This window comes from Brachyistius frenatus, unplaced genomic scaffold (genome assembly GCF_029030835.1).
Source record: "Brachyistius frenatus isolate BFR_SWC_R1_liver_20210118 unplaced genomic scaffold, ASM2903083v1 Contig_176, whole genome shotgun sequence".
In the NCBI taxonomy this organism is placed as follows: domain Eukaryota; kingdom Metazoa; phylum Chordata; class Actinopteri; family Embiotocidae; genus Brachyistius; species Brachyistius frenatus.
In genome coordinates, this window is record NW_027210775.1 from 104,648 (window position 1) to 214,768 (window position 110,121).

Genomic DNA, 110,121 nt, shown 5'->3' on the forward strand with positions numbered 1-110,121 from the left:
TAAAAAACGCTAACAGAGCTGAAAAAACAGATACTTTGCTTAAAAATATTTTTATAGTTTGTCTCTAGTCATTCATTCATCTTACTTTGTCCAAAAAAATTATATTTATTCATCTTATTTTATTGTGTATGTAATTTTTTCTTATTGTGTTTCCCACTGTAGGATTAATAAAGTTTAAAGTCTAACAATCAGCTAACAAAGAGCAAATTTTGCTAAAAAAAAAAAACAACAACAGCTAAACAAGTTAAAAAAAAAACAGTTAACAACGCTAACAATCAGTTTAAAAAGCAAAAGAACAAAAATAGCTAATTTAGCTGAAAACCAGCTAAACAAAACGCTAACAACAGCAACAATCACCAAAAAACAACAACTAATAAACAGCTAATTTTGTTAAAAAAAACAAACAAACCGATAACAACGCTGAATCACGCAGTCTCTGAACTTTCTGCACGAATACTTTTTTTCCCAGAATGATTCAGTGCGATATAAAATCAGCCCGATCAAAGAGGGAATTTTGAAAAGCATTTTAAACCCAGTTCACAATTCATTGTAATATATTACAGCTGTTAACATCTCCTCCCGTGTAATAAACCGACTGCCTGACTGACAAACTGCTGAGCGTGCACGTGTAGCACGAAGCTGCGATAAATCACAGCGGCCTTCTGGACGCACAATAAATCTACATGCAGGAGTTCAGCCGAGCGGTTCTGAGTGACAGCGAGCGGGACGGGTTGTCAGAGAAGTCCGGTTCCAGTAAAAAGGTTTTCCTCAGTGAAGCGATGAGCCGGCGGCCGTCGTCAGAGCTGCAAGAGACGCCCGTCGGTCGGCACGACGACCAGCTCGACTCCCTGAAAAGTTAAAACTCCCATGAAAAAAAAAAAAAAAAAAACTTTCATGGAGAAATTCGCCGAGGACAGAAAAAAACCCAAAAAACAAGCTGCACACCTCTCTCCAACACTTTTTTTTATTTATTTATTGGACTTTCTTTTCACCCTCTGAACTCTGACGCTTCCCGGAGGTGCAGGAACGTAACTGAGTGGATTAGGATTACGACCAAAATGTGTTTTTTTGGGAAGCTGATACTGCCTCAAAGTACAAGCATGCAGGATTAGTGTTTCTCTGACGGGGGGGCGGGGGGCTCTGAAGCAGCGTTTCCTCCATCACGTCACACCTAAAAGTCTCGTTTTAGGTGGACGGACGTCACCTGAAGGGCTAAAACAAAAACAACATTAGTCGTAATGAGTGCGGTTTGATGTTGGTGTGGAGTGATGAACGACCGCCGGGCTGCCGGGGTCAGAGGTCGGCCGGGAACGCCGCCTGAATGTAAACAAGCGTTAACGGTTATAAATCATTCACCGACACGACGCGGACAGAATATTCACCCGCTAGCTTCTTCCTTTTTCTGTCGACACGTCAAGAGACGGAGACAAACTGAGGCCGAGACGCGCTGCGAGAGAATAATGAGATATTTCTAAAATACAGAACAGAGAAAAATACTCCGTTTTTTAAAAAGGATTTCTGACAGTTAGCTCGACCCAACACAGCTGCGCTGATTCGATGACTCCGTGTGTGTGAAACATCCACCTTTCACAATCTGTAGAAATCTTCGCAGCAACAGATGTAATTTGAAGCATCGTCTGTCGTCTTGGCAACGACTTTTATCAGAACGAATTCCTTCGAAGTTTGGATGGAAACCGACACCGGACCAGTTGGAGGAAGGAAACAACCGGGGGGAGGAGGAGGAGGAGTGGTCGTGTGTGTGTGTGTGTGTGTGTGTGTGTGTGTGTGTGTGTGTGTGTGTGTGTGTGTGTGTGTGTGTGTGTGTTTTATTCAGAAGCTCAGACGTTATTAAAATGCTCCAAAAGTTGAGAGTTCATCTCGCCTCACACAGACGAGACGGCTAACTGATGATCAGGCTGCCGGAGCGGCTCGGTCGGGGGTTTGGCCACCGGCCCTAAAATACTGTGACCCTAATCTCTCCCCAAGACTTCTACTAAGCCCTGTTTGTGCTAATGAACCTCACAGCGGTGAGGAGAGGCCTAAAGGAGGGAGGGAGAGGGAGATGGAGGGGGAGAGAGGAAAAAAGAAAAGAGGTCATTAAAAAAAGCATCTGTCCGGAATTAAAAGAAAGGCCATCTGTCATCCCGAGATGAGACCCCACCTGGCTGGTAACGACTTCCAAATGTGCTGAAAAGCTGCAGCAGGTAAATATGAAATGTGAACGATGTCGGAGGTGAACAAAGGGAGGTGATGGATCGGGGAGGATTTTTAATCCAGCAGCCGGTAAAACAACAAACCTCTTTAGCTTCCGTGCTCCTCGTGTCGTATCTCGTAGCGACTCTGTTTACCGCCACCGTCTGCGATGACTCCCATCTGTCCACGCGGTAGTCAATAGTGATGATTTGTTAGCAGGTTAACAGACCATCAACACCCGAGTTCTGCTGGAACCATCTGTGCTTCCTGTTTGATTTTTAAGTCCTTTGTATGATTGTTTGGCCCCGCCCCCCTGATTAGTTTCACCTGCCCCTCGTTGTCCTTCCCTCTCTGCTGTACTTAGTCTGTGTGTTCTTTTTCCCTTCGTCAGTTTGTTTCAGTTACCGGTCTGTTGATGCGTCAGACAGTAATATCGTCAGTAACGTCTTTAAAAACGTATAGTAGAGGATAAAATGCAGCTTTTGCAACATATTCATTAAAAATGTTAAAGGTGTTTGCAAAGCTGTGCAAAGTGAGCTCCTCTTACATATTTACGGATATATATTAACAATTAATTACGGTATCATTATGTTAAATTTAAGGAGAACAGGAAAATATGTAAATTAACAAACAGCCTTAAAAACCAGCTCATTAATGAAAGTTTAATTCTGCAGATAATCAGATTGTGTTGCTGCTTCAGTGAAGAAAAGATTCGATCTCAGGTTGTTGATTAGTTCTGATGAAGCCGGCAGTTAAACATTTGTGTATTTTTTTTTTGTTAATCCTAAATTTCCCTCCAGGTGATGAAATGTTTGTGAAGTCGAGGCAGCAGCTACCTGCTCTGCTCCAGCATGAGTAACCTCACTGTACACAGCAATTAAACACCCTGCGAATTAATTAAGCAGCGCTACGTTTGCATTTCCAATTACAGCTCTGCCCCCCCCCCACCCCCTCCCCCGAACACGCCGACGCTCCCCACATACAGAAAAGGGGGCAAATTGAATTACGGCGGAGCAGCTCTGCTGAGATTGAAATTCAGAGAGGGAGGTTTGGTTCGATAATAAAAACAGCGATCTGGTGTATCAATAAAAAAATAAAAAAAATTTTAAAAACAACCGCGTTGCTTCGGGGAAGATTGAGGTGAACAGAGGAGGGAGAAAAAAGAAAAAGATGCCAATTACCTGCAGAGCAAATAAAGCCAACCGAGAGTGAAATGGTGCTGAGGATGTGACGGGAGTAAAGAAACAGAGAACACACCGACTCACGCTTTCCATCCTCAGGAGAGTTTTACTGTTGGAAACCGCTCGTTTGAGATCTTTACACTGAACCTGATGAACAGTTTAAACTTAAGCCAAAAAAATGACTCTTAACCTGATGAATTTATTTGCATGAAGAAAATATGCTGCAGAAGAGCTTGTTGAACAAACTGGATGTTCAGACGAGAGCCGGTGCGTCTTTAAAGACACCAAACACGGATTCATGTTTTTCTGTTTTGTGCACTTTGTGTGAAAATCAGTTGATAAATGAAAAAAACAAAACTTCACTAGATTACTTCTTTAAAGCATCCTCACTTCAGTCTGAGTGGTTAAAACTTTTGCGACAAGACTTTAATGACAGAATAAACTCTGGAAACTGTCGGTAAATAAAATGTAGCACTTAAAACTTAACTTTTTTTTTTTAGAAAAGAAGCCACAAATTCAAACATTTCTGATCCCCAAAAAATCTGCGAAATCCTGGAGGGACTGACTGCAGCCGTCAGAGAAATGTAGAGGAAGATTCCAGAAGTTCAGATCATCAAAAACCTTTTTATTTTCTGAGTGAATCAGAAAAAAAATCAAACCCAACATCCATTAAAGCAACAAAACGTTCACATAAACAAGCAGAATGAATCAAAGAAAAGTAAAAATCAGAAAATAAAAAAAAAAACACAGTGAAGGAAATTTAAAATAAGAACATAAAGGAGAAGAAAACAGTTTTTGGCGCCAAGAATATTGTCAGAAATAATTAAATGGACTTACATGCAGATGAAGAAAAACAGAAGAGTTTATGAGTCGAGGGCGAGAAAGAAAGACCTAATACCAAAAAATAAAGGCACGAGTCGGCAGAACGAGACACACACACACACACACACACACACACACACACACACACACACACACACACACACACACACACACACACACACACACACACACACACACACACAGAGAATCTGCTGCGTCAGCGTTCTGGTTGGTCCGGAGACTCCGTAACCTTCCAGCAGGAGCAGAAAAGGCCTCAAAAACTCTGGAGTCACAGCACATTACCTTCCAATTTAAACTGCATTACAGCAGAGGAGAGAAAAAAGAAAAGCTGCACTGAAGTACAACATACTCAGTTTGCATTTTAAAATCGACAACATTTATTTAAATACGCCGCTCTGCTCGTGTTTTTCCTGTTTGAGTGCCGTCCGACGCTCTTCGCTGCTTGCGGCTGTTTCACTTCTTTTCAGCAGCTGCTGCAGGATTTCAGAAGAATCTTCATCGTTAATAAACCATGAAAACCAGACTCAGAACCTGGAAACGGGTCAGAGACGGACGTCGGAGCCGCCACGTGTCAGTAAACTGAAAGAGTAGGCGGTGAAGCCCCCCCCCCCCCCCCCCCCCCACCACGTAGATCACCATTATCCTGTCAGGCGGGCGGAGCTGTGATGGATCCGGTACGAGGTGGTGAGCGGGTGCTGAGTGTCGACACACGTGAACTCCAGCTGTGATAAACAGACATCAGCTCGTCCTGGCGGCCGATCCGTCAGAGGATCTGTCAGCGCACCGAGCTTCACCGTTCATGGGGGGGGGGGGGTCGCCGGTGGACACCGCTGAGGGATGGAGACGTGTCAGCTGGCGAAGACGAATCACCTCCGATCTCTTCGGTGCAGTAACGGAACACGAGCTTTCATTTTCTTCTCGTTACTCCGCCGCTCTAAGATATTTCTATCGGATCTCCGAAGGATCCGGCAGCGTCGGGTTCTTCTCTCGTCGCTCTCCTAAAAGTCTTTATTCAAAATCCCAAACCAGAGAAGCAAGTGTCCGTCGGACCGAAGCTTTCCGGCATAAAAAAAACAAAAAACACACCCGACATCATCTTACAATAACTTTCCGCAGCAATCAGACCTGTGAGGTGGGCGGCGTTCACCAGTCCAGATTATTTATTTGTATTAATAGTTGCTAATGAGAGAGACGCGTTATTTTACCCAGCCGTCCAATCACAGTGAAGGAGGGGCGGGACCGAAGCCACTTCGGCCTGACATCAGACAGACGTTCCTTCCAGTAATTTGAGTCTTTCCTTGACATGAACCAAACTACTCCTCCAACCGGGCTGCAGCCGGCTGAAGCTTTCGTACTCGCCGATCACGTTTTCTCGAAGAAAGAATCTGATGAACCCACATGGGCCGGCGGGTCCGTCTTCGATCCCTCCTTCATCCGGAGCGAGCGGTACTTTTTCCTGCCGGTTTTCACACCCGGGAATTTGTTGATTAAAATCTGAAAATGAACCGTTATTTCAGCGGAGATTCTGTATCATAGCAACCAAAAACCTCGCTGCCGGCTGGATGTTTCCAGAAGAAAAAAACGACGCACAGTTTTAAGTCCTCCGTTGTCCTCCGTTGTCCTCCGGATGGTTTCGGACGACGCTGCCGATGAACTTGTTCGTTTTAAAACTCGCCGAACACTTTTTTTTTTTAAAGTGCAACACCTCGTGAAACCTTCAGACTTGTCAGGCGTTTGTTGACAAAAGATCCTTTTAATAAATTCCCTTTTATTATCGTCATGCACCGTTCCAGCTCGGAGCAAAAACATTTGACATTTGGTCCCTTTTTATTTTTTAATTTTTTTTTTTTAAACAAATCTGATAAATTACATTTAATCGACGCGACGACAGTTCCGATGAAAAGGCACACTGTCCGACCAGCAGTAGAGTAAGGCCTCTCGTTCGGGAAGGAAGGAAAGTGGCCGTTCATTTCTTGGTGTCGGTCAGGATGATGTTAGCCGTGACGAACATGAGGCAGAAGGCGGCCCACAGCAGGACGAACCACACCCAGAAGGCGTGGCGGAACGGGGACCGGTGCTTGTTGACGGCGTCCCGGCCCATCACGGGCTCCAGGTGGCGCCGGGCGTAGTACACCAGGCAGGCCGGGACGATGTACTGGATCCCCGTGCCGGCGTAGGACCCCGTGATGCCCACCAGGGACTCCAGGTTGTGGGTGCAGAAGGCCACCACGACGGGCGGCACCAGAGTGATGAGGGGGAAGACGACGCGGTCGACCACCCACGGGTACGTGCCTCCGTCGCGGTGGAACAGCGTCTTCCAGTTGTTGCGCAGCGTGACGGCGATGATGGGGAAGTTGGTGCTGATGGTGAAGACGGGGAACAGGCCCAGGAAGTAGCGCAGCACCGGGATGTCCAGCACGTGGCAGTTGTCGGTGAAGTTGAGCGTGTACATGTCGTGCAGCAGCGAGCTGTCGAAGCAGAAGATGGCGGTGAAGGAGAGCAGCACGTAGAAGCCCAGGATCAGCGTGTAGTCGGCGAACACCAGCGCGCCGACGCGCTTCTTGTCGGAGATGGGCGTCACCAGGGAGGGGAGGGAGTGCTGGCACATGAAGGAGTAGACGCACACCCCGAACAGGTTGGGCACGCCGGAGAGGGAGGCGACCGGCGGCCGGCCCTCGCCGGTGCCTTTACCGATACGGATCAGAGCCAAGATGATCATCATGGTGAACGCTGCAAGAAACAAAAACAGGAAATTAAACTCTCAGAAGGTGACAAAAAAAAAAAAAAAAAAAAGTTTATCCAGCTGATCACAATCGAGCTGCGACCAGCAGTTTGTGAACAAATGTTACGAAGCCTCCACTTCAGATTCTGTCCGACGCCATCTTTGCTAGTTCGGAGCGGTTTGGAGCAGAAAGTGACCATATTTGGACGAGCTGTATATAAAATATATTTTTATTAAACATTAAAATAGCCACATCGAAGTTCGGTACCGAGCCCTGCAGCTCTTAGTTCATCCTCCCGGTGCTGAACTGACTCCCCTCCCACAAAACATCAGGCGTATAAAAATACAACCTGGGGAACATTTCACGGGGCCGGTATAAAAACCAGGAGGAGTGTCTCCGCCTCCTCCCGTCCAACTCCTGCGTCCCCAATCGATTCCTGGACGGGCCTCGCTGGAGACGAGCAGGAGGCGTGTCTAAAGGAGGCTCCGAATGCCGCATGCGGTCCCGTTACGGGCTGATGGTCATGGAGGCCGGGAGGCAGGCGCACGCACACACACACACACACACACACACACACACACACACACACACACACACACACACACACACACACACACGATCAGCCCGTGACACCAGGAGTTAGTCATAGCCCCTCCCCCTCAGCTTTCATCGGCCTTCCTTTAAACACAGGGTGACATTTAGGAAATGGCACTCGGACGGCGATCCTGCCCACAACACGAGGAGAATTATTCCATCCCATAATGCTCCACACGTTCAGGACCGGCTGAGATCGCTGCAGCGTGTGATGGAAAATACTGAAGAGACACGGAGGGAACGTTACGTCTCCGACGAGCTCCATCCGTCAGGTACACCGCGGCTCTTTAACGAACGTTGGGAGGATCGAATTATTATTCCAATTATCAGAGACAGAAATGAACAAAACGATCGGGAATTAAACAAAAGACTGAAAAATATTATAGAAGTAAGAACATTTGCAGTGAGGTTGCGAAAATCCAATTTTCTCCTCGAACACACATTAAAGCTAAAATGTTTCCTGAATTCATGTTTGGATAATAAAACCATGAGTGTTTCAGCGTGGACTTAAATGATCAGTGGGCGGGGCATAGCGTCCTTGGGTACCCAATCAGATCAAGGCCGAGCCACGGCTCTCTCCTCCCCCAGCTCGTCCAAATATGGTCACTTCTGGCTCCAAAAAAAAAAAGAAACAGAGCTGGAGACGACTAGTGGCCCTCGGCGGTACTACACTCGACCTCGACCCCGCTTTAAGAGGAAAGGCCAAACGTGTGGGCACGAGACCAGCTTTCAAGGACGAGCACGCAACACGCCGTATCCCAAGAGACGCCCGTTATTACATCCTAACACCTGAAGCCGTAAAACAGCCTCCTCTCGTCTGCTCCGTCTTCCAAAAACATGCGTTAACGTGTGAAAGAGTCCCGACTACAACCCATCTGTCAGCTTTCTCCTTCAGGCCTCTCTCCCAACCTTTCTGTCTTTTCGGGAGCTTTTGTTGTGTGAAACAGAAACCGTCTGTACACGAGGGAGGAAGAGGTTGCTGGGACGGCACTCGACACTCGTGGGCGGCCGCAGGAATCAAACTAGCGTGGGACTTTTAATTAAGAGTGCCTCAGGGTGGCCGGACGCCGTCACATCACACGCAGCAGCTTTTTTTTTTTTTTTTTTTTTTGCGAGTCGGGCCAAGATTAAGCTGCAGCAGGAAGGACGCGGCTGCTGGGTGCACCGGGAGGCTCCCGGTTAAATGTTAACGAGGGTTAACGACTAAATAACATCCAGATTCTTTTCATTCAAAAGTTTTTTTTTAATGCCAATGAGATCATTTATCCAAACTAAGCCGATATTTATCAGAGTAACTCAGTCAATCACGGCTGAATCGCCGAGAACGAAGCTTTTTCCGGCCCCTCGGCTGCATGATGCCACACGAGGTCGGCCAATCGCATCCGCCGCTGACAATTTCATCGCTCTCTGGCCTGCAGCTACAGCTCCGGATCTCCGTGGCGAGGCCGTGAAATAAAAGCACGTTAGCTGTCATCACCTTGAAGGAGCCGAGCGTGCGAGTTTATTTACATATCTAAATTCGACGTGGCCTCGCGGGGGTCCGCGGCTCGGAGACGAGCGTGAATAACGCTCACATGCATTATTCAGTGACACGGGGGGGACGGAGATCCATCAACCTGACGCTCGCTTTAAAAACCATCTCTTCTCTCGGAGACGTCACAGCTCCGGACCTTCCTTTCATTAGACGGCGCCGCTGACCGTCCGACCTGGCGAGGAATGCTTCAACTTAACAACCCTCCAGAGGAGCACTCTTATGGTCTCCGATAGCAAACATGAAGCGAAGGCTGGCGGATGCTGTCGAAGCTCCGAGGAGTCATCGAGCGCCTCGGGAGAGAGGAAAACACTCTCCGCTGACTACCGCCGTCCAGATTGGGAATCCTGGACTCGATTAATGGCTTGAAGATGGTGGAAGGTGAGAGGCGATTAATCTCGGGTGCAACCGAGCAGGAGGGAGGGTTGGGAGGAGGGGGGCGGAGGGAGGGAGATGGGGAGGGGGGCACGTGGACACTTAAACGTGAGCGATTCATTGATAATGGCGGGAAGGTCGAAGGCTCCTCAGCTGTGGTTTTAACATTTAAAAAAAAATTAATAAGAAAAGCGCCGCTGCTCTGACAGCATCTTTAAACCCTGTCATGTGACGTGAGGTGCCGCTCCGCTGTTTAAACACCCCCCCCCCCTCCCTCTCTAGTGGTTTCAGAGCACAGCAATCATCCCATCATTAATTAAGAGACACACTCCTTCAGCACTCTTGGATAATCTCTGTGGTAATTAGCAGCGCCGCCTCTTCACCACGGCTTTCTCACTCTGCTCCGGAGCACACTTCAACCCCACCCGGGCCGGAGCTAGCGGCCCGCCGCCGCTGTTTGTGTTGGGCGACCAGGTGATAAGTGGCTGCTTCGCCTCGTGTGATGTCAGATAAGACTATCAGTAAACACAGCAGAGCAGCGCAGCAGGAGGCCGCTCCGGTTCACGGCCGAAGAGCCGGCCGACCGCGGCGACGCTAACAGCTTCACCAAAAACATCAATTAGTCAGATCACTCGGACGGAAAGCGGAAAAACGTAAACACAGAAAGGAGGTCAATGCCTCCGTTTCTACAACCCGCAGAGGAAAGGAAGAATACAACGACCTCTTTTTGTTTGTTTGTTTGTTTGGCAATTTGTTTTTTTTAAATGTCAAAATAATCTCCGACATTTCTCTGGTTTCAGTGTCTTTATTAAAAGGATTTTCTGCTTTTCTGTTTTATATTATTGTAAAGTAAATCTTTGACTTTTGGCTGGAAAAATAAACATAAATACGTCACCTGGATTAATTGTAATGAATTAAAACATTTTAAATGACAACAATCCTGCCAGCTACATCAAAACAAGCGCTCCTACTGTTTTGCTGCAGAGTTCTGCCCGCCCGCTCAGAATGAAATGCATCTCAGGACCGCGCAAGGCTGCCGTGAAAACTACACCGTAATGATTTGTCTGCTGTTTAAATGTATTTGTATGAAGTGATGATAAATCATCTGAAGTCTGTAGTTTTTGAACATTTTGAGTCATCGGTGTTTTATCAGACTCAGTAGCAGCATTTCATTGATACGATTTATCTGAAATTTACATTTCCTTGATTAATCGCAATATTTATAATATTGTTAATATTTTACTAGAATATCGTACTTCCTATATCAGGCACCATCATATTTTATATTTGTCTTGTGTATCCGGTAAATAAAGCAATAAAAATGTATATTGAAAAAAATGAATTTTTTTTTATTTTTTTTTATCGATTTTGCTGATAATGCAGACGATCATCTTTGGTCAAAATGGCAGATAAAATAAAATAAAAACTGGGAGCGTGACAGCGGTGTGCAGGAATTAAATCATCTTTAAAAATAACAAAACTGATTAATAAGGACAAACACCGAAATCAATAATTAACAAACCTTTTACTCTTAATTGAATGAAGCATTAATGATTTGTTGTGAAACAAAAGGCTGAAGCTGCAACTTTACGTCTTAATTCCTCTAATTAAATCTGTTTTTTTTTTGCAGAGCAGTGAAGGCGCCTCGGAGGTAAACAGAGAGCTCGAGGGTCGTCCACCATCATTAAAAGCTTAGTTAGTGGGTGGAGGACCAATTGATCACGTTTCCCAAACATCCCTCTAATCGGCCTGAAACTCGACAGGAAGTCAAACCGCTCTGAAACATCGATACGAAAGGCAAAACAACTGTTAGTAGAAAGAAAGACGCCACAATCATCCCTGACAGAGAAAGTCGGATGTTTTAGTCCTCGAGTGTCATCAGAGGCCAGAACAGAAAGGAGGTTTCATCTGTTCATCAAGACCGGCTCATATTCCCCCAAAACACACGGAAAAATAAATATGATTGCGGCGTGTTTTTCCTGTTAACGTGGCCGCAGAAGTGAAAATGAAGACGACCGCCAGCCATTTCAAACAGAGATCACACAATACTGCTGGAAATGGGAGCCGTCGTTACACCTGCTTTGCTTTTCTTTTCTTTTTTTAACCCTGAACCAAACACAGCGTCAGCGTCTCGCCAGCTCCACCTTTCATTGGGATCTGTAACGACCTCTGGTGGCGGGTTGACAGCAGCACAACGACGCCCGCAAGCGAAGGCGGACGAACGCCTCCAACACGTGCTGTTTAAAAATCCCTTTCAGGCTCTTTTGAGCTTTGTGCTTCACGGAGAAAAAAAAACAAAGCTTTCAATCCAGGAAATGTAAAAACCAATAACGAGCCGCCGTCGTTTCAACGAGGCGCTCCAGACCCCCCCAAAAAAAATCTTTCATGGTCTTTCCTGAGACATGAATAAGACGGTTGTTCTGGAGAGGACGGATCCATACAGCGCCGCCTCAACAGTTAATCCAGACAGAAGCTCCTCCTGAGGATGCACACAGCTCTGCATGCATCCCGGGAGAGACGACGGGAAGTGATTAATACTCGCTTACTGAGCGAGGAGGCCGTTGACTTATTCCCTTCCTGTCACGCCACTCGGTATCAATTAGAGGAGCTGTGTGCTGCTGTCGGTGTTCGGGAGTCCTTCTGCAGAGATAACGATCCTCTCTGCTGACGGTGGACACGTCGACTGCAACGGACCGCGGCGCAGCCGGTGGAGAAGCTCTCAGCGCTTCACGAAACTAACGACTGAAGGCTTTTCTTCTCCACTCGCAGCCTCTGTGTTGCTTTAAAACATAGAATATATACCAGTAAATACAACTATTAGCAGTTTAAAAAAAAAAAAAACTGCCCCTTAATAAAGTAAGAAATTATGACACGCTGCTGTAAAGTCGTACTAAATGAAGGCAGTATGGAGCTCAGGGTCGTACTGAAGGTGTCCCACTGACCCGGGCTAATGGCTACTCCACTAAAAAAAGAAACTCCCAGCATGCTACAGGAGCAGCAGGCGGCCGCACCATCACTCATGTTGGGTGTAAAACGCAGGGTTCGCCCGGACAACAAGGTGACTGCAGTTGAGTGGCAACAAGCGTGACCGGGCCGGGGCTGAGGGCAGGAGGCGGAGCCCCGGGCTCACCGGGCCAGCTGGTACCCCCTGACATCCAGCGCACCATGACCTCACTCAGGGCTGCACGGGTTTCAGGTCTGCAGCCTGTTCAGTAAAATGGACCCAGAAATAAAACTGAGGGAAGCGTTAGCATCTAAAAGAGTAAAACAGGAAGCTGAATTCACTCCGCAGCCAAAGTTATTGAGCATTTAGAACTATAGCCGACCTTGATGTCATTTATATGATGTAACCACAGACTGGATATAAAAGTGTTCATAGCCTCCGGGTCTGGAAAGCTGAAATTTTATCTAAAAAAAACAAAACCAAAAAAACTTTGGCAGTAAAAAGTTTTTACAGCTTCTTCAAACATGTCAACGTTACATCAACTTTCTAAATAGCCAGCTTGAAGTGAAACTGCCTCAATGTCAGCTTTAAGGCATCAAAAAGTCACAAACACCTGTTTTTTTTTACGAACTATGTTGACAGCGATGGTGGAGTGTGACGTCATAATTAGGACCAGGCGATTATGTCCGTAAATATCTGAGCCATTAAAAAGACAGCGGTCTGTTTTCTGCAGCGCGTTACAGCTCCTCTGAAGAGACACTGGAACTTAATGGGATGATGCATCGTCTCGTCCTCCAGAAGCAGCTCTTCCAGAAACATAAACAATATATAACTCAAAGCTTTTGTCCACAACCGGGACGAGTGTGTTCGGTTCTCTGCACCGCAAACAAAGATGCACAACTACAGAGAGAACATGAAATAAAAATTTAAAAAAGGGAGCAGAGCCGACGCTCGAGATTAACGACCTGACGGACGAAGTAGGCCGAGACAGAAAGTCTGGTTTTTAAAAGGATCATTTTCCTAAACTCTGTTGATTGTTATTAATGTTTGTGATCAGCACTTGTGTAGTTGTTGAATCCTATTTTTGCTTTTAATGCCGATTCCTCAGTATACATAATGTAGTAGTTGTGTTTTGGCCGTGATGTGAAATGAACCAGAGTGTCTTCTTCCTTTAAAAGTCAGGTGAGTTTGCACCTCGGTGGATTGCTGTTTTGCAGGTGCAACGACAACTACAGCAAAGAATCTGATCTGAACATTATACAGGAAACGGAGTGAAAGTCATTCTGTTTCATTATGACGGTGGTCTCAGTTGTTGAGGTAAATCTTCTGGTTATTTTCTGGGGCTGAACACATTTCCTCAGAGAAAAGAGCTTAACAATAATTTCCCCTCGTTGATGAGAGAGCCAATAAAAACAAATCTGTTTTCAGATAATAAAAGGAAAGTGTGTTTAAATTCTGATTAACTCTCTTGGTTGTTTTCAGTGTAATTTTGTCAACTTTCCCATCTTCAGCAGGTCACATTTAGCCAGATGTTTACTGCAGAGATGACTCAACAAAAGCAAACAAATTAATAATATTACAGCAGAGTGTGTTTTTCTTTATCTTCTGTCAGAACTGAATCTCAGAATGATTTTCAGGAGTTTAAATCCATTTTTTTCTGACCGCTGGACGTCGGAGCATCCTCTCCCTCTCGCCCTGTTATTTGTCCCGACACATGAAGGAAACATGAAGCTTCCACCGGAGCCATTTTGAATCATTAGCCTGTGCTGTAAAGAGCCCTGCAAAAGTGACACGGCCAATCAATTACTGAGCCGGGGGGGCGGGGGGCTGAAACCCGGCCGTGCGGGCGGTGGACAGCGCTCGCATGTCGCCATGTTTGTGTGTTGTTTGTGCGAGGCGGCGCGTGGCCGTGCGGGGGCGGTGGCCATGATTCAGCGGTGTTGTGATTTTAACAGCGGGTCCAGGACGGACGGTTTATTTTCATCCGTCGCCCTGTGAGTGACGGTCCAATCAAGCTTGGGACGGGCTGTCAGGCCTGTCAGGCTGAGGAATGAGAGGAGATGGGAATCAAAGACACAGAGCAGGACCGAACCATGATGGACGGACCCGGAGCACAGCGGCCAGAGACGAGGGCAGGAGGGGGGATGAAAGGGAGGAAAAGAGGGGACGGGGGAGGGGGGGCGATAAAATGGAAATATGTGTGGGTAGAAAGAGAGGAGGATCAGACGAAGCAGAGGGAGCTTTAAAAGAGGGAGGAAATGATGACAAATACCATGTTTGAAGTAAAAATCTTCAACATGTCAGTAAATGGAAGAAATCAGAGTTAGCGAGGAAACACTGGAAGTTTCTTCTTACCGATCCAGCGCATGAGAGACGTGAGAATCTGAAGGTATTTGGTCTTCTGGGCGCTGAAGAAGGTGAAAGGTCCCAACAGGAGGGTGAACACACTCTGCAAGGAAGGAAAGGAAACAGAAAACAACTGTTCAAGTTGAGGAACGCTGAATAAAACGGGCTAAAAACACTCGAATTATCACAGTCAGGGGCAACAAATCAAAGTCACGCTCGTGTAAAAGCTTTAAGTGAAGACGGCGTTTTACTATTTTATAGATTGAAGCAGGAAAACAGGAATCAAGACAGAATGCATCAATTGAAATAAATAGAATAAATTAAACCAGACAATAAAAACATTTTATTAAAAAAAAATTAAATAGAACTTAATAGAAGAAACCAAAACAAAAAGTAACATTTAAAAAAAATAACAAATTTAAAAAAAAAAAATATATATATATATATATATAACAAATTAATTAAAATTAATAAAACAATGAAATACAACAAAATATACAATATATTGAAATAAACTTACAAAATAAAACAAAACAAAAAATTAAATAAACATAACCTGAATATCTTTGAATTGTTTACCACTCAATACAAGTCATATGAAGACTTTCTTTCGAGCTCTGAAAAATTGTAATCTGCAAACGATTTGTTTACCTTTTAAAACAAATAATGTTAACTGGGAAGACCCTCTTTGCCTTCATCAGTGACATTAACCCTCTGTTAGGTGTTTACTTGAACACTGCACATTTTACCTCGCAGCGTCGTTTATGACTTGTTCCTGACATGCAATTTAAAAAAAATGCATCACCCCCGCCCCCCTCCTCCTCCCAACAGCTGTCACAATCCCATCAGCGCTCTCTCATAGGTGACGAGATGAAGAGGTGCATCAATCCACAGCACACCTAAAATTTCAAATCCTCCCAGGCCACAGCTCTGATTGCCTATCAGATACTTTCTTTATCAGGTGCTGCAATCAGAAGCGGCGGCTCGGCGACTGGAGCTCCAATTCCACCGGCGGCCTCCACTTCGCCACCTCCCAACTTATTCCCTTCATCCATTTCTTCCCGCCGCCCTCCGACACTCTCAGATCTGACCGCCACCGTTTGAGTGGCGTGTGATCTCAGAGTGCAGACACTTGTGTGCCATTATATCTGAAGAGCAGCCTGCAGGGGTTTCACAGGGGGGAACTCAGCCTCCCATTAAAACACACACACACACACACACACACACACACACACACACACACACACACACACACACACACACACACACACACACACACACACACACACACACACACCTGGGACGACACGGAATACGATCTCACTTCGGTGTCTGACATGTTTGAAGAAAGACAGCGACTTGGGGCTCTGCAGTCACTTTCTCTGAGTTCGGATCAGTTTTTTTTAAATCAGCAAAAAAAAAATATTTCTGCAATTAAGAACAAGCGTGTAATATATAATGAAACTCAAGTAAGTTGCTAATCATAAGCCCCCTGCTCTGAGAAAACACCTGCTGCCGCCGACTGAGGATTTTTGGCATTTTGGTCGCCATCTTGTTTTCTTTTAGCCAGCCCCTAGTGGTTCTGAGTGGTATTGCGCTATATGGCTTCTCTTTTCATACTGGATGGCTGCATCTACTTATATATACAGCCTATGATTACCATAAATAATTCCCATTACACCTGCTAGAGTATAATTATATCAGACACATACACTTTAACTTAAAAGTTTCAGCAAGTTCTTTGTACATTAGCAGATATATAATTTAAACTAAGGCTTGAGAAGCGGAGCTCATCAAAGCAGTTTGGGCACTTGACACCAATCTATGTTGTAAATGATTAATTTGTACAATAAAAGACAAAAATGGTTTACGATTTAAAAGTGCCCATCAGGACCTTAAAGAAGGTTTGAACTTGTGAATGAGGGAACAAAGGAGCCATTTCAGACGCAGCAGAAAAAAGTGTCCAAAAGGTGTCCACATGGACAGCTGTGGGGGAAAAAAACAAAAAAAACATAACAGCCTTTAATTCTGCTGAAAAATGATGATGCCTGCGTGTCTATATATTAAAGTATTACCAGCTGTCCTCTCGGGGAAGTGCAGTCGAAGCTCGGGCCGAGCCAAAGCATAAATCTGGAACGGCCATTGGAGGTAATGAATGAACCATTATGAAGAGAGATGTGTCTGAATAAGAAGCTGAAATTAATGGCAGCTGGCTGACACACAGCACTATTTCAGCCCTCGAGTGTTTTCGGCCGTTTTCCAGCAACCTTTGCTTCCTGTCTAAAGATCACTTTGTATACAACGGCATCACAATCAGCCTGCGTCTGATTCTCAATATATTTACCTTTCAAACACATTTGTCATTCTCAATAAAAAAAAAACAATCCCTCACGGAGTAACTGAGGTGACGCTGATGTGACAGCATTTCCTTTTCTGTTGTCCACAGTTGATGTGCAGGTATTATGTAGAGCAGGGGTGTCAAACATACGGCCCGCGGGCTGGATCTGGCCCGCCGGATGACTTAGCTAAGTGTGAAAATTACAGAAAGACATAAATTGCATTTCTATGAGAATATGGAGGTTTATGAGTACAAACGTTTTGTAATTTTTTTTTAATCGATCCAGTAATTGCTTCAAAAACAGCGTAATGCGACGTCTGCTCCGGAGGCAGCAGCGCTCGCTGCTCGCTTTGTGACGCGTTTGACGTCAAACGCGTCACAAAGCGAGGGAATCTGCAGAGGAGAGCCGGGGCAGATAAACAGTGGGCTGATGTCTGAGTTTTTGGTCTTTATGTTTCTAGTTTATTGTAGAAAGACCTTAAAATAGGGTTTATCATCCAAAAACCTTCACCAATGATTTAAACATGGAGAAATATTGTCATTATGTATGCTATGATTTTACTAGTCTGGCCCACTTGAGAGCAAAGTGGGCAGTATGTGGCCCCTTAACTAAAATGAGTTTGACACCCCTGATGTAGAGTATCCTGTCGAGTTCTGCCCGCCCGCTGAGAATTACATGCACCTCGCAGCACCGCGAGCAGCTGCAGGAAAGCTACCAGATATTGTAATCATTCGCTGATTTTTGATTTTAAATACAACGTAATCATCTCTGTCAGGTTTATCAGTGGTGACAAATCATCTAATAGTCTAATGAAACACTAATGACTCAAAATGTTCAAAAACTAAGTAGCAGCATGCCATTGATGCGCTCGATCTAAAATTGACAACATTTCCGCGATTAAGCTCAATGTCAGAATATCTCGCATCCTGTGTTAGTAATTCGTAAGGAGACATGAACATGTATTGGTATGAGGTTGAAACTCCGGCCCAGTGTGGCAGAGATTCTAGTAATATCCCCGAGGGACCGGTGGGACCACTGCTAGATGAATCTCCCAGCAGTTTCTGGACCGCTCATGAATCAAGGCTGCAGCTCCAACAGCTTACAAACGCCTATAAAACCCAGACCGATGGCTCGATGGCCCGATGGCTCGATGGCCCGAGGACAGGGGACTGCTCTCAGCTGCATCTCAGCAACGAGAGCCAAATAAGAAAACACAAAGTAACGTCTTATTTGGAGAAATTGTCGCAAATAGAAGTAGATTCAACATGTTTCATAGCAAAAAAAAATACTACTTCAACTAAAGTGATTTATCTGTTACCTCAATTGCGGTTTCATGATTTTTCACCTTGCAAATATGTTTCCACACCTCCAATTAAATTTTCAAAACCTAAAAATACATGTTACAACCACCAAGACAGTCCGTTAATAGACAACAAGGACATGAAGCAGATACTATAAGATGTGCAACACGAACTCCAACAGGAGAAGCGAGAAAGTAAGTTTGGTAGAAATCAGATCACGAAAGCACGACGGGTGAAGCCGATAGAAGCGGAGCGTGGGAACGGAAGACAGGAAGACAGGAAGAGGAAATACGAGCGCGGCGGGATCAGAGGTCCACGTGTTGAAGGGTGACTCAGACACGCGGAGAGCGGCGGGGTCGGCGTGGCGGCACGAGGTCACACTTCACCGGTCCTGCTCGGAGCCGCTGACGTCAACAGCCTTCAGTTTAAAAAAATAAAAAATACAAAGTGTGGCTGCAGGCAACGAAGCCAAAAGCAGACAAGACTCATCACAGACTAACATTAGAGGAATCAACCTTTTTAGAAGTATGTATCATCTGATTATTGTGGACATTTATTATTATTTTCTGAACCTCCTGTGAGTCGTTGATGTCGTTTGCTTTAATTTAGTCACTTTTAATAGCAGAATTATGTCCAATTTCAGATATTCAGTAATAATCCCCCCCTTGCTTCCACTTTTTTTGGCAACACTTTCAGGTTAAAAGCCTACGAGCATCTTTCCATTTCCTTGAAGGCTTCAAATGTGAAACAGCTGTTCATGAATCTGAGTTTCTCGCCCACAACCACAAACATCGTCGCTCCTCACTCCCTGACTCGGCGGATTTGGTTCCCTCCTATTTCTTTCTGTTCCCCAAAAATGTTTCACAAACTTTGATTTCATAAAGAAATAGCTGACTCACCGTAACCAATATTCACAGTAATAATTCCACCTGCTTCTACTTTTAGTAGTTTTCCCCAACAATTTCATAACCAGCGCCTCAAATTAAAAGCCTACCAACAATTCCAACTCCATTTCCTTGTAGGCTTTTATTGTGAAAGCCCTGCTTTTTTATAAAAGCTGATATATATATATATATATATATCAGCTTTTATCTGAATATTTACATAATGTTTCATCACAACATGGTGGACTTTGGAGCAGTTTGCAGTAGAAGGCAGATATTATATATTTGATTGTATTTTTTTAAAGGTAGTGTGTCCTCCTGAAAAATCCCTCTATGCTAAATGTCACTAACGATGTCCCTTTAAACTGGCAGTAATCATATTAAAATCAAAAGACAGACTCTCATGCTCTGCCGCGGCGGTGTCAACTAGAAAACTTAAAAACTGCCAGACAGCGAGAGATGAATCCACCTCGGATCTCCAAATGTAGACAGATTGAATGACACTTGGCTCCAATGCATTTATTCATTTAATACTTTGTTCGAGCCGTTTCCGGCGGTTTCATCTCACTCGGTGTTTGTGAAGCCGACGTACAGAAACTGCTTACGTTTCATGCTCACTTTAATAAATGTCCCTATAAACAAAAACAAATTGTGTCGAGAGAAAAGTGGCGTGAATCAATTTTGTCTCGAAGCCCCCCAATTCCGCTTTCTTCCTCTTCCTCCTCTTCCTCCTCCTCCTCAGACAACACTTTGAGCAGCAGCCGCCTGCAATCACACACTTCAGTGAAATGCAATAAACGGTGAGAGCGAGATGAGAAACTGCAAAGGTGACCACAGCGATGACGGATACAAACACCGGATCACCTCTCTCTTCCAGAGTGCAGACCGATGGTGCATCAGCAAATAATGAAGAAAAAAAAAACAAGGTCTCCTAGTTACAATAAATTATAATTGTACTTTAATGATAATTATAAAGCACAATTTTTGATCCACCATGGATTTTTTTATTTTAATTTAAAATCCAGGACCTCCGGGCAACATTTGCTGAATACGGAATAAATAAAGGTCCCATACTTTACACTTTTACAGTCTTTTATTTGCAATCTTCATCTCCATAAAAAACATGTTTTTATGGTTTTAAGTACCAAAATCCATTTTAGTTTTGTTCTAAATCTATTTTCTGTGTCTCTCTGCAGGTCTACCAACAAAAGGCTGTTTTTGTGTCTGTGTCTTTAAGGTGCATTGATATCAGCAACCATAGACCACCGCCCGAATTAATGGCATGCTCAGTGGACACCATCTTTTTAATCAAAGCCACAGGGTCCAACAACCTGTTTTCTAAACCAATTCCTCTAATTTCCATGGTTCCTTTACAAGGCGTCGCTAGAACTAAATTTAGGGTCCCGACGTACTCAATGTGGACCACAGATTGAGCGTTCATAAGTGAATATTGAGCATGGTGGTCCAGAAAGAAAGCTTCACTTTCAGCAGAACTAACCTCTTTTATAAATGTATGATTTTTAAAGTAAAAAAAATAAATAAATAAATAAATAAAAAAATAAAAAGTTTCTAGAACTTTTCATGCACTCTCAGTGACACAATGTTATTCCCAGAACAAAGTTATAATTCAGAAGAAAGAGATTAATGGGGCTTAGATATGGTGAATGATCTCAATAATGGTAAAAATCCAACACCAACTGGCAAACCAGGCTACAGCTGTCAATCATTTTCAGAGTCTATAAAGACCCGGTGTGTTTTTGGATTTGCTTGGTTGAGAGGTTGCGGCGGCGGCAGCGACGACGGTGGGAATTTCATTTGCTTCGGGTTGCGTCATTCGGAGCTGGCGAGCCTTTCCTCCGGCCTCTTTAATCACCACACATGGGAGCGTTTTCTCCAGAGCCACGTGTTGCTCTTCATCCATCACAGTTGGGCTACAGAAGTCCAACCCATGACCTTTCACCCCATTTAAGTAATTAAATTGACATTTTTTTCTGTTCTGTTCTGTGGGGTCAGCTAAACACTGGCGGCACAGATGTCCTCGAGCTGTCGGCTGAATTTACAGCCAGGAGGCTTTGGACACCTGTGTGATAAGTTAGTTTGATTGACACAAAATAGGGTCGATGGTAAAATACCCAGAGGACAGGCAGGGTTCGTGTTAGAGAGTCCAACAGTGAAAATCATAAGTGACCCGGTGGTTCCGTGCGGTGATCCAGCCTGGACACCAATAATCCACCACATCAATCAAACACGGAAAACAAGGATTACGAGTCCCAAACTCCCTGAACATTTGTGCGGGATTTTCATCTTTATTCCAAACAGATTTTAAACAAATATGCCATCCATCGATTCCCTCGTTCATCACTTGTGTTTTCGGTGCGGTTTCGTATGTTTGTCTGTTTGTCAGCGGCATTACGGGAAAAACTACAGGCTTGCTTTTCATGTAAATTGGTGGAAAGGTGTAGCAGGGGCCAAAGAAGACTAGACTACATTTTGGATTGGATCCATGAATTATTTTTCCACTTTCATTGACATTGCGACATAAGGCATTTGGCCTTATAAATCGACAAGCACGGAGAACGTTTCCACTTTATCTTCCTCCTTGAAAAAATGACATACAATCTTAAAGTACTTGAGAACGCCCGAGGTGGATGTTCCTAAAAACCAACTACACCAACCGGACATCCGCAACACAAAACACCAAAAAGAATTGACCGTTCAAGCAGCCAGAAGAGCTGGTTCATTAATATCGCACCTTTAAAACAACGTTCCTTCGGAAGGCGACCAATAAAAAAAAACACTTCCACCACCATTCAAAAAAAATAATTCACTGAATTATAAAACAATAAGAAAACCCAGAGAGGAGTGGTTTCATTGGTTTTGTCAAACATCCCCACCTGTTTGAGCCATTTCCTTCTAATATTCCAAGTTTTCTAAACTAAACTCTGATGGGTTTTTTTTTTTTGCTGAAACATGGCTGCAAAGATTCATGAAATGAATGTGCTGAGTGTTTGAACCATAAGACAGACACGATTCATCTTGGTATCATGGGGAGATGACGAGCGCCTCAATCATTAGTGTGGTTTTATATACGCTGTAAGTTACTGAAACAAATCCAATTTATCTCCTTTGCAGATGTCAAAAATTTTGATAAAAAGCCATGGAAATGTTGTCAGCTCAATAAAATACATTTTGCATGACATATGCTAACAATGCATCTTTCTGTTTAAAACGCCAGCTTTAATTACAAGATGCATTTCACAGCAAAGACGTATTTGCATAGTTGCAATGCTCCGCACATATTGAAATAGATGTGGGCCGCTTCCTCACCAGCTACAATGATTTAAGACCTCTGCAACCGCATGCATCATTTAATTTTAATTAAGACCTTGAGTTGAGACCTTGAATGAGTCGTGAGATCTCAAGACTTTTTTTTTTATTTTTTTAAACTGTCTGACAGTTTGACAAGAAATTAAAACGTTGCTCACATTCCTGGTGTGAAAGAACCAATTTGATTTTGGAAATCAATCAGCTGAGAAAATATTTAAGATACATTTAAATAGTTCAACAATATATATACTTTGTGTTCATGACAGGAATGAAAGCATTACCCCCTCCACCCCCAAAAAAAAGACAGATTATTTCGATTTCAGACGATATGTCATCTTAATGATGCATAACCAAATAAAACACCACTACAACTGCATCATACACAGACTCCATGTAGTATTGGACATTATGGGACAATTCACTGCCTTGACTTTGACATGTATGATGAAATACTTGGGAAGGTGGGGGTGGGTGGGAGGGGTGCGGGGTGGTAGTCACCTGACCGTGGTGGTATGGAATAAGATATAGGCCATAAAAGCCCAGAAGATACGCAAACCCTGATGATAGCAATAACAAGTCAACTGATTCAATGAACATACGGAAGAAAAAGATGCTCCCAACATGATTTTGTGTGTGTGTGTGGGGGGGGGGGGGGCACGGAGACAATGCCCACGAGGCATCACTCTGCAGTTAAAACCATCCTGGAAACTTTGTTTGACAGGATGAAAGAGAGACGACGTTCAGCTTCATTAATCACCAGCAAACAGCTCCATCACGCAGATATAATTAACTTCAAATAAATAAATAAAGAGTGGACGGACAATTAAGACATATGGAACATATTATGAACCTCAATGTTATTATGTTTGATAAGTCACTACGAACAATAAAAAAAACAGAGTGTACTTCGATGAAGGGCATATATGATATATAACTATGACCGCAGCAAAGACTGAAACTTTAAGTCATACTGAGGCGTAGCGAGGCTACTTCCAGATAAAGGCATAAGCAGAAATTCTGGTATATGATTTTTGATTTATTTACTTTGACAGCACGTCAGAGTAAATAAATTCATGATATAAGGAAGTCTGCTCCTTTAAGAGATTAATCAATAATGAAAATAACTGGCGGTTGGAGGACTGACGAAGAGACGGAAAAAAGAACTAAGAGTAAAACCTAAATCTGGAGTAAATTAAATCTTTAAAAAAACAGTGACCCAATGTCGTTGTTTTTTTTTTTCCTTCTGTAAACTCACTGATTTTGTTTCTCTTCAGTGTCTGCAGCAACTTTTTTACCAACGAGTTTCTGTCTGGGTGTTATTTCAAAGCGTCGACATGAAGGACACAAGTTGGCGCGGAGAGTTTTGGATGACAATCCGCTGACTCAGCGTGTAGAACAAAGAAAACGCTGGTCCAAATTGGTTCAACCTCTGCGGGACACCGAAACACTCCTCAGGCTGACGAGTACACTTACAAGATTCTAATTATAAGCATTATTAACAAAAGATAGATTTAGGTCAGTGTTATGGTAATTTATCAGTGTGTGTGTGTGTTTGTTTTTATTTTGGGTGGGAATATAACAGAGCTCTTATCTGCTGGCAGCAGAAGCCCCTCCATCCATCTCTTATGTGACCATCTCTGTCAGCTCTGGCTGCTGCTCTCGCCCCTCTGGGTCATCGTTTGGCCTCCATCGAGTGTGTGTGTACCGTATATAAATAAATCAGGCCGCCTCTCTCTGAACACGTCTTGTATCCGACAGATAACCGGAGCAGGCTTCAGGAAGTCAGTGACCCAGACTGGTGATGGAGTGTCAGGCCAGCAGGGAGTACCAGTGAACCGAAGTATTACAGTCATATTATGTTTGTAAAGTTACCCAACAAGTCAGCACATAACATATATTCTTTCCATTTCAATAATTGCCCGAAAAAGATGTTGCAGTGAAGGATGCAGGTGTTTATTCGACGGATAAAGAACATTTGGAGAAAGATTTTATGGGCTATTTTACTTGGACGAGGTACTTTTAAAAGGCACCGTCGATACTTTTATGGCATCGACCGACTTACTTCAGTACTTTCTATTAATGCCTCGCCGACTTTGATGCATCCACACCACACAGTTTTTTATTTTTTTTTAAGATGCATAACTTTTGCTACGTTTATAAAATAATAAATCTCGACAGCGTCAGTGAGCGTTTGCCACGAAATATCTACAGAAAACAACCTGGGTTACGCTCTCCCCCCTCTAAACTGCATGAGAACAAAAGATTTGTACCGTAATTTTATTTTATTTTTCTTAAAAAGGAAACATTTTGAACGATACCAAACCTTATACTTTACAAAACTAACACCTGAGGAGGGAATATATTTTGCTGCAGTATCTGTGCTGCTGTGAAAAACCTCTTTCTAATGTTTCGTTCACCAGCAAAACAAACTCAAACGGAGCTTTTCCAACTGGGCATGGAGGAGGTGCAGCTTCGACAGCGACAATTCTACTTATATCAAACCTTAAAAAAACAAAAAACACCAGTGGGTCAGGCTTGATTTTTAACCGCAACTCTTGCGAAATCCATCAACAATGAAAGGGACTAGTAGACACAGCCTGAGAATAAACTCGTTTCAGAAAGTACTACCGACTACAAATTTGCTTCCTTAAAAGCCGGTGAAAGCGAGCCGCCTCTGAAGCCTGAACTGTTAATTAAGCAGGAGTCCCTGGGGACAGCCGTGCCCCTACGATTAAAGATAGAACCGTAATGAGGGGAACTCTGACAAGAGCAGAGGTGGTGGAGGAGGAAGAGGAGGAGGAGGAGGAGGAGGAAGAGGAGGAGGGATGAAGTCAGGGCAGAGATAACAGATCGTGGTTCCTGCATCGGTACAGGAAGACCGGTAATTACATCTTAAACTGTGAACGCGTCGCTTAAATACAACAATGGGGCCACGATGCAGAAAAGTTTAAAGGTCACAACGTCTCATCACGGTCAACCAAAGACTGTCGCAACATGCAGGTCATTAGTCGGCTGTTGTGTAAAAGTTAATCACACATCGGTCATCCGTAGTGATTAAGGAGGCGACGTTCCACTTAAGATTTTAATAACAATGAAAGGTCCTCCGACAGGGAGCTCGTACCCACAAACTTTCTTTCTGTCCGTCCGCCCTCTGATTCATCATCCTTTCATCGTGCCTCTTCAGTCACTTCTACCTGCCACTTTGCCGTTGGCCTCATTCTGTGAACTTCCTGTCCTCCCTCGCTCTGCTAAAAGCTAAATGTGTTGGACCAAAATAGTGTTTTGTAAATGAACACATGAAGGCATCTTTCAGTAGAATCAGACTTCTGGTGTCTTTCTGGAGTCACTACACAAATATTAACAACTCGCATATCAGACATCATTCAAAAGAGTGTCCCTAATTCATAATTATGGTGTTTAATAATGGGGCCATAACTTTTTAAATGATAACTCAAACCTGTATCGACAACGTTCTTTCCTTCTGAAAGAAACGTTGAGACAGAACAGACGAGTGTCCGTTTTGCTGCTGTGACTTTGAACGAGGCCTCATTAGAAACCTGTGCTACACAACTCTGCTCCTCAAAAAGGAAACCGAGCGAGGTAAAAATAACAAGCTACAGACCACGGGGAAGATTTATGACGGGCTGGGGACGTATCTGCAGGCGGGGGCCGATAATTTGCCTGTTGTTTAATAGGACGATAGCTATTTCACCTCCCAGCTACCGTGGAAATGAAACGGAGAAAGAGGAGGAGGTGATACGGGACACTTTTCCTCCCAAATGAAGCAAAAGAGCAAATCAGCGAAGAAAGCCTCGTGTGAATCCGCAATATGTGTGGACCATAATTGAAAAAAGACAATGATTGCATATCAGGGGAGGTTTGGACGGGTCAGCGGGCAGCACTTAAAGCAGACGCTCCCTACAGAGTCGCTCCGGAGCTCCAGCCAATCAGTTCGGAGAGACGATGAAGTGCCCGAGCGGCCGTCTTACAGCGTCCGACCCGACGCACACGGGAACGAGCTCAAGGTTGTACGCCGGGTCTCCGAGTAGACGGCTATTGTTAACCTGTCTGCATTTTAAACGTGGCCGTGAACTCCTGTTTGTTTCAAGGAAATCACATTCATTTGACTTCAGCAGGTGAGACGATTACATCACTCCGAGACGTCCTTGTACCAGATAACCGGCTTTTCCACTTCTGGCGCTCAGCATGTAGATTTGACTGACTGCACCACAGGCCTGTCAATCAAAGACACACCCCTCAAAAACACGTCTTTTTGAAGCTTATTTTCTAATTAATTGCAGATTATTTTCAGATAGCCCTCCAGAAAACTAATAAGGAGTGACTTTAGATAACAACACTACAAGAAGTCGTTGAAAAAGTGGATTGATTTCGTATTTCATGAGAGAAGTTGAATGCGAGTTTATGGAGCCGAACTCTAGTGGCACTCGATGTTATTGCACCTCAAGACTCTTCTGCATAGACCTAATTTTTCAGACCTGGAAGCTATAAACAGTTTTACATACAGTCTGTTGGTAGAGACTCCAAATCTCGAACGACTGAACAGGAAACCTGCATTTACAGGGCAATAAACTTGAATTTATTGTGGGTGAAAACGTTTCAGCTCTAAAACATTATCAGCGCGGTCACGATGCTAATGATGTCCTTTGAATGTTAACACGTCATTGTGGGGTTGAAGCAAATGATGCTGTCATTTTTCTCATCAGTGCCACACATCTATACACACACACACACAAAGGTTGCCCTTGAACATGATAAAAAAAATTTAAAAAAAAAAAAAAAAAAGCATGATGCATGAGTGTACAGCACATTATCAAGTATGAATATTATGAATCATCCCGTTTAACAGGTTGCAACGAAACAGCCCGAAATAACTGGCTGATTTCAGAAGAAAAAAAAGAAAACCCAAAAGCCCATCAGTAATTCCTCCATGACCTCCGAGTCTCCTTGACAACTGCCTCCTCATCTCCAGCCTCCACCAGTCATTCAAGCACCACCCGGCATCGTCCTGCTGATCCACTCGCTCTGATAACCCCCCCCCCCCTCCCACGCACCCCCCCTGTGGATCGCCACTCAAACACGTCTTCCTGCTGCGATAATCTCTATTAAACCATCTGCAGTGTCATCTCCCTGCAGCTCCGGCCCGCTACAGTATGTACATCCTTACTGTACAAATCAAACATGCTCTTATATTGAATACCTGCAGTCAGATCGGTAAGACTATCCCGATTCTGTGATTGGGATGATCCGAGTTTGGTGACCGTTCGAAACGTCTGCTTTTTGGGACATAAAACTCCAAAAACAAGCTGCTTAAAAGTGGTGAATTTGATTTTATATGACTTTACAGTACAACTTGGATTTCACTTTTTTTTGTTTTGTTTTAGTCATCATTTCTCTGATTTGCTGCAAATCAGAAGGGTTAGACGAACGTATTTGGAAGAGAAATACGAAGCCAAAAAATATATGATTATTACTCAAACCATGCACAGAACCAAGGGCGCCGGATTCATCTCCAGAAGTGGCCATAAAAAAAAAAAAAAAGAAGACAACTGTGATTGGCCCCGGTGCAAATATTTTTCTTGGGCCCCTTCGGCTCAAATTAACATTTCCCAGCATGCCTTCTTCCTTTTTAACTGTTGAAAATAGAACAACCAAATTAAATAGGTTAGAGTGATAGGTCGAGAATAATTGTTTTTTTTGTAAAACATGCAGTTTAAAAGAGATAAATAAAATAGGTTTTGACTCAAAGGTGCACAAGGTATGAAAGTGGTAAATATACACACATTATACAATATGTGGTATCAGATGTAACTTTGCTTTTCATTTTGCTGCACAGTTCCACAGGAACACTTGGTGTTTCACATGTGCCATTAACTCTGTGAAACACTGCGGTAAAAAGATGGCGGGAGGCCTCCGAAGGTCACTCAAATCCCTCTTGGAATAAATCTTTATTAGTCAGTTAATTAATCAATCAGCTGCGTATTGAGGGACGTGGCGGGTCGGGTCACTTCTCAACTCTTAGGGGAGGGACTAGCGCCAACTTTTTAAATTAACTTTATTCTAACATGTGAAACAGTGTGCGGTTTAATGGGACACGCGGTGTAATTGAAATATCTGCATGAAGATGGGCATCGAACAATGCAGCGCAAGCATAATCCGCCTTTTTTGGGCTCATGCACCGCATTGATTTTCCATCACTTCTCCACATACTGGGAGGACAATAAATCAGCCATTTAAATTGCGCTTGCCGTCCGGCGGGGTGGAGCGGGCCCACCGCTGCCTGGCCAGCCACTGTGACAAAGCCCCCGCAGTGAGATTCAAAAAGAAAACTGAGCAGGGGACAACCAAGGACAGGGAGGTTTAATTGAGGTCTGAGGAATCTCTGCTGGAGCCGAACAAAACCCCAGAAAGACCCAACTGTTTCACAGACGCTTAATCTTTTCAATCAAAGCTGTGCATAAGGACCAGGATCAACACGGAGCGCTGCTGTTACGCAACGGCCTCCCCGTCATCTCCTTTTCACACATCCCGGCGCCAACAAATATTGTAAGAAGAAAAGAGCCCTCGGCCGTCCACTCAGGCGACGAACGCGAGAATCAATCAGCGTGCCGGCAAATCGCAGTCAATTGATCTTCGTAAGAGCTCTCCGAAGCCTCGGATGAAGAGGAAGGCCATCGCGTCGTTTCCACAGCTGATCCTGCCGATGTGTGAAGTCAATACTGATTAAGTCAAAGATCCGGCCCGATGAAATATCAATCGGGCTGCTTTCAAGGCCTCGTTATCGTGCAGTAATTAGTCCGTCTATTTGTGAGGACTTCATCAAAACCGAGAGCTTGATACGGTACTAACATGTCGGAGAGCAGAAGAGCACCGAGTGTGACGACACGGTGAAGATCTCTGCTAATTCAACTCCGTGGAGGCCACACAGAAGCCGACTTCCCTTTAGGCTGCACGTCAACGTCACGACTGACACTTGAGTTTTACGTGACTGACACATGATGGAGGACTGAGCCGAAGGTGTGGTGGCTAAAAACAAACAGCGGTGCCCGAGAGCACACGATATTCAATCAAGCGAGAAATAAGGATCCGACAGTAAAACAAAAGCAGAGACCAGAAGCAACAGGTGGAAAACTGACGACGACAAACGGTGTCAAAACTCAAGAAATTAACCGTAGATGGTGTCGGGCTTAATCCTCGTCTCACTCCTTTCCTCATCATCCTTCCTCGTTGCCGTGGCGCTGCCGGTAGAACGGTCTCGTCATCTGCACAGGAACAGCTGTTCTCGAACCTAAAAATAACTCACAATCTGTTGTCCACTGCGAACAAAGCACCCCAAGTGCTGCGGTCCATCCGTCAGAGGGGTGTGGGAGGGGGGGGGGACCTGCCAGAACCGTTCAACAGATTCACACATAAAATTTAAGAACTGACCGCCATCGAATAACCGACAATGACATGAAGCCCGAGTGGCAAAATGGCTCGAGAAGATGGATGAGGGTCGAGGTGATCGGGTCTGGACCCGGTGGCCAAATGGTTACAGTGCAAACCAAAGACTTTATATACAATCACCACCGTTTTCCAGTGTCTTAAAGTGTAATACCACTGAAGGCCACTAGGGGCTGGCTTCAAAAAAACAAACAAACTGCTGAATAAGAGCTTGAGCCTCAAACAGCCCCTAATGGCCCTCGGTGGTATTGCACTTTAACACCAAAATGGCGACGGCCAAAATGCCAATCTGGAGGTTTCCCTGACATCACCAACGGATGACATCACGATGGGGTTGGACAACTTGCCCAAAGCAGGGAGTCCCCGGTTCGATTCCGGGACCAGGCGGACCCTTACTGCGTGGTCTTTCCCTATACTCGCCCTCATTTCCTATTAAGTGTCACTTCAAAATAAAGGCACAAAAATGCCCAAATAATAATGATTAAAAAAACATGCTTATGTGCTTAAATAATCGTACGGACAGAAAATCAACCAGGAGCAGATGTAATAATCACCTAATTATTTAAGTAATTTTATTAAGTAAAAAAAAATCGGAATATTCATTTGCTGCTTTTCCCTTTTATTTTTTGGATTGTTGGACCAAAAAAATAAATAAAAAAAGGCTCCACATTGGGCTCTGGGAACTTGCAATTGGTGTTTTATATACAAAAGAAATATCAATTAATGAGAAAAATAAATAACAAATTAGCTTATAATGAAAATATATACTGAAATGAAGCCGGAGATGTGACCACTGTGACTGTGATCCTGAAGTGGAGTCGTAAGAGTGCAGACGACAACTTGTCGCGCATCAGAGAGCCTCCGTCCATCAATACAACAAGTGTGTGTGTGTGTGTGTGTGTGTGTGTGTGTGTGTGTGTGTGTGTGTGTGTGTGTGTGTGTGTGTGTGTGTGTGTGTGTGTGTGTGTCCGTCCTCTCTCAGCACCAATCACCCACACAGGGATTAAAGCTCTTTAGAGCGACACCATAATCAGGCTGCTTTTTAATCTCTCGTCATCTTCTAAACTCTAAAAATGTTATGGCGGCGGTAATGTCTCCGTTACCCCCGGTGATCCCTCTCACGGTAGCCGACAAATTATACTGCTGCAGGCATTTATTAGTGTCTACTACACAAGACTACAATACAGCGTAGTACAATGCGGTAAAGGGATGCTGGCCCGACAGCTCTAGAAGCCTCTAACAGCTTTTAAAACCAGGAAAAGACACTTATTCCACATTATATAATATTCCAAATTCTGAGATAATATCTAGTTTAATATCTTAATATAAATTTATTTCCCAGCCCTAAATCAAAACTATTAAAAGTTTAAAACAAGTATGTCCTTGCAACCAATGTGTTTTAACAACATCAAAGTCACAGTACGACTCATTTTATTTCTGCACACAGATGTTTTGATATTTCCAGATGTCGTATTTGTCTTCTAATAATTCATAAATCCCTGTGAGTCATGAGAGTGGACGAGAAGGAGAAAATAAAATAAAGAAAGAAAGAAATAAAAGGGAGCTGGAGAAGTTTCTTCAGAGGGACAAAGGTCAGATTTTTATATCACACCAGTTTATCTCCCAGCTAGTCATTTTGAGCGTGCCCCCCCCCCCCGCCCCCACCACCACCACCCCGCCCCCCGGACGAGCCGTCTGAATCTCTGCACCTCTGGAGGACCCGAGTGGAAACGGTCGGTTACTAAAACTACCGGAGGAAGGGCACCTCGAAACTCTGCAGCTCAGAACGAAACACCGCGAATACAAAAGGAGAGCGGGAAGGATGCCGGCTGGGTGGGATGAGTGGACGCTTCTCTCCACAGGGTGCAGACCAGCTAATGAGTAATGAGAAACAGTCAATTATTTAGACTCATCATTCGGTGGCCGGCCGGCTTCTGTGGGCCAGAAGCTATGACCCCCTGTGAGAGAGCACACACACACACACACACACACACACACACACACACACACACACACACACACACCACAGGATGCCAACAGGACTTTCCGAATGTTTCATCACAGCTCAGTCAATTCTCAAAAGGAATTTAAGGAAAAGGTCAAGCGGGACGAAAAGAGAGATTTCTGGGTAAATCATATTTATTTCCCCGACAGGACACGAAGAAACTGGAAAACTGCAAGTGTAAACAAACTGACCGGAGATGACACATCAGCATTATTTTAATTTGCAGTAAAAAGGCTCCACAGGGAGATAAAGGAAGAGAAAAGTTCATTTACTGGCAAATTATTTTTTTGAGGTCCGCTCATTCTATTACAATATAAGCAAGGACGGGGGGAGGAAGAGGGAGGGATTAAACCGGAGAAGGAAGATCAGCACATCTATCACTGTCGCCGTGCAAAGTTAAAGCTCGGGTTGAAATCGCAGAGTTTGGCTCGCGTCAACACTTCAAGGACGCCGAAGAGAAAACGCCTCCTGTGGGCAGGTGAGGCGTCGGGGGAAGTCGGAGGGGAGAGGACATGAAGTGTTGTTAGGAGACGGAGGTGGGGCTTGGCATGGAAACATCCACGATGTTTGAACCCCAAAAAACACAAGCTATATTTAGAGTCGGTGTCCAGGGGGGCATCGCCACCGTGGAATACTTTTCAAAGAGGAGAAAATAAAATAAAAATGCTTCCAATCCTCATCCAGGACGTCTTTATGTAAATATAAACAGGTAAACTGTGATTAAGGCAGATTTCAGTGGGGCTCAGCTCACAACCCGCATCACTGCCAGCGGTGGATCTGACTGGAAACTATGACGATACTAAGTCCCGCCCACCGATAGCTGTAACCTGACTGCACCACAGGCCTGTCAATCAAACAGACACGCCCCCAAAAACAGGTCTTTTTGAATCTTCTTTTCTAATGAATGAGGGATTATTTTCAGATGGACCTCCAGAAAACTAAGAAGAAGGAGTGACTTTAGCTAACAACACCGAGATAACTGATGGACACATTTTATTCACTTTGGATTTGATGAGAGAAGTTGAATGGGAGTCTATGGAGCCGGAGGCTTTTTGGAGCCGACCTCTGGTGGCGCTCGGTGGTATTGCAGCTTAAGGCGCTTCTGCAGTCCCCCTTCCATCGAGCGAATAAGAGAGGCGGAGGTAAACAGAGGTAGAAGCACTTACCAGAAACACCCTGTAGGCATCTTTCCTGGAGATGGAGCCCCAGCACGGATCCGTGTCGTTGTACTTCACACTTCCAGCGCTGCAGGAGTGATTTCCACTGCAGGAACACAGACAGACCGAGCTTCACGTGAAACAGCCAGACCAATCACCGATCTACAGCATGAACTTTTATCCCAACTTTGAGATATAAAAAAGAAGAAAAATTCTACATTCTATAAAAAAAAACACCAAATCTGCCTGAGGAAAAGCTCGATGTTGTGAAAACTTAAAGAGGGTCTCCGTCTCGAACGCTGCCGTCGGACCGAGCTCGAGGAAAACCATCTGCTCCCGCTGCCGAGAACTTTGTGCCTTCAGGCGACGCAAACTGCTTCTGAAGTCTCCGTTACGATCCAACGTTTGTTCTCGCCGGAAGGTGATCGAGGTTCGGAACACAGTGGGGGAGTTTGATGCGATAAGACAACGTCAGCGTGCCGCGCCGCGGGACAGGAGGAGGTAGGACGGCTTCGTCAGAACAACAATTACAAGGAAGAAGAAGAAGGAGATATGAAAGAAACTTTGAGAATTAAAAGTTGAATTGACAACTTTCGTCAGAATCATTTAGCTTTGTGTCCGTCTGCTTTCGTCTATTTTACTTGTGATTTTGAGACTAAAACATGAGCAGAGATCTGATGAGGATCTGGTTCAGCAAAGATGTTGGTGACAGATTGAATCCCTGTTTCCACACTTAAACTGAGATTTTTCACACCCAAAAACAAGAGTGGATAAAAGTGAAAGTCTCAAATTTGAGCGAGGAGGAAGAGAATCGACCGTTCGAAAAGACATTAAAGCATTCAAGTGCAGCAGTTTACCGCCAGCAGCCACGTCGATATTTCACCCTCCTTCAGTTATCTGATCAAAATACAGTGCAAGTTTAACTGTATTAAAACAATACAGGAACAGCATGAACCTGATGTTTAATCAGCAGGGATCAAGCTGAGGAACCAGATTGTCATACCTACTGGTCAATATGTTAATTATGGTGACAATTTTGTTGTTTATGGACCAACAGAGTGCAACAACGAAGAGGTTAAGACACATCGTGTTGACTTGAGCTGCTGTCACAGCTAACATGTTTGGTCCGCACCCAAATTAGCAGATGGGAAAGCAACGTAACCAAATATTTGGAAGATGTTGATTTCTTTAGTGCGCTCACGGATCACATGTTTACGATGTGACAAAAACGTGAAGCTCGGTTCGGACTCTCGTGCTCCGACAGCGTCCGATTTACCCGGGTCATTCTGGGCGACGTTAAACACTGGACTCAGACAAAATAAAAAGGTGGTTGGTAATAAAGGATTTTCCCCCAAAACTTTTTGAAACTACCTGAAACTATCAAAAACATCGAAACTTTCACGGTCCCAAGTCTCACTGCAACAGCGCCTGAAGGGGAGAATGAGTTTTTCTGTGATCCAAGGGCCTCTGACGAGTCTATAACTGTATGAAATACCTCATTTCCACCCAGTCTGCAATAAAACCCTGTCTGGAAGCGAGTTTAACACGACGCAGAGGGAGGTGATCCGGCCTGAAGGCTTCTGTCAGCTCCGCTTTTATTGTCTCAATCTGGAGTTCAGCGGGTCACGACGGGACCGGATTGTGGGGACGGAGGGGGACGGACGAGACGAGGACAGACGGGCTTCGTCTCGCCAAAAGTGAAAAGAGGAAACATCGAGTTTTATTTCACAATAAATCCAGGTATTATTCTTACCAGGTGACCTCCATGAGCGATATCGGCACCGCTGCCGCGTAGATGGCCAGGTCTCCGTACAGATAGACGATGATGCAGATGTAAAACATGTTGACGCCAACTGAAAGACAAAATGTGTAAAAGTTTGAGACGTGACCGACTCGAGACTGTTTTCTCAGCAGATTCATAAAATACGCGACATCAAAAAAGGTGACGAGCAAAACGCTTTTTTTTTTTTTTCCCACCCAGCAGCCATCCAAACACTTCATGGTGAAATATGGCCGACGGACCATGCGTGTCCAACTTTACCTTCCGCGGTGCCATCTCTATTAAAACTCACTCCCATCTACACCTCCGCTCGTCTCATCCCTCCATCCCCTTTTTTTCTTCTGGGGAAGTCGATGCCCATCGTACGGGTTCAATGAAAAATATTAATGACTTTAATTTAAAAAAAACTAATCGCTCCACGAAGGAAGTTTTTTCACTCTCCATAGCAACGAGCTCTTAACCAGCTGCCCTCCTCCTTTTCCTCTTCCTCCTTTTCCTCCTCCGAGCCTTCACCGGCAGACAGATCAACAGCGCACATCCATCATCCTCTTCTCTTCTCAGACGGGGTTCAACCGTCCAACTGGACCTCTCGGTTAATTCATTATACTGCCGAGGAAATTAGAGCACAGAGTCCATTAAAAAGGAATAAAAGTTGACAGATTTGCAGCTTTATGAATGGCAGCGATTCTTTAACGGCTGAGGGTGCCCATCGGACCGTTGGTGTGATTGAAGTGGAAAAAGGGGATGTAAACAAAGAAGTCAGCTGACTGAAAACACAGAATCAGAATCCAACATTAAAGACCGGAGGCCCAACAGAGGGTTGTTTCCTTCACAGCCTCGTCCAGACAGTTTCCTGATAAATCGATTCATGATTCGGTCTACAAAGCGTCCGAAAATAATCTGCACGTTACAGTTTCCTCAGCAGTTTTTTGTTTATCTGTCAGTCCAACAATATTTCATTCACAACGATTAAAATCTAACAAAAGCAGCAAATCTTCATATCTGACCGGAGGGGAAAAGAAAATGGATAATTTTCTAATTTATGTGACTCTTATTAGAGCCTTGTTTTCACTGGCACCCGGTTATAATGTGTTAATACCTCCACAAGGTGGCGGTAATGCACCTAAAAGCTGTTTACCAAAAGCCGTTAAAGAGCAAAAGAAGAAGACGCTACGACCCCTGTTAAGAAAGAAAAGAATAAAACTGCATTTGTTTGTCCGACCAGTAAATGTGAGTTTGTCTCCATTATCTCATCAATCAATTCATTAATGAATTAGTTGAAAGCCTAAAAAGTCTCTTCAATACTTTGTTTTCTCCTTTTATATCCATAAAGGTAGAGTAGATATAAGTAATAATATATATTGTAGTTTAACTGAGCAGCACCACAAAACTAACTTTAAAAAGGTGAATCAACTTCTCTTTAAAATCAACAAAAATTTAACATTAAATTTTATATAACATTATATTTTCATGCTCCATTAAATATAACATACAGCATAAGAACATGTTAAAATTGTTGTCCAGCTTCAAACTCTGTCTCATTACCCATAATGCAGCACGAACACGGACAGGACGTATTCCCACCTCGGCTGCAGATAGGAGGCAGAAAAACGGGACGCTCCGTACTGCCGGTGAGCGATAGCAGGCGGAGAGTGCCGCTTGGCCGCGGGGATGCCGGCCTCCGCGGCGCTGTAACTAATATTTCCCAATTACTCCGAGCCGCAGGCAAAACACGGCTGCAAAACGGGTCTTCGCGCGGGAGCTCGGTAGTTTTGTCGAGCTGTGAAACGCATCTCGATCCATCAACACGTCGGCGCTGACTGACAGCGGACACGACGACCTGCATGTGAGGATACAATTTATTTATTTTTTAAAACACTGATGCCACGTTTAGATGTAGAAATACAGCAAAGACTCAACAGCACTGATAGACTGAGACTTTCAGGGATCCAATACTACATCATTTACAATAGTAAAACACTGTATTTCAATGAGTTTACTTCGACCTGTGCCGTAAGGTGGAAGTGTGTTTTGTTTAAAATGAGGCGTCACTGAAAACCGCTCAAATAAAGAAAAGTAAAGTACATTTTAACTTTTAATTTCCCCTCATTACTCTGTTTCTCTACTCATATTCAACCGGAGGGAAGTTTTGAGATAGTTCAATTAAAATATTTCACAAATCAAATCTAAATTGAACTGGGCCGCGAGGCAACAACACCATTAAACAACGTAAGTAAATAGGACTGAACCCGGTGAGGTGACGGCTCATTTAAGGTGCAGTAATGAAGTTATCATTGTTCTGGGGAGGAGAGGCAAAGAAGAAAACCCCAAAGAGTCTGATCGATGGCAGAGATTTTCATTTTAAAAATCTGATAGTGATGAAGCTGACCACCAGTTAACATCTTTAATTAGTCTGTTTTCTGTTTGGGAGAACTGGAAAAAGAGTCATACCTGTATACGTTATAAAAGCCAGCGCCCTCTGGTGGACGACCTGTGTAAATATGTAAATTAGACATTGTTATACTGCTTCGTTTTGATTCTTATCAACCAACAGAACGGACCTCGCTTGGTCTCATTTTGGGAAACAAATTAAGCCGTCGTGGAGCAGACTTCCATCCTGGGATGGAATTTGTGGTATTGATGAGTTGGGGTTGATCTCAGTTTGCCATTATAAACACACCCGACATTAAAATGCATCCCCTCCGAAAGCCAGCGCGGGAAACTGTTGCAGCAGCGGCTTATGGAAAATAATTTCGAATTCAAAGCCGAGGCAAACAAGACCATTTATCTTCCCAGTGGCTCGGGCACTCTTGACTTTCATTTTCCATGCTCAAGTATGACATTTAAAGTAAAAGTCAGTCAAGTATTAAAAATGGATGTGGCCCATGTTTGGCTCTCATTAAAAAGACAGTGGCCTGTGTTCCAGCGGGGTGAATTAGTATTCAGCGCCACGGCCCCTCCGCATGTCAGGCGAAGGGCGGCTCGCGTCGGAGAAACAATTGGCCGCCGTGCCATTCGGCACCACTTCATATCTCAAAAGGAAAGAAAAAGACTAGATGCTGATGCAAGGCTTCTGTTAGTCTCTGCTCTTTTGTGACTTTAACCAAAGTCGTCTTCTAATCAACTTTCAAATCGTCGATGTGAAGGTTATAGTAACACCTTTTCCACGGCGGTGCAGATAAACCAGCCCCCATCAACATTCCTGTCAGTGGCTGCGGGTCAGGCTGATACGATATCCGTGGCCTTATTCCAAGCCCGCCTCACTACCTCACCGCCACGTCAATTTCAGCCCAGGAGGAAGTCAAATGTCCTCTAAGAGCGCTGCTTCGACAGCAGGAGATGCCTTTTAATTGCCTGCGAAGGTGCAGGACGGAAAGACAGCGTGCGATCACGCCTGCAATTTATCATCTTGGAGGAAGGGGGGAGGCGGTGTGTTAAAATGTAATGTCCTGTAACTTGGGCACAGAATAATGGACTGGTTCTTCTTATTTACCTCCCTCTTCTCCACATCGGTTAAAGAACTGTCAGGCGATTTTGTTTTGCTCCACTTTAGAATCAAAGGGAACTTCTGGTTACCAGCTGTCAACATCTGTCCCCTCACTCCCATAATCCCTCGCAATTTAGGGTTGTTTCCTGGGGTTGGTTTGGATTAAGTGTCACTTCTACCAAACTGTACAGCCATTCCCTTTGGAGGAGGTCAGAAATTTACGTTTTCAGGGATGTTGTTGCATTTTTAAACGCTTTGGACATAAATTTTGTAGGTTTAATGCAGAACTATAAAATCTAGAAGCTCGCTGACCAGGAAACGGAGTCAGTACAAAGAGCAAAGCTTGCAACTAAAAGCTCTTTTCATCATCAATTAATCTGCTGATTATTTTTTCCATTAATCAATTAACTGTTGACTAAGTAAATAGTAGTTACTGGACATAACAGCAGTTCTGAGAACGTTCATGCGTAAATTTCTATGCATGTCTTGCAGAATTTGTGTATTATGCAGTATGCTTATGTTTTGTTTTAGTATATCGGTCCCAAACTAAAGCGTCGTATCAAACCTTGTAAACGACACCTTGCTTGACCCGTTATATCATTTGCACTTAAAAAGGGAAAGCTCACGTTCAGGTTTTGAAAACGGGAGGAAACGGGGGCAGGTCGTCGCCGTCGGGAGTCAAAGGAGCTGCGTTTCCCCCTTTTCTCCTCGTCCAGCATGTGCTGGGACTCGTGCCGGTCTTAATTCACATCTGATGAGAGTCACCGGGCAGCTGTCCAACCACACAGGGGAGAGAAAACTAATTTCCTTATTACCAATCGATACCTCCACGTGTCTCTATCACCTGCACACGGTCTGCAGAGGGAGAGGTCATCAGCAGAGAGATTTTTATTTTTTTTCCGGGGCACCTTTAACAGGCGGGACGGCGGAGTGAGTGATGGCACGCTGCAGCTTTAACGGCGGGAGCTGCACGGCGGCATGCATGAGTGCGTTCACACGTGTGGGTGTGAACATGAGCCCAGTGGATGTGTTGTCGCTACTACTAGTGTGTGTGTGTGTGTGTGTGTGTGTGTGTGTGTGTGTGTGTGTGTGTGTGTGTGTGTGTGTGTGTGTGTGTGCGTGTGTGTGTGTGCGTGTGCCGAGTGCTCCACCTACTGTTCAAACACTGAACAGCAGAAGATGTCAGCTCAAGATGATGTTGTGACCTTTTTTTGTTGTTCTTTTATTCGCTGCTACGACGAGGACGACGCAGACTGTTGAGTGACTCGCATCTGGTTACGAAGAGCCAGGTGGCTTAATGCGAGTGGACCGGAGAGAGGAGGAGGAGGAAGGAGGAGGAATGTCCTGCGTACGGACACGGCCGGGACAATACACTGATATGACTGAGGGATGTGAAGCCGCAGGGATCTCCGTCTCCAGTTCAACGTGATTCTGCTTTCAATCCACCAACCAGCAGTTAGCGGGAGGTTCATTAGCTCCCAAATCATTCAGGTGTTTGCCACCAGTACAGTTTTACACACACACACACACACACACACACACACACACACACACACACACACACACACACACACACACACACACACACACACACACACACACTTTGTCAGGGGATTTAACAGCCTTGATGGGGTCTCAAACAGGTAATTATAACCAAGGGCAATTTATCCATATATAATCACATCCAATTAAAGCGCCAGCAGCCTTCCTTTGTAAATGTGACATAAAAAAAATAAAAAACCTTCAGTACTCCTCCATAAATGTTACACGTGGCTAATGATGGGAGGTAATTGAATAACGGGCGGTGGGAGCAGGAAGCTGGAGGCGAGAGAGGAGTGTTACCTTTGTTGAAGAACATGGAGGCCATCTGACCCATCTCGATCCGCTCCACGATGTCGAAGTGGTCGACGTGACCGGATCGCTCTGTGGAAACGTACAAAAAAAAACAGAGGATCAATCTGATTCTTTATAAAGATATTAAGTATGTTGCATCACCAACCACATCAGGACTTTTTCCACCAACAGCTAAATATATCGTATCTCATCCTTTGCTTCTGCTTTCTTCATCTCCTGTCATGAAATACACTCTGTGAGCACTTCATTAGGAACAGCTGTAGCTGTCATACAAATAACTGTGATTAAATATCTAAAAGGTCGTGAGGAATAAACTCCACAAAAATAAGAAAATACACGACTGCGTCAAAACCCTTTTTTGCAGCGATGCAAATTTGTAACGGTTGCAAGATTTGTTAAAATAAATCAAAAATAAAAAGGAAGATTCGACAAGATTTGCAGCTGTCGATTGTTCAGGGGAAAAAAATGATGCCCTCAACATTTCTTCAGCAACAAGAGAAAAGGGAAGAAGAAGAAGAAGAAGAAGAAGAAGAAGAAGAAGAAGAAGAAGAAGAAGAAGAAGAAGAAGAAGAAGAAGCTCCATTCTGCAGGTTTTTACCTGATTGGTTGATTGCATTTGATAAACGGGTGCACAGGTGTTCCTCATAAAAGAGCTAAGAGTGTAAATGATGCTGTGAACTTCCTGTTTACAGGTAAACAAAGGGGTGTTTGTTTCACAATACTCACGCTGGGACAGGATGGGCTTGGTCTCCGGCTCCGCCCGCCCTCGGGCCACGACGTCGTCGTCGGAGTACTCGGAGGTGGAGTCGCTGTCGTTGACCTGCGGAGGAAACGATACGAACGTTTAAAAGCTGCCCTAATTTCACAGCATAAACAACAGTCAGTTTACAAGCTATTAGCGTTTATTTTCTCCGTATGTGACGGAGGTGAGGGGGTGTGGGGGTGCAACATCTGGAAATTACAAGGCAACAGCTGTGCAGCGAGTTTGGAGGACGGAGGAGCTCTCGGTTCACACCAATCACAGACCCGCACGTCGCTTTTTATCATTTTCACAGAAGATTCTCTGCAGATTAATGTCAATTAACTGCCAGCGATGGCGAGGAGTGTCATCATCTGAATAAACGACCGAGAGAGGAGGAGGAGCAGGAGGAGGAGGAAGAGGAGGAGTAAACAAACAACTAGCAAACAACAGCAGCAACCCGCCAAAATAAGAGATTAACACAAGCGGCCGCGGAAGACAATCTGACTTTAATTAAAGCAGCGACACATAATTGAAGTGAAACACCAGGATGAGCAGCGGGACATTTGTCACTTTAACATTTTACATGAAGGATTTTGTTTTTAATAGTAAATGTAGGATGAATATGTGTTTATTCCTGTTTGGAAATCAACAACTTATGAACTAAACATGTTATAGGAATGACTTTGTGTCTCTTTTGCTGTCCTGAATTTTTCACACGACTCGAGCTTTTACAAAAATATTGATCCAGTCTGCAGTCATCCTGAGGTTCCAGCAGAGGGCAGCGATGACTCCCAAACCGGAGTCAAATACTGTTTAATCAGGACTTCACTTTGCTGCAGATGCAACACAACAAGGCAGTAAAAACACCTGCTCTGAAAACCCATCATGATGCATCACTGTAAAAAAACATCCTATATTTCTGTTAATAGTCATCACTCAAGCAGAGGGAAATAAAAACGCATTTCCACTTCCATCCCTCCCTTGTTTTCCATTACGTGGGAGGAAAATTATGAATCGGTTTCGGGCCGGCCGATCGTCCTCGGGCTCGTAACCCCTCAGCTGGAAACCCGCAGGTATTAAGGGAAATGACTTCTGCACCGAGGGGGAAACAAAGAGCCAGTCGGAGAGCACAAAGTCTCTTTTTATTCTCGGTCAAAGTAAAAATGATTTAAGACTCCGGCTTCATAGCAATTTCTTTTAGACGGGCGGCAAGAGGCGCATTTCACTCCTGCTGGAGTTGGGCAATAAAATAACAACAGCCTTCAGAATAAAAGAATACAGCTTCCTATTAAAAATGAGGAAAATTATTCTCAGGCTTTAAAGCTTAAATATTGGGCAGTCAAGTGTGTTTTACAAGGACAGAAATGAAAACAGTCATTGTTCCTCCTGTGAAGAGCCTCGGATGTTGAAGAGGAGGAGATAAACCCTGATGTGAAAGGACGGTCAGGTTTTGAGCTGCAGAAACACCGTGAACTTCAACAAACTGAGGTTTTATTTCATGTTTAACAGCTTAAATATCTGAAAGGATGTCAGACCGGTTGAGCCTCAGTTCACTCATAATTTAGAAATTCTTGTTTTGTGTACAACTAAATCAAAAAGCAGTTTGATTACTGGTTGGATCTCATTCAAATGTTTGTAAACAGGTTTAGGACTAGACAACTCTGACTTTTCATTTAATTCATATCTTTTTTTTTTTTTTATTTCATATTTCATTCAGTTCAGTTAAGATTATTGAATCATGATGAGTATCATCAGTTTAAAGTCATTTAAAAAGCCCCTGTAATTAAAAGCAAGTCCGATTTTTTTATTTCATCGAGTTTTCCGCCCTTGTTGCACTTTTTTTTTTATTTCCTGTTTTTAACAGCACATCAAGGGGTCGTGTGTAACTATAATATTTTTCTGAGGAAAGTCAATCTGAGTGGCTAAAAATTGCTAAAATTTGGGTGGTGACCAACCATCTTGTTTTTTTTTTGAGCCAGAAGTGACCATATTTGGATGAGTTGGGGAGGAGCGAGGGGCGGACATGACTCCATCTCCAAGGACGCTATGCCCCGCCCACATTTACTGACTTTGTATTTCAGAAGAGGAGCCTGAAGCTTTTTGAATGGGAGTCTATTGCAGCCAGAGGTTTTTTTTAAACCAGCCCCTAGTGGCCCTCTGTGGTATTACACTTACTTCCAGACTCACCTCCAGTTCTATGAGTCATTTCAGAATAAATGTTCTTCAAAATAAAGTATTTAAGAAGATTTTCACTAGTTTCTTTTGCAGCTATAAAACAAAACAGGGTGGTTCTTATCTTATTGATCTGTCCTGTAACGTAGCTCAAAAATATTTCTTCATGTTTGCTATGACGCAGAGTGTTTCACAGGTTTATCGCTGTTAAAAAAAAGTGACTCTCGTTCTGTTATTAGCTGCTTCAACAAGTCAGAAGACGACCTGTGAGCACGTTAACCAGAACTAACTGTGCTGCATTAGTTCTACTGTCTTTTTTTGCCTGCGGGTTGTAAATAGTGTTTGGCTTAATGTCATATTAGATAAACTCCCCCTGACAGGAAGGAATATTTGCTCGTTTAATATTTGGTTTGTCTGACACGGCGAATGGAGAACCATCCGTCCAGCCGACATCCTATTAAAGATATTTACATATAGAGTAAGACTCCGCTTCTTTCTCGGGGTGTGTTATCTCACCTCCTCCTGCTCCCTCCTCTTCCAGCGCAGCTGAGCGTTGGCCGCCGCCATCGCCTCGATCACGAAGGTGGTGGTCATGTAGCTGGGAGAGGGGGAGGGGGAGGGGGGGGTAACAGACGGGTGAAGGAGACGGTTTTAACAACATGGATGTGGAAATTAATAAATATGATAACAAGACCTTTACTTTCACACTTCAACCACATTCTTGTGTGGACTTTAAATTTGACTCTTTTAATTAAGAGTCTGAATACTTCCTTAAAACATTTCGGTGATATCAAAGTGAAAGATTGATGACTTATTCAACGGCTATTAATCTTAATTCAGTTATTTTTGTATTTCGTTTTGTTTTTATATTCTTGTTTTGTCCTTTAATTGCTGATTTTTGGGGCAAATTTATTTAAAAAACAACAACATTAAAACACTAAAAGGATTAACCTCTGCCATTAAAGTCTGAATAATTGTGTTCAGCAGAGAGCGAACATCTTATTTAAATAGAATTGTTCTGTTAAAATGATAAAAAAATAAATAATTGAAACTGGGAAAGAAGGCAGATTTAGGAGAAAGTGTCAATCAAACAAACAAATCCATCGTCCCTGCTGACGCGCAAAACTTTTATTCTGAAATTCAAGTCGTTTCAGAACCAGACTCACCTCATAAATCCCAGAAAGGTGATGAGCGCCATGCTGACCACCCAACCGGCTGCAGCGAAGGCTTTGGGCATCGTCAGAGCACCCGTTCCTACGATCAGGTTGAACATATACACCAGCCCCACCTGGAGGGGAAACGAGGGGAAGGTGAAGAAACGTCTAACGCGACCCTGCTGGTGTTTAACTGGAACGTTTTTCTTCTAAACTCCACCAGACAGAAATCCAAAACCTAAAACCTTAATAGATGTCGTTGATTTTCCTGCAAGACTGAACTTAAAGGTTTTGACATAAAGACAAAAACATCATCGGCATATTGAGAGATTTTAAGGATTTGATAAGTTTATCATCCTCTCTGTGCTTGTCCGGTCTGGGTTTATTAAAGTAGTCGTAACAGATTCCAGTATCATGTGCTTCTCCGAACTCTGGTTCATAAAGATCAAACTACTGGCTGGAAGAATCCACCATTGTCAAGGGAGACGACCAGGCTAATTGGGCAGCACTTACACTATCGGGTAGCAGAGTGCTTTAATGATTCAAAGCTTTAGCTTCCTGGGAAAAAAACAAAAAAAACTTCTAATCAGCAGAAGTGAATCTTTGTGGCGAAGTCACACGGAAGTCAGCGGCTTTGCAAAATGAGTTGTCAGACCTGAGACTATAAAGAGGCCGGGGGTGAGTAAAACCAAAAAGATGAGTAAGCATTCATGTTTCCTCTTTCACTATATTGTCATATGCACAATGCCCCACTGACAAAGATATTAACCTAAAGAAATGCTCCTTCAAATAAACTACTTTCTTTTACAATGTGTATTAATAATGACTGGTCGACTTTACTGGGTGAAGACAGTGCAGCTGATTGGGTCAAAGTTCAGGAATTTGAAAAACAACTTAAAAAGCTTTTAAATATTTAATATATATATATTTTTTTTAAAGTGTTCTGCATTGTACTCACAAATGCGGAGTAGGGCTCCCCGGTGTCTGTAATGCCACCTGCCATGGTTGGTGACTACGGAAACACACAAACACAAAGAAACAGACAAGTTTGTCCTCCAGACTTTAAAATTCACATTTGCTTTGCTGGCATGCACATCGCGGAAGTATAGCATTCAAAATAAAGGCTGTGAAATGTTTCTGGCGAGAGGAAAAATAACTCCAATCTCATTTCATGCAATTTAAGTTTGATTTCAACTGTGGCAAAAAAAAAAACACAGAGAGAGAGAGAGAGAGAGAGAGAGAGAGAGAGATTTTTTTTTTTTTTTTTTTTTTTTTTTTTTTTTTTTTTTTTTTTTTTTTTTTTTTTTTTTGTCGGTTGGAAATCTAAGAAGGAACATTTTTTAAATTATAAGAACAGCTGTTTAATTCGGCATGAACACGAGCCAGTAAGCGTGACGTATTTCAAAATAAAAGTCAAACGTATTCTGTGTTGAGGAGCCTGAAAGGTTAACGTCACGTGAGCAGTTATTTCGTCTGGATGACGTCTTGTTGCTACGTTGTCGTTGTTGTTGTTGTTGTTATCATAAACTCTAATCAAAGTGGCGTTTGTGGGTTTTATCTTGCAGCTGGCTTTGCGCGGGGTGTCGAAAGACAAAAGTAAACAGTGCCGCTCACCTTCCCGTTTCCAGTCCGTCCTGCTAACGTAGCTGCTCGGCTAGCAGCGCGACGACCGCGTCCGCTCGATCAAACCCTCACGAGCGAGCCGGAAGAGACCCGCCGGGCCGACATCAGCTGCTCGTCGCCGTCGGACAGTCGGAGGGACGTCGGCGTCAACACGTGAAACACGTTCCCGCGAGCCTCTTAGCTAACTTAGGCAATAAACTAACCAACCAGCTGACCCGCTTCCGCGTGGCCGCGCTACTTTTAATACTAACTCTCACTTCCGGTACTCACTTTCAAAGTAAAACTTTTTTTTTTGTCGTGCGCGGTTTCCGAACTGTACCTGATATAATCAAGCTTTTATTTTGGAGAATTATAAAACATCCGGTTTTGTTATTGTTCTATCGAACTTGATGCTGCAGGTAAGCGGTTTGCTCGGTTTGTTGTTGGTGCGTTGTTTTTGTTTACCAATGTCGTTGCACACTGTAACACTATGCTCACTATTACTGGGGAGTGTTACTCTCACTGTACTCTAAAATACATGACGACCTGCTCGTTAAATCAGCAGCTGCTTGCATCGTTTTGTTACGGGTTTGTTTCAACCCCGCCCCTCCCTACTGCCTCGGTTCTCAAAACGACCGAACCCTTCAACAGCATGTTGTCATATGACACGTATACATATCATATGATCAGTCCATGACACGTGTGAAGTAAAAAAAAAAAAAAACATCAATAAATGAGCATGATTAATTAAAGACTAAATTATTATATAAACTGGATTAGTAAGCGATCATTAAATTTGTATTTCTGTATTTATTCATTTCTATATTATTTTTTTCCCCTGTTTTTGTAATCATTCATTGGTCCTAGAGTTATCCCATATAATACACTTTTGCACTCCAGTAATCACCTAACTCACATTGTTTGTAGCTCTAACCTAACAAGAAGAAATAAAAACAAACTACAGTCCAATATTTTTATTGTTTCACAACCTTATTTTGAGCTTAATAAACAAATAATTCAGCCATTCATTCCAGTGGAGACCGAGCATTTATAACACACCATCTTTTTCATGCTATAATCTGAAGAAGGAAAAGCTGCAGAGACATCTATAGAGGACGGCTGGTCTGAATTAGCAATGTTAATGCCCAGGTAATATTTTGTTATTAAAAACCTTGTTATGGTGAAATAAGAGCACTGGCTGGTTTTATCTAACCACTAAATAAAATCACTTGTTTAATCCACTTCACATACATGATCCACCCAAAAATTACAACAGTAAGAAAATAAAAGACAAAGTACACGATGTCAATGGTGTAAGCCAGTTTTCTGTAGCATCTCGACTTTCCCTTGTCTCGGTCAGGTTTTCCAGCTCGCTGTCGAGCCGCCTTCACCTCGTCCAGGATCAGTTTCAGCAGGTCGCGGTCACCGGGCCGATCCGAAGGACGGTAACTCTTCTCCGGTTTAACCGGGCCTTTCTCTTCAACTCCAGCAGCCTCTGTGGGGGAAACAGGGAAGATCACATTTTTATTCGTCAGACCTCAGGACAGTTTTCCGCTTCACCTCAGTCCATCCTCAATGATCTCCGGTCCAGAGAAGGCGGCGGTGTTTCTGGATCATGTTTATATCTGGTTTCTTCTTTGGAGAGTTTTAACCTGCATTTGTGGATTGTTTGAACACAAATAATGGTTTTCAGAAGTGTTCCTGAGCCCATGCAGTGATTTCCATCTACAGGATCGTGTCTGTTTTTAATGCAATGCTGCCCAAAGATCATAGAGTTGTCCCTTTCGTACAGAAATTCTCTGAATCTTTTAATTATATTTTGAACCGTAGACGATGAAATCCACTAATTCTTTGTAATTTTACGTTGAGGAACATTATTCTTAAATTGTTGCACTATTTTCCCACAGTCTTTGAACCTCTCCCCATCTTCACTGCTGAGACTCTGCTTCTCTGAAATTCTCCTTTTATACCCAATAATGTTACCAACCTGTTGCCATGGTAACCTAATTAGTTGTGAGATGTTCCACCAGATGTTTTTTTGTTGTTGTTGTTTTTTTGTAGCATTACATAACATTTTCCAGTCTTCTGTTGCGCCTGTCTCAACTTTTTTGAGACGTGCTGCTGCCATCAAATTCAAAATGAGCATTTATTTTACAGAAAATATTAAAAGGTAACAGTTTTAACATTTGATCCGTTGTCTTCAGTCTATTTTTAATTAAATATTTGCATTCTGTTTTTATCTACATTTCACACAGCGTCCCATCTTTTTGGGAAACAAAGTTGTAAAAGCTTGTTGCATCATCTTAGTGTGTGTAATCATCTGTGAAGTAACTGAAGCTGTCATGGAAGTATAAAGTAGAATCAAATAAACTGTGTCTATTCAAATCTATCGCTGTTTCCATCAATGTATAAATGTTTTTGTGTGGAATCGTACCTGCGCTCGGCTCGGCTTCCAGCTGAACATCCACCCGGACGTCCTCGGAGCTTCGAGCCTCCTCGCTGCACTGACTCTCGAGGTCGACTAGGAAGCTCACCAGCATGACCTCCAGGACGCTCAGCCCCACCAGGGCGAACACGGCAATAAAGTAGATGGCTGGAAACGAAGACGCGGAGACGTTAGCGGCCGGCGTGACGCCGAACACGGTCAAACCTCTGCTCGAGCCGCTCACCGATCATCGGCAGGTTCTCTTCGGTGGAGGGCAGCATGTCCTGCAGGATCAGCAGTAAGAGGGAGATGGACAGCAGCACGGTCACCTTGAAGCTCAGCTTTTCGCCTCTGGCCTCGTTGATGAAGAAGGAGGCCAAATCCAGGACCAGCAAATAGAACAGGGGGAAGATGAGGTTGATGACGTACAGCATCGGTTTCCTCTCGAATGACACCTGTAAAAACAGATTATTCAAACACTTGGAAAACGAAGGTGATCTGTGATCTAAACGTCATTAAAAAAAATATCTTCTTACCATGTAAATGAGTTCGCTTTCATGTTCGCCATCATAGGGGACAATTTCTTGGGAAATGTCCAAACTCTTGAGTTTCCACTCTCCCTGTGTGATCATGATGCGCTCAGAGATGAACGACAGGGTTGTTTTGTTGTTGACCGTTCCCAGCATTATACTTCTCACTGCGCAGACAATTAAATAAAGCGTTGAATAGTTGTATTTTAGTTGCATGTAAAATAATGGCTGCAGTTCGATTTACCGTTGCCGCTCATGGACCAGTAGGTGATGTTACAATTCTGCGTGTCGAAGGGGAACAGATTGAGGTTGAACTGGCAGGTGTAGGTGAGCCGCTGCCGGGCCTCTACGCTCATCGTGCCGCTCGGAGACACGGTGACAAACGGGCTTTTTTGAACGGTCCCGGTATCGGAAGCACTGATGGAACAAAAGAGGAACATTTTCTCTCGGTTAGCTTTTCGATATACGCGCTCGTCTTCATCAAAAACTGCTCACAGATACAAACGTTTTATCAGTAAACTTTCTGAGATCTAGTCACACCACATATCATCAGGATTTTTAATTTAGCAGCTGAATATTGTTCATAAATGTTGTTTGCAATTGGGTGTCTCGCTGAAGCGTGTAATGCACCCGTCTATCCACTAGAGGGCTGCGTGTCAGTGTCACGGGATAACGTGCGCGGAGGAACGAGGTCGGGAATGGTTGGATGGAACGAATACACGACTTTCACGAATCGAGTTCACGAGAGAGAAAAAAATCAATGGGGATTTTTTTTTGGAGTAATATAAGTTAAAATTTGTACTTACATAACAAATATAACTAGTTAGCATACGTTAAATAACTTACATGTACGTCACGTTTTTTGACAAAAAAAAAAACTTATTCTAACCTAAACTATGATCTTCGCCAAAACCAAACTAGGCCGCTATCTTTAGGCATCTTACTTTACAAAGAAAACATGACACTGACACACGGCGCCCTCTAGTGGACTGGCGTTTGTATTACATGCTTTGGCATGATACTGGGTTGGTTTCATTTAGTTCAATACATTTTTACAAAAATGTTCTCTTGTACATCATTTTAATACAAATTCACCAACATTTCATCTGCAGCATGAGAATTGAAAACTTGTTTTTCACGAATATGATCGCGTGGGTACAAGCGGGACTTCTGTAACGAATCGTACGTACTCCTCTTGGATGCTGATATCTGGGATCCAGACCTTCGATCTCGGGATGGTCAGCGAGTCAATCCCACAGAAGTCCGACGGATTCCAGGTGAGGAATTCATTTGTCCAACGCTGCAAATAAAATAAAAAATAAAAAAATAGGAAAAAGCATCTTTGACACAGGCTGATGAGTGATGAGAACTTTAATGTGTACTTTAAGTTGATAAATCGGATTGAAAACGTGTCTTTAACGTGCCTCTGCAGAGACTTACTATATTGAGCCAGATGTGAGCCGTCACCGTTTGAGACTTCTCGTCCTGCAGACAACCAGCAGCACCGAGGTCGCAGTTAAAGGGCAATTACAACAAGTTTTTAGACAGATTTATCATTATATTAAATACATCTTTCATAGGTATTAAATGTAACACTTTACAGTAGGGTACACTAATTATCATTAATTCATTAAAAACACATGAATTAAAGCAGTTTATCATGTTTGTGTTCACCATCTATTGTGTACAATTATTTCATTTTTACCTACAATAGATCATAAAGATTAAATGTTCACTACTTTCTTTTTAAGGACCACAAACATGATGAACTCATGAGTAACTAATACTTAATTGGTCACGATGTGTTTTGTGTTGCAGACTTTGGTTCACAAGTCCAAAATCGTTTGCACAGAGTTCCTGATGATCATGTTTAATAAATCAATTCTTCATGATGGCTGTACTCACCTTAGTTAATGCTGTAATTAATGTGTTGTTCATACATTGAAGACTTCCTGATGATTTATGAGACATTAACGCATTAATTAATGTTTAATTCAGAAGTGTTTCTGTATATTTCCTCCTTTCAACTTTGTAAACTTACGGTGTCGAGTCACAGCTTATTTCATGTACACAATCTTGAATTTTTCTTGTTGCATGTTTTAATCAAAAATAAATCAAATTTCTTCACACCCCTGTCCGACATATCGACTCTTTTTACTTCCTCATATCAGTCAGGCTGTAATATTTTGGGGTTTTTAAGTGACCTGAGCCGTTACTGGCTCCCTGTGAGAGCTCAGACCAGAGAGGACCGTGAAGACACTCACCACCTTTAAGATGCCGTACACCAACATGTCCAGCTGCACCAGGGTGGAGGCGGTCCAGTTCTTCACGGGTCGAGCCATTTCCAGAAGGGCGTTTGTTTCGGTCAGGTTGAAGTGTTCCAGCAGGACGGAGTAGGAGCAGTCCGACGTCTGACTGCTGGAGACACCTGAAGGAAGCAGATCGAAAAATCTGTACGAGCCTTCCAACTTTTATAAACAACATTATGCGTTATTATTGAAGTTTACTAAAATATAACTCACAAGTTAAAGCCAGAAGAGCGAGAGTCCTCAGAGCCGCCATGGCTTCAAGCTCAGTCTCAGTCAAACCCCTCTTAAAGCTGCTTATATACACAACCATACAAAAGTGCGGATGAGACGTCTATACATCAAATTAATTGTGCTATCGAAGTGTAAAATGAAAAAGCGTCTTTGTTCCTGTGTTCTGTGCAGATGGACAAACATTATTTTTCTATTGTCGAGCTGCAGCTGCAGCAGAAAGTCAACATGAGAAAATCTCAGCGTGGCATCAGGTGAGGAGAGGACAGGTTCAGAAAGAGGTCAAGTGTTTTAATGTAAAAGCTTAAAATGCACGTAAATAAGAGTGAATTTGCAACAAAAACATTTGAGGAAAATCTTTATCCAACTTGATCATGTTATGAGGATTAAAGGTTAAAAATTACTTTTATCTGACAGATTCTAACTTCTTCATGTCAACAATGACTCTACAATGAAGGTAAAAGTTAGTCGTGGAGTTCCACAGGGTTCTCTACTCGGACCGATACTCTTCATGTCATACATGCTTTCCCGATGCAAAATTATTTGAAAGAAAGTTTCTTGTTCTCTATTCATTGAGGGTCTTGAAAAGGCTTGAGTAATTTAATTTGTAATTTTTCTGTATTATGCACCCTTTCATTTTCTTCGCCATTGAAGCAGTTTGGAGCAGGAAGTGTCCAAACAAGCTGGGGGTGGAGCCAGCGGTGGACCTGAGTCAATCTGATTTGAAACCTGGCGATACTACGTCCCGCCCACCGATAGCTGTACCCTAACTGCACCACAGGCCTGTCAATCAAACAGACACGCCCCCAAAAACACATCTTTTTGCAGCTTATTTTATAATTAATGGCAGAATTATTTTTAGATGGACCTCCAGATAACTGCAGTCAGGTTTCGAGTATAAGTGGGCGTGGCATAGTGTCTGCATGTTCCCAGTCAGATCCACCCCATGCTCCTCCCCAGCACGTCCAAATATGGTCACTTCTGGCTCCGAAAAACCAACTAGACTATTAAGTGTTTAAATTAACATCAGTTGGGCTGGAAGGGAAATGTGGTGGGGTTGTTTTAAACATTATAAATGCAAAATCAATAAATCAAAAACAAATTATTTTTTTTTAGTCAATTTTTATTCCTCAATTATTATTTTTTTTACAACAAAAACAATAAATTTATGTGATTTCCTGAAGAGATTGAAGAAGAACAGTCTGATGGTCCCAAATGAAAAAGAAAAATATTCTAACATTTAATTTTCTATCAACACAAAGTCAAAACAAAGCAAACTGATGAAGCCACTTTTTACAATCACAACTTCGGCACTAAAACGTCCATTTTAAATCCCATAAAAGATCTTCGTATTGTTACGTATGCAACAGACACAGATTTACTGAACGGTCCTGTTCCTCAGGAGAACACGTCAGTGGGCAGCTGGAAGTCCTTGAAGGTGTAGAAGGAAATGTCTCCGTGGTCGACCACGGCGACGACCACCGGGACGTCTCCGCTCTGGAAGGCCAGCAGCTTCATCGCTCGCAGGTCGGGAGCGGGACCGTCGAAGCTGAGACGCAGAAAAACGCAATTAAACGTACTCGATCCAAAAATCAAACCACAGGAGCAGCAACAGAAAATGAAATATTCTTCTAGCGTGCTGCTTTACAAATAGCAATCAAAAAGTTCAGAGTCGGTTTAGCAAAATTAGCTGTTTGTGAGCTGATTTTTGTTTGCATTGTTAGCTGTTTGTCAACTTAAGTTAACAAACTTATGCTGTTTTTATTTGAAAAAATAAATGTTTGTTAGCTGCAAGTGACGTGTCGCTGCAAGAGGACACGACTTTTAGGGGAAAAGTTCAAACAGTTTTCAGTTGTTCCAGGTGAAGTCTCTGACCTTTCTGATCACACGTCGTATATTTTCAATCATTTTGAATTAAATTCGTGCATTTTTAAACAGTTAAAACAACCACACTGCCGATCACACAGGTTGTCGAGCCTTTTGTTTCAGTCATTCTAACAAACCAAAAGATTAATAATAAATACATGACAGATTCATTATTTGATGGAAGAATCACAGACAAAAGGCCCGTTCCATCTCCGACCGGCGGAGCATTTATTTAACGAGCGTCGGCGTCCGCTGCGTTTCTGTGAGTCAGTCCTGAGGAAACAGTGTGCGTGTGATTTCCTACCTGCACACACACATGCGGGTGTCCGGTTTCCCCGGGTTGCTTTTCTTGAAATCGGCCACCGAATCCGGCTGGTAAACATTGAAACAAACCCTCCACTCGTCTGGAGCTTTTAAGCTGTGCGGGACAAAAGACGAGGTCAATACCTCCCGGAAGATCCGCTCTCGTTATCGGAGCACAATGCATCGGCCGCAGGGACATTTAATTCAGAGTCCGAGCCTTCACGGGTTTGTCAGCTTGTCAGTTACAGATCATTAACTGTGATTTATTCAGGGTTCACGTCAAGTAGCTGCACGAGGTCACAGAGTGATATGAATATTATGGAAAATATATATTGTATAAGGAAAATATGCCAGTGAATATTCGATTAATAATCCTGCAGATTAAATTTACGTCAGTCGGTGTTACGAAGGGAAAATAAACGACGTTTGGGGCAGGTCACATGATGCAGTGAACATGTGGTGACTGGACGCAGGAAAAGATTCAACACAATAAACTGATATCATAAAAAAAAAAATCACAAAAAAAAAAAAAAAATCAAATTTTTTTAATAACAGAAACGTACTTGGAGGCTCCTTCGAGCAGATGTGTTGATTTTATCACACTGATTTTATCCAACAGCTCCTCTGGAATAAAAAAAATAAATTTAAAATCAGATACAGCTGATCACCACGGCGACGTATCAGGGACACATCAAAGAAAAAAAAATACAATAGGAGGATTTATTTTTTTGCTTTTATTTGAAAAAAGTAGAAATTTCGAGAATAAAATCAAAAACTTGAGAATAAAGTAGAAATTTCAAGAATGAATTGAAAATTTTGAAAAATAAAGTTGAAATACAATTTCAAGAAAAAAATCAAAATGTTGAGAATAAAGTAAAACTTTCGAGAATACAATCGATATATAAAAAAAACATTTTTTTTTTTTTTTTTTTTTTTTTTTTTTTTAAGACGAGAGCTTGTATTTCAAACTTGTATTTCAAACGCACAGGAAGTATTTTCTCTGCCGTCTCACCTGAAGCAATCGGCTGAGTCGGGTCGTGTAAAGGACAAACTTCTCGGTTCCACAGGTGAGCCGGTCGGCCTTCACGCTTCCCCCGCCGCCTCGCCAGGAGCGCCTGATACGCCGCCCAGTTTCTGCACCGCTGAACCTTTAAGGAGCTCAGAGTGTGATTTCCCATCATGCATTGCTTAATTTACATCACTTAAAAACTGCTGCTACAGACCTCTCTGTCTCTGTTGACGTCCCGCCGCTGTCTGTGCTGGTCCTCCTCCCTCCTCTGCTCCTTGGAGGACATCTTCACCTGCCGCAGGTTTATCTTCCGCCTCCAGGGGGCGACGTCACATTCTCCCACAGTCACGTTGGCAGGCAGCAGGGAGGGATCCAGCGGGGCCAAACAGCTGGGGAGCTGCTCTCTGCTGGAGCCCAGGTCGGGGAAGGAGATGGATCTGAAGTCCCACCGTGATGAGTTGGAGGCGGGACAAGGGGTGGAGCCAGAGGTGGAAGCAGTGGGGTGCCGACTTTTGTCCCTGTGAGCATCCTCCATCCACCAGGTCCGGCCTCGGCCTCCCCCTGATGAACTCGTGGTGGCAGTCTGGACCTCGGGTGTCCCCGGAGAGGCCGTCAGGTGCAACGCCGGAGGGTCTTCATCCTCCTCATCTTCACGCCGGCAGTTCTCCTCCTCCATTTTCTCATCCTGAGCCTCAGTGTGACTGCAGAAGAAGAAGAAACTGTTTTATGCACAAAAACTTCAATAAGTAGAAGAAAGTCAGGAGTTTAATCAAATATTCAAAACGCTGAGCGACAAAAAAATAAATAATGAAATGTTGATAATCAATCAGTTACGAAGGAATTCAAACACAAAGCTAACAGAAAAAAAAGAGGATATAAAACACGTTATTATCTGTATTTCCTTTTTATGTTAGTATCAAATTAAAAACATGTTTAAAATATAATTACTCAGCTTTTTGTCTCATTTTCTTATTGTGATATGAATTAAAATACTCCTTCAAAATACTTGTTCTATAATGAAAAACAATCGCTGTAATAATAATCTATTCATTTGTCTATTTATTTATAGATTAAACTTTTTAATTTTAATTGATTTGAACTATTTTATTCATTAGTTGTTTGTGTATTTACATTTATACAGTCTGCGTTGCTACTTCCTAAATCCTTTTACTCTATTTTAGTATTTCATTTAACGTTTAATATATTTATTTGTTTAGGTGTCTTTTTATTTGTTTTGTTCATCTGGTTTTGTTTTTCAGTCTTTTATTTTGAACGTTGTCACCTACTGGTCATGTGTGTTTAAATAAAGTCCGAGTGATTGAATGATAAAATCGAGTTTTCTCATTGACACTCGATGTTTAAATCAAATATCAGGCGTTACAGTCCGTACAGAGAAGAAAATATTAAATGGGTTTGTCGAGGTCTTTGTTTACCTGGCTGTTCGGGTGGAGGTGGAGGTGGAGGTGGGCGTGGGGCTGACGCTGCGTTTCCTTTTCAGCTGTCGCCCTCCTCGGTCACGTGACTGAAGCAGGTTCAGCTTCCTGCCGTAGGACGACGGCTCAGAGCTGAAAAAAACAACCATCACATCCCATTCAGCTGACGTGGAAACATCCACGGTAACTTCATCTGAAATACTCCATCACTGAACATCCACCTTCTCAGGATCATAAAATGATATACAGTGAACCCTCGTTTATCGCGGGGGTTACGTTCCAAATAGAGACCGTGATAGGTGAAATCCGTGAAGTAGTAACCTTTTTTTTTTTTACAATTATTATACAATGAAATACTCCATAATACATTGAAACCAAAGAACAAAACCTTTTTACAGGCCCAAGCATTTGTTTAACAAATAAAAGTACTGTATAAATGTTTTTTTTTTACAAATAACTACTGTACTGTAAAATAATAATTTGAATCATCAATACGAACTGAAGGCTTCAAATTGCTGAGATCGGCACCGCCCCACTGCGACCCGAGTCATTGGATTAGAACGGGAGGAAATGAAAAATGATTATGAAAACAAATACAAAGTACAGTAGGACAAATAGTGACTCGTGTATTTCACTGCTCTTCTGACTGAGCCGCTGCATCCTGACTCCGCTCTGCAGCGGTTCTTTCTTCTAAAGCCGGCGGTGCAGGTGTGGTTTTTCAAGAGAAGAACATAGTTATCGGTAGTTGTTGTCGCTCTTTTTTCTTCTGGGCAAAAAGATTCTTATAAACCGACATGCCACCATCGATTATTTTTAATTTGGCAAGCTGTTTTACGTACGTGTACATATTAAACCGCAACGTTATTGACAAACAGGTAGAGAAGAAGCGGAGAGACTGTTTAGCCAATCAGAATGCAGAACACAATGCACGATGCAAATCCGTGAAGCAGCGAGACCGTGAAAGGTGAACCGCGTTATAGCGAGGGTTCACTGTATATCATACAACGAGCGTGTCAGGATGTCACTTTTAAAGTGTCCTCTGGCGTTTTGAGCTCTCAGGGCCACCGTAGATTCATTTCATCAGAAACTGCTCTCACTGAAGCAAACAACACAGGAATTGAACATTTCTCGGAGTATTTAACGTCAGAGAAACTTTCTGACGCTTTTACTTTGAAGGGCTCAGACGGAGTAAACATGTGCCATCCATTCAGCCGTGTTATCTCGATCGTCTCGTCTCGGTGGGACATTAAAGGTTGCGTTACCTGGGATCAAATCTGTGCACCACGTAGCCGAGCCTCTTCAAATGCCCGAACACCTTCGTGACGAAGAAAAAGAGCAGTTAGATCAATTCGGCGGAGAGTTTCTCGGACGAATACGCTCGACGAAAGTTTAAGTAAAGATCTAAAACTGCTTTTATGCACACAAAAGGTTTATTTCACTTAAATTTGCTCCACAAATTTGTACTTTTGCAAAGATAAGCCATCCAAAAAAACGTTTTAAGAAAAAAGCCACTCTAAAATGTGTAGTTTCACCGCATCAGCACATTTTCACATATGGCAACAGATGTGCATTTTTTTGTTGTATCTGAGTGTTGTGTCCATATTTTTGCTGAGTGTTGAGCTGTACCTGGTACTGCTGGAGGCTCACTGTGCCGGAGGACAGAAACCTCTCGTACCCGTCCTGGATGGAGAGCGGTAGCTCTTCGTGGAACACCTGCAGGTTTCCCTGTGCACACGGAGACGTCATGTGACGCAAAACCAACCTCCCGACCTGTCGAATAAATGTGGAACCTGACCGACAGGTTTCATCTGCCACTCACAGACTCCATCAGGTAGAGAGCTTCTTCGGGGAGGAGGCACTGCTTCCCGTTCGCAGAGAAGCCCATCGTCTGCCAGAACTTCCCCTGAGAAGAACAAAAAAACAACAACGTTAAATGTGACGGAGGAGGCGGGGCGGAGGAGGGGCGGCGGCGGGGCGGAGGCGGGTACTCACAGCTGGAGACTCAAGCTCCACAATCTGCTCGCTTTGAATCCACGTGGCTTTCACGAGACTTCCTCTGCATGGGAAAAAAATAAATCAACTGAATTTAGCCAACAGATAGACAGATAATACAGTCGGTGGTCCTGGATGGTGGCTCCGCCCACTCACAGCCTCTCCACCCTCTCCTCCGACACCAGGCTCCAGTGTTCGTTCAGGCTCTGCTCCAGACGCCGCCGCTGCTCCTTGGAGCCGTCGGGGAAGAAGTCCTTCTGTCCTCTGACGGGGATCTTGTGGCTCCTCGAGCGCGCCGCGAACAGATCGGAGGGACTGCGGGCGGAAAGAAAGACGACGACGCTCAGCTTCAAACATTCACACGGGATGAAATGTTTTTTGAAAATGGTGTTGGTGATTGTACACTACACATCAAACTTTAAAGGAACAGACACAAAATTCAACGAGAAGCTTTAACATAAAAAAAAAAATAAAACCAAGGAAGGTTGTTAAAAGGTAAATAAAGGCCTAAATAGTTAAAGCTGTCTCCTAATTTTTCTCACACATACGGGTGTTTTTTTTTTTATTCCCTCCTGTTTCCACAAATTAGAAATAACTGTGTGCATTTTAATCTGGGCTCATTTGACACCAACTTTTTGTACTAATTACTGCTTTTAAACGGGCCCCAAAAACGCTGCAAAAAACTCATATTTCAGACAGTGGTGGCAAAAGTTGGCCTCAAAATATGTTTGAAATGTCAGTTTGTTGGTGTATTTATTGTGTATTACTTAGCTGCATGTAAAAGCTCACATGACTGTATTTCCAGTCTTAAGGTCATGACTCACCACCATGGCATCTGCCAACACTTATTATATTGATTTAAAAAGCCAGACAACGCCCTCATGTTCTGTCTGTGAGCATAAATAAACTCAGTAACACGACTCAAACAACCCAGAGAGAAAATCTTTTTAATATCACACTTCTAAATCTCCCCAAAAAGTCAATTTACTAATATTAATTCTGCTTTTTTTTTTGTTTTGGCCCTTTTTTGTTTTGTTTTCTCTTTAAAGCTGTTATTCACCAAAACACACCACAGAGGGCGACAGAGAGTCAAAAACAGACTGTCAAATAGGCATTAAATACATGAGCAGAACATTTCTAAATAAACTTCTGGAGAAACTAAAGCTTCAGCTGCACAGCTGCTTATCTTTAATTTAATAACAATTTCATCGATATGTCTGTCACGACTCTCCCACCATGTGTGCACGAGACAACCGACCGGTAACAGTAAATATAAAACAGACACCGACAGACAAAAGGTGACACTCAAAATCACCATTCTGGGGATAAACATACTGATAATTGATGAATAAACGCGACTACGTACCTTAAAATTTCACTGTAGAGTCTCCCGTCGGTGTCCGTCTTGTTTCGGTCCGCCATGATGATTCCCCGACCACCGGCTGCAGTTCTGCTCTGGGTCCTAGTGCCCGCCGGGTTCAGTAGTGACAAAGGTTGGCCGGCAGAGGGCGCCAAGGCACACAGAGCTGTTTTGGATGCTTTGTGTGTTCATTTACAGGAAGGTGATTTAAACTCTATATATATATATATAACTAATATATATAGTTAACAGCTAGCATTAACCAATAACAAAGTTCATTGTAATGGAATATTATTATGTTGGCATGAATCAAATTGGTTAAGTAAAGCTAAAGAAAACAGCCTTCTGTTGAATTTATGTTGGTCAGTTCAATCAGCTGGACACGAATCTGTTAATTGAATCCAAGTTGGCCACATTATGTTGGAATTGCCTAATAGTGTCATGTTGGTTGTACATAAGTCAGTTATTGCCATCTTAATAATGTTATTAAGTTATATTTAACACAACCTCGTTTGGTGGAAATTGTTGACATAACTGGAAAAAATAACATAAATCTAAAGAAATTTTTTTTGACGGGCATTTGTGCAAAAACAAAAATGTGCTGCATGTCTTTCAGTACATTCAGACTTTCCAATCCTCCCTGCAGGCCTAAATCCATTTGTTCCCACTAAATCTTTAAAACCAGGTCACAAATATTTGGTTAACCGCTCTGAAGTTCAATGAAAAAAATGACTCAAACAGGAGGAATTGATGCTTTTAGAGGTTATTTTCAATTAACAATTGATGAGCGTTTGGTGCTGTGGTGAGAATGTGGGTCAGCAGGGCAGTTTAGTAGGGCGATGGATGAATAACTTTAACTCAGTTGGATCCTCTGTAAGCAGAATTCAACTTTTTAAGACTTAAAAAAAAACAGTTTGACGGATTTTACGGAGTATTGGTGGAAATAAGTGAAAGTTAAAACTGCAAGCAGTGATGTGCCCTCGCATGGCTGCACGTCGGAGATCCAGCGGGTCGGGCCGACGAGGGCCCGCATATTCTTGCTTTTCAGTTTTAATTTTTTTCTCAATCTCGTTCCTTATTCTTCTTTTGAAAAAAAAGTCCCTTTTTTTGGCGGCTTTAACATCTTTAAAAACTCATGACTGTTGGTGCCTGATGCATGTGCAAAGTTTTGTGAGATTTGGAGCATCGTTTGACCTGAAACATCAAAATTAGTCCCACCGCCCTGGCTATACTATATACTATATACCATATATTACTTTTTGGACAACATTTTATTTATATATTTATTATAATATTAGTCAGCTAACTGATGATGTGTTGAACGGAAAATGTTTTGTTTCAGTTATTTTTTTGGCAAAAATTTTAAAATATTCTCTGAAAAAATATAAATATTTTATAGTTCTTAGGAGAAAGAACACATTTTGAGTCTCACCTTGGAGTGTCATTTTAAGATTTGAAGTATTTTAATGTTTAAAAATGCTCATTTTATTTGTGTGATGTCAATTAACACTGAAAACTGACAACAATCTGACATATTTGATATAAAATAGGGATAAAACGATGTTAAAGTCTAAAATGGAAACCAAAACTAACCCAAACATAAGCGAGACAAAAATATTCTTTTGCTGGTCAACGAGGGGCATCAAAAAAAAAAATCATATAATAAGGATTTAGTTCCAAACAATATTGATTGGCTGGGATCTTTGGGGCCCTCAGGCAGCACTGCATGAAAAACAGACATTGGAAATCACTGCATGGGCTCAGGAACGTAAGACATTTGATAAATAGTTCCTGATGTTTTTTTTTCCTGCTCTTTGAAACTCCTTTTCTCGACCCCAGCGAGCGTCACCGTGAAGACCCTGGTGTTCCCCGTCGAGACGGACAACAGTTTTGTTGAGATGGTCCCGAAGAAACCGCTGACCCTGAGGGCTTTCACACTCTGCATGCGCGTGGCCACGGAGCTCACCGGCAAGCGGGAGGTCATCCTGTTCACGTGTTCAAAATTAAAAACAACAAATATCATTGATATCTTATATTCAACTACTGTTTAGCAAAAAAGGCCATAAACTGTGGGATGACCAAAATAAAGAAAAACATGATTTATCACTGTCCCACGTCTCAGGCACGGACGGGGTTCGAACCCGCGATCTTCGGTTTACGAGACCGACGCCTTACCACTTGGCCACCGCGCCTGGTAGGGACGCATCGGCAACATGTGGTAATTTAAACACAGTTAAACACATCCACACTAAACTATTTTTCCAATTTCTACCAATTTAGTAACATATAAACGGAGTTTTCATGAAGGTGAATGCATTTTACAAATCATTCCAAGTCAGGCTGAAATTCGGCAAAACCCACAACACCTAAAATACATTATTGTATTAACTTTTGAAACTAATTTACCTGTTTTTCTGATGGATTTTCTATTTATTAATTGTTTTAATCTGACAACGTGATGAACTGTAATCCCGTTAAAATCAAAAAGCAACTTGAATTTTTTTTTTAGTATGTCCCCACAATTGGAATTACTGATTATAAAACGTCTTCTGGGATGTTTTATTCTCCTTATATGGGGTCAAGTTATAAAAAGCGTCTTATACCCAAATAAAGTTCAACGTACCTTTGTCGCTATTTATAAGAGGCATTTATTTCCTCGATGGTGACGGTGTGACCCGCCCTACTCTACCTCTGATTGGCTAATGCTGAAAATCTTTCCCTGACTCGAACCAATCATCGCTCCTCATTCCAAAACCTAAAACAACCCAACCAATGAAAGTAGCGAGTATTTGCCAACCCTAGGCTGAGAAGGGCGGGGTCATGCCTTCCCTATCCTAGGAAAGAAATGACGGACTCTTTGACGCACCCGGAAGTAGATGAAATGCCTCAGCATCTGAGATTTCCTGAATTATATAGTTTCTGCTCATGTGACACGACGCTGCGAAAGTTGACACATGAATGTTTTTGGATGCTGTAAATATTTGTTCAGTCCTCGTGAACCCCCGGAAGTAGCAGATGCTGTAAGTTAAGACGAACCGTGATTTAAAGGAACAAGAACTAGCTTGTAGCTAAAGCGTTAGCTCGCTAAACAGAGGATCTCGTACGTCATAACTTTCTCTTGAAGGCGCTTTATTATTTCCGCACACTATTCCGCAGAATGTGCGCTGATACCGGCGTCGTGTTACTCATTAAATTGTGTCGGAAAGCCGCGTTACGTCCCGCAGAAATGCAAATGTGTTTAAACAGTGACGTAGCACAGAAATCTGTAGCCTGTGAAGGTTGTGTGTCAGTGGCCCCCCCGGGCCACCGTAACACACCTTTAAACCACGAGGGCTGCAAATAACAACTGTTTCTCTACTGGACAATAAATAAATGGTCATAACAACTGATAGCCAAAGTCTGGTTCATAAGGATGGAAATCAGCTGAGATTGACGAACTCACAATGACTAAACTTTGAGACTCATTTAAAGTCTTGGATATCCTCTTATTATGACCTCTTTTTTTTATCTTTGAATATCTGTAAGTGCTTCTACTTTAAGTAAAAAAATCAAATTTAAAAAAAAACTTGATTTCATGGTGTTCAGAATAAAAAAAGAAAACGTCCCAAACGATTACAGCATTGGACGAAAACTGTATTTTAATATCCTAACTTTTACAAAAACTATGCTGTCCAAAATTATATCAAAGCAATATATTTTTTGAAAAAGTTAAAGAGCAAAATTAGCTGTCAAAATATTTTTGAACATTTTTGTTTTGCAAGAGGGATGTTTTGTAAAAAAGACACCCTCGTAAATGTGATATTGTGATCGTTCTACATCTGATGCGCTGCAGATTTTAACTATATTTAAAATAAAACTGTTGTAAACAGCAGGTAAACAAATCATTTTAACAATGACAGGATATAAATACAGTAGCTTATGATTTTTTTAGGTAATTTTAGAGAATTTGAACGGCACAAATTGAGACTTTTGACATCATTTTGGTACCAAAACTTAAACCAAATTCTCTTTTTGTTGTTCAAAGTTGAAGTGACCACCTCTCTTCTGCCCCCCCGTCTGCCTCGCCATGCCGCTGGTGATGGACGCCGTGTGGGCGCTGTGGAGCATCGGAGCCGGCGTCTACGACTACTTCCACACCAGCGCCATGGAGGAGAGGATCGGCACGCTGGAGAACGTCCTGACCATCCACCAGATCGTGATCGTGGCGCTGTCGGCGGGCCTCATCCTGCTCATGACGTACATACTGTGGAGAAAACACTGAAAAAAACCGCAGCTTCTCCGGGCCAAAGGCGGAGGTGGTTTTCAGCGCGGGATGTCCTCCGTTGCCCGCGGCAACCTTCATCCCGAGTGACGGTTTGGTTCGCAGTTGACGTTCCGACGTCAGCGGTCGGGACGTCCCAGATGAGGTCAGGAGACTGATGGACGACTTAAACCGAGCAACACGGCTCCATAAGGACTTGCAGTGGGATCTTGGTCTGTCTGTCTCTCTCTCTCTCTGTCTGCCTGTCTGTCTGTCTGTCTGTCGCTGTGTTTTAAATGTCAAACTAGCCTGAAACAGTCCACAGACCATCATCCAACATCATAACAGCTTCAGCGCTCAATGAAGATGATACAGTACTAAAAGATGGCGCTCGGTTGTGACAGGTACGTCAGTCCCTTCAGGATCTCGCTGCCTTTTTTGTGATCATTGTGATAAAAGAAAATGCTTCAATTTACAGCATATTTTCCCAAAAATTGCAATTTAGCAATTGCAAAAATGAGCAAAAATTTCAAGTTAATGAAACAATGTTTTAATTTTTTTTTTAACAACTACCTGATAAAGAGTAAAAGGCCTATTTAATAACTCCCTGTGATAATAATCCTGCTGCACATCACAGAAATAGTTGACTTGTAGCCCTTTTTTTAAAATTTCGGTTGACGATGTTTTTTTAAAGAAAATAATTTAAGGAATTTTGCAAAATCAGCAAGCTGCTGCAAATACAGAAAGGTTTTCTTGAATTTGCGTTATTGCAAATTGCTAAATTGCGGTATTCTGGAGGGATTGTTACACAAATGAAGAGAAGCTAATCTGTAAGTCCTGTCAACTCCAAGATTTTTTTTTTTAAGGGTTTCTGGGATAATAAGGAAATTAAAATCATCCAGTCTGGAAGTAAAAATAAAAAAATAAATCTTACATCCTCAGACAAAGAATATACGCCTGTAAAATATAATATGGGAATTAAGTTGTGATCTTGAAGCTGCATTTCCCAACAGTTGTATTTCATAGATTAATAATGGGTTTAATAGGTTTTATTGGGACGTGGATACCAAATCAGTGTGAATCCTCTCTGTGAAGTTGGTGTCGGGTCTTTTGAGTTTGGAGGTTCACCGACGCTGGTTCGGACTTGCAGAGTGACTTACGGGCGGGAAGTGATGTCGTTGCACAGTTACCGTAAAGATTATAACTAAAGCCGAGAATAATAAAACTCCTGTTTGCCTTTGATGGCTGAAGTTCGTAATCATCTTGGTTCCTGCAGGAGAAGCACAAAAAAAAAACTAAAACATTTTAAACACTGGAATTAAACTCCTTTTATGTGTACTAGTATTTTTCATGCTGGGGAGAAATGATTGAAGGTTTCTGGTGGAGGTCAATGGATTTATTTAGCTTAAGTGTGTTTTGGAAAAGCTAGATTGTGTGTTTAATTTGTCCATGTTTACATTTTTACCGTTGTGTTTCCAGTCTGTTTGATCATTTTCATGTCTGTACCTGCTCCGGTGTTCATTACCACTACTGTATATTTGACTCTGCTAACCGCTACCATGGTTACTATTAAAGGGAATATGTTTGAATAATAATCATAATTTAAGTCCAAGCTGTTCTTTTCCTGAATTTTTAATTATGACCTATTTGTTCAATGACGTGATTAAATCCACGCTGGGAAGAAAAGTTCAGTTACATTTTTTTCATCACAAAAATTGTATTATTTTAAATCAAAATGTTTGTTTCCATGTGGTTTCTTCGTTGCTTGGTAGAGTTTCAACGAGCATTAGTGGATGCAGCGATGAGCTGTGTTCACAAACAATGATTTTCAGAAGTGTTCCTGAGCCCATGCAGTGATTTTCTTTTAGAGTTGTCTTCACTGCTGAGAGGTTCTTCCTCTCAGGGATGCTAATTTTTTTAATTTTTTTTTAGATCCAATCATGTTAATGATTTGTTTTTCAATTAACCTAATTACATGAGATGTTTGACCAGGTTGTTTTTTTTGTTGACAAGCGTCCACATTTCTTTTTTTTTTTTGAAACGGGGTTGTAAATTACGATAACATTGCCGTGAAAACCAAGTAGTTGCAGAAAAAGTCTTTGTAAAATGGGAAGAAAATCATCAACTCTTGAAGGCTGCAGCTTCAGCATTATGAGAAATAAAATAGAAATAACAGATATTACCAGGATACGTTTAGACACAAGTCAAGGCTGCACACTCAGAACCGAAGAGAGTCAAACTCTTCAAGTTCCTCGGACTATTGTTGCAGCTGAAAATATATCACCAGTTCAAGTGCAGTGTGTTCTGAGCTATTTCAGTCCTCATTATGTTTTTGGGTCAGTGGTTTAGTCATCTGCAGGCAGCACAGTGCTCATTTCCAACCATATGAGGAGAAATGATTCCCGTCTCTCTGAGCCTCAGTTCACAAGTTATTTTTCAAATTTGTATTTCTGAATCTATATTTAAGAAATCTTTGTGGTGTCTTCAGACTCAATATGAATGAATGAAGAGGATGTGATGTGCTGATTAAATCATCAAATTACTTAGTTTTTAACCATTAAATGTGATTATATGCTTGATACAGGCATGAATTTTATACCATGTAGCTGATAAATTCCCCAAACTCACTGTTTTAACAGGTGGATGTCTCAAAACGATTATATTTTTAATAAGTTATGTCGTCAGGGAAAAAGAAAGATCAAAGGGAAACAATGCCATGCATTTTTTTTTTTTTTTACAATAGCATTATGATTCACGACTAGACTTGAGTCAGCAATTTATCTTCGTTTATTAAAGAAATAGGAATTAAACAAAAACTCTAAAATAACAGTTTTGTTAGTAGATTTGTTGGCCGTGGATGTGTTGAGGAAACCTGGCTCGTCAGGCCGCAGGCGGCAAACATACCTCCTGCTTCCAATTCATAGAATGAGACCGGCCAATAGATCCACCAATGAGAGCTCAGCTTTTCACCAACAAGCACGGTGATTGGGCAGAGCTATGAGAAGGCGGGATCTTTCAATATAAGTCACGGTGGAAGCCGCAACGTACATTTTTAATCAAGCCGTTAAATTCAGGCCGACGAAGGCGGAAGTCACATAGTTTACTTTCAAAATAAGAGCAAGCAATTGAGTAACGTTACAATTTTAGAAATCCTGTGATTTATTACGTTTGGTTTTTAATGTCTAATTCTTTTGGTGGCGTCAGTGTCACGCAAAAACGGAGCAAAACACACGTTTAGCGATCTTTATGTTTTAATAATAGTTTATTTAGAAAATACCCACCGGATCTGACTTGGTTTATTGTGCGCCGCCTTCTAGTGCCGCTAACCCAACTTGCCAAACAGACGCTCGGGTGAGGAAAAGATGCGGGTTTTCGGTGAAGCTCGGGCGTGAAAAGGGATGAAATCGTGCCGTTTTTCTGTTGAATCAGCTGTCGCTCGGTAGCGACTTTACGGTTCTCCATCGGTGGCGCGAGCGCACCGGACAATGCTAGCCGGTTAGCCCGGGGGATGTTGCTAGCTGGCTAAGGAAGTTAGCCGGTTAGCTCGGAGCCGCGTCAGCCGGAGCTGCTCGCTTGTTTCGCGCATTTCGAGGCTGTTCGCCGACATCAGCGACTCTCAGACCGCGTCCTCGGCCACAAGGCTCAAACTACCTCCACAAATGGGACATTTTTAAAAGGACCGAAACTTCCGTAATCCGTTTTTTTCCCCCTAAATGAGGAATAAACAGTCTCCCGGAGCTTCTTCTGACGACGCCGCTTCTTTTGTTTTGACGAAACGAAAAACGACCTGAATTTTCTTTCCGTTTTTTTTTTTTTTCACTTCTTCACCTTCTGGGGACACTTTTTCTTTTTTCTTCTTTTTTCTTTCTGGGACTGTGGGGGGTTAATTTTTTTTGGAGGGGAGGAGGAGGAGGTGGTGGTGGTGGTGGTGTGGGGGGATGGCCCCGCACAAGCAGGGCTCGTCGGGAGGAAGCCACCCGGCGGGTCCCGGTTGCGGAGGGAAAGCCAACGGGTCGTACCAGCCGCCCTCCGCGGTGACGGCGGTGCCCAAGAAGCCCAACATGCAACTCGTTCAAGCCGACCACGAGCTGTTCCTGCAGGCCTTCGAGAGTGAGTTCGGTTCGTTTTGATCATGTCGGAGTTTTAAGTGAAGGTCACAGGTGTTGAGATGAGGAGCTGCACAGCTGGAGGAGCGGATCGGTTTACAGATGAACTCCACAAACTTTATTTATCATCAAGTCCTGTCGGTACCACACTTTGATCTTTACTATCACACGTCATGCTTTTTTTAAATTGGACTTATAACCTGTAGCTGCAGGTTGTCTGGTTGTTGTTGTTGTTGTTTTACAAGGTTAAAGGAACCTTTTATTAAATGATCATAACCTGCTGCTGTGTTTTTAATACTTTCCTGCAGCCAGACAGGATTGTTAACAGTTTATTTATATGTTTTAAGTGCAAAGTGTGAAAGAGTGATGCCTTCAGATGCCTTTATTTTTGTCTGAGCAGTAACAGTCGGTGTAAAGCAGAGAAAAGGCTCATTTAAAGTGGGAAACATTTGGTGGACACATGAGTTTTATCTTGCTTTTTGTTTGGCTTTGTGTTGTCAAAGGTGTCTCGATTTGTATTTAAATGACGTAATATTTAAAGCGACATGCTGATGATGTAACTATTTATTTGCAGAACCAACCCAAATCTACAGGTTTCTCCGCACCAGGAACCTGATTGCTGTGAGTGTTTTCTTCAGGATTGACTTCAGTTTCTGCCCGTTTTAAGCATGTTGACGTCCAACGATAACAACTGTCCTTTTTCTTAATTTGTTTTTTGTCTCTCACCTGGCGACATTTCAGCCGATATTCTTGCACAGGACGCTCACCTACATGTCCCACAGAAACTCAAGGAGCAACGTCAAAAGGTAAAAGAACAAAACTCGCATGAGGCTTTAAATGCGCTGCTTTGTGTGTTTTCATGATGGTTATTCACAGGTTGCTGTGATGCCCCAAAAAAACCAAAAAAAAAACCAAAAAAACTTTAAGGACTCACTGGATTGAAAAAAGGGTGTCGTGCTGTTTGTTTCTTAGAAAAGCAGGTCGATTGTTATCTGGAGTGAAAGTTCACCAACCAGGCTGTAGGTGAGGGGGCTGGCGAGGTCGGTTGAAGCTGAAATAGGAAAAGCGTTTTCAGTTAAGCTGCTTTGCATACAGACGCTACACACACACACACACACACACACACACACACACACACACACACACACACACACACACACACACACACACACACACACACACAGAAAGAGATCCTGCTGATACACATGGGGCTGCTTGTGGTTCCGGCTGTGCTGGAGGGGAGGGCGTATCACAGGGATCTGATGTGATGCCTTTTATTCTCTGGCGTGGAGGATTGTTTAAACTGATGACAACTAAGTCGTATTGATCAGCTACAACTGAGCCGAGTTGAATATTGGCTTGTTCTTTTTTTGTGTGTGTGTCTTTGTCCATGTTTTGAGGCAGTTTTTTGAGTTACGAGGCCTAATATCGTCAGAAAAAGTTAAGTATAGAAATTAAAGTTGTGTTGGAATTGATACCAAAACTCGTATCATTGGTATCGAAAGATTTGTAATGCTAACGTGCTGACAGCAGTGTATTCACATGCTAAAGAAAAATAGATCAACAATTTAACCTTTGGGAAAGAATCGGTCATTGCTTCTGCATTATATTTGTTATTTTTGAAGTTTGAAATGTCCCATATTTTTCTTTTATTATATTTGCAGTTTTTATCTCCATTAAAATATATTTTTATGGTTTAAGCTTTACAAAGAACAGGCTGTTATTGCGTCTGTCTCTTTAAGGCTCATTGATATCAATGACCCTCTCTTCTGATTGGCTCGCGCTTTTCTGAGTATCTATATATATATATCTATATATATATACATAGATATAGATATATATGTGTATGTATGAATATGTACATATATATAGTTAGGAAACTTTGAAAGTATTTAAAGCACCTCAACCTACTTCATTACATACAAAAAAATAAATCTGAATTTATACAATATGGGACCTTTAACTTCAATTAAAACTTAAACAAATGAAAGTTTAACTCATGTCAGTGACGTCTTTTAAAACCTACTTTTATCAGAGTGCCTTTGCTGATTTTAGTGATCCACAAATATGTTTTTCACACTGTAACTGTTTTAATTTGTTCAATGCGATTCCTGTGTTGCTGGATTTTAAGGTTTATTTGAATTCATGTTTTTTTTTTAAATTATTTTTTGTCTTGTTTAATGTGAAGCACTTTAAGTTCAGAAAAGTGCTATATAAATAAAGATTATTATTATTATTATTATTTAACTCTTGATAATAATCACGACTGTATAGGATTTTTTTTCCCAGTCCTTGTTTGTACATGCGCTCAGTTTTTCTTCTTCTACGACTACAAACGGTTGTTGAGTGTCTTCCTGATTTGAAGCGGCGCTCGTGAACCAGGTGTCTTCTTCTGACGCTCGGCTCGGTTTCACTTTCTGCAAACGCAACTTGTGATCTGAGATGAAGAAGCTCAGCTGTTACAAACATAGCGGTCTTTCTCCTCATGAACGCCGTTCAGTCCTCGTGTGAGGTGGTTACATCGTGCGTCTGTCTCGATGAAAATGTGTGAGCAGCTCCTCCGTCGTCTCGCCGACACGTGCAGCCTCTCGTGTTGTTAGAAATGGAGCTGAGGCACTCGGCCAGCCAGATGTCCAGGAGCAGTCGTTAAAATAATGGCATTTATACTACAAACTTAATCCACCGGGAGTCTGTGTTGCAGTAAAAAAAAAAAAAAAGAAACAAGTTGAACCAGACTCCTCCTGCATTATATTTTTCTCTTTTGAAAGGAATCTGGAGGCTTTTATTTCTGACTGATTTGAGAAGATATGAAGGTTGTTTTTCGGAGCTCTGCGGAAGCCTCGCAGGTGTTTCCATTTACCGAGGCTCATTAGAGCTGCAGCTCAGGTTGAAGCTGGACGCGACTGCTCCGATTTATGGGAGGCGCAATTTGAGCCAGCTGCGCCCGCTTTTCAGTTTTTTGGATTTCAGGTCGGCGAACAGAACAGAACCACGAACCGACATCATACAGACTAACAAGCAGAAACCTTTGATTGATCATACGCTGATTATGCAGCTTTTATCCGAGTCTCTTTCTTCCTAGAAACTGCACGAACATTATTAGAGGCTGGCGCCGACAAACCTCCGTCTCCAGACTCCCATTGAAAAAGCATCAAGTTCTCTCCTCAAATACAAAGTCAGTAAATGAGTCATTGGATAAATTCCCTCCTTCTGATCAGTGTTCTGGTCCTTCTGAAAATAATTACATCATTGATTAGGTCTTGGGCTTCGAAAAGCGGTATGTTGGTTGACAGGCCAGTGGTGCAGTCAGGTTTCTGCTATGGGTGGGCGGGGCATAGTCAGTCAGGTCCACCGCTCTCTCCTCCCCCCCAGCTCGTCCAAATATGGTCATTTCCTGCTCCAACCTAGCAAAGATGGCAACGGCTAAAATCTTGAAACTTTTAAGAGATGGAGACTTAACTTGCCGACTGTTCTTTTTTTTTTTATATATATATATATATTAATTGCAAGATGATTGTGATTGATGATAAGTTAAAAAAAAATACATTTATTTTAAATCTCGTTATAATACAGGCCATCTGTAGCACTAATGTTGTTCCATAGGTTTAAACTACGTGAATAAATGTATGTTAAAATGCGTGTGAGCCCTGATGGCTGACGTGGAAGATGACTGGTCCACGTCGCATTGTCGTCATACAAATAAAGAAGCGCAGTTAACGGAGTCTTTTCTCCAGAAGAGATGAAGTTTCCTCTGGTGTCTGTCTGGATGAACGTCCGGATGAACGTCCGGATGAACGTCCGGATGAACGTCCGGATGAACGCCCGGATGAACGTCCGGATGAACGCCCGGATGAACGTCCGGATGAACGTCCGGATGAACGTCCGGATGAACGCCCGGATGAACGCCCGGATGAACGTCCGGATGAACGCCCGGATGAACGCCCGGATGAACGCCCGGATGAACGCCCGGATGAACGTCCGGATGAACGCCCGGATGAACGCCCGGATGAACGTCCGGATGAACGCCCGGATGAACGTCCGGATGAACGCCCGGATGAACGTCTCGGTTGTACGTTCGCTAACTGCTCCTGTATTTGTTTTTTTCTGGACGTACAGGAGAAGCTCCAAAGTCGACAATCTGCTGTTCAAAGTGGAACGGATGAGAGGAGAGCTGGAGACTCACAGGTAACCGCTCGGTGCCGCCGGACGCTCCGACCTCCATCCGACCTCCATCTGACCTCCATCCGACTTCGTACAAAACATTTCAGAGCTCTTCTGTTTTTTTTGTTTTTTTCTGCAGCTCGGCCTCCAACCTGCAGCTCACCTTCACCGGCTTCTTCCATAAAGCCGGTAGGTTTTTGTCGGATATTTTTTTTTTTAAACTCTGCCATCTCTCCTTTTTTGACTTCAGCGTGACTCACAGGAAGTCTTGTTGTGTCTTCAGAAAAACCGTCTCAGGACAGTGAGAACGAGCAGACGTCCGTCTCTCTGGAGGTGCTGCTGGTCAAAGTCTGCCACAAGAAGAGGAAGGTGAGATCGCTGATGATGATGTTGATGGTGGAAATGTATTTAAACGAGACTTCAGTGTGAGATTTTCTTTCTCGCCTCCAGGACATCAGCTGTCCGGTGAAGCAGGTCCCGACGGGGAAGAAGCAGGTTCCTCTGAACCCGGACTCGAGCGCCGGAGTCCCGGCCAAGACGGGCTGCTTCCCGTCCCTGCTGGTCCCCAGCAGCGAGTTCGAACCCAGCAACTCCCACATGGTGAAATCGTACTCGCTGCTGTTCAGGGTGTCGAGGCCCGGCTGTCCTCGAGCGCAGATCAACGGTCTGACCAACGGGGAGAATCACCACAGCAGAGGTGAGCGGAGCCTTCTGTTGCTTCAACTCTTATTTCTAGAGTTTTAACCAACATTTCTGTCTTTAATAACAACACTGTGCTCGCCAAATTAAGAGCTGGCATCACAAAAAAAATTAAACTGGAAAATGATTCCCCAAACTGTTGAGTTTAAACTTGTGTGTACGAACACAACTTCATGCTTTTTCTTCTCGTTGAATGTTCGAGCTTTACGTTGCAGAACGCCGTACTTCCCTTTAGTAAATACTCCTCCATGACTTGTGTGGTACTTTTCGACGAAGTAGTGGTGTCACACTGCTGGAAATAATTAACTTTTGAACGCATCACCAATTAAAATATCTGCAGCTTTAATTATTTTACCCAAAAATCTGGTTTTTTCATGCCCTCTTGCTTATTATATATTTGAACTCTTTTTGTGTTTAATTTTATGCATTTTACCTGTTTCTTATGCATCTCATTTCTTTTCTATTTTTAAATGTTCCTTTATCTGTTTTTATGTCAAACACTGCTTGTAATTCTCTTGCTGTGAAGCACTTTGAACAGCATTCCCTGTATGAAAGGTGCTCTACAAATAACGTTGTTATTATTATTATTATTATTATTATTATTATTATAAACACACTGACTCTGAAGTAAGACCTGAAATAGAATTTTCCACTTTCGTGTCACCTCTCTGTTTCAGACTTTTCGGAAGAAGTTGTGAACAGGAAGAGGAGGAGCTCCCCCGTCGGGGAGGACGGAGAAACCACATTTGTGGCTCAGATGACTGTGTTTGATAAAAACAGGTGAAAAACACTCGCACACTAAAACTGTTGCACGCGGAAAACGAGCGCCGTCGCAGGAAGTAACGGGATCGCTGTCGTGTTTTTTGTGTGCAGGCGTCTGCAGCTGCTGGACGGGGAGTACGAGATGTCCATGCAGGAGATGGAGGAGTGTCCCGTCAACAACAAGAGGGCGACCTGGGAGACCATCCGGGACGGAAAGGTGTGTGTGGGTGCATGTGTAGTAACTCCTGCTTCCATACGATCTTATTTTCTATTTTCATTGGGGGACATCAGCTGCGTCAAAACAAGCATCATACTCTTTCCCCTCAACCAATAACAACGCAGCGTTACATCATGTGATGCAAAGCAGCAGAAACCGTCAAGAAGGAGAATAAACCAAGTGAGAGAAAAATCCTTTTTAAGAAAGTTGTGTTTAATACATAGATTGTGTTTAAAAGTGTTCGTAGCTTCAAGTCTGAAAAATGGTTTTAAAAAAAGTGTTTTAAACTGCAATATCACCGAGTGCCACTAGAGGTCGGCTCCAAAAAGCCTCCGGCTCCATAGACTCCCATTCAACTTCTCATTAAATACAAAGTCAGTAACTTTTTTCCATCAGTTATCTCGGTGTTGTTGGCTAAAGTCACTCCTTATTAGTTTTCTGGAGGTCCATCTGAAGTATCGTCAGGTTTCCGATCAGATCAGTCAGATCCACCGTTGGCTCCTCCCCCAGCTCGTCCAAATACGGTCACTTCCTGCTTCAAACCGGTGACGACCAAAATCCGAACTCTTCATAACGTTCGTTTGTAAACCAACGGGTGACGTCACTGTTAGTTGTCGCTTCTGTTTAATAAAAGAAGACGAGAGACTGAACATGATTGTTTTTATACTCGGTATCAGATTCACGTTGAGTTCTGAGAACTGCATGCAGCATCACTGCAAGGAAAACTACCAGACCAAAAACATTTCAACCTCTTGATTTGGCAAACTGGTAGTTTAAAAAAACCGATGTCATTTTGTCTGTCGGGTTCATCGGTGGTTGATAACTTGTGCTGATGAACCTGCTTGATTTCTGCGAAAACTGGATTTGAAGTATCATCAGCAGCTCGGGAACTTTTTAGCTTCACGAAAATCACAGTTTGGATTCAACAACACGAACGACATTAACGTGACGCTCTTGTTCGCGCAGCGTCTGCCTCCTTTCGAGAGCTTCTCTCAGGGACCGACGCTGCAGTTCACGCTGCGCTGGACCAGCGACTCGTCCGACCGCTCCACTGCACCCGTGGCCAAACCTCTGGCCACCCGCAACTCGGAGACCAACCAGGACACCAGGACGAGCACGCTGAGGTCCACGAACACGCTGGGTGAGCGGGACGCTGCGGCGCCACAACCGAAACGGCATCTCTGACGTACGCACGCTCTAGAAAACGTTTGTCCTCTCTTCTCACAGCTGTTAAAGAATCCATGAATCCAGATGTTCAAACCAAAAGAGAACAAATCTCAGCCGAGCCTCGACAGAAACTACGAATCTTCTACCAGGTCAGAGTCTCACCTCACATCTGCAAACTAATGTTCTGTTCTCGTGCTTTTATTTTGAAAGAACACCTGTTTTCCCACGATGCAGTGTGTTTGCTGCCGGCGTTGTCATGACGATAACGACTAAGTTATTTATTCATTCTAGCATTTGTAAACGGGTTTAGGATGATTTTTATGTTTTTTATTTCACATTTCATGAAGTTTATTTCAGATTCTTGACTGCTTTTCGTTTTATTGTGTTTTCAGCCCGAGTCGTACTTTTATTTCCTGTTTTTAAAGATGCATTCGGACATCACCGCTCTATTTAAATCTTTGCCTGTTGAGATCCACGTCTGCAGACTCGTGCTGGTTTTAAACCGTATTTCCAGCCGGTCGGTCCCGTTGGACTCGAGTCACATTTTTTTCCTCTGGCGTTCACCGTCTCCGCCTCTTCTGCACCAGTTCCAGTACAACAACAACAGCCGGCAGCAGACGGAGGCCCGGGACGACCTCCACTGCCCCTGGTGCACCCTGAACTGCAGGAAGCTGTACAGCCTGCTGAAACACCTCAAACTGTCGCACTCCCGCTTCATCTTCAACTACGCGGTGAGAACGACGCACGCACGCTTTTGTTTTTTTTTGTTTTGCTTTTACAGACTCGCCTCAAGTTGTCGACAGTTTAATGACGTATTTAATTCTCGCTCTCCGGCAGCCGCATCCCAAAGGAGCGAAGGTGGAGGTCTCCGTCAACGAGTGCTACGACGGGTCGTACGCGGGGAACCCTCAGGACGTCCACGGCCAGCCGGGCTTCGCCTTCAGCAGGAACGGCCCCGTCAAGAGGACCGTCGTCACCCACGTCCTGGTCTGCAGGTAGCGCGAGTCGCCCTCCGACTTCGTACGTACGACGTGCGATCGAAATGTTCAGAGGCGCCTTCAAACGACCGAAAACTAGATTTAAATGTGGCCGCCGTCAAAGTGGTCTCCTGGTAGAACGATGCGAGCAGCTCGACAACGACGTTCAGCTCCAACTTTAGTCTTCATTCATTCAGCTAACACCGCTCCGACGCCTCGGTAGAACTCGGCGTTGACGGTCTGACTCCGGGGAACGAATTCACGGTCGCACAACCGCCAACGTTCGACACGTCTCACCGTCCTCTCTGCTCCGTCCAGGCCGAGGAGGACGAAGCCGAGTCTGTCCGAGTTCCTGGAGTCGGAGGACGGCGACGGGGAGCAGCAGCGCTCGCACGTCAGCGGACACAACCGGCTGTACTTCCACAGCGACTGCTGCGTGCCGCTGCGGCCGCAAGAGATGGCGGTGGACAGCGAGGACGAGGGGGAACCCGACTGGCTGCAGGAGAAGACGGCGAAGGTCGGTCGCAGCTAACGGAGGGGGCGGGGCTTAATGTGTTTTATGACTCGTAGTAGAAAGTAAAAGTCTGGAAACGTGGAGCTCGGCTGCTGCTTGTGGTGTTTCACTGACCGTCGTCGTCTCACCGCAGCAAATCGAGGAGTTCACGGACGTCAACGAGGGCGAGAAGGAGATCATGAAGCTGTGGAACCTGCACGTCATGAAGCACGGGTTCGTATCCGGGGGCAACCGCAGACTCATCTTCATTCATCCGGCAGAGTTTGACTTTTTATTTTTATGGAAACGACTTAAATGACAAATAGATTTGAAGAAGAATCTGTTTGAAGGTGTTGGTTTAACTTCTGTCTGCTCTCTTTACAAACGTCACGATTCTTCTTTCAGGAAGTTCTCCTTTCGATGACCTCGGCAGATTTTGCACCTTTTTTAAAAATTTTGTCCCCCAAACGATGTTGAATCTGATCTCTGCCGGATCGTTTGTTTCTGTCTGGATGAAGAGATTTCAGACTAATCGAACACTCGGTGGATTATCGCAGCTCTCTGCCGGTTTCTCTCAGACTGAGTTTTTAAAAGAATAGCGGGAGGCGGAGTCTCGTCTCTCCTGTGGAAGCATCAGACACCTTCTCTGGTTTTAAGATTAGACAGATTATAGTCTGGTGACCCTGAACGCTGCTTCGGGCTCGGGTTGCTACTTTATTGTGTTGTTTTTTTTAAGATCGTGTTGCATGTCGATCTTCACACAAAGTAAAACCTGAATTTAACTTCCTCTGTCGTCCCGCCAGCTTCATCGCCGACAACCAGATGAACGAGGCGTGTCTGCTGTTCGCCGAGCGCCACGCCGCCCTCGTCGTCCAGCGCAACCTGTGTCGCAACTTCCTGCTGCACCTGAGCAGCATGCACGACTTCAACCTGATCACCACGCTCACCATCGACCGGGCCGTGGCCAGGCTCCGCCTCCTCCAGAGGGGCGGCATCAGCGAGGAGGAGGAGGAGGAGGAGGAGGACTGGGAGACGGCCGTGGAGTCTCAGCCGGAGCCGGATCCAGATCCAGTTGAGTTTAAGGCCTTCAGCGAGGAGACCAGCTGCCAGCAGCAGGAAGAGGAGGAAGAGGAGGAGGAGGAGGAAGAGGAGGAGGAGAAGGAAGAGGATGAGGAGGCAGAGGAGGAGAAGGAAGAGGAAGCGGAAGAAGAGGAAGAGGAGGGGAGCAGAGGAGGCGTTCACAACAAACAGAAACTCTCCGGGTTTGGTTTGGTTTGAAAGTGAGAAACAGACATCGACACACGATGTGGGGTCACATGTTCAGAGGACCAGGTGACCTTTGAACTTTGAAAGTCACATTTTGTCCATTTGTCACACGGAAAACAAAAACTTAAAGCTTTGACTCTTCTGCATTTTTTTTAACTTTATTTTTTTCTAATTCTGTCGATGTTTCAGGCTTTTACTCTGAAATTTAAAAACGTTTCCTTTCGTTTCCCGCCAGATGACTTTATTTACAACAACAGAACGAAACGGACTCGGTCGTCCCGGGAAACACTCGGCAGGTTGTCGCTCAGTTTCCTTTATTAAAAACAACAAACAAAAAAAGGTCTCCTCAAACATCTGGAGCTGCAGATGTTTTCACTTCAGAGGGGACGAAACGGTGCTTCTTCAGGAGGACATGAATCCACGTTTTGGTGTTCGGACCCGCGAACGGCCGACACTCAGGACCCCGAACCTTCGTTTGCCGTAGACTCGGTTTGACTTCCTGTGAAGCTCCGAGCAGAAACTCCACCAAAGTTTTTCTGACCGCTTAGAGGCTCTCGGGTGACGTCAGGTGACCTGGTCTCCGTCAGGTGACCTGAATCTTCTTCACTTCCTGCAGTTTCACTCTGATTTCCTGTTTTTGTGACTCTTTTTTTTACCTCCTGGTGCTCGATGTTTCTCTTCCTCGCCGGTCGTTTCGATGTTTCTCTTCCGCGATGCGTTCATGAACCCGACTCGTGTTTTTCCGCAGCGCTCCTCGTCATCGCGCGGCTCTGTTTCTCCTCTTCGAAAGTTTACGAACTTCAAAATGTAGACACGACACAAGTCATTCTGACAGATATTTGATCTTCAGAGAAATGTCTTAAACACTTCCTGATTGGTGCTACTTCCACTTTCTTTCATGTGACAGACTTTGGCTGATCTGCAGTTTCCTTTATTAGATTGCCATTAATTTAAACACGTCGGAGGAGGCGGAGCCTGAAAGCAGCATCAACTGTTTTGTACATAAGACTCTGGAGAGTAGTTGTAAATAAAAAAAAAAAAAAGCTTTGAATTGTGGTTGTTTGGAATCTTGAACGATTTCCATGAAGTTTATTTGTTTCTTAGTTTACAGACCAAAGTGGATCCGTGGATTTCAACTTTGATGGGATCAGTTAGATTTAACACTTTTAAAAGCTTTACATGCGTCAGATGTCGCGGCAGAAATCCGGTTTGGGCTCAGAGTACTTCTCTCAGTTTCAGTAGATATGCAGGTTTTTTTTCTTTTGTTGTTTTTGTTGTTGTTGTTTATTCATAAAACCAGCAGCATTTTGCACAAAATGGGAAGAGCCATGTCAAGAAAACAGGACTTTTCTTCAACAATGATGTAAAACCAGCTCCACAATGTGAACGTTAAAGGCGTGTCAGGATGGTTTTCTATTAAAAGAACAATTTTGTAATATTCTTGACAACGTGGTTCATTTCTTTCAGTATCGTTTCATCTGTCGTACGTACAAAAAACACGTTTAGACGTGGAATATTACAGATTACTGTATTATCAATATCTGCTTTTTTTTTAACTTTTCTGTATAATGCAAAAGTTTTATTTGTCCGAGCTCATGTTTATAGTAATAAGTTGGTTGCCTCCCAGTGGTCACAATTTGTAACTACACCTTTTTTTTTTAATACGTTTTTAAAGGCAAGAAAATTGAAACCGTAAAGCTAGCACGGCCATATTCAGGATGAATGTTGCCAACGCAGTGTAAATACGAACATTTTGCGATAAATTCAGGAAATCGTAAAGTGGAAGATGAAAGAAATTCTACACCTCCTGGTCTGTAATATTTAAAAATCTTACAAATTTAACACTTTAAATGAGTAAATATGATGCGAGAAAATTTTAATTCCTGAGAACGACAAAAAAAAAAAGTACATTCTGCGTTGATGTCGTGAAAAAAATTTGGGAGTAAAGTTTAAGAAGAAACCGGAGCACACTGAAGGATCACAATACGACTTTTTATTGAACAAAACGTGAAGGATGCCAGCAGTGAAAACCCAAATGCAATGCAAAGGTTTGACCAGCAGATGTCACCGTTGTGACCGTCAAACGCAAACTTCAGTCCGTTTTCCTTCCGTCAGAGGAGGACAAGGTAGTTCGAGGTTCTGTTTCGCCGGTTTCAGGACATTTGTACCATCGACTGGACCTCAACGAAGATCCCACAGTTCTCCACGAGGACAAAAACTCACTTATTGATCAGAAAAATAAATGTCTGCTGATGGACGATGATGCTGGACGGCTGAAATGGGCCCAAACGTGTCTTTAAAATAAAATGGTAACAAATGAATGGAAGTCAATGAGTCCCACGACCTCCACCAACAAACCACTGGTGTGTGCGGGACAAACGTCCAAAGATGTTTGTCCTCATTTCAGATTGACGTATGGAAAAAGACAAGTTGTAAAAGTCACGTCGGAAGAAAAAGAAACGACTTCTTCCGCGTTGTATTTTTGACCCGTCGTTCATCCAGATTTTGTAAAAGCTGAAATATTGTGAAAAGTTTAGATTTGAAAAATCCCCTCAAAAAAAATGATTTGTAAAGATTTAAGAGAACAAATTAAACCTGACAGCATACAGAAAGAAACTAATGAAAGTCACATTAAACACGGCGAATAATCATCCAGAGCTGCGAAACAGAAAATAATACTTCTGACAGTCCCGTTGAAACTGAAAACATTTTTTTTGTAACAAGGCAAAAATACTCTAAATAACAGCAACTCGGTTTAGTTGACAGAATATAAGATAGTTTTGTGTGCTGAAGGACAAAGCGCTGGTGGTGAAGCCAAAATACAAAAGAAATTTGACCTTTTTATTGCTTAAATATTTGTTTTTCTTCAGGCGCAGCCGATGGAAACGCGCCGATTACAATTTCCGTTTCACAAAAACTAAACGTCTGTTCTAGAAACGCAGCTCTCAATTAATAGAAGCTACAAAACGGGAAATCAGGAGTTTCTTTGTGCTGCTTTTGTTTTGAAATGAGTACGAGTAACTTCCTGCTCCTTTTTATTATAACTGAGTTTATAGTTTTAGCGACACCCGTCTCGTATTTGAGCCTCTTTAAAATCCAAACTGCTGAATACTGTCGGGATTGTCAACGCAGGAAGTTTCAAAAAAAGTCTTAAGTAACAGTTTGATGAAGTTAAAGGAACAGTACGCAAGATTTTTAGTTTAAACATTCAAATATGAACTAAACTTCTCCACAGAAACGTGACGACACGTCGATAAACGGCCGAAGAAAAGTCTTCATCACAGCGATGAAGATACCAAATAAGAAAACAAAATAAGCTGTAAACAACCTTGTAAGAATGCCCGAACTAGAACAAAAACTAAGAACCAGGAAGGTGTCGTTAACAGAAGACTCCCTGAAGACTGAGCAGTTTTTTTTTTTTTTTTTTTTTTTTTAAATGAATCTGAACTCATCGGGATCGACCGGATTTCTCCGACAGATTCGGCAGGTTGACGAGAGAAACCGGGTCGGCACCAGATATGCACATTTTATGCTTTTATTTTTGAATGATTGTGTGTCCAAACAAACACTTTTCCTTGTCTGAGGTCTTCAATATAAACACCTTGATCAGAAACTCGTGCTGTAATTCTTGTTTTCGAACCCGGTTTCTTCCGTTTCACGTAAACCAGCTGACGCTCGTATCATCGGGATGCTCATTAAAACCTGCCGATCTGTCCTGATGAAACTTTCCCGTCCGGAGCGACAAGTTTCCACATCGTCAGCCGAGCGGAGGTCGGAGGTTACGAAGACGACTGCGGTTCTCTGATCTCCGGTGGAAACGTGTTTTGGATGGAAGTTGTGCTTCTGTTTGAGAGTCTCACAGCCGATGCTCCGGTTCTTGTTTTCCAGACTCTGCAGACGCCCCGTCCGGAGCTCCAGATGTGAGGAGGAGGAGGAGGAGAGATCCGAGATGACCGAGGAAGCTCCACCCCCGACGGAGACCTTAAAACACCAGAACCTTCCAGCCGGAGTGGACGAAGGAGCAGCCGAAGAAGAGGCAGTCCACCGCCTGGTCCACCAGCCAGTCGAACACCACCTCCCGGTTGCCCGAGCCGATCGTCACCCGCAGCTTGAAGTTGCCGCCGGTGCCGATGGGGAACAAGTTGACCACCTCCATGTCGAAGGTGACGGAGGAGCCGACGGTGACGGCCGGCAGCTGGTTGGTCATCTCTTTACCGTTCACGAACACGGCGCCTGAGAGGAGAGACGAGCGACACTCGGCTGTCAGATCACGTCAAAATCCTTTAAATGAACACTTAGAAAAGAAAACTACGAGAATACTCGAACTGAGACTCGAGAGCGATTATAAAACATTTACAGCTGATAAAGATCAACTCGATCAGGCTTCACCTCGAATATCAAATCATATTCGATGAGAATTCACTGATTTTAGGAGAAATATTTTTAGTTTCTCTGCAGTTTGGCTGATTTTAGAGAAATATGAAGCTGAAACTGTAAAGAAGCGGTTTAATATTAGGTTATATTTTTATAATAGCGTTGACAAATTGTTGTAAACAATAATTAAAGGACTTTGCTGCTCCAAATACACTAAAAGTTCATTAATCCGCCACTAAAAATAGTTCCCTTATAAATGCACGACTGTTTGCTAAAAGCTCCAGAGCTTATTTGGCTTCTGGGATTGTTTTTCTGTTGTTGTTTTTTTAACAGTCATGTGACGCCGAGTCGAACCAATCAGGCGCGACCTGGTCGGCGTACCTTTGGTGGAGATGCAGACGGCCTGGTCTCGCTGAAGTGACTCCTCCCCCTTCTCGCTGTCGATGCACACGCCCAGACTGTCCCGCCGATCCATCTGACCGGCCGCGGAGATCCTACACACACACACACACACATTGAGTCCAGGAGAAGTGTGTGTGTGTGTGTGTGTGTGTGTGTGTGTGTGTGTGTGTGTGTGTGTGTGTGTGTGTGTGTGTGTGTGTGTGTCCTACTTGAAGGTCAGCGTCTGCCCACAGAAGTAGGTGGGTGCGTTGGAGTAGAGGACGGGGCAGCGCGACTGGGAGGAGTCGTTACGCAGGGCGATGTTTCTCCTGCTGCTCAAGATGTAGCCGTCCGTCCCTGAACGCCACTCTGGATCACCAGCAAACAAACAAACAAACATTTAACTTAAAGCTGAAGCGCTGCCCCCTGCTGGTCGGACAGGAGCTCTCCACCCACCGTGCGCCACCAGCGTGGTGTATCCGGTCTGCGGGACGCTCCAGGGGCTCCACTCGGTGCGACCCTCCCCGCGGGCGCTCACCCTGAACAGGTAGTCGGTGTGCGGGTCCAGGTGGAGGACCAGGAACTCGCAGTCCCGACCGATGTAGGCGTCCTCGAACTGGCTGCCCCCCGCTGCCCGACCGCCGGTACTGCAGCCGGAAATCTGCCGCTGCAAAGTCCTCGTCCACCTGAGAACAATCACACCTTCATTAAAGATGTTCCAAAACAGCTGTTCACGTGCGTACAAACACGTTTTTGCGACGCATGTCGGCGCCCTCGCTGTGTTTTACGCCCTTTTTCCACTGCAGCAACCTTTAAGGAACTCGGTTCCCAAACTCCCGGGAGAGTTTTACCCTGAATGAAGGTCCTGCGTCCGGGTGGAAACGTTCACGAACTTTAGCGCCAAATGTCGCCGATCGGTCGGACACGTTTACGTTTTTACAGCCGCAGGAGGAGGGATCATCGTCCCGTCACACGATATCTCCACAAGGCCTCAAAGGGAATTCATTTTTAAAAAAATGGTTCAAAACAGTAACTCGGTACCAACGAAGACCTGAGAAGAGTTCGGTGTTTAAAAGGTCAAAGGTCACCTCGCATCGACCCCGTGCTTGTGAAGGTGATATTTCAGCAACGCCTCGAAGGGAATTTCTTTAAATTTGTCAGACGTTCACTTCGGCTCCGCAACCAACCGATTGGAATTTAGGGGTCAAAGGTCAAAGTCTGAGTCCTATATCTCAGATATGCAAGTAAACTCCAACTCTGAGCAGTTAGCAGGAATCCAACCGCTCGGCTGGAATTCTAGTTGGAAACCTGCGACGGTAAACGTGTTTTGCTTGAAGTTTGAAGGCGACTTTTTGATTTGTTGACGGACCAGTTCGCTCAGAGCCGCCGGAGGAACCCGTCTCGCTCACTGACCTTACACCAGCGGACCAGGACGCTGCCCGGCCTCTCCTGCAGCTCGTCTATCTGCACCGGCGGGTGGGAGGAGACGGCGCCGTGGCGGGACGCCCGCTCCCTCAGCAGGCCCAGCAGGGAGTCGTCCAGCTGGGCCGAGACACACGGCACGTCCACCAACGCCGGAACCTCCGGCAGGCTGGAAGAGACACGGGAACGTCGACGGAGTGGAATAACTTCATAAAAAAACAGACCCGACCGGAGAGGACGGGTCCCGGCGTCGGTCCGCTACCTGTCCAGCTGGATGTGCAGCGCCTTCTTGGTGAAACTGCCCAGTTTGTCCTCCTTCTCTCCGAGACCGCAGCGCAGAGCCGCTTCTCCTGCAGACGCAGATGAAGAATGAAAAAGATGCACAAGAAGAAAAAAAAAAAAAAAAAAAATCTGACAAATTCTGCAGTTGACGACAGGAAGTGACGGTTTTGTGTCCGTGGTGTCACCTTCTCTCAGCAGCTCGTCGGCCTGTCCCACGCCGTGCTCGATGAGACATTGGCACTCGTCCAGCGGCTTGATGCTGTCCGCCTCGATGACGTCCACCTCGGCCAGCAGGTTGGCCAGACGCTCCGTCAGCAGCCGACCCGCCGCCGCCTGCAGCTCCGCAAAGTGCCTGCGGAGGGTCTCACGGGCCTGACCAGAGCTGCCCCGCACCTGGGGGGGAGGGGGGAGGGGGAGCAGGTGAGGATGTGATGGGAGGCGGTACTTCACTGTACTCGCTTGTTTTCTGTCCTCGGGTCGGCTCATCGAGACGTAACCTGACTGTTTGGCTGCATCCATCTTGGTTTTTTGTTTTTGTTTTTGGAGCAGGAAGTGACCATATTTGGAGGAAGTGGGAAGGAGCGAGCGGTGGATCTGACTGACTATGCCCCGCCCACCAATAACGGAGGCCTGTAAGAACTGCAAACTTTAAAATGGGAGGTTTTATGGAGCCCTAGTGGGCCTCAGTGGTATTGCAGTTTAAGGCCTCGCTTTTCAGACCCTAAAGCTTTTATATTCAGTTTAACGTGCACGTTGAGGAATATTTGTAGTCTTTTGACCTTTCACCTCCAGTCCGCCATCATTTCCACTTCGCCGACAACAACGATCTACGACCAGATATCCGACACACAACTTTAGCGTGCGCTACCGGTCCATCACACCACTCAGTACTTTCACTGACAAGCAGCTCGTCAGGAAGCTGGCGGGTTTCAGTTCCTCTTTGCAAAACACATTTTCTCACACACACACAAAGATTTCACAATGAGTATGTAGAGATATATCAGCACACGGAAGGCTGATTGACAGCTGCTGCACTGATAAAATCGGGCCGGTGTGATGTGAGGATGGAAACACACGGCGGGCTTCTGCCAGAACACACACTGATCTGTGTGTGTGTGTGTGTGTGTGTGTGTGTGTGTGTGGATACAGGAAATTTTCCACGGCAAGCATCATTTCCTGGCGACTATCCGCCCCGACAGATTCCCGATGATCAATATTTTGGACTAAAGACTAAAAATATGATAATAAGAAAGAGTTTCTCCGAATGTTTGGACTTGAAGACGAGATGCTGCGGTGATAGCATTGTCTGAGATCTGTCGCTCTCTGTCTGTCTGTGTGTGTGTGTGTGTGTGTGTGTGTGTGTGTGTGTGTGTGTGTGTGTGTGTGTGTGTGTGTGTGTGTGTGTTTCTGCTGGAGAGAAGGGGTCATGGGAAAAAAAAAAAGAAAAAAAAAAGAGACACAGCAACTTGATCCAAGATAAGTTATGACGGAGCAGCTGTGACCGGGTGGAGGTGGAGGTGGAGGTGGAGGGAGTCTGATATTAACACAGTCTGTGAGCGAGGGTTCGTCTGGATCAGATGAGGGAAATGATCCTTGTTAAAAAGGTGAATTCGGCCACTTCTGGGAAGCTACGTCACTTTTAGACACTTCAAACAGAAAGTCGGCACAGATTTCTTTTTATCAGATAGTTTTTCCTCAAACAGAATTTTTTCCCCAAGTATCCTAGTTTTACTGCAAAAAACAAAAACTCACTTAAAACTGCAAATTGCATCATAATTTTGGAGAAAAGTTGCTGCAAAAAATGTGCGAACACAACAAGCCTAAAAAAAGAAAAACTCCTGGAGGGGCTGAAAAGACCAAAGACACAAATCAGCTGCAGTGCGAGAAATTTGCTGTCAAAGCTGCACACGAAAGACATAAAAACTACCTTTCGACCCCGAACCGACTTATCAAAACCTGAATACTTTTGTTTTTTATTTTACTTTTAAAGGTCTGCAGCAGAAATGTTTTTGGACCAAAGATCTGTTGTCTGAGAGCTGCAACAGGAAGTAGCTGCATTGTTTACTGTGAGCAGCTAGACGGGTGAATGTAGACAGTAAGGGGAAGGAAGAGATAGCAGGGTGGAGGAGGGTGGGGGTATATAGTCTCCTGGGAGTCTGTCGGGTCAGCGGCTAACGCTTCCTTCACCTCACGGCTCAGTTCATCTGACCAGAGAGGATTCTGGGAACTGGATGCTTTCATGAAATCTCAGAGAGGAGTTGCAGGAACCAGAACCCGTTCGGTGATTTATTAGCGGTCAGTAGGTGGCGCCGTCCGGCCCGTCGGGTTACCTGTTTGCGGGCCTGGTTGAGGCTTTGCAGGCGCTGCTGCAGCTCGCTGCGGTAGTTCTGGGCCGCCTCGATGCTTTCCTTGGCCTCCTGCAGCAACACGTCCACCTCCACAGACATCCTCCGGCCTCCTGACGCACCACGAGGGAAGAAAGGTTCACGGAAACGTCACGATCACGTCTTTAAATGTCAATATCACAAAAGAGTTAGAAAAAAAAAAAAAAGAAATCAGTAACAACAATTTCATTCAAATCCTTTTAGCTGAAAAAAAATCTCTAAAGCTCGACAGATAAAAGCCAAACTCCAAAACAAAAATATATTTAAGTAAAATTCAATCAAATTAAGGGCCGCAAAGATTTACTCTTTTTTTGTTTGTTTATTCTACCAATTTTCTTCATTAATCCGTAACGCAAACAGTGAAACGTGTCCATATACACAACTTAGTCTTCGAATCACTTCTCTCGTTTTAAAAAATTAAAAGCTAGAACGAGAGTATAAATTCTTGATAAACTGATCAAACTAAATGAATAAATTTTCCTCTGAAATATTTAAATGTTCAGGCACCATCTGGAACCACAGACTGTATAGAAAAGTGCTTTAAACTCTGTTGGAGTCAGAGTTGTTTTTTTTTGCAGCCAGCCCCTAGTGGCCCTCGGTGGTACTGTACTTCTGCATTGGCCTCATTTTTCATTTTGTGATAAATAACCAGGAATTTATTGGACAGAAAGTGAAATATTTTCTTGATATTCTCTTCACAGATGAAGTATAAAAGTCAGAATAAAAGCAGCATTAGGTGCCGTTGAAGAAACGTGGATAAATTCTAAATTTAGAGCATTTTAATGACTTTTACAGCTTTTTCATGAGAAAAACTACGAAGCAACGACAAACCCGCAGAACATTTCGACTGCTGGAGGATGTGTGGCAACGAGAAAAAAACCCACTTCCTACAGTTAGCAACCAGCCAGAAACCAAGCAGTCAGTCAACCAACAACTTCTGACTTCAGATCAGATTCGTAATGACCTTTAGGTACAATGCTCACTACACCCGCCGCTGGTTTAACGTACGAGTAAACGTCTTCCTGTGAGCTCAGCAGCTGAAATCAGAGATCACACAAACAATCGCTGCGTTTGGTTGTTTTGGCTGCGTGTTAATGTCAAAGCAAAAAAAATAAAACGTTAACGTGGAACAAAGCAGCATCAACACGGCGAGTTCATCTCGTGCTAAAAACAACAGATTTATCAGCCGCGGCGTCATAAAGTCGCTCAAACGGCCAAAATATCATAAACACTTTTCAAACAGAAGATTTAAAACCGACAAAACCTCGAAGAAATGAAATGTAAAGCATCAAATTTGCTGATCGACTTTCCCAAGTTGTCCGAGCAACAGTCGAAATTTAAATGTATAATTCACCTTCATAATTGACAACAAAAGCAGCACATCGTCACGTTTCAGGAGCCTAAAGACGTGACAATAACTTAAATCTTTTGGTTGATTGACAGAAAAATGTATATAAAATGTTTTGCGTTTCCACTTTCCTTAAAAGTGAACATTTGATGCATTTCTTTGTCATCATAATAATAATAATAATAATAATAATAATAATAATAAACTGATTATATTTTTGTCTTTTTGTTGCTCAGACAAAAACAAGACGTTGGGCAGCGAGTGTTTTTTAACTATTTAAAGACAAGATTTATCGTCAATTAATTGAGAAAATAATAAGTCAGATTAGTCCCCCCCAAAAAAACAAATCATTATTAGTTGCAGCTCCAGCTGAAATAAGTAGACGTTTGTGGAATTTGTGGCTTCAAACAATAAATGATTTATTCATCGTTTACTGTAAATATTCCAGAAAACGTCTGAATGAGCCGTTTGATGACAGTACATCTTATTTATGCAACACATGAATGCAAATGTAGAGCTGCACAATTATGCCGGCATGCTGCCTTCAGTTCACTTTGACATAACACCCCCCCCCCTCCACCCCCGCTCTGTCTCACTCCTCTTTTTCCTGTAACAAACCAGCAGCCTTTAAACAGACACCCACGATTTACATTTACATCCTCTAAAGAACCCGAGCTGGCCGTCCCTCATTCGCTGTAATCCTGTAGTTTATAATCCGTCTTCCTCTCCAAAACCCGCTCGGCTCTTCGCCAAGTAAACTGGTTTTCCTCTGAACGCAGAAAATCTCCCGAGTGTTTACACGATACGTCTGTTGAACAGAAACGTGCCTCTTATTCAGAGTATTTAGGTCGGCCTACTGGCCTACTTTCACACGGCTGTTTACTAAAATTACACCAAAAAAATGCAGCAACACAGGAAGAAAAAAAACGTCTTGAAGAAACTCCAAAGGCAAAAAAAGAAAGAAAGAAATCCAATAATGGAAATAACAAACATTGAGGTTTGTTTATTCATCATTTGGTGTTTTTATTTTCTTCTTAATAGCAATTAACAATACAGCCGCCTACGTGAGTTTAAAGAGGCGGTATGTAAGATTTTTTTAAGATTAAAACATTCAAAACTAAATGTAAAGAAATAGACATTTTTACGTCGAGCAAAAGTCGTTGACGTACCGTGTTGCGCAGATATTAACTGAAGTAAGCATGCTAGCTTCAGCCCCGTCCTAACTTATAATACCAACCCCGTGAAACTATTTGAGTGTTGTGCCAGTGTTAAAGCTTTCTTGCTTGCCCTTCTACGGCAGCCAATAACATAAACCAAACCAAAAAGTGTTCCAACCGGCGTGAAGATAATAGTTTTCCGGTGACTCTTTTCCTGATAAAACAGAGATAACCACGCAATAACGTAAACTACAGCTCCAATGAATGAAATCAAATGTTACAATCATCGATATTACAGAAGAAAAGGAAACTACGAACTAACGGAAAGAAACGGCCGAAACTTTGAAAGTCCGACTGCCTGGATGCTACGGTGACTCACTATCGCCCCCTAACGTGCACAGTGGTACTACAAGACGGGGACTTCATTTTTATATAATGCTCCTTTAACAATCTGCATATCACTAACAGCATCCCCAAATACACTGAAAGACATAACGACAAAAGAAATTGCACTTGTGTTATGACCCAGTTTTATTTTCATTTCAAGTGTCGTCTTTCATCAGAAATATGTCGCACATCTCGTGACTTCATAACGAAAGGCACTCGAGCGCAAACCCATTATTATTATTATTAATAGAGCAGACCACTGACAAGAAGAGACAGTAGGACACATCTGACATGTCTCAACTCGGTCACACTTAGACTTCCGTATTTTGCAGTTATTTTCAAATGAAACCTGCGCACGCCCGTCAGCACTGCGGGCAGCTGTTCTGTTATTTACACGTTCAACAACGTGTAAAATGTCCGATTACACAATACAAGTTGTGTAACGTGACATATTTCGTGCATATCTGGAGATGAAGCTTTGATCATCTCGGTGTATCTGCAGCGTGGGGAGAACCTCGCCCGAACTCCGTCATGAAATCTCGTCTTTTTAAATTCGCGGTTCCGCCTGCGAGCCTTTATCCCACATAATACAGATCTAATGTTGTTTTTCCACATGATAAATATGTTTAAAAAAATTCGGCATAGAAGCTGTTCACGAAACAACAAGTGTACCCGTGAAATGTCAGGCTGAAAGGAGGCTTGGTGGTTACCTCGGTGGAAGATGATGATGAGAATAACGGATGAAGAAGCAGAAAAAAGTTGCATATTATCAGCTATAAATGAAACCGAAGGAGAGCTGTTATTGTAATAAAGAGTCGATATGAATGAAACAGAAGTTATTGTGACGAAACGACCACATTTCAGTGTTTCTAAACTTCTCCGAATAACGTTAGAAGACGGGAGGGGACGTCGGGGCTAGCTTGTGGTCAAAAGACAATGAAAGTACTTAAGAGCGCCAACACAACACTCCCATTAACAAAACAACAGCTGCTCGGTGATATTAAACATCTCCCTTCATACGTGGGGAAAAGTTTCAAAACGTACCTGTTTGACTTCAGAGCTTTCTGGTGGCCATTTCGTCTCGAAAGTTATGAATCAGCTCGAAGCCGCCGCTGCTGCTGCTGCTCAATATAAACCGAAGTTTTGCTCAAGTCCAAAAATGACACTTCCGAGGGTTTAAGGACGGCAGCCAATCACAGACGACAGCGTATCGAGTGACAAGGAAACAAGCCAATAGGATTGAGATATGCTTCGTCCCCCCTCCTTCCCCAATTAAACGCCCCGTCTATCAAGGTGGAACTGATGAAACCAGTTGATTTGTGGTGAAACCTGGACCACACATTAGAAACACTGCGATCATATCGATATATACTTTATTAATCCCTCAGATCAATCCCTCTTTACGTCCCAGCAGCACTATAACACCATATATGCAGAGCCTTTTAATTGTGTTACCTACATTTATATAGTAACATTAAAGTTATACTGCTACTGACAGCCCAACTTAATAATTGAATATATATTTTTCGTTGCACTGTTGGGAAAACAGTCTGTGTGGAGAGACGTCGCCCTCTAGTGGTCTGTAGTGGTTACAGCATTTTGACTAGTTTGCAGGAGAGTGGTTTAACTCAAGTTTTTGCAAAGTCTTTACAGGACGTCCGTCCTACAAATAATTAAAAATAAAATAAACCAAAAAGCTCATTTTGTGCTGATAATACATAAATCTATAAATCAAATACTAGCCTCGATAGTTACTCAACCAACAGTGTGGGAGAAAAAAGGAGGTTCATATGAAGTATGCACAGCTGGTTTTACGCGCAGTTGGTTTGGTGTTTTTGATCAAAGTTGTACATGTAAAAGAGCTCTAATTGTCCGTTCAATTTACTGCTGAAAGAGCGGATCATAAAGTGTGTGTGCAGCTCACTTTGTGAATGAAACACGCATGCAGACCTGATTATATTAAACATAACAAACTGTAAGAACCCAAACTAAAAAAAATCACAACAACACGCCACCTTTTCTCTGGTTCTTTTTCTCCTCCTAATAATGTTCACACAGTCCTTGATGATATTTATTTTTATTATCAGCCTGAGAAGACGCCAATTTGAGTGAAGAAGGCAGACGGAGAGGGAGAAAGTACTGCGCTCGTGACGCGTTTGGGCGCCGCTGATCTGACACTGCATGGACCGGCTGAACGCGCCTCCGTAGAGCACTGCACCGCCATCCTGCTGCTGTTGACGTCAGTGACGCAGTTACACGGCGGTGTACTTTCTGAGCAGACTAGAGCAATCCCTCAAATTAGCGCTTGACCTGCAGGATTTGCTGTTGGAGAGGCACCTGATTCACCGGGAGCGACAAGCCGAGTCAGAGCAGACAGAATGATATAGATTTACTTTATATGTTCCTGTGGAGCCTTTTACCAGAAGCTTCTCTGTGTCTTTTATACCACGATAGGATGTGTTCTACGCGTTGATAACTGCGGGACGAAGTAGTTTCAGGAGAAAGGTCGTGTCCAAGTTACCACAGTGGAGTCATGCAGGTTTTACGCAGAGCACGGATGTGCCGAAGATACTTTTTTGTTGGAGTCTTCGTGTCTCCTTAGTCCTCTGAGATCTGATAATGTGTGATATTACTGCTGCCAGTGGACACGTATAATCCTTTCCTGATTACCGCGCGCAGATGGATTGCCTCCTGTCTGTCAGCCGGGTGACTTTAGGGCCTGTCAAATGAATCTAACCGCAATGTTCGCGTCTTGATCGCTGAATTGAAGCCATTTAGGGCAGGACATCTAGTAAACGGGACCCCAACTTCTCCATCAGGTGCCACAATGAGGAGAGCTGTGCTTAAAGAAGCCGCCAAGCGATTCCCCTGGTTGGCCAATGTCACTTTGTACGGGTGCTTATTCGCCGGCGGTGACCTAGTCCACCAGCTCATGGCTCAGAAGGAGCGCATGGACTGGAAACACACACGCAATGTTGCCATAGTGGCAATTAGTTTTCATGGGAACTTTAATTACTTCTGGCTCCGAGCCCTGGAGAGACGTTTCCCCGGGAAGTCCGCCGGGATGGTTTTCCGCAAACTTCTGCTGGACCAAAGCTTCGCGTCTCCTTTGGCCACCAGTGTCTTCTACACAGGTAAAATGGTTTTATTCTAGTCAATCCAGATTTAATGATAAGAAATAAACACCTGAGAGCACCCTGCTTCTGCTGAGAGGCAAAACATAACGCTTTCGTATAGAGGCAAAGATTTATCATCTAAGGTAAAAAAAAAATTAAAAAAAAAAACTTTAAAAAAAACCCAACATCAAATATCCAAGTTTAAAAGTCAAAAAGGCACCAGAGCAGGAGCACAGATAAAAAAAAGTAATTGTTAAGATGATGAATTAAAAAAAAAAATGTCTTCGCTCCCTTCAATTTGCAATAAAATGCCGGACTTCCGGTCTAATATGGTTATTTTGTCACCCCTAAATCATAAAAACAAGTGGTTTGTATGTCGTAAAATAGGAATTAAAAGCAATAGGAGGTTGAAATGGATTACTATCAAGGTTGTCCTTGAATCAAACATCATGTAGGCCAACGTAAAGACTCATTCCACACGTTTTACTCGTCCATCGTGCGTAATTACGCACAACTCTGCCTTAAACTCTCCTGTCCTGCAGGTGTGAGCTTCTTGGAAGGAAAGGAGGACATCTTTGAAGACTGGAGGGAGAAGTTCTTCAACACCTGGAAGGTAAGAAAAGGCCTCAGCTGAGAGTCACCTTGCCTCCACACACAGTGGAGCAGCCGCTGCCGGCTCACCACCAGATTATCACAGATTGTGCAGCCGCTGCTTTTGCGCACTGGGCTCGACACCCCGCAGCAAACCGGGCAATTTAATCTGCAGCCACAGATAGAAAAGTCAACGAGTTTACTGTGTGGGAGCTGAAATTCTGCCACATGTGAATGACAGTATCATGATGCTGCTAATTGTGCAACCATCTTACAATAAGCACAATTTTAATGCAGGGAAATCTGACTGTTAATACAGGTTTTGTCTTTAAGCTTTTATGGGTGTAATTTATCACCTGATCTCTTTTCCAACGTTTTGGAACTCTTTAGACGTATATGGTGATAATAAAGGTTAAAAATGATGTGAAATTGCATATTTCTTTATTGAAAAAGGTTAAAAATGTCTTCTCCAAATCCCCCAAACAAATACATGCACCCAAGTCGTCCACTATTTTTTACTTAACTGTATTTACTCATTTTTACTCCCCTATTTTTATTTTCCTGCTTTACAAGATCCTAAACTTATAATAAATTATGTGACACATTATTGAATGTTTGATTAAATCTCCACTTATTTCCAAAAGCTATTAAAGGAGATTAAAATCAGCAAAAATAATCGAATATGAAAAAACTTTGGGCATTCTGCTGCGCAACAAGAAGCCCAAATTCTTAATCTTGATACTTATATTTTACTGGATTTAAATTGTGATGAGGAGGATTCTGTTTAGTGTCTCAACCCTGACCTATTTTTAGGCGAGTGAGAGTTTCTCATTAAATGCGCTCATCATGTCTTGTTTTTCACTTTCAGACTGGACTCATGTACTGGCCGTTCATGCAGGTAAACTCAGACACGGTTCAATTTCTTTTTTTATTTGTTTGTGTAGTCAAAAAAAAAAACAGAAACATCAAATTACTTTTTCAGTGTTTGCATGGATGGATAACCAAAATCAACCAGTCAAAAAATAAATAAACACATGAATAAAAAGTGCAAATGACACAAAAGTGCTGCTTCATGATGAATCTAATGATGGTGAACATGTGTGCACTGTATAAAGTCTGTTGATCCATAAGTTTACTGTATATTCCCACTGAAACTGGAACCTCGTCTGACTCTCCTCTGCTGCGTCCTCACAGTTCTTGAACTTCGTCCTGATGCCGCTGCACATGCGGACGGCCTTCATGGGCTGCTGCGCCTTCCTTTGGGCCACCTTCCTCTGCTTCTCGCGGCACAGCGGCGACGGCACGGCCGCCGTGGCTCTGGCCTTCGTCATGGACCCCCGCAAGACTCTGGAGGAAATGCGCGAGGCCCGGCTGGCCCGAAAGAAGCAGAAAGCCCAGAGGGAAAACTGAAGAGGAGGAAAAGGAGAAGGACGGGGACGACACAGATACTTTGATCTTTGACAGCAGGACAGAGGTTTCGGTTTTGTTTGTTTTTTACTTTTACTAACCTGGAAGAGATGAAAACCTGCAGAGTGAATGAAAACAATGTACTTTTACATCTGTCACATGCACACAACACTCAAACTGACAGATTTCTAAGGCCAGTTTGTGATATTAAGTTGTCATGAGACAGTCTAAAATCAAAAACATGCTGCTGTCTTCGGGAGATTCTTCGAGATTATGAACACTGGAGCTAAAAAGATATCAACTTTGTCCTGTGGGTGGCGCTGTATAAAAGGTCAGGGGTCATTAAAATGCAACGGGTTCATCCTGAAGGTCAATGCGCTCATTGGATCTGGATATTTCCTGTACAGAAGGGAATATTTTGACCAAACGAAGCTGTTAAAGATGAATGAAAATGATCAGGGTTCATCCTCAGGGAGCATAAAAAATAAGCATTGTTGATATGTTTTGGCTCTGGACTAAAGTGAACACTAAAATGGTCCGACAGAGTTTTGTTTCACATTGTTTACAGCTGCAGGGACGTACAAAGATCTGGACTCCGAAACCTCAAAGGTTCCCGTAGAAACGAGAGAGGGGACGTCTTCACTTTAAAGGGCGGTTCAGGTGGGATGGAGGGCTGTGATTGGTTGTTGTCGAGACCAGATTTAAGGGCTTCGTTGTTCTGCTTTACACCCGTTGTGCCTTCTCTGACTGACAACACTGCCCCGACTTCAGGTCTGTGAGCTTGCAGTGCTTGGCTGACTGGTGACAGTCGTTAGTAATAATCAATACAATGACATGTACATATTTACACTATATATATATATATATATATATATATGTACTTTTTTTTGTGTGCGTGTGTAAAAGTTTAATCGGAGTTGCTTTTTGAGTTTATTTTGGGATGCACTGATGTAAGAGGCTGAATATCAAAACGGTTCATCCTCTGGGGAGTATGAATGTGCTCAGTAAATATCTGCACAAGGAACTTTGAAAATACCTGACTGTGGCACTAGAACAGTGATTCCCAAACTGTGGTGCGTGTACCACTGGTGGTACGTGAGGCTCCACCTGTTGGTACGCACCAGACCTGCTGTCCTAAAACATAGTCATGTAATTACATTTTATTACAGACAGCAGTTCTTAAATATACACATACGTTTACAATGATGTAAAAAAAAAATTAGTTTTTAATTGTTTCAATATTTTAGCTTTAAATGGAGCCAAGGGTTTTTTGGAGCCAGCGCCTAGTGGCCCTCGGTGGTATTGCAATTCAAAGCACTTCTGCATCGACCTCACGTCGCTTTTTGGTTTTTATTGAAGTTAGAAAAGAAAAAGACGAGAAGCGAGGAGTTAAAATGTTAAAAACAAATCCACCTTTCAGTTCCTCTAAAGCTGAAATAACTAAATAACCAAAAATAAGCTGTTTGTGCAGATTGAACAGAAGCGATGTGATCGCTGAGCTTTAGTTGGGAGGTTTATTCCCTTATTCTGGTCTCAACAAACTACTGACACTTTTGTAGAACTTTCTGTGAGAAAGCACATTCCCCTAAGAAGTCCTCACCTTTAAAACAGTGTAGTGAGCTCATTACTCCCATAATCTGTTATGATTAAAGGATGCGTATCAGTGCATAGTGCTTGTGTTGTGTCTCCTAGTTTGAAACCACTCTGCCCTCTTACTTGAACCATCTGATAGGTTGCCATCAGCCCAGATACCTTATCGTCCAGCACATCACCTGTAAGCCAGACTCAGATTTAACTGTAGTTTAGATTTAGCAACGCTGAATGACTTTAATCATTAAAGATTTGATGGTTTTATTGCTGAATTACAACCCCGTTCCCAAAAAAGATTGGACGATGTGTAAAACAAAACAAAAAAACAGAATGTGATGATTTGCTGATGATAATAGACCAAAGACAACATATCAGATGTTGAAACGGAGAAATTTATTGTTTTATGAAAAATATGTGCATATTTTGAATTTAATGGCAGCAACATGTTTAAAAAAAAAAAAAGTTGGGACTTACATAAGACGAAGTCTTACATAAGACTGGAAAAGTTGTTTAATCAAGGCCAAAAACCAATATTGGATGGCTGCGATCTTCGGGTCCCCTGAGGTGGCACTGCAATAAAAAAATAAAAAAGACCTAATTCTGCATGGGCTCAGGAACACTTCTGAAAAGCCTCGTCTGTGAACACAGGTCATCACTGCATCCACAAAGGCAGGTTAAAACTCTACCATGCAAAGAAAAAAACAAATATAAACAAGATCTAGAAAAAAACACCTGTTTTTATTTACATTTTACACAGCGTCCCAACATTTTGGGGGAAATGCTGTTGTACATCAGAAGTGAAAAGCGCTGGCTTCGTTGCTTCTGTAGATAAATCCTGTTTTTTCCAAGTACAAATCAAACCTCAAAGAATGTTAAATAGTTTTCAGAACGGTGTACGAAAGTCCGTCGTTCTGTTATTGTAATAACTGGTTTGCAGCTTGTGTTGGTATTTTCTGAAGGAGGCCGTTTTCTTGTGTGATCTCTTATTTTGAATCGAGTCCAGACTTTATATATCTGATGTTTCTCTGCTCAAGTTTCAGGTCACGAATGTTCACGTAGCGGCGGTGACGAAAAAATGTGAAAGTCAGGTGCTGATGTCCTTAAAAAGGAAGCAAATGAGCATATTTTTCAAAATGCAGAACTATTGCTTTAAATAAAATCCCTCTGATGTCAGTGAAAGTCACAGATTCATGTTTTTAATCTGCTGCCAACGTAACAAGACTTACTGAAAACATGCAGCGCAGATATGAAGCAAGGACACAGTGGATTGGAGTGTGTGTGTGTGTGTGTGTGTGTGTGTGTGTGTGTGTGTGTGTGTGTGTGTGTGTGTGTGTGTGTGTGTGTGTGTATTACAGCTTTATGCTCTAGTGATGGTGCGTGTGGATTAACCAGGATCAGATAGGGCTGCTTAATCCTTCTGAAAAGGACCGAGTTGACCCAGTTTGACCTCTGACCCCCCGACCGACAGGAAGTGAAACTCTCCAATCAGAGTCCGAGATGCTGTTAGGTGCCGTTTAACGCGCCCTCCTTCACTAACCTTCGGAAACATAACCGACACACACACACACACACACACACACACACACACACACACACACACACACACACACACACACACACACACACACACACACACACACACACACACACACACACACACACACACACATGTCTGACCCGGAGGCAGCGGGAGGACTTAAACGCAGCACATGTTCCTGTATTCAGGTCAAATAAATGACAATAATAAATCACAGATTAGTTAATGGATGTTTACTTCACTGTTAGCAAAAGTCCTTCTGATTCTTTTTGTCTTCTTTAATCACTTGATCTGAATAAAACAATGTTGGAAAGTGGTTTTGGACAGATTCATTTAACAGGTGCTGTCACATAAACTGTGTACTTAATATTGACTTTTCTGGTGAAAATGACATACAAACTTTTAAAATATCACTAGTAAGGTAATTTTCTTCCAATGTTACTACTATAGTATAAAACAATTTTTTTCCAAATCTAAATTGTGTTTTAAACAAAAAACAAAAAAAACTTTGTCCTTAAATGTGTGATTTGTAAAAAATAAAGTAATTTACAATTCAATTCTTTGGCGCAGAAAACAGGTATCAAAGTGGTGTTGGTGTTAACTGTAAGTCACCACACTTCAAATGTAGTATTTGCATTTTTTGAATAGTGTAATATATTTTTTAAACAAATAATTTGCAACGCCTCAGTCTGTAAAATTACTTTTCTGCATGTTTTTAAATTCTTTTTAATTATGAAATATGTTAAATTCTTCTACTTCATCGATTTTGCTGAGTGATACGCAGCATTCAGAAATAAGCACACGGTTCCCACATGATAAATAAAAAACTTCCCATAACGTTGTAATGTTCTCGTGTCCGACAGCCCTTGAAGGCATCCTGCGGTAATCCATCAAAACGTCTAGACCGGTGCAGATTATGCGGCTACTCCTCTTTCACTGATATCGTTACTCTGATTGGATGACGATCCTGGTCCCGCCTATAATTACTTGATTGACAGACAGTTGACTAATAGCGACAGGCAAGTGAGGCTGTCATCTAACTTGTGATTGGTGGATCGGTCTGGACAATATGAATGGCAACATGTATTGTTCGACGTCTTCCCAAAGCAGAAGCAACTTTGCGGCTTCCGATTCAAGGCAAGTTGTTTAAATGTTTTATTTTATTAATTCGATTTTAATTTTTAGCCGATAAACTCCGTCGGTAGTAAAAACAACAACAACAACATCCCATGAAGAAGATTTCAGGTTAAATCCGTGAACTTTGCGTGTAAATGAAGTGTTGAGCGGATGTTTACCTCAGCTGGGATTTAAATGGTTAAACTTGGTCTCCATCTAACTTTCTTATTCTGTGTCAAAGTTTTGTCCTTTTCAATGTTTAAAAAAAAGCACGTGTTACTTTTTTAAGATGAACTCGATACGGGTGGAAGTTTTCTGTTATCTTTGATGTCTGCTTCAGGTTCCCGTTCTTCTCAACCAGACTCCGTATTCATTTTCTAACTAATTTATTTCAGGAATTGTTTGAGCTTCATTTGTTGAATTTCAGAAAGATTAAAATGTTCTGCAAATCGACCGAATGTATTCTTTAATTCGGCATACATTCAGTATAAAAATAGGCATTATTTAGTGGAGGTTCAAACTTTTTCTCCCCGAATTCCCGTTATTCTTAGCAAGTCAATTCACCGTTACACCGTCGATAGTCGGGACTACCGAAATCTGGAAACTGCGGTTTTTCATCACGCACATACGCCACCAGATAGTTCATTTATTTGCCGAATTAATGTAAAAAAATCAAATGAATCGTCTGAAATCATGTTTGAAAGCAAATCATGATTTTATATCCGCCAGTGTAACGTTGACCATAAATTAGACGATTTTTAAATGGACGTTCGACTAACCGGAACTTCACTAGATGCCTTGTTTTAAATGAACCACAGACCAGCGCTGGTTCGTGACCGAGGAGCCGGGGCTGGAGATGGAGGAGCCGGGGCTGGAGAAGATGGAGGAGCCGGGGCTGGAGAAGATGGAGGAGCCAGGGCTGGAGATGGGGGATCTGCAGCCTCCAGAGTTTGGGTCCCTGGAAGAAGAGCTGGAGTACTGGAAGGAGCAGGCAGCCAGGCACCAACAGAGGTGTGTCTGCTTTCACTGCTGGTTCCTGCAGCTCCTGTACTGAAAAGGACGTTTTACCATGTATACATAATACATATGATTATGCATGTTTCAAGGATTTTAGCTATAAACATATACAAAATTCCAGCTATCAGTTGATTGCCTTTTTTTTTTAAGTCTTAAAGGACAGTGAAAGTATATTTGTTTGATTTAACTGCTTAATTCTTTGACCACATTTCATTTTTAATGTTTTTTCACCTTCCAGACACTCAAACAAAAATATTTTCATGCTCTCCATGAATAAATCACAAAGCCACATCTGTTAATATTTTGTTTAAACTCCTTTTGCCACCAAGAATATAACTTTTGTGCACAAATATTGAAAAAACCCCAAAACATTTCAAGACTTTTTAAAGTGTGTTGTGAACATATTAATGATACCTTGTCTCTGCTCTCCAGTTCAGTTTATAGAAAGGCTCTTCTGCAAGACAAAACCTTTTGGTGTTTTCCTATTAAACACTTTTTGCGTTGTTTAAACTCTATTTTTTTTTAATATAATGCCTTGTGGTTGTTTGGAAAAAGGTTCAGGTTATGTTGTTTGTCCAAACGTGTCGGGTTTAGATTAATTCTGGCAAATCTTCCTCTTCGACAACATCTTGGTCTGATTGTTTTTCTCCGAACCAGAGTGGGGATCATTGGTGTTTTCTTCTGTGCAACACCGGGAAATCCAAACTGGAGTGAAAACATCCAAAGGTAACAAACCTGTGGTTTATATTCTGTGTGTGTTCAGTGCGGACGAGGCCCAGGAGGAGCTGCAGGAGTTCCAGCAGATGAGTCGGGACTACGAGGTGGAGCTGGAGATGGAGCTGAAACAGTACGAGGCGCGAAACCGGGAGCTGCTCGCCGCCAATAACCGTCTGCGCATGGAGCTGGAAAACTACAAGGTACAGAGGACAACATCAATTACCTGATTCTGGCTAAAAAAAAAAAAAAAAAGTGAACTCTCAACTAAGACTCTACCGCTGGAGGCTGATATTAGAATATTAGAAAAATATTGCAGAAAAGCTCTGCAAAGCTTCGTCAAAAATAAATGATTTCAGGACACTTAACATAGTAAAGTAAGAAAAACAAATTATCCTTACAACAATATAGAGAAAAATCCAACAACCCAACAATTCCCACATGAGCGAAAGCTGGAAGGAAAAAAACTCCCTTTTAACAGGAAGAAAACTACAACATGAAGTCTGTTGTTTCAGGGTTGTTGAATTATTTGTTAATTTGACATCAGACCTCAGCAGGGATTTCCACATCAGCTGATTGTAAGTCGTCTTTTTATTTCTCCGTTTTGCTTGCGAGTGAAGAGGTTTCACTGGAGCTCTTCTTCTGAACACACACACACACACACACACACACACACACACACACACACACACACACACACACACACACACACACACACACACACACACACACACACACACACACACACTCTGACAGAGGGCTGATTCAGGGCAGAAGGAGGCAGCTGATGATTCCCGTGTCTGTAGGCGATGGCAGTTCTTCCCATCAGACTGTCTCTGACACAGTTTGTCCCTTTAAAAAAAAAAAAAAAATCTCATTAGTTGCGTCATCGCTAACTTGTTTTAATAACGGTTATCTTCTGTTTTTTTATTCACTTTTTCCTGTAAAGCGCTTTGAGCTGCATTTTATGTGTGAAAGGTTCCGTATGATCAAAGTTTATCATTATATTTTATTATAGACACATTTAGACATGTACGCTGATAGCTGATATTAATTCATAGAATAAGTAATATGAGAGTGATGAAGCTTGATGCAGTAAAGTAGTAATCAATTTCTTTGAATGTTTTGATTTTCTGTAGATGCACCAGAGGATGTTGGTTGTTAAATTTACTAAATATCACGAAATGTTTTGGTGAATTTACGTCTGTTAAAGAGTTGTGCTTTGTGGACGTTTAGGTGTTAATTGCTCAACATTTAGTTCTGCTGTTCTCCAGCGTTTTTCTTCTTTCTTTTTTTTTTCTTTCTCATGTCCCCTCTTGTTTTTCTGTCTCCTTCTTGCCTCCTGCCAGGATAAATATGAGACGCAGCACTCGGAGGCCTGCCGTCAGATCTCCAGCCTGGAGGGAGACCTGGCCGAGACCACGGCCGTCAGAGACCAGCTCCACAAATACATCCGAGAGCTGGAGCAGGCCAACGATGACCTGGAGCGGACCAAGAGGTCGGCGGCGAGCAGCACAATAGTTTCTGGGGTTGTACAAGTTTTTAATATTGAAGTTTTCATACTGTAAATATTTTTTTCTCCTCCTGTTTGTTTGCTCATTCAGGGCGACCATCATGTCTCTGGAGGACTTCGAGCAGAGGATGAACCAGGCCATCGAGAGGAACGCCTTCCTGGAGAGCGAGCTGGACGAGAAGGAGAACCTGCTGGAGTCCGTTCAGAGGCTGAAGGACGAGGCCCGAGGTAGAGCAGCTGACTCGTCCAGCCGTGAAGCGTTATTAGGAATATAATCAGCTGATTTCATTGTTGGCTTTTTTTAAAAAAAAATTTTTTATTTTTTTATCATGCTCATAAAAAGAAAATAAAAAAAAGTGTAATCCACCACAAATATATTAACGTAGAAAATAAAATGAAGAGAAAACAGAGTGACGAGGGTTAAAAATGATCATTTTTCTAGTCAAATAAACAGCGAGTAGAAGATTTTAAGGAGCTTCTAACAGAAGTTGATAGAAATGAAAATGTCAGGGGAGAAATGAAGATAAATAAGTGACGATTTGAAAAATATACTTTGTTTAACGGGATGGAACAGACGAAAAATCAAGAAAGAATCAAGAAATTTGGGTTTTCATTTCCTGCCTTAACTGTCTAGAAAGCTTTTGTTGCATTGACTTTCATTTATCTGTGTCAGACCTGAGGCAGGAGCTCGCCGTGCAGCAGAAGCAGCAGGTTCAGGACAGGAAGCCGTCGTTCAGCGGCGCGGCGGTCAAAGAGCCTTCGTCCTCCTCCTCCTCCTCCTCGGCCGGGCTGCCCACCCCGCCTCTCACCCCCCAGACAAAAGAGCAGAGGACAAAACGCTGTCCAGACCGCCGGAGTCCTTCAGCACGCCGCCGCCCTCCGTCAGCAGAGGTCAGTTCACAGTCCGCGTCCAACGTTGTACATGAAGACTAATTATTAATAAATAAATCAGGACTGATTCAAATACACACCGGAGTGTTGTGACGAGTACTTTTCATTGAATTTATAAGTTTAAGGTCAGAAATTTTGTCCCGATTTACTCAAAAATCGTAACTATCTATTCTCTGTTGGCGTTTTCCCCGGAGGGAGGATTTTCTTCCTCTCTCTGTTTTTATTTTCACCGCGAGCTGCACATCTTCACCGGCCTGTTTTTATTTGTTGTTTTTTTCCCCTCAGGTGAAAGCCTCTCGGCGACTCCCCTCACCACGTCGGCGAGAATCTCGGCTCTGAACATCGTCGGAGAGCTGCTGAGGAAAGTCGGGGTGAGAAGACACGCTCTGTGTTTTGTGTTTTTTTCAAATCAGCTGATCATGCGACGCTGCAGGCTGCTTCCGCTGGCGCTCAAATAAAAGCACAGAAACCGCTTGTTCTCCACTTTTAGAAGAAACAAACACGAAACACTCGAGCGGTGGATCGATTTTATCGACAACACAAACGATAAAGACGACATTTGATGGAAGTCTTTTACACCGATACGGGTTGTCGGGTCTAATATGATCACTTCCTTTGATAATAAGCGGACTGCACATCACGGAAATATTTGTACTTTCATCTTTTATTTTTAAGATGCTGTCAAAATAAGAGCTTTAGATGCTTTAAGTGCTTCATTTCCCATCAACCCCGTCACTTCCTGTTTTTTTTAAGTCAAAGAGCCTGCTTGACTATAAATGAGGAGATGCTTTGTCAACAAAGCAAAGATTTATTTTGAAAAGGCAGTCGAAGCTTCTGTTAACAAACTTTAGTGTGAAAAAAATGCCATATGTTGATATTAAGCAGTTTTGTTTGTTTGTTTTTGTTCCTCTCCTGGTAGAACCTGGAGTCCAAGCTGGCGTCGTGTCGAGACTACGTCCACGAGCAGACGGCCAACCGCAGAGGACAAGGGGGCGGGCCGGGGGCGACGTCGGGCCAGACCGGCTCCTCGGAGAACCGTCCTACCAACGGCCTCTACAACAAGGGGTGAGGCGACACGGGGAAGAAGTGGCGGGCAGCCGAAGAGTTAAAGGGGGATGAGGGGGGAAACGTTCGCCGCAGACCGTCTGAAGTGTTTTGTTGTGTTTCGCAGGCTGGTGAAGAGGTTAGACTTCGGAGCGGGATCCAAGCTGCTCCTTTAATCCTCCTCCGAGCTGCTCCCCCCCCCCCCCACCCCCTCCCCTCTCCGTCCGGCCCGGCCGTCCCGAAACACAACGGTACCGCGCGTCACGCGTCCGACAGGTATCCGACTCACCGGGACACACGGACCGCTCCATGTAGAGACGTTACTGTGGTTTCATTAACAGGACTTCTTTTCAGCACTCGGCTTCACGAAACTCACCGGACTCTCTCTCTCCCTCTCTCTCTCTCTCCTTCTCTCTCTCTCTCTCCTTCTTTCTCCCTCTCTCCCTCTCTCTCTCTCTCTCTCTCTCTCTCTCTCTCTCTCTCTCTCTCTCTCCTCTCTCTCTCTCTCTCTCTCTTCCTCTCTCTCTCTCTCTCTCTCTCTCTCTCTCTCTCTCTCTCTCTCTCTCTCTCTCTCTCTCTCTCTCCCTCCCTCTCTCTCTCTCTCTCTCTCTCTCTCTCGCTCCCTCCCTCCCTCTCTCTCTCTCTCTCTCTCTCTCCCTCTCTCCCTCTCTCTCTCTCCTCTCTCTCCCTCTCTCTCTCTCCCTCCCTCTCTCTCTCTCTCTCTCTCTCTCTCTCTCTCTCTCTCTCTCTCTCTCTCTCTCTCTCTCTCTCTCTCTCTCTCCCTCCTCTCTCTCTCTCTCTCTCCCTCCCTCCCTCTCTCTCTCTCTCTCTCTCTCTCTCTCCCTCCCTTCGCTCTCTCTCTCTCTCTCTCTCCCTCCCTTCCCTCTCTCTCTCTCTCTCCCCCCTCTCTCTCCCCCTCTCTCTCTCCCCTCCTACTGTTTTTGGATTTGCTGAGTACGCTGCACTTTTTAATTTTTTTTACCTCCGTCGCTCCGAAGCCGCGTTCAGAGCGAGATTTCGTACGCTGGAAAAAACCAGGTTTGCCTGTTGGATGCGCCGTCGCTCCGACGACTGGAGAGGAATACACGAATGTACGTAGACAGCAGGAACAAAACTGAACCCATCCACACTTCAGTTTCGTTTCAAGCATCTTTTTACTTTGAATAAAGTCTTTAGATTTGATGCCGTTTTGTTTACACTCGGGCCACATACAGTTTATTCTTCTTCGTCAGCTCGATCATAAATCAGCGACGTGGAAATCTGGCTCGGCTCGACTCCAGCACAGAAAGTGGTGTTGATGCACTTTAGCAGTTACAGTTAATTTAGCAGCTGCAGCTATCTAAATACCAACTAACACACACACACGCTCAAATAAATATTTGTGTTGTCTTTATGAGCTCCTGCGGCGGATTTATCATCACATTTCATTTACAATTTTCTTTTCCATGGAGAGAAATTAGACTCAAAACGGTCTCAAATACAAAACAATAACATTTAAAAATGTGTACGATTCGTGTGCAAGCAATCTGAACATGCACGTGTTCACACAAACAACACGTGATTCGCTTTATTTACAGATTAAACACGCATGCGCCGATTTACACGGATCGTGTTCGATTTGTGTCTGAACTTTTGAGACTTGTCACGCTTCTCAGATCCACAAAGACATGCTGCGTTCAAGTGCAGGTGGAAAACCGGGACATCGTTGATGTGTGGAGAAGACGTTTATCTATAGAGACAGAATAGCTCGTCACACCTCGGTTAAAACACATTGATCATGTGTACGGAGAAGATCCAGCTTAACTGGAAAATGTATTTACTGAATAAAATGCCGTGTGAATGCTGGAAGCTGAAAAGGTCCGAGAAAATGCAGAAGCCAAACTTTAAAATTTAAAACTGAAGGAAATATGATGAAACAATGCTGGATATAACTTCATCCATGCTGAACACGGGGTAAAAAAAAAAAAAATCTGCTATCGAACAATAGCGAAGGAAATGTTTTTTTTGAAACTGTTAAAACTTGTTAAAACCAGCTGTTGGTTGATGAAGCCGAGTTCTGAAACATGCGACAACTACAGATTTTATTTGGTGAACCATTAAAAAAAAAAAAGAAGGAAACGGGAAGCTAAGTAGCAGTATTGAAATAAAACGTATATTTACATGTAAAGTCTGCTGTGTAGAGTCTGTAGTTGGTAAATATGAACTAATCAAACGGTGATGAGAAATTTCTGTATAGAAATTACACGCGAACTCACAAAAGCTAAGATGTCCCAGTTTTCCAGCAGCACTCGAACGCAGCATGTATTTGTTGTGCAGGAGACGTGAAATGGACCTCTAAATATAGGAATACAAATTCAACGTGATCCGTGCGCATTTAACATTTAAAAATCTGTGACAAATACTTCAGACATTTATCTGCACGCGTTTTCAAATTGCTTGGCTTGTACTTTTTCTATTTTGTTCTATTTGAAGGTGTTTTTGAGTGTAATTTACCGTTGTGGCGTCACCTGACTCAACAGGCTGCATGACATGAAAACACGTTGCTGGTGAAACTCAAAAAAGCCTTGAATTTTAGACAAGAGAAATATTAATAGAGTGTTTCCTTAGTGAGCACAGAGGAAAAAAAGAAGTAAATATTTACAAGATTTCAGATTTGATTTTTACAGATGAACTAGATTCGTCACCGCCGGCTGCAGAAAAATTCACGCGCTTGATTTTGAAGTGTGGAATTGGGATTTTCTGCTCGATCGAGGCCGGAAAACTCGAGTGTGCTCAAAGAAGGAAGCTCGAACTCCATGAAGCAACACGTGACTGATTGGATACAAGTGACATCACTTATTAGATATCAGCCTTTCAAAAAGAGATGTTATTTTCAAGGCTCTTGTGACACCTAGAGGCCATCGGTGGTTCTGCATCTTAAAAACTGCCTTGACTGATGTTTTTGTAGCAACGAATCAAATACGAAATGTGCCCGCTTGTCGCAGCTTTTCAGCCTTGTTTAGTTCCTAGTTTTGGTTGTATGGCTCGGTGACTGTGGGGTTCACTCGTAACCTTCTGGTTCTCCCGCAGTTGGTCATGAAAATTCTTATTTTTCAGTTATTTTAAGACGACTGAGGAAGTCTCCTTTCTGTTTTATATTTGTAATACTGTAAATGTGCCACATGGAGGCAGGATTTCAACTTGAGGTTTGGTTAGCACTGAACTTTTTTTTTTACTAGTTTGTAATGAAGTTGTTGTTGGGAATGTCCTGAAGGTTTGTTGGCCCCGATCCCCATCCAGGTTACTTTTATTTACTTAAATATGTACAGTACTGTATTTGGCTGGTGACTTATTTTTTCTCGCCTTACTCAATACTAAAGAAACTTCTAAAATTACATCGATAACATTTTCTGATCACATTCGTGCCCACCAGAGGATGAACCTTTATAGTTTTAATAACAATGTGATCTCGGCTTTAACGCCACCTTCAGGACATTTTAGACCTCAAATAGGAAAAACTGCCAAAATGTTGTTTGTTTCCGTCCAGTAAATTTGATATTATCGTGTGAGATTGGTGTCGTAGAAGTGACGACGCCGGAGATAAGTAGACGAGGCACCTTTTTAGTTTGAGGAGACGATGTTTGAAATAAAGAAATCCCTCTGCAGAACTCGACTTCTGTCTCCAGGAGTGAAAATGTTTTCTGTGAATGAGGCGTTAACGAATACTTCAGTGAAGGCTACTTGTGTTTTATGTTAAAAAGTACGTTATAAGTGGACATGTGGTGTTATCTACTGTAGGGTCGCTGACGTAGGTTGAATATTTGTAGGTTGCGTGAGTCTGTAGGAAGGATTGACGTACGAGTAGCTGCTCGGGACGCGACTCTTCCCCGTGAAGGTCGACGTGTGGAAGGAAACGAGGCTTCGTGAGGTTTTTATTTTGCCTTATTGTGACTTTATAAAACTACTTACAAGCTCACGTATGAAGAGCTGAAGACCTGTTCTGTCCTTTTTTGTTGTTGTTGTCTTTACCTTCGGTGCTGCTTACGGTGCTTCTGAAAAAGCAAATAAAACTTGAAATGAAAAGAAGTAACGCACGATTGATTTTATTTTTTTCACAGGAAGTGAAAATGACGACACATCGTTTTGGGAGCTATTTAATAGCACTTCTTTGGTTCACAAAGCAGAAACGTCACTTTTAAATAATATTGTGTATCTGTGAGGTTTTAAAATCACACAATCTCAAGGATGAACATAAAACAGTTGGGCTACAAATATACTTTTACATTCAGTTTCCAAACAAACAAGTTCTCTCTAAATATTCGTAAAACCCCTCGGAGGAAGTGCGTAAAGATCTCGTCCCGATTTGTGCGTCTCGCGTGTCATTGTTACATTCGAGTCACAGAGATGAACAATATGATTTCCTGATCTGTTCTAATTTAAGTTTTATTTCACCTTTTTCAAACAAATTTTAGGAAATATTTTTCTTAAAATGTATTTTAAAAACTTGGTATTGAAAAGCAATGTGACTCTGATGTAATGATGAGGCCTGAGAGACATAAGCAGAAGCTACAGGAATTTATTTATATATATATATATATATATATATAAATAAGTAAATCTAAATATATTTAGACATAAATATGTTATATTAATCCACAAACATTGAAAACTTTTTTTTTTGCTTCACATCACAAAATCTTAATCTGAAAAATTGAATTGGTCATCTGATCTGTTAATAAAACAATTATTTGGATTGCAAACAAACTCCCTCAGTTTTGTTGTTTTTGATTTTTGAGAAAAGACACAGAAGTACCTCCTTACATATAACAGGTTCTTTAAGTCTGAGACTGAAACTGAAATACAAATGTAGGAATTCAAATAAACTTTCTTTTACATTTTGAGAAAGATTCCTTCACCGTTTTCTTCCTAATTGCAGTTACAGTGTCCTGAATATGCAAAAAAAAAATATATATATATTTCTTTGGGTGAAATTTCACTATTTCTCAGGAAAAAAAGATGAAACATTTCAAACTGGTTAACATATAAAGTTAAATAACTAATAATTTGCTATTGACCCTTTCAAAGAAAAATAATACTATATTTCACGTAGCTGCACCTAAAGACTAAAGATTTTAAATAATGTATTCTTATTTATTCTCGTAAATCTTACCTAATATTTTCTTGAGTGACTGGTAAATTATTTTTCTTTATAAAAAGTCTGAAATTAAGACCCAGTATAATTTTGCATTGTCTTCAAAATGCTTGTTACATCTGATCAACAGTTCAAAACTCTAAATTTGCAGCTTCCTGTCATACGTGACAACAAAAGCAGAAAATTCAGCAAATGTTCGGCTTGAAAAATATAAATTAACTGTCATTGTAATTTTTGCAGAGGAATAATTTAATGAATAAATAGAAACATTTATGATTACAAGGACTTTTTGACTTGTTGTTCTAGTGAATGTTATGATGTAATTTTTCTGTTGGGAATAATTTCCTTTGTAAAATTGTTTATAATTAATTACAAACCAAAAAAATAATTTCCAATTCAAACATAAACCTGTGGTTGTTTCTTTTAAATTTAAAGTGTAAAAAATATCAAACACAACACGGCGTCAGGTCCGTCTACTCGTCGGGGTAGTAGTCTTCCTCGTATTGCTCCGGAGGGGGGGTGCTGGCAGGAGGAGGAGGAGATGAGGAAGGAGGCTCCTCCTCCTGCAGCTCCACTGAGTTCTCTTTGATGGTGCTCCTCCTGCTGATGCTCCCTCCCAGCCCGAGGCTCCTGATGCCGCCGCCGCCGCCGCCGCTGCTCCGAGGACTGGGGCTGCTGAACACCACCTCCCCGCCGCCACGCCTGGGAACACCCGACCCCATCAGGAGGAAGAGAAAAGAGGAGGAAGAGGAGGGTCAGAGGGAGGTGAAGGACAGAGGAAGAGCAGAGAAGGAGGCTTGTTGCAAAGGGAGATTTAAAATAAAAAGTTGAAGCTCCTGAAATCTCGACAGGACAGTGATGAGGAAATAAAAAGCCCGTTAGGGGAGGAGCTTTGAGGACAGTTTGCAGATCAGCAGTTTCTGAAGACAGATGTGAAACAGATGAAAGGAGGAAGAGGAAATTTAAAATCACAAGTGATCTCACACCTTCACAGCTCTTTACTAAAAGGTTTCATTATAAATAATTACTATTAACAATTATCTATATATAATACTTGAAATCATTGTATTTATTCGTGGTTTGTTCACTATTACAGGTCTAATAGCTTATTTTAGTTCGAGTTAACAGATTATTATTGACCTTCTTTAAATCCATTTTTATGAACCCAAACTGAACTTTCA

General features: G+C 42.9%; 7 protein-coding genes, 1 long non-coding RNA gene and 1 other non-coding gene across 10 annotated transcripts; 4 read left to right on the forward strand and 5 right to left on the reverse strand.

The window, feature by feature from the left end:
- Nucleotides 1–3,978: 3,978 nt before the first annotated feature.
- On the reverse strand, nt 3,979–46,258 carry tmem104 (transmembrane protein 104). Its single transcript, XM_069717540.1, has 10 exons — nt 46,008–46,258; nt 45,352–45,405; nt 44,406–44,527; nt 43,756–43,837; nt 41,052–41,145; nt 40,314–40,394; nt 34,958–35,057; nt 33,214–33,310; nt 14,740–14,833; nt 3,979–6,947 (listed from the first exon to the last, which is right to left on the reverse strand). The coding sequence occupies exons 2-10, from the start codon at nt 45,394–45,396 to the stop codon at nt 6,184–6,186; spliced, it is 1,479 nt and encodes a 492-aa protein (XP_069573641.1). The 5' UTR covers nt 45,397–45,405; nt 46,008–46,258; the 3' UTR covers nt 3,979–6,183.
- Nucleotides 46,259–47,000: 742 nt separating this feature from the next.
- On the reverse strand, nt 47,001–51,512 carry LOC138632193 (5-hydroxytryptamine receptor 3A-like). Its single transcript, XM_069717542.1, has 9 exons — nt 51,473–51,512; nt 51,215–51,378; nt 50,391–50,435; nt 50,141–50,250; nt 49,195–49,367; nt 48,957–49,117; nt 48,665–48,875; nt 48,430–48,588; nt 47,001–47,490 (listed from the first exon to the last, which is right to left on the reverse strand). Exons 1-9 carry the CDS (start codon nt 51,510–51,512, stop codon nt 47,204–47,206), a joined length of 1,350 nt encoding a protein of 449 aa, XP_069573643.1. The 3' UTR covers nt 47,001–47,203.
- Nucleotides 51,513–52,603: 1,091 nt separating this feature from the next.
- tsen54 (TSEN54 tRNA splicing endonuclease subunit) lies at nt 52,604–59,526 on the reverse strand. Its single transcript, XM_069717539.1, has 12 exons — nt 59,457–59,526; nt 58,247–58,405; nt 58,091–58,154; nt 57,918–58,001; nt 57,725–57,823; nt 57,361–57,413; nt 56,099–56,230; nt 54,880–55,366; nt 54,669–54,804; nt 54,220–54,280; nt 53,658–53,771; nt 52,604–53,036 (listed from the first exon to the last, which is right to left on the reverse strand). The coding sequence occupies exons 1-12, from the start codon at nt 59,510–59,512 to the stop codon at nt 52,886–52,888; spliced, it is 1,596 nt and encodes a 531-aa protein (XP_069573640.1). The 5' UTR covers nt 59,513–59,526; the 3' UTR covers nt 52,604–52,885.
- Nucleotides 59,527–61,570: 2,044 nt separating this feature from the next.
- On the reverse strand, nt 61,571–61,642 carry trnat-cgu (transfer RNA threonine (anticodon CGU)). Its single transcript has one exon. It is a non-coding gene; the product is annotated as a tRNA-Thr (tRNA).
- A 653-nt stretch (nt 61,643–62,295) lies between these two features.
- Nucleotides 62,296–65,302, forward strand: LOC138632180 (uncharacterized). The gene is made up of 2 exons (XR_011311796.1): nt 62,296–62,470; nt 63,475–65,302. It is a non-coding gene; the product is annotated as an uncharacterized lncRNA (long non-coding RNA).
- Nucleotides 65,303–67,628: 2,326 nt separating this feature from the next.
- LOC138632143 (polycomb protein suz12-A-like) lies at nt 67,629–78,974 on the forward strand. 2 transcript variants are annotated; one of them, XM_069717478.1, is made up of 16 exons: nt 67,629–67,800; nt 68,371–68,417; nt 68,538–68,602; nt 71,913–71,981; nt 72,097–72,146; nt 72,241–72,326; nt 72,408–72,654; nt 73,334–73,436; nt 73,530–73,635; nt 74,602–74,776; nt 74,863–74,951; nt 75,390–75,533; nt 75,640–75,797; nt 76,098–76,296; nt 76,427–76,506; nt 77,076–78,974. In XM_069717478.1, the coding sequence occupies exons 1-16, from the start codon at nt 67,629–67,631 to the stop codon at nt 77,548–77,550; spliced, it is 2,265 nt and encodes a 754-aa protein (XP_069573579.1). In that variant the 3' UTR covers nt 77,551–78,974. The 2 variants fall into 2 exon arrangements, with proteins under 2 accessions (XP_069573579.1, XP_069573580.1); XM_069717479.1 differs by lacking the exon at nt 67,629–67,800 and adding an exon at nt 67,829–67,933.
- Nucleotides 78,975–81,205: 2,231 nt separating this feature from the next.
- crlf3 (cytokine receptor-like factor 3) lies at nt 81,206–90,397 on the reverse strand. Its single transcript, XM_069717480.1, is given in 10 exon segments — nt 81,206–81,771; nt 82,294–82,406; nt 82,524–82,662; nt 82,750–82,915; nt 82,917–82,979; nt 83,707–83,884; nt 83,978–84,065; nt 84,183–84,390; nt 86,328–86,455; nt 90,318–90,397. Coding segments are annotated over 9 exon segments (1,323 nt in total). The 5' UTR covers nt 86,445–86,455; nt 90,318–90,397; the 3' UTR covers nt 81,206–81,520.
- A 1,703-nt stretch (nt 90,398–92,100) lies between these two features.
- On the forward strand, nt 92,101–94,390 carry mpv17l (MPV17 mitochondrial membrane protein like). The gene is made up of 4 exons (XM_069717541.1): nt 92,101–92,407; nt 92,932–93,002; nt 93,849–93,878; nt 94,175–94,390. The coding sequence occupies exons 1-4, from the start codon at nt 92,101–92,103 to the stop codon at nt 94,388–94,390; spliced, it is 624 nt and encodes a 207-aa protein (XP_069573642.1).
- A 5,135-nt stretch (nt 94,391–99,525) lies between these two features.
- Nucleotides 99,526–104,457, forward strand: LOC138632154 (nuclear distribution protein nudE homolog 1-like). The gene is given in 9 exon segments (XM_069717492.1): nt 99,526–99,641; nt 100,411–100,564; nt 101,711–101,859; nt 101,966–102,102; nt 102,548–102,679; nt 102,682–102,765; nt 103,051–103,136; nt 103,685–103,830; nt 103,937–104,457. Coding segments are annotated over 9 exon segments (1,044 nt in total). The 5' UTR covers nt 99,526–99,534; the 3' UTR covers nt 103,986–104,457.
- The last annotated feature ends 5,664 nt before the right edge of the window (nt 104,458–110,121 follow it).

Coding starts and splice junctions, on each gene's coding strand:
- tsen54 (XM_069717539.1), bottom strand. CDS start 59,512: ATGGCGGACCGAAACAAGACGGACACCGACGGGAGACTCTACAGTGAA. Junction 56,231..57,360: donor GTGCACAGATTTGATCCCAG/GTAACGCAACCT, acceptor TGTTTTTTTCAG/CTCTGAGCCGTCGTCCTACG. Junction 53,037..53,657: donor ACCCGCATGTGTGTGTGCAG/GTAGGAAATCAC, acceptor TCTGCGTCTCAG/CTTCGACGGTCCCGCTCCCG.
- LOC138632193 (XM_069717542.1), bottom strand. CDS start 51,512: ATGGCGGCTCTGAGGACTCTCGCTCTTCTGGCTTTAACTT. Junction 49,368..50,140: donor GATATCAGCATCCAAGAGGA/GTACGTACGATT, acceptor TTGTTCCATCAG/TGCTTCCGATACCGGGACCG. Junction 47,491..48,429: donor GGAAGCCGAGCCGAGCGCAG/GTACGATTCCAC, acceptor TTTCCCCCACAG/AGGCTGCTGGAGTTGAAGAG.
- LOC138632143 (XM_069717478.1), top strand. CDS start 67,629: ATGGCCCCGCACAAGCAGGGCTCGTCGGGAGGAAGCCACCCGGCGGGT. Junction 71,982..72,096: donor GGAGAGCTGGAGACTCACAG/GTAACCGCTCGG, acceptor TTTTTTCTGCAG/CTCGGCCTCCAACCTGCAGC. Junction 72,655..73,333: donor GGAGAATCACCACAGCAGAG/GTGAGCGGAGCC, acceptor TCTCTGTTTCAG/ACTTTTCGGAAGAAGTTGTG.
- tmem104 (XM_069717540.1), bottom strand. CDS start 45,396: ATGGCAGGTGGCATTACAGACACCGGGGAGCCCTACTCCGCATTT. Junction 41,146..43,755: donor AGAGGAGGGAGCAGGAGGAG/GTGAGATAACAC, acceptor TTTCCTCCGCAG/GTCAACGACAGCGACTCCAC. Junction 33,311..34,957: donor TCGCTCATGGAGGTCACCTG/GTAAGAATAATA, acceptor GTGTTCCTGCAG/TGGAAATCACTCCTGCAGCG.
- mpv17l (XM_069717541.1), top strand. CDS start 92,101: ATGAGGAGAGCTGTGCTTAAAGAAGCCGCCAAGCGATTCCCCTGGTTG. Junction 92,408..92,931: donor CACCAGTGTCTTCTACACAG/GTAAAATGGTTT, acceptor CCTGTCCTGCAG/GTGTGAGCTTCTTGGAAGGA. Junction 93,879..94,174: donor TGTACTGGCCGTTCATGCAG/GTAAACTCAGAC, acceptor GCGTCCTCACAG/TTCTTGAACTTCGTCCTGAT.